The following is a 113,295-nucleotide window of genomic DNA, read 5'->3' as shown; positions in this document are numbered from 1 at the left end:
GAGGGTTTGAGGGGTAGGATAGGGACTGAGAAGGGAGCAGCTCTTTATTTTTTTAAAAACATTTTTATAGTGCTCTCCCCTCCTGTCAATTATTGATGTCCCCGTCCCTCCGTGTTCTCCCCTTCTGTCCCTTAGTGCTCTCCCTTGGCCCCCTGTCTCTCTGCAGTCCCCCCTTGGTGGTCTTCTCACTCCCCCCTCTCCCCCTTAGTGGTCCTCCATCCCTCCCCTTAGTGGTCCTCCCTCTCCCAAACCCTTTAGTGGTCCTCCCTTTCCCAAACCCCTTAGTAAATCTTCCCCTCCTCCGCCTTAGTGGTAATTCCCCCCCCCCCCCAGTGCTCATTACCCTCTCCCCCCCCCTTTAGTGGTCCTTACCCTCCTCCCCTCTACTTAGTGGTCCTCCCTCCTTACCCCCTTTGGTGGTCCTCCCTCTCCCAAACCCCTTAGTGGTCCTTACTCCCCCCCACCTCCCCCAGTGGTCCTTACTCCCCCCCACCTCCCCCAGTGGTCCTTACTCCCCCCCCCTCCCCTAGTGGTCCTTACTCCCCCCCCCTCCCCTAGTGGTCCTTACTCCCCCCCCCTCCCCTAGTGGTCCCTACCTCACCTCCCCTTCCCTAATGGTCCTTACCCCCCTCCCCTAATGGTCCTTACCCCCCTCCCCTAATGGTACTTGCTCCCCCCCTCCCCTAATGGTACTTGCTCCCCCCCTCCCCTAATGGTCCTTACTCCCCCCTCCCCTAATGGTCCTTACTCCCCCCCCCCTAATGGTCCTTACTTCCCCCCCTCCCTCTCCTCCCCTAATGGTCCTTGCTCTCCCCCCTCCCCTAATGGTCCTTACTCCCCCCCTCCCCTCCCCTTGCTCCCCCCCTCCCCTCCCTTAATGGTCCTTGCTCCCCCCCCTCCCCTCCCCTAATGGTCCTTGCTCCCCCCCTCCCCTAATGGTCTTTTCTCACCCCACCTCCCCTAATGGTCCTTGCTTCCCCCCCCCCCTCCCCTAATGGTTCTTGCTCCCCCCCCTCCCCTAATGGTCCTTACCCTCCTCTTCCTTCCTGCCTATGTAGCGTGGCTGGGCGGCGCGGAACGCGGGAGAGGAACTTCTGTTTCCTGTACCCAGCCGCCGGCGGACTGAAGGGAAATTCACACTGAGTGAGCACTTCCTGTCATTCCGCCGGCGGCCGGGTACAGGAAACAGGTTCCTGTCCCGCGTTCCGCGCCGCCCGGCCACGCTACATTGAGAGACCGGCAGGAAGGAGCACTCTGCGCCTCCTTCCTGCCGGTCACTCAAACCCAGCACAGGGATCCGGCGCCCCCTGCTAAGGTGCGCCCTAGGCGGCTGCCTAGGTCGCCTTACAGGTGGCGCCGGCCCTGCACTGAACAATTCTAACCCCTCTTATATCTCATCACAGATCCATAGGTATGTCCCTTCTCGGTCTCTCTGCTTTGCCCGTGACCACCTCCTGTCCGCTACTCGCACCCGTACGGCCAACTCACGTTTGCAGGACTTCTCGCTGGTGGCTCCCCTGCCATGGAATAGCCTGCCTACCGCCATCAGACTCTCTCCTAATCTTGCATCTTTTAAGAAGTGCCTTAAAAGCCATATTTTTAGGAAAGCTTATGGCCTCCCAGAGTAACCTCTACCTCACATACCTGTCTCTTGCGCTCTCCTAAAGGGCAGCACTCTACTCTCTCCTCCAGCTCTGCTTCACTCCCAGCTTATTTGATTGCAAATTCCTGTCCTATTGTGTTTTACACCCCACCTCCTATAGATTGTAAGCTCGTTTGAGCAGGGTCCTCTTCAACCTATCGTTCCCGTAAGTATTCTTGTAATTGTCCTATTTATAGTTCAATTCCCCCCTCTAATAATATTGTAAAGACCTACGGAATCTGTTGGTGCTATATAAATGGTAATAATAATAAAGAAACGTTAGCCTAGCGATGGAATAGGGATTAACTTTTCAGTTTTTTCCTTTTTAGAGGTTGGGATACCTTTCAGTATCTGTGTTCAGTGGCGTGTGGGTGCTAGAGCTAGCCGTAGAGAATAAAATATCCCTATTTTCGGATTTCAGTAAAGGAAATTGCCATATATTAATATATCACATTGCATTAACACATGTGATTTTGAAAAAAAGATTCTGTTTCAGTGTAAGCAATGCAGAGAGCAGTACGTTACTGCCTGTGTGGGCGATACATTGAATTAATGCTCGGTTTGATTGTTGGGCTTTCATGGGACAGGCTGCAGCCATATACAAGGATTTGATTAAGGGAGGAAAAAACTAACCGATTGATCTGATTAGTTTAATTGTAATAATTGCACTATAATGTTTATATATTTCTGTTAACCTGCAGAGACAAATAACAGATTATTAAATGAAATTTGAGTTATTATCACTTATTATCTCATCTCATTATTATTATTATTATTATTATTATTATAGACCCTCAGTGTAAGGAGAAGAAAATATAGAAATATTTACATACTGTGCTATACATGGCCTGTATGTGAGTGAGTGTAAAACGTATATGGTGAGTGCGAGTGAAAAGGTAAAACTCAAATAGTAAGTTTGTAAAACTTCTATATGGTGAGTGTAACCTTAGTGTATGGTGTGAGTGTGACCTTAGTATATGGTGTGAGTGTAACCTTAGTATATGGTGTGAGTGTAACCTTAGTATATGGTGTGACTGTGACCTTAGTATATGGTGTGAGTGTGACCTTAGTGTATGGTGTGAGTGTAACCTTAGTGTATGGTGTGAGTGTAACCTTAATATATGGTGTGAGTGTAACCTTAGTGTATGGTGTGAGTGTAACCTTAGTATATGGTGTGAGTGTGACCTTAGTATATGGTGTGAGTGTGACCTTAGTATATGGTGTGAGTGTGACCTTAGTGTATGGTGTGAGTGTGACCTTAGTATATGGTGTGAGTGTAACCTTAGTATATGGTGTGAGTGTATGGTGTGAGTGTGACCTTAGTATATGGTGTGAGTGTAACCTTAGTGTATGGTGTGAGTGTGACCTTAGTATATAGTGTGAGTGTAACCTTAGTGTATGGTGTGAGTGTGACCTTAGTGTATGGTGTGAGTGTGACCTTAGTGTATGGTGTGAGTGTGACCTTAGTATATGGTGTGAGTGTAACCTTAGTATATGGTGTTAGTATATGGTGTGAGTGTGACCTTAGTATATGGTGTGAGTGTGACCTTAGTGTATGGTGTGAGTGTGACCTTAGTATATGGTGTGAGTGTATGGTGTGAGTGTGACCTTAGTATATGGTGTGAGTGTGACCTTAGTATATGGTGTGAGTGTGACCTTAGTATATGATGCGAGTGTGACCTTAGTATATGGTGTGAGTGTTAGTGTGACCTTAGTGTATGGTGTGAGTGTGACCTTAGTATATGGTGTGAGTGTGACCTTAGTATATGGTGTGAGTGTGACCTTGGTGTATGGTGTGAGTGTATGGTGTGAGTGTAACCTTAGTATATGGTGTGAGTGTGACCTTAGTGTATGGTGTGAGTGTGACCTTAGTGTATGGTGTGAGTGTAACCTTAGTGTATGGTGTGAGTGTGACCTTAGTGTATGGTGTGAGTGTAACCTTAGTATATGGTGTGAGTGTGACCTTGGTGTATGGTGTGAGTGTGACCTTAGTATATGGTGTGAGTGTGACCTTAGTATATGGTGTGAGTGTGACCTTAGTATATGGTGTGAGTGTGACCTTAGTATATGATGCGAGTGTGACCTTAGTATATGGTGTGAGTGTTAGTGTAACCTTAGTGTATGGTGTGAGTGTGACCTTAGTATATGGTGTGAGTGTGACCTTAGTATATGGTGTGAGTGTGACCTTGGTGTATGGTGTGAGTGTAACCTTAGTGTATGGTGTGAGTGTGACCTTAGTGTATGGTGTGAGTGTAACCTTAGTATATGGTGTGAGTGTGACCTTGGTGTATGGTGTGAGTGTGACCTTAGTATATGGTGTGAGTGTGACCTTAGTATATGGTGTGAGTGTGACCTTAGTATATGGTGTGAGTGTGAGTATATGGTGTGAGTGTGACCTTAGTATATGGTGTGAGTGTGACCTTAGTGTATGGTGTGAGTGTGACCTTAGTGTATGGTGTGAGTGTGACCTTAGTGTATGGTGTGAGTGTGACCTTAGTATATGATGCGAGTGTGACCTTAGTGTATGGTGTGAGTGTGACCTTAGTATATGGTGTGAGTGTGACCTTAGTGTATGGTGTGAGGGTGACCTTAGTATATGGTGTGAGTGTGACCTTAGTATATGGTGTGAGTGTGACCTTAGTATATGATGCGAGTGTGACCTTAGTGTATGGTGTGAGTGTGACCTTAGTATATGGTGTGAGTGTGACCTTAGTGTATGGTGTGAGTGTGACCTTAGTATATGGTGTGAGTGTGACCTTTAGTATATGATGCGAGTGTGACCTTAGTGTATGGTCTGAGTGTGACCTTAGTATATGGTGTGAGTGTGACCTTTAGTATATGATGCGAGTGTGACCTTAGTATATGGTGTGAGTGTGACCTTAGTGTATGGTGTGAGTGTAATCTTAGTATATGGTGTGAGTGTGACCTTAGTGTATGGTGTGAGTGTGACCTTAGTGTATGGTGTGAGTGTGACCTTAGTATATGGTGTGAGTGTGACCTTAGTATATGGTGTGAGTGTGACCTTAGTGTATGGTGTGAGTGTAACCTTAGTATATGGTGTGAGTGTGACCTTAGTGTATGGTGTGAGTGTGACCTTAGTATATGGTGTGAGTGTGACCTTAGTATATGGTGTGAGTGTGACCTTAGTGTATGGTGTGAGTGTAATCTTAGTATATGGTGTGAGTGTGACCTTAGTGTATGGTGTGAGTGTGACCTTAGTGTATGGTGTGAGTGTGACCTTAGTATATGGTGTGAGTGTGACCTTAGTGTATGGTGTGAGTGTGACCTTAGTGTATGGTGTGAGTGTGACCTTAGTATATGGTGTGAGTGTGACCTTAGTATATGGTGTGAGTGTGACCTTAGTATATGGTGTGAGTGTGACCTTAGTGTATGGTGTGAGTGTGACCTTAGTGTATGGTGTGAGTGTGACCTTAGTGTATGGTGTGAGTGTGACCTTAGTATATGGTGTGAGTGTGACCTTAGTGTATGGTGTGAGTGTGACCTTAGTGTATGGTGTGAGTGTGACCTTAGTATATGGTGTGAGTGTGACCTTAGTGTATGGTGTGAGTGTGACCTTAGTGTATGGTGTGAGTGTGACCTTAGTGTATGGTGTGAGTGTGACCTTAGTATATGGTGTGTGAGTGTTTCTCACTGTCTCCACCCAGACTCCCTCCCTGTGTTGGTTTCCATGGAAACAAGCCGTGGCCCCGCCCACCCGGAAGTAGTTCCAGCATGGCGGCTCCCAGTGTGTTCTGCCCGGGGCTCTTCAGGCACAAAGTGGCGATTGTCACCGGGGGAGGAACCGGCATCGGCAAATCTATAGCGGCCGAGCTGCTGGAACTAGGTCAGACCCATCACCCTCAGCCATCCCTCCCACTGACAGCCATATCACCCTCAGCCATCCCTCCCACTGACAGCCATATCACCCTTAGCCATCCCTCCCACTGACAGCCATATCACCCTCAGCCATCCCTCCCACTGTCAGCCATCCCTCCCACTGACAGCCAATGGGATCCCAGCCATATCACCCTCAGCCATCCCTCTCACTGACAGCCACTGGGATCCCAGCCATATCACCCTCAGCCATCCCTCTCACTGACAGCCACTGAAATCCTAGCCATATCACCCTCAGCCATCCCTACCACTGACAGCCACTGGGATCCCAGCCATATCACCCTCAGCCATCCCTCCCACTGACAGCCTCTGGGATCACAGCCATATCACCCTCAGCCATCCCTCTCACTGACAGCCACTGGGATCCCAGCCATATCACCCTCAGCCATCCCTCTCACTGACAGCCACTGGGATCCCAGCCATATCACCCTCAGCCATCCCTCTCACTGACAGCCACTGGGATCCCAGCCATATCACCCTCAGCCATCCCTCCCACTGACAGCCATATCACCCTCAGCCATCCCTCTCACTGACAGCCACTGGGATCCCAGCCATATCACCCTCAGCCATCCCTCTCACTGACAGCCACTGGAATCCTAGCCATATCACCCTCAGCCATCCCTACCACTGACAGCCACTGGGATCCCAGCCATATCACCCTCAGCCATCCCTACCACTGACAGCCTCTGGGATCACAGCCATATCACCCTCAGCCATCCCTCTCACCGACAGCCACTGGGATCCCAGCCATATCACCCTCAGCCATCCCTCTCACTGACAGCCACTGGGATCCCAGCCATGCCTGTTATATCCCCCCATCACCCTTAGCCATCCCTCTCACTGACAGCCACTCTGATCCCAGCCATGCCTGTCATATCCCCCCATCACTGTCAGCCATCCCTCTCACTGACAGCCACTCTGATCCCAGCCAAGCTTGTGTAATCCCCCATCACTCTCAGCCACCTCTCTCACTGCGAACCCCCAGGCTTCATGTAAAGAGCAGAGTCTGACCATTCCCACCATCCTGACATCCATTTGTAATCCCAGCTCTGTTAGATTCCCTTCTATAACTGTCAGTCATCCCTCCCACTACTGCTCCCAGCGATGCTTCATTACTTACCAATACAAACACCCTCAGCCATGCCTCTTATGATCAACAACTAGGATCGTAGACAAGTTTAATGTTAGACCGCTCCTATAACTCTCAGTGAAGTAAAGAGGAGAATAACGGGCAATATGACATATTTATTAAGGCAAAAATTTTGCTATGCTGCAACAAAGTGCTAAACAAGGAGCAGTTGCCATGGAAACTAACAGAATGTCTACAAACATTTAGCACTTTGCGGCAGAATAACATTTTTGCCTTAATACATCTTCCCCAATGTGTGCACAATGCTGCGTTATTTAATTAATGTTTACACCCCAAGCAATGACTGTAAATAATAATGTGTACAGACATTCCAGATTATTCATTACATAAGTGATGCACAATTACAAAATGACCAATTTATATTTCCCCAGTCTGGAAATTGTGGGTTCCTGCTCTCAGTTCTTGTGAGTGAAAAACCACATCACACAATAATTTCTGTTGTATTTGTACAATGTGCACGGGATCTGATTTCAGGGTTTACACAATATAAAGAGAGAAAATATAAACACAAATAAAATATATTTATGCTTTAATGTTTATGCTGGTGTTACTGCACTTTTGCATTTTATGTTGTGTGTCTGTTTATGTTGTTCTCTTTGTTTGTTTCCAGGTTGCAGTGTGATCATCGCCTCCCGCAATGGGGACCGTTTAAAAGAAGCTGCCAAAGAGCTTACAATTAAAATGTCCCCATCAAATCCCTCCGTACTGACACCACTTCAATGTAATGTCCGCAGAGAGGAAGAGGTAAGGAAACTGTAAAATGGATAACGACATCACAAATTCCTTATAGGGACCCGGTGAGTCTCCAGTATCACTGTGATCTATAAATCTGAATGCACATGATTATTTTGTAACATTAGCAAATGTTTATTAAAATAAAACATGTATAGCGTAATATAGCCAAACATGATATACAGTTTGTTCGAATTGGCAATAGACATGTGCATTTGGATTTAAATGAAATGGTATTAGTTCAAATTCCGTAACTCCTAAGCACCATATCGATGTACCACGAACAAGCGGACAGTGGACGTGCACATTGAGCACATTTGTTTATTTTTCACTAAAATAGTGCGAAAATGTGTCTGTCACTTTTCTGCAAAATATATATATATATATATATATAATATAAGTACTATATATATATATATTGCTGTACACTGATAGGTGCATTTTTGCACGATTTGTTTCACAGATCAAGTGATAAGAAGTCACCAATAGAGGGGGAAAGGAGAAGCAGTAAAATTTTACATTTCTATATTTATTAAATATATAAATGTAGACTTTGTTTTACTTCTCCTTTTTTCCCTCTTTTGGTCATTTCACACCCAATCTGTGAAATCAATGAATTTGAATGCATGTGCGGCTCTCGCTGCACATGCGCATTCGGAGCTGATGTCGGCATCGGGAGGAGAGGTCACCAGTGCCTGATTAAGGTAAGTGGCTGTATGGCTTTTAACCCCTTCTGCCCAGTGAAATGGGGCCTTGAGGGAGGTGGGGACCTAATAACCCTATAGTGCCAGGAAAACGAGTTTGCTTTCCTGGCACTATAATGCTCCTTTAACCCCTCAAGGACCAAACTTCTGGAATAAAAGGGAATCATGGCATGTCACACATGTCATGTGTCCTTAAGGGGTTAACAGCATGTTGCTTCTACACAGTTGATATGACTGTGAAACCTGTTTTTGTTTTTTGTGTTTTAGCAAGCATAGCTTTAGTTTGTAATCATATCTGCAGACACATCATAAACCTCTAATTTCTGGCTGTTTTTTTTTATTATTGAAGTTCATAATTCCACAAAATCAGAATGTTCTTTTTTGTGCATTTTTTAAATGACGTTGCAAATGCAGGAAATGGCTTTAACCCCTTAAGGACACATGACATGTGTGACATGTCATGATTCCCTTTTATTCCAGAAGCTTGGTCCTTAAGATGCCTTAAGATTCATTTAGATGCCTCCATTGCTTTATCAACATAGGTGGAATCCCTTGTAAAATCTACGTTGGATCTCTACGGGAGGATTGATTTCCTGGTAAACAATGGCGGAGGTCAGTTCAGAAGTCCCAGCGAAGCAATCAGTTCCAAAGGGTGGAATGCGGTGATAGAAACTAACCTCACAGGAACATTTTATTGCTGTAAAGCAGGTAAACAATAAATATGGCTACACAATGTATAAAACTATGAACCCTGTGCCAGTTATATGAAGTTAAATAACAACAACAGAAAATCTTTTTGAAAATCTTGTTTTAGATTTCTTGAAATCACTTGTTGGGAATATAGGGTCATAGAAAATAATAGGATGAAGATAGAAATGTTTGTTTTTCTGTGAAGCAATGTTTCACATTGAAAATGAGCTGCAAAATTACATACATGCTCTATCACTACATATGATAACACTAAATAACTCTAGATGGATAAATACGTGTTTCCAGGAGCCAGAGAAATTATAGCAAAGTTATAAGTATAGGATAAAGTTGAGATGTAGGTGGTATACGTTGTAGAATGAGGTTGGGATGGAGAAGGTATAAGTTGTATAATTAAGTTAGGGTGTAGGGGGGATAAGTTATAGAATGAAGTTGGGTTGTAGGAAATATAAGTGATAGAATGAGGTTGGGATGGAGGAGGTATAAGTGATAGAATGAGGTTGGGATGGAGGAGGTATAAGTGATAGAATGAGGTTGGGATGTTAGGGGAATAAGTTATAGAATGAAGTTGGGATGTAGGAATATAAGTTATAGAATTAAGTTGGGATGTAGGAAATATAAGTTATAGAATGAAGTTGGGATGGAGAAGGTATAAGTTATAGAATGAAGTTGGGATGGAGAAGGTATAAGTTATAGAATGAGGTTGGGATGGAGAAGGTATAAGTTATAGAATGAGGTTGGGATGGAGAAGGTATAAGTTGTAGAATGAGGTTGGGATGTAGGGGGTATAAGTTGTAGAATGAGGTTGGGGTGTAGGAGGTATAAGTTGTAGAATGAGGTTGGGATGTAGGAGGTATAAGTTGTAGAATGAGGTTGGGATGTAGGAGGTATAAGTTATAGAATGAAGTTGGGATGTAGGAGGTATAAGTTATAGAATGAAGTTGGGATGTAGGAGGTATAAGTTATAGAATGAAGTTGGGATGTAGGAGGTATAAGTTATAGAATGAAGTTGGGATGTAGGAGGTATAAGTTATAGAATGAAGTTGGGATGTAGGGGGTATAAGTTGTAGAATGAGGTTGGGATGTAGGAGGTATAAGTTATAGAATGAAGTTGGGATGTAGGAGGTATAAGTGGTAGAATGAAGTTGGGATGTAGGAGGTATAAGTGGTAGAATGAAGTTGGGATGAAGGAGGTGTAAGTAATAGAATGAAGTTGGGATGTAGGAGGTATAGGATATCTAATGAAGATCGGGTGGGGGAGATATGTGATAGAATGACATTAAGATGGAGGTAATATAAGTGATAGAATGAAGATGGGATGGAGGATGTACCCATGATAGTGTGACATAGGGATGGAGGAGGTGTAAGTAATAGAATGAAGAGGGGATGGAGGAAGTATAAGTGATAGTGTGATGTTGAGATGGAGAAGGTGTAAATAATAGAAAGAAGAGGGGATGGAGGAGCTATAAGTGATAGTGTGATGTTGGGATGGAGGAGGTGTAAATAATAGAAAGACGAGGGGATGGAGGAGCTTTAAGTGATAGTGTGATGTTGGGATGGAGGAGGTGTAAGTGATTCATTGTTCATGGTGCAGGAATGTATGACAGTGATTTGGGGAGTGATGTTATTGTTTTTTTTTTTTTATCACTGCTGATTTCTCTTCCTAGCCTATTAACACACTGCCTCTTCCTGTGCACAGTGTATAATGCCTGGATGAAGGAACATGGAGGATCCATTGTAAATATCGTAATGAACATGTGGAAAGGGTTTCCTGACATGGCGTAAGAATTTGGTGTATATCTGTATCCAAAATGTATTGTTAACACTGTGCCCTGATTCAGCCCAATAAAAACACAGTCTAAGTTTTAACATAATGCTTTTCCAGTTTAATATCTCCATTCCCCCTTTTGCAACGGACTGGTGAAAGTTTGCAGGGATCAAGGTACAGTATGATATAGTGAAAGCCTTAGCATGTGCCCCATTCACCTCCACAATGCTATTTTCATCATTTCTGTTAGATACGAACGTTTTGGTAAGGTAGTCTTTCCCATTGCACCCCCATCACATATTTTACTTTATTTGGCTGACCTCTTGCTGTAATCATTGCATCTTACTGTAGCCATTGTGTTTATCTGTAAATCAAGCTCTTCTGTTATTAGATATAATATTTTGTCATCGACTGGTCCCTCTTCTTTCTGTCCCTAATAGGCATTCAGGAGCAGCACGAGCGGCTGTGGATAATCTGACCAAAAGCTTAGCTATTGAATGGGCGCACAATGGTGTTCGGATCAACTCCATCGCTCCTGTAGGTAGAATTGCACACCTCTTGCTCTCTCATGTTATCCAGCTTTAAAGCCATCATTTTCTTAAAGGAACCCTAGATTGTTAGAACAAACCTGTATTCCCAAAGCTATAGAGCCCCCTTTTTTCCAGTGCAGATACCCTCGGCTCTGCTCACCTCTCCTGCAATGCCATTGTCTCTTCCTGCGATGGTCCATCTTTGAGATAACTACTGCTGACTTTAAAGTTACCTTAACACTATTACATTGTAACCACTGCTTGTTCAATGTGAGCACATTGTTTAATCCCATCACTCACACCTCCTTCCACCGCCTAATTAGTGATTTCTTGATGATATTTCCCGCAGGGAACAATCTTCTCGCAAACTGCTGTTGAAAATTACAAAGACTACCGTCCTCACCTGTTTCAAAACTATATCTCAAATATTCCTGCTAAGAGGCTGGGGCTTCCCGAAGAGGTAACATTGAGTACAGGCCTGACTTTGGGTGCAAATAGCTGAACACATTCATTATCATACAGGAACATAGCTATATGCACACCTTTAGACGTCTATTTTTATATAAATATGCTAGACATTGCTTCGTACTGTTAGATTTAAAAGCTTTAAGATAACATTAATACCATCCTTAGCTGAAACATTTCAATTAAAGGAATATTGTGATCATGTCTTTCCTCCTTGAATGACAACATAGAACTAATGGAAGCAGTAATGTAAAGAATGCCCTTTTCCTCAAAGAATGGCATCTTTAAAGACTGTTTTAACATCAGTAACTGCACGATATATTGGCTGTCATTCTCAGACACATCACTAGTAAGGTATCTGCCAGTCATTGAACGGATTGGCATAGCACAGAGCAGCAAGTGTAACATTTATAAAACTAGTTATAGCTGTGATTATCCGTAGGTTGTCAAAAAACTGTGTTATTACCTATAGATAGTGTTCTAGATTCTAGCTAACATTGTGACATGATATTACCCAGATCTCACCCATGGTATGTTTTCTGCTCTCATCCGCTGCCTCCTACATCACTGGAGAGACGGTAAAAGTTGACGCTGGACAGAGCTTGTATAAGGCACCTTGGGAAGTTCCAGGTAAAAATGGTCTTTTATTAATATTTACTGATATCATCTATATCTCAAATGGTGAGCTGGCTCCTCTCTTTATTATCATTTAAATAAAATTATAATAATAAGAGTACACAGCTCACCATTCGAGGGTGCAAGGATGCCTGCTCCATCCAAAAGCCACATAATATACGCAATAAATGATGAATGATCCAGAAACAATATCTCAAAAACATAATCTTTTATAAGGTGCCAAGCAAAAAGCTGATGTTTTGGCTTAATATCAAGTTTTATCAAACCTAATAAACCTGGTTTGATAAAGGCCTGGTACAAGGTTGAAAAATTGAAAACACTTTTTTTTTTTTTCCCCATCTAGTTAATGTTTGTAAATATTGAGAAGGTTCTGTGAGTGCACCAGTTACATTTTGGCTGTTACACGTAGCATTGGATTGCTGAGTATTTTTTAAGGTACTTTGATAGTCTTTACATTTTGGCCTGTGTACACACACACCTTTTCATCCTTCCTCAGATCACACCAGATGGCCTGATCCACCCGATGGGGAGAACGCTAAAGCTTTGCAAAACATGTTGTCAGATGTACCGCTGTCAAAACGGTAACAAGGATTTTACGGAATCGGAAAGTCACAGCACCACTTGGACTAACATGAATGCATACAAATTCTGGCCTTATTGAAATGATATATTATTATTATTGGCATTTATGTAGCGCTTTACAATATATTGCAAGCTGGCAGAGCAGAATTTAAGAGAGCACACTTACAGTCAGTTACCTGAAGAGCCGTTTGGTTAGTGATGATGTGTAAAGCAGCTGCATTTTGATATGTTAGCTCTGTTCATGTTGAAACCTGCCCCACAGATGCCAACCTGGAAAGTATTCACTCTCCATGTTTTGAAGATAGGAATCTTTATTTTATTTTCAGCTGCACTGAACCCAATATGAGTTCTGTGAACCGAATAACTCATCGCAGCTTTCAGTACAAGGGAAATATCACAGCCCAGCAAGAGATTTAGAAAAAGAAGACATGTTTTTCCTAAACCGTGTCAGGGACTGGGAAGTGGGGTAATTCACTGAAAGTGTAGCTCTTACACAAAATAGCTAAGTGATGTGAATAGGGGGTCCTTTTTAGACAATGAGCAGTTATATACTTGTCTTATTTCATGGGGGAAACTTTTTTTATTACATTGTAATATTTACAAAATTGTGTTTAACTTGAAAAATGCAAATCAATATTAAAAAAATACATTTTGAAAATCTAGAAATAAGTGGTATTTATTAAAACATCTCTGTGTTACTGACACCCCGTGTGAATGAGTGAATAAAACCTATTAGTGTGACATGACAATACAGAATAATTCTAAAACCATATGGGGGACACGAACATCAAATTGTTAATTCCCACTCATATATGCTGACTCAATAAGGAATTGTTGCACATTGACCAGGGATCTCCAGATTTTAAGTCTTTGGTCTTTCAGAAAGGATCAAGTAGTCACAAAATGCGTTAGGCGTTTGATACAAGATATTACTTAGTAAATTCTCTGCCAGTCATGTAAAGCTCTATGGGTGCTGTATCCACATTCGGACACTCCTGACTCCTGAGTGTTGAGTTACACAGTAGAGGCTTGACATGAGTTTGGTGCCACAGACGGGATGTGAATGAGACTGCAGATAATTTGGGTTGGTAAATCAGCTAGAAGGATGGACATATGCTATTTTAAACCGTAATAGAAAGAAATGCATTATAAAAAAAAAAAGTTTTATATTTTTAACTTTACATTTGTGGCAAAGATTCAGTGAGCTCAGATTCCGACCAATGAACGAAGTGGTATGTTGGTGGATGGAGATTGATATACTAGATATCACCAGCGATACGGATATAGTCACTTGGAGAATTGCAACAGAATGAAATGACAGTTTCAATGCTTTCTTACTTTTTAGATGTGAAATAGATCGTACTCACAGGGATTTTGACTAAAGTGAGAATTGTCCGTAAATTAAAGTGAATTTCAAATTTAGGTCAAAATAGCTGAAAAGCACAAATTCTCCATGTTGCTTCCAGTCTGGCTACATTGGACTTAAATTTGAAATTCACTCAGAAATCCAAATGATTGTCCCTTTAGTCAGCATTTTACCAAATGTATTTCATTCTATTAGTCTAGTAATCCATGGAGGATCCCCATATATATAAATTAAATAACAAACAACAAATAAATAACACTCATTACAAATCTGTGGATGCCGTGTGTGTGTGTGTGTCACTATATATCTAAGTACCATGGCAATATTCAGATTATAAAAATACAAATATCATAACCACTACAGCTTATTGGAATGGTAATGATACAAGTCTGTTTTTTTTTGTCAATCCATATTCAAGCAGGTTGTGGGTCACTTAAATCCCACACCTCAACTTTGGATTTTCTCTGAGGACGTTCCATCTGCCTTAGTGTTGATCTATAAAGGTTCATTGGGATTTGGTTGCAGGGATTTGTTCATCATTTCGGTACCACTGAATTGCTATAGACTCCTGAAGCAATTAAAAAGGGTTAGTGAAACCCTTTAACTACAACCATTAGCAGTACGGTAAGTAGTTATGGTGTTTGGAGTCTCCCTTTTAGTAATTAAACTTGTTTTTAATTCTTTTTTATATATATATATATATATATAATGCAATTTTTCTTCTCCTGGTAATAGCTTGGGTTACACTGCCATCCTTTGTCAAATTTGTTTCAAGAAATGTTAAGTGTTGAATTTGTGAGGTATAGTTGTAATATATATGATATTTTGCGAACTTCACTGACATGAAATGCAAATATAATATTAACCCCTTAAGGACCAAACTTCTGGAATAAAAGGGAATCATGACATGTCACACATGTCATGTGTCCTTAAGGGGTTAAAGAGAATTTACGAGATGGACCTTCCAGAAATTGGGTACATTGACCTTGATGGAGACTTAGTGTGCATGGCTAAATTCTGTGTTATATCCCCATTCTATAATTTTAGATAGTTGTTTTATGTAACTGAACTATTTCCCTGGTTTCATGTGGAGTCTGTTAGCATTTTTGGAATGTTTGAAGAAGTAATTAATCTAGGAATGTCATTTGGTTTCTCTGTGGAATTGAACAGCTATACAGCAGCCTACAAATTTTTAAATGTTGAGAAAACTGTAGATTCCCAATTACTGCAACTAGCAACCCATGGGCCAGTGTGTTCTGAAATGTTTACCATAAATCAGATTAAAACAGTGATATAAATAGAATAATATTCATTATTTAATCTAAGCAAGCAAGGTTAGCTGTATCTTTAGATTTTTTTTTTTTTTATTAAAATAAAACTTGTGATCGAAAACTTGTAAACACAAGGTAAAGATGTCTTTTACAGCAGTAAAAGAAATGGTTTCACAACATTTTACCTTTGTACACACTTTATAAAATTAGGTAATCACCGGGAAATGTCAAAACGTCACGTCATGCTGAGCTACATGACCCATGGCCAATTACTCCATATCTCCCGACTTCCTGATCTGGTTTTCACTTTGTGGAATCGCAGCCACTTGGTTTGTCACCTTGTAATGGCATGATTAATTTTTAATAGGAAATCAAGAAAGGACAAGACTATGATGCCTTAACGTTTTCCTAAGGCAATTCCTCTTTTGATTTGTCCACTGTGTCTCTTGTTGACTTCTATCCACCTCCAGTTTATTGGCCTAACTAATATTCTGTTTGGGTAAAAGCTGGGTTTGATTGGTCTTTGTAAGATTCCTATTTAGGGATGATATACATGGAATCGTGTAAGATGCTCTGATAAATAATGTGTAATTTGTAAGACATTTTAATGTTCTGCCCATAAACTGCGTGCTTCAATATGACACAAGTAGATTAATTTGCAGGGAAAGAATCTTGCTTTCATATATTGTCAGTAAAGAAAAATGTCTAATCTGATGGTTACAGCTAAAAAGTCTAAACATTAGTGACTGATCAATAGTTTATGCTGTTTGGTTGGGGTGAATGCTGATTATGTCAATGTTTATCGCGCGATAAATGTTTATTTTCTAACAGTGCAGTAGCAGTAAACGATTCACTTAGATTTTTGATGCAAAAAAACGTTTGAGTTTAATGTCACCCTTTTCCACCGGTCATTGACTGGATCTAGTAATATGTATATACCATTTGAAATAAATCTTTATATTAATAAATAATACATGTAAACTACCCACATACTGGTCTACAGAGGTATTAAGCTTTCTTTGTTTATAGAAGCAAAAGGTTGGCTTAAAAGAGACAATTCAAAGTGGGGTAACTCTTTTTGTGCCTTGGAGAGAGAACATTACAATATATGCACTAAAATATGAAAAGAATAATTCACACTGGTCCTCATTCGTAGCAAATCCTCAAGATCTGCTGAATTTGGCAGTGATGTGCTCTTCCACCAGGAAGTGGCATAGGTCTCCCACTCACACCTGATCCTTGTTTGTAGGGGAGAGATACAGGATTATTCAATCAAGTGAATCCAAAGTGAATTTCAAATTTAAGTTTTGTGGTCATGGGGAATATTTCCAATTTGTCTTTTAATTTAAAATTCACATTGAATTCTAGACAATTTGCACGTTTTTTTTTTAGAAGAGAGTAAATGGAGGTGGAACTAAGATGCATTTTTTCTTTGTGATAATTAAAACCCATGCATCAAATAAAAAGGAAATCTATATCTATTTTTTGTTTTAAATATTCCATGAGGCGTAAATTTACACATTATGTGCCGGTATTGTGCATCCAAAAGAAGTTGAGGTGAGGGGCTCCAGGTGTTATTGTTATCCAGGTGGGGGGCTGTATTTGGGTTATTGTTATCCAGATGGGGGCTGTATTTGGGTTATTGTTATCCGGGGGGGGGGCTGTATTTGGGTTATTGTTATCCAGGTGAGGGGCTGTATTTGGATTATTGTTATCCAGGTGGGGGGCTGTATTTGGGTTATTGTTATCCAGGTGGGGGGCTGTATTTGGGTTATTGTTATCCAGGTGGGGGGCTGTATTTGGGTTATTGTTATCCAGGTGGGGGGCTGTATTTGGGCTATTGTTATCCAGGTGAGGGGCTGTATTTGGGTTATTGTTATCCAGGTGAGGGGCTGTATTTGGGTTATTGTTATCCAGGTGAGGGGCTGTATTTGGGTTAATGTTATCCAGGTGGGGGGCTGTATTTGGGTTATTGTTATCCAGGTGGGGGGCTGTATTTGGGTTATTGTTATCCAGGTGGGGGGCTGTATTTGGGTTATTGTTATCCAGGTGGGGGGCTGTATTTGGGTTATTGTTATCCAGGTGGGGGGTGTATTTGGGCTATTGTTATCCAGGTGAGGGGCTGTATTTGGGTTATTGTTATCCAGGTGGGGGGCTGTATTTGGGTTATTGTTATCCAGGTGGGGGGCTGTATTTGGGTTATTGTTATCCAGGTGGGGGGCTGTATTTGGGTTATTGTTATCCAGGTGGGGGGTGTATTTGGGCTATTGTTATCCAGGTGAGGGGCTGTATTTGGGTTAATGTTATCCAGGTGGGGGGCTGTATTTGGGTTATTGTTATCCAGGTGGGGGGCTGTATTTGGGTTATTGTTATCCAGGTGGGGGGCTGTATTTGGGTTATTGTTATCCAGGTGGGGGGCTGTATTTGGGTTATTGTTATCCAGGTGGGGGGTGTATTTGGGCTATTGTTATCCAGGTGAGGGGCTGTATTTGGGTTATTGTTATCCAGGTGAGGGGCTGTATTTGGGTTAATGTTATCCAGGTGAGGGGCTGTATTTGGGTTATTGTTATCCAGGTGGGGGGCTGTATTTGGGTTATTGTTATCCAGGTGGGGGGCTGTATTTGGGTTATTGTTATCCAGGTGAGGGGCTGTATTTGCGTTATTGTTATCCAGGTGAGGGGCTGTATTTGGGTTATTGTTATCCAGGTGAGGGGCTGTATTTGGGTTATTGTTATCCATGTGAGGGGCTGTATTTGGGTTAATGTTATCCAGGTGAGGGGCTGTATTTGGGTTATTATTATCCAGGTGGGGGCTGTATTTGGGTTATTGTTATCCAGGTGGGGGGTGTATTTGGGTTATTGTTATCCAGGTAAGGGGGGGGGCTGTATTTGGGTTATTGTTATCCAGGTGTGTGGGGGGGGGGAGGCTGTATTTGGGATTTTGTTATCCAGGTGGTGGGGGGGGGGGCTGTATTTGGGTTATTGTTATCCAGGTGGGGTCGGCTGTATTTGGGTTATTGTTATCCAGGTGGGGGACGGGCGTCTGGGGGCTGTATCTGGGTTATTGTTATCCAGGTGGGGGGGGGGGGGGACTGTATTTGGGTTATTGTTATCCAGGTGAGGGGCTGTATTTGGGTTTTTGTTATCCAGGTGGGGGGCTGTATTTGTGCTATTGTTATCCATGTGGTGGGCTGTATTTGGATTATTGTTATCCAGGTGAGGGGCTGTATTTAGGTTATTGTTATCCAGGTGGGGGGCTGTATTTGGGTTATTGTTATCCAGGTGAGGGGCTGTATTTAGGTTATTGTTATCCAGGTGGGGGCTGTATTTGGGTTATTGTTATCCAGGTGGGGGGCTGTATTTGGGTTATTGTTATCCAGGTGGGGGGCTGTATTTGGGTTATTGTTATCCAGGTGAGGGGCTGTATTTAGGTTATTGTTATCCAGGTGGGGGCTGTATTTGGGTTATTGTTATCCAGGTGGGGGGCTGTATTTGGGTTATTGTTATCCAGGTGGGGGGCTGTATTTGGGTTTTTGTTATCCAGGTGGGGGGCTGTATTTGGGTTATTGTTATCCAGGTGGGGGGTGTATTTGGGCTATTGTTATCCAGGTGAGGGGCTGTATTTGGGTTATTGTTATCCAGGTGAGGGGCTGTATTTGGGTTATTGTTATCCAGGTGAGGGGCTGTATTTGGATTATTGTTATCCAGGTGGGGGGCTGTATTTGGGTTATTGTTATCCAGGTGGGGGGCTGTATTTGGGTTATTGTTATCCAGGTGGGGGGTGTATTTGGGCTATTGTTATCCAGGTGAGGGGCTGTATTTGGGTTATTGTTATCCAGGTGAGGGGCTGTATTTGGGTTATTGTTATCCAGGTGAGGGGCTGTATTTGGGTTATTGTTATCCAGGTGAGGGGCTGTATTTGGGTTAATGTTATCCAGGTGAGGGGCTGTATTTGGGTTATTGTTATCCAGGTGGGGGCTGTATTTGGGTTATTGTTATCCAGGTGGGGGGTGTATTTGGGTTATTGTTATCCAGGTAAGGGGGGGGGGCTGTATTTGGGTTATTGTTATCCAGGTGTGTGTGGGGGGGGGGGCTGTATTTGGGATTTTGTTATCCAGGTGGTGGGGGGGGGGGGCTGTATTTGGGTTATTGTTATCCAGGTGGGGTCGGCTGTATTTGAGTTATTGTTATCCAGGTGGGGGACGGGCGTCTGGGGGCTGTATCTGGGTTATTGTTATCCAGGTGGGGGGGGGGGGGACTGTATTTGGGTTATTGTTATCCAGGTGAGGGGCTGTATTTGGGTTTTTGTTATCCAGGTGGGGGGCTGTATTTGTGCTATTGTTATCCATGTGGTGGGCTGTATTTGGATTATTGTTATCCAGGTGAGGGGCTGTATTTAGGTTATTGTTATCCAGGTGGGGGGCTGTATTTGGGTTATTGTTATCCAGGTGGGGGGCTGTATTTGGGTTATTGTTATCCAGGTGGGGGGCTGTATTTGGGTTATTGTTATCCAGGTGGGGGGCTGTATTTGGGTTATTGTTATCCAGGTGAGGGGCTGTATTTAGGTTATTGTTATCCAGGTGGGGGCTGTATTTGGGTTATTGTTATCCAGGTGGGGGGCTGTATTTGGGTTATTGTTATCCAGGTGGGGGGCTGTATTTGGGTTATTGTTATCCAGGTGAGGGGCTGTATTTAGGTTATTGTTATCCAGGTGGGGGCTGTATTTGGGTTATTGTTATCCAGGTGGGGGGCTGTATTTGGGTTATTGTTATCCAGGTGGGGGGCTGTATTTGGGTTTTTGTTATCCAGGTGGGGGCTGTATTTGTGCTATTGTTATCCATGTGGTGGGCTGTATTTGGATTATTGTTATCCAGGTGAGGGGCTGTATTTGGGTTATTGTTATCCAGGTGGGGGGCTGTATTTGGGTTATTGTTATCCAGGTGGGGGGCTGTATTTGGGTTATTGTTATCCAGGTGGGGGGCTGTATTTGGGTTATTGTTATCCAGGTGGGGGGCTGTATTTGGGTTATTGTTATCCAGGTGGGGGCTGTATTTGGGTTATTGTTATCCAGGTGGGGGGCTGTATTTGGGTTATTGTTATCCAGGTGGGGGGCTGTATTTGGGTTATTGTTATCCAGGTGGGGGGCTGTATTTAGGTTATTGTTATCCAGGTGAGGGGCTGTATTTAGGTTATTGTTATCCAGGTGGGGGCTGTATTTGGGTTATTGTTATCCAGGTGGGGGGCTGTATTTGGGTTATTGTTATCCAGGTGGGGGGTTGTATTTGGGTTATTGTTATCCAGGTGGGGGGCTATATTTGGGTTATTGTTATCCAGGTGGGGTGCTGTATTTGGGTTATTGTTATCCAGGTGGGGTGCTGTATTTGGGTTATTGTTATCCAGGTGGGGGCTGTATTTGGGTTATTGTTATCCAGGTGGGGGGCTGTATTTGGGTTATTGTTATCCAGGTGGGGGGCTGTATTTGGGTTATTGTTATCCAGGTGAGGGGCTGTATTTAGGTTATTGTTATCCAGGTGGGGGCTGTATTTGGGTTATTGTTATCCAGGTGGGGGGCTGTATTTGGGTTATTGTTATCCAGGTGGGGGGCTGTATTTGGGTTTTTGTTATCCAGGTGGGGGCTGTATTTGTGCTATTGTTATCCATGTGGTGGGCTGTATTTGGATTATTGTTATCCAGGTGAGGGGCTGTATTTAGGTTATTGTTATCCAGGTGGGGGCTGTATTTGGGTTATTGTTATCCAGGTGGGGGGCTGTATTTGGGTTATTGTTATCCAGGTGGGGGGCTGTATTTGGGTTATTGTTATCCAGGTGGGGGGCTGTATTTGGGTTATTGTTATCCAGGTGGGGGCTGTATTTGGGTTATTGTTATCCAGGTGGGGGGCTGTATTTGGGTTATTGTTATCCAGGTGGGGGGCTGTATTTGGGTTATTGTTATCCAGGTGGGGGGCTGTATTTAGGTTATTGTTATCCAGGTGAGGGGCTGTATTTAGGTTATTGTTATCCAGGTGGGGGCTGTATTTGGGTTATTGTTATCCAGGTGGGGGGCTGTATTTGGGTTATTGTTATCCAGGTGGGGGGTTGTATTTGGGTTATTGTTATCCAGGTGGGGGGCTATATTTGGGTTATTGTTATCCAGGTGGGGTGCTGTATTTGGGTTATTGTTATCCAGGTGGGGTGCTGTATTTGGGTTATTGTTATCCAGGTGGGGTGCTGTATTTGGGTTATTGTTATCCAGGTGGGGGGCTGTATTTGGGTTATTGTTATCCAGGTGGGGGGCTGTATTTGGGTTATTGTTATCCAGGTGGGGAGTGTGTTGTGTTAACCCCTTCAGGACGGAGTCAATAGTGCACGTTCTGATCAAAACAAAACGTAATCAAAAACTGGAATTTGCGCTATATGTCTGTTCACCCGTAGTTCCCCTCTTTCATATTATATGCACCCACACTTATTATATATCATTTTGTTCAGGAGAAACAGGGCTTAAATGTATCATTAACTATTCATATATGGAACATAATTCATTATGAAGAAAATTTAAAAAAAAATGTGAGAAAATAAGATTTTTTTAATTTTATTTATATTTCCGTCTGGCATTTTAGCTGTGAATGTCATAATACTGTTAGGTTTTACTGCACAAAAATGCACATATTTGTAATCAGCGATGACTCACGAGTACAACAGTACTCCCCATTAACAGGTTTTATGGTGTTTTGGAAAGTTACAGGGTCAAATATAGAACGTTCCATTTTCAAATTGAAATTTGCCAGATTAGTAATGTTACCTTTGAGACGGTGTGGTAGCCCAGGAATGAGAATTACCCCCGTAATGGCATACCATTTGAAAAAGTAGACAACCAAAGGTATTGAAAGTGGGGTATGTTTAGTCTTTTTTAGTAGCCACTTAGTCACAAACACTGGCCAAAGTTAGCGTTCATATATGTTTTTGTGTGAAAAAAGCAAATAACAAATATTTGGCCAGTGTTTGTGACTAATTGGCTACTAAGAAAGACTGGACATACCCCACTTGCAATACCTTGGGTTGTCTACTTTTGCAAATGATATGCCATCATGGGGGTAATTCTCATTCCTGGGCTACCATACGCTCTCAAAGGCAACAAAACCAATTTGGCAAATTTAAATGTCAGGGGGTACTGTTATTCTCGGGAGACTTCACTAAACACAAATATTAGTGTTTTAAAACAGTAAAACATATTACAACAATAATATAGACCATAAAAGTGCCATTTGTTTGTAAAAAATGCAAAAAACGTCACTTTTACTTAAAATATCATCGTTGTAATACACTTTACCAGTGTGAAACACTAATATTTGAGTTCAGCGAAGTCTCCCGAGTAAAACAGTACCCCCCTATGTCCAGGTTTTATGGTGTCTTGGAGAGTTACAGGGTCAAATATAGTGCCTGCGAATTAAATTCTCTGCACTTTCTCCCTGTGTTGTCAGGTATGTCAATCAAATTTTAATTAATCAAATCACCTAATTATGTTAAAAGATTACTTAAATATACAAGTAGATATTTAATATATATACATTTATAGGTATTTAAATTCTACGTGTATACTAATGTAATCTTTTATGTAATTATATGTATTTAACTCTATATATATATATTTGCGGTTATTTGTATTTTATAGATAGATAGATATATATAGAATGTCATTCTAAGTGTATTTTGTTACCAATATATATTAATAACAAAATACAGTTAGAATGAAATTACATATGCATATATAATTTATATTAAATTTTGTTTCAATATTTTATTTATTTATTTTATTTATGTATTATTGTAGTTAAACGTATATATCTAATATCTGTGTATATATCTATTATATATCTAATATATGTACATATTATATATATGTAACGTCATTCTAAGTGTATTTTAATATTAATATATATACTTATATTAATATTAAAATACACTTTGTATGACGTTACATATATATATAATATTTACATATATTAGATATATAACAGATATATACACAGATAGTAGATATTTATAAATATATGTATTTTATTTTACACATGTTTTAATGATTTTTTTGTATTACTTTTGTGTGACACTCCAGACAGTCCCCCTGCTGGGAGATCCCCAGCCAGCTATAGGGGGCCATGTAATGGCTCTGTGAGTGCTCTGTGAGAGCGATCCCATGGCCCCCGGGGGCCTGATTTGCCGTGGGGGGGGGGGGGGCTGCCTGGGCTGTGAGGCAGTCCTCCCAAGGCGGAGCGCCGGTAAGGTGAGTATCCCGGGCGCTCCAGGGGCTGTAGCCGTTACGGCGCTCTATGCCGCCGCTACGGCTTTAAAGCCCACTGAATGTGGACGGTATAGAGCGCCCTAACGGCGGGAAGGGGTGAAGCTCGAGGTATTAAAGGACCACTATAGTGCCAGGAAAACATACTCGTTTTCCTGGCACTATAGTGCCCTGAGGGTGCCCCCACCCTCAGGGACCCCCTCCCGCCGGGCTCTGGGGAGAGGAAAGGGGATAAAACTTACCTTTCTCCAGCGCCGGGCGGGGAGCTCTCCTCCTCTGATCCTCCTCCGTTCCGCCCCGTCGGCTGAATGCGCACGCGCGGCAGGAGCTGCGCGCGCATTCAGCCGGTCGCATAGGAAAGCATTTACAATGCTTTCCTATGGACGCTTGCGTGCTCTCACTGTGATTTTCACAGTGAGAATCACGCAAGCGCCTCTAGCGGCTGTCAGTGAGACAGCCACTAGAGGATTAGGGGGAAGGCTTAACCCATTTATAAACATAGCAGTTTCTCTGAAACTGCTATGTTTATGAAAAAATGGGTTAACCCTAGCTGGACCTGGCACCCAGACCACCTCATTAAGCTGAAGTGGTCTGGGTTCCTAGAGTGGTCCTTTAACACCTATCCCCATCATGGCCCCGCCCCCGTCCCTCTCATGGCCCCGCCCCTGTTGCCGTCACTGGTATCAGACACTAGAGAGTTACCCTCACCTCGCGCTCTCGGATGCCATTTTGTCGGAGTCCCTTTCCATTAGAGCGAGGCGGGGTGGTCTCCGGTAAGATGGCGGCCCTGTGGTACACGGTCCGTGCAGCGAGCTGTGTCTCGGGTGTATAGCGCTCGCTGCTGACAGGCCCCGCCCCCGTGTGACGTCGTACTGGCCGGACTGTCTCCGGGTGTCTCTGCTGCCGCCGCTCGGACTCTCGGCTCCTGGGAGCCCCGTCTGCCAGTCTCTGCTGCCGGAGGATTGGGGGGCCCAGGGCCCAGTGTGGGGGGGCTCAGCCATCGGGTTCCTGGCTCTGGCTCCGGCCGCCATTTTGTGACGGAGTACAGAGCTTGGGCCCCTGGGAGCCCATGTGACTGGCCCTCGGCTGGGAGAAGAGCTGCCCCCGGCCCGGGTATAGAGGGCTGGGGGCGGGGAGGCTGCTCCCTGGACAGGTGGGTACCCTGACTGTCCTACTTACTGTTTGGGGCCCCTGGGGGCCACTGACTGTCCTATTTACTGTATGGGGGCCCCTTGCTGTCCTACTTACTGTGTGGGGCCCCTGGGGGCCACTGACTGTCCTACTTACTGTATGGGGCCCCTGGGGGCCACTGACTGTCCTACTTACTGTATGGGGCCACTGACTGTCCTACTTACTGTATGGGGGACCCTGGCTGTCCTACTTACTGTATGGGGGACCCTGGCTGTCCTACTTACTGTATGGGGGACCCTGGCTGTCCTACTTACTGTATGGGGGACCCTGGCTGTCCTACTTACTGTATGGGGGACCCTGGCTGTCCTACTTACTGTATGGGGGACCCTGGCTGTCCTACTTACTGTATGGGGGACCCCTGACTGTCCTACTTACTGTATGGGGGACCCCTGACTGTCCTACTTACTGTATGGGGGACCCCTGACTGTCCTACTTACTGTATGGGGGACCCCTGACTGTCCTACTTACTGTATGGGGGACCCCTGACTGTCCTACTTACTGTATGGGGGACCCCTGACTGTCCTACTTACTGTATGGGGGACCCCTGACTGTCCTACTTACTGTATGGGGGCCCCCTGACTGTCCTACTTACTGTATGGGGGCCCCCTGACTGTCCTACTTACTGTATGGTGGGGGACCCTGACTGTCCTACTTACTGTATGGTGGGGGACCCTGACTGTCCTACTTACTGTATGGTGGGGGACCCTGGCTGTCCTACTTACTGTATGGTGCGGGACCCTGGCTGTCCTACTTACTGTATGGTGGGGGACCCTGGCTGTCCTACTTACTGTATGGTGGGGGACCCTGGCTGTCCTACTTACTGTATGGTGGGGGACCCTGACTGTCCTACTAACGTTATGAGACCCCCTGGGGCCCCTGAGTGTCCTACTTACTGTGTGAGACACCTGGTGTGGCCCCTGACAGTCCTACTTACTGTATGAAACTCTCTGAGGCCCATGATTGATCATACTCCTTGCATATAACCAATTGAGCGGCACTATATTAGACTTCAAGGTTTCTATTTGAGCTTTACTCTCTGTATAGTACCCTTAGGAGCACAACATATGTACCCCACAGAGTACTCCATCAAATTAGCTGCATCCCCCCTCACATCACACCGTGCCCACCTTAGTTAATCTTGCCCACAGCGCACTCTCACCATTTTAGCCGTTTTTCCTCCCAGCATTTCTGGCTACATCAGCTGTACCTATCTGTGCTCCCACATTCAGTGATGGCTAAGGGTAATCAATACCTACTAATCTGAAGTCATGCACATGTCCCTGCATTTTGCTAATGTTGCACAGCATCATCTTCTTATCGCTGAACCTCCTGACTTGGTGTTATCATGCCAGGGACCTCATATCTGCTGCCCATTAACACCCTGGATCCTACACTTTGTCCCCCCCTAATTTGGCAATATTACCATGTCCCAAATCTTACCAAGGCAGGAGCTGATTGGGCATCATGAGATATCTAGCTCAAAAATCTCTGTGGTCCAGAGGTCCGAATCGCTGCAATACAGAGTTTGCTCTTGTTGCACACACAGCATGTAACTATTTGTATATTCTGTGTATAAGATCTGCCCTACCACCTATGTGTCAAATCCATACATTGCAGATCAGCTCAACGGTCACAAATAACAAACACTATCGTAAATAATACAAATTTCATCATCGCTTTAAATGAGTGAGCAATGTCCCTTCTAAGCCGTTTTAGAATTATGTTTAGCCAAACAAGTTTTTAAGAGCTCTGCACACCCCATCCCTTTACTGCTTGCATGCTTTGCTATGTCTGTTTGACAGTGTGGGTTGCTAACTGTATTACATTTGACTAATGGCAACATAGGACGTACTAGTCTTTTGGAAGCTTTAATAATTGTGTTACTATTGGAAGCTCAAAATCCCCCACAATTCAAGATTATTTACTAAACACCAAACATAACAAATTGAAATCTGAATAACAAAATTGAGGCTCAAATAGCCAAGCTTTGAATTGAGCTGAATTGGAGAATTTTTCAACATTTTATATTTTTGTGTACCTTTCAATTTGCCACATTTACATTTAGCGTATAAAGTCAATTTACTCTTTTTTTGTATATCTGTGTCAAGAATAAGTCTTAATGACCTGTAGGAATGTTGTGTGTTTAAAGTTAATTTCAAGAAACAAACAGGACATTTTTACCAGTACATGGGTGAAGGGAGCGAGGACCTCAGAGCTATATTTGCAGTACTCTTGTGATGTCGATGGGTGCTTTTGAAGAGCTAATATGATTAGCCTGTTTTTCTTGTTTGATCTCTGATTATTTAGCAATAGCACCCACTCAGCCACTATTTATTTGTTACCTGTTTTGCACACATTGGTACAGAGTGAGCTATTGGTTTGTAGAATCATCTTTTTTGTTTGTTTATAGAGTAACAATAAATAGATTAATTGAAGTGTTTATTGACCGCATCATGAATGTGTCTGTTCATTTTTATGCTTTTGTATTTATATAGCACCATCACATTCCAAAGTGCTCCATACATTGTCATTTCTTTTACATTTACAGGTACATTACATGGACTTTATATCGAGTTTTGAGTTCTTGCTTTGGATTAGTCCTGTACCTTCAGATCCCTGGAATTGATCGATTCCGAGAGTCCTGTGTTTATTACCTGCTGGAGGGATCAGTTTATTGTACTGTGTGTTTGTGAAGTTTGAGTGCACTGCTGTTCTGACTTATCAAAGTGCTGTGTTTGAATGCTGAAACACGTTATTTTTGAGTTGTGCAGTGCTTCCTCTTTCTGTGGGAGAGTTAATAAAAAGAAACATTTCATGCATGCAATGTGATTGCAAAAAAAGAACAATTGTGCAGATATTTCAACATAGCCCAGATTTCATCCAAACATGAGGTTTAGTGTAGTTGCAGTGTTTCATATGAGGTCAGTAAAATGCTTCAAGCATGAAATAGTAATGCATTGAAACATTACTATTAATTAATATGTAGAGTCGCACAGCAATTATGGTAAACCTGTTGTGCATAGTATTGTCGTACAGCCCCTTGTTACCTTATCTCTCTCTCGGTCTATCTCACTTGCCAATTATTTGCTGACAGTCTATGTTAATCCGTTCCAGAGAGACTTTCATAGTCTACTTTCTGTCAGGATATCTTTATTTCTGTTCTCTAAAATAAAACCTTATTAGGTAAACTTGTTCCCTTCCAATACAGAACCAACATAGATGGTTGGTTTAACATACTCTTCTTCCTATTGTTATCCTGTGCGACTCCTTACCGGCATTGTTCTGGATGTTTTAGGCTGTGTCTCGGAGTCTACAGACTAGTTTTTCTGCATCAGTCAGAGTCTGTGGTGTTTAAATTGCCAACTGTACAGATGTGAAATCCGAATATTGGGGCAAACGGCTTATTTGAAGAAATCCTCGCGTTGGTCGCGGCTTGACTATTTTTGCTTTAATCCAACACTCAAAACACCATAACCACTACAGTTGACTTGGCATATTCCTTTGTGTAATTTGTTGTTCAACTTGCTACAGTGAATACACTTTTTTTTTTTTGTGCCAAACCAGGGTGAAAGTTCCTTACAAATATTTCATAATTTTTATAAGTTACACCGTCATTACATACCTACCATATGCCCTTAAAGCAGTTATTAAAGAAACCCCTAAAGCATTTCAAATTACTGAAATGGTTCACGGGTTAACTGAGTGTCCCCTCTTTCTTACTTTGTCAAAGTGCTAATTTCTATTGAAAAAGGTAATTTTATAAATCTCTTTTGTTTTGCCCTCTTGGCTGTCAAACTGCCAGGAGAATTGTCTTCCTGCTTACCTTGAGTACTTGGTATTTATTTTTACCCCAGGAATGTTCCTTTAAGACAGTTCACATTAGTTGGAGTCTTTTTGAAGGATTACTTTATATGCTTAACCCCGTAAGGACCAAATTTCTGGAATAAAAGGGAATCATGACATGTCACACATGTCATGTGTCCTTAAGGGGTTAAAGGGACACTATAGTCACCTGAACAACTTCAGCTTAATGATGTTTTTCAGGTGAGAACTATAGCTCCCTGCAGCCTTTCTCATGTAAACACTGTATTTCCTGAGAAAATACAGTGTTTACATTGAAAGCTAGGAACACCTCCAGTTGCAGTCACTCCGAGTGAACCAGAGGGACTTCGGAGTTGATGGAGGCATAATATGCCTTCATCCACTCAGATCTGCTGTCAGCAGAGCACAGGGCAGCACTGTGCACGAGCATCCTGTGATTCAGTGTCTCCTCCCTCTGCATGCAGACAATGAACTTCCCTCATAGAGATTCATTGATTCAATTCATCTCTATGAGGAGATGCTTATTGGCCAGGGCTGTGTTTGAATCATGCTGGATCTGCCCCTGATCTGCCTCTTTGTCACTCTCAGGCAATTCTATGGGGAAGCACTGTGATTGGATCAGGCTACCACATGTCAGCAGACTGCTTGTTTTTCTGAGTCTAACAGCATGCAGATTTACAGCTTCAGGCTTGAATACAGTAAGATGTTTACCATATTTATGGAGGCATGAGGGATCCGGGGGGCTAGATGGTGGTAACACTATAGGGTCAGGAATACATGTTTGTGTTCCTGACCCTATAGTGATCCTTTCAGTATGCCTCAACATCATTTCTATGACAAATGAAGACATTTTTAAAATATCTTTCTGCCTGTGGGTTTGTCCCTGAGCAGCATGAAAATTGGGGATCATCATGGCATTTGTAGTTCCACTGCGACTGGTGGGCTGCTTCTATTTTCCCAGATCTCTGCAAAAACTACTAATACACCATAAGTGACTGTACAACTATTACATTACTGTCACCCCAGCTTCTAAAGTCCTTGTTTCATCACACAGCGGCTGTTTATTAAACATTAATAAGTGTCCTCTACGATTTTAGAATGTTCTCTTTCAACAACAGATGATGATGGCCCTTCAGGGGATGTATGAGTAGCCTCTTCTACGATCAGGACCCCTTTTAAAATGATACAGGAAGTTGTAAGACATGGAGCAGCTCTGGATTTCTTAGAGATTTGAAGTAATACATGCATAAAGGCAGACACTACCTATAAATCTTAGGAAATATGTCTTGCCAGGGTGTTTGAAAGTTTTGGAAAGTTTATTTATTTTTTTTATAAATAGCCTTCTGCTACAATCTTACATATTTTGAAATTTGTGGTGACTTTTGGTAAACAGTTGTCCCTTTTTTTCTTTTTTACTTCATTAAAATGAAAACCTTTAATTAAAAATGATACATCATGAAATATTTCCCATTGCCTTTACCTAAGAAATGATTTTGAACTGACCATTGCATGAATTTACCAAAGGAAAAGTGCATTGAAACATTTGTCATTTACAGCTTTGTAGCCTCATGTTCAAAATCGATTAGAAATACTGACCGGTTATATGTTGCAGCCATTATCTGCAAGAAAGCAATTTAAGCTTTAAGTAGTGCTTATGGTGTGAGCAGCTAGACAAAATCCAAATCTCTCACGGTACCCAAAGCTCAGCTGCTTGTCTGACACTCCGATAACATGAAAGTTGCACTTTTTGCGTTATTTATTAAAAGCTGTCCGATTTTGGACATTACTCATTCTCTGTGAGCCCTGGGCTAATTCACTAAGAGCCTTTCATTGCTGTTGGACCGCTTTAGATCGAAAAAGGGGAAAAAAGAAACTCGCAAGGTTTGGAGAGCCCATTGCTCACAGCTGGTCATTGTTGCCCAAGGTTCGACAATACAGAAGTGAAATCAGCGTGGTAACGAAACCCAAGTTTTTGTTTGTCATCCTGCTTAAAATGATTTGACAAAATATTTTTGACCCAAAGGTTCCTTGCTCTATTACTGCTACAATAAAAGTTGCAATTGTTAGGTTGGTTTGTGTGCCTTTTAAAATTGCAACTTTTTGTTTGTTTATTTTAGAAGTAACAATAGTGGTCTGAAGAACGAAAGGTCTATCTGTGTTTCAAAGCCATCTCCGCATAGTGTAAATCCTGCACCTGATCTGCCAGCATTTTTAGTCTTCCCCATACTTTCTCATTTACTATATACTCTTTCACTAATATCTTATTTACTTGCTAGGAAAGGGAAGTGACCACTCCAATCAGCTTTCTGTTTTGTTTTTCTCCCCTCCCGCTTAGGACAACAAATCTCCACTTTATTAAATGTTGATTTTCCATACAATTAGAGCTTATTTACTCAGCTGTTTATTATGGCAGATTGACAATGAAAATTTCACATGTAGAGTGAAATGGCTTTACGATTGCAGAAAATGTAAGATGTAAGTGGGCTAAAATGTACAATTCATACAATAAACACAATAGTATTGGTTTAACCAGTACCTTTTTTTGTTTTGTTTTTTTCCCTTGCGTAGCAGGTTTTTCTTTTGGGTGTAAAACTTAAAATTGTTTTAGTTTTAATATAATATATATTTTCTGATGCTGTAGGGATGATATAAATGTCAACTGTGCTCGACACATTTGTGTTCTCTATTTAATCTTTTTTGACAGTCTAGTGTTGGTTGTAAGCTGCTTTGCAGAAAGAACTAGTAGCTATCCTAGATTAAAGATGCAGTTTTAGAACCGTTCGGATTTAGCTGTTCCATCGCCCCTTTTCCTTTAGTACTTGGCCACTATTTTTAAAAAAATATAGCAGAGACTCGGTAACCAACTAGTCACACAGATTTTGTATTTGAACAAACCGGCTGTTATTATATTGTTCCCTATCACAGGGCTTTATGATGGATTCAAAAGGGCACCTGTTAGTGATGCTTGATATTTGCTTGGCTGAAATATTCAGAACAGATTTTTCTGTTGGTATTGGATTTGGGTATTTTTCGTCCATTCTTTTAAGCAAAACTACAATATGATAATCCAAAGCTGCCATACAGTTTACTTTGTATGTATTTTATGCTGAAATGACCTCTGCTCCCATTTTCCATATTTTTTGCTGTCCGTCACTTGTCTCTGCTGGAGTTTCAGACTAACTTACACTGAGCAGCCACAACATTAAACCTGCCTAATATCGTGTAGGACCCTATTATTCCTGGTTGGATTTGTTATTCCAGTAAATTCCAAAGTTGCTCAATCAGATTGAGATCTGGGAAATTTGGAAGGCAAGGCAACACCTTGAACTCTTTGTCACGTTCCTCAAACCATTCCTGAATAATGTTTTGCAGTGTGCAGGGTGCATTATTCTGCTGAAAAAGGCAACTGCCATTTGTGATCACCATGAAGGCTTGTATGTGGTCTTACAATCTCTATGTAGGTTATTTGAGTCAAAGTAACATCCACATGAATTCCAGGACCCAAGGTTTTCTAGCAGAACATTGCCCAGAGCATAACACTGCCTTCTTCCCACAGTGCATCCTGCTGCCATCTCTCTTTACAGGTAAACCACTCACACGCACGCGGCCATCCACCTGATCAAAAAGAAAATGTGATGCATTAGACTGGGCAATCTTCTTCCATTGCTCCATGGTCCAGTTTTGATGCTCACTTCCCCATATAATGTGCTTTTGGCAGTGGACAGGTCTCATCATGACACTTTGACCTATCTGCGGCTACGCAGGAAGCTGTGATTCACTGTGTGTTCTGACACATTTCTTTCATGGCCAGCGTTACGTTTTTAGGCAGTTTGTACTACAGTAGCTCTTCTGTGTGATTGGAACAGATGGGCTTGTCTTCGCTCTCCGCATACATTGAGTGGGTGCCCATTGCCCTGCCGTTGGTTCACTGATTATCCTTCCTTGCACACTTTTGGTAGGCACTAAGCACTGTATACAAGGAACACTCACAAGACTTGCTGTTTTGGAGATTCTCTTACCCAGTGGTCTAGCCATCACTATTTGCCCCTTGTAAAACTCACTCGGATCTCTTTCCTCTGCCATTTTTTAGGGATGCGCCGAAATATATATATATATTTTTTGTAGTGCATAGTTTAACAGACATGCCTGCATTAACAATTCAGATGATTATATATCACAATGAAAGATAGTAATGATAACATGAAAAGTCAAGAATACTGCACTTGGGACAAGGGAGGAGGGAGAAAAAACACTATGGGACTGGGGACGAGGGGTGAAAACACTCAAAATGAGGGAGCGAAACATTAAGCAGGGGGGACCACTAAAAGAGATGGGGGAAGGGAGGTTTTTCATATTAGATTAAATTAATTCAAAAACTTTTAAAAAGTCATACGGTTTTCAGCCAAGGGCAACCTGAATTTTCGGTTTCAGCCCAGAATTTTCATTTCGGTGCATCCCTACCATTTTTCCGGCTTCCCACACATGAAATTCGAGAAATAACTGTTCACTTTCTGTCTAATATACTCCACCCCGTGACCGGTGCCTTTGTAACAATATAATCTGTTATTTAATTCACCTGTCAGTATTTGTGGTGTCATGGTTGATCAGTGTACACTCGACATGCTGATCACTCGTGCTTTCTAAGATGTTTATCGCCCACCAGCAATGGACACTAGTATTGGACATTTGCTGTATTTTCTCTTGTTTTCATCAGAAATTAAATGTTTTCTTTTTGGAAGAGCTTTTCCCAAAGAGGGAACTGTTTTTTTTTTTTTTTTATTGCTGTCTCTTTCCGCGTTTAATTTAGTCTGCAGTGTCTTCTGCAGTCGGCACATGATGTTCTTAGGTTTTATTTTTATACTGTGAGAGAATTAAAAAGTGATATTAAAGGCAGTAACCTGATCTGCCTGCTGAGTTATTTAGTGTTCATGGGAAACTGAGCAACATGTTTTTTGGACTGAAATATATATATATTTCTTCTGTCCTTTTTCAGCTGATTGCTTTTTTCTGTTCTGTTCTTGTAATTCAGGTCTGACTGCTTTGCAGGTTTGAATGCATCACATTTCCCTTTGCTCACTAATCTCACTTAAATTGCTGCAGAGGTCTTCTCTTGGAATAGGCTAAGGGATTGGTTAAGACAGATCTTTAAATAACAGCACAGAAAAACACAAAGTTTTGCAGGCTCTCCTGAACATAATGTGTTCCTATTTGATGGCTGTGGCATCTTGCTGCCCAGTTAATATTTATTAATAATATATTCAATATTATTTATTAGATTTAACACTCGTTTCTGAATCCACTACTACATTACAGACCTTTTCTGCATATTACAAACTTTTTATGTTCTTGATACCATGAGATGAGTCTCTTTAGAAATTTTTGGAATGTATTAACTGGTCCCACGTGGAGCTTGTTGTCGTGTTAGTGTTATTTTGTACGCCATAATAAGTTTAGCTGGGATTACCACTTGTGATGTCGCAGCCAATCAGAGCCTTTGGTATGAAGAGTAGCTCCCAGCATTCCACTGTGCAAGGATGTATGTTCTGAATGTGTAGACTTTTATTAAAATGCTTTGTTACATAGACTTTCTGATGAGAGATCTGCTTTGGTCCTTTCTGGAGCAGAAACATTGCGTTTATTACCTTTGATTACTGGTCCTTTGCTGAAGCTTAGGAAAATGTTACTAACACTTGATCTTCTCTCTTTCAGGAAAAATAACTCATTGCCCATGAGAAGTTCTTCACTCTTTCATGATCTGTGACCAGCTGGCTGCCATAATGGGTAGGTTTATATCTGTATAATGTGATACATGAACAACTCTTTGGATTGATTCCATAGTTCTGCATTGGATTGCTACCAAACTGATTTTTTTTTTTTTTTTTTACAAAGGATAGTGAAAAATAAAATCTGTATAGCCCTTGCAATACACAATTATAAGACAATGCCAAACTCAATATTCATACTCTGCACAAGATATCCTTGAAGGGGCTAAACCATAGATAATGATTATATCAAAATATCATTGTGTTTATCAAACATATCTCGTACATTAAACTTTACTACAACATTTTCCTACTTAAAATGAAATCCAATATTCGTATTGCTATATTGTTGTTCTTATCCTCAATGATTTTTGAAAGTAAAGAAGCATCTCATTTAATCTGGCATTTGTAGTCTATACAGGAAAACTTAAAGGGACACTATACTCATCAGGACAACTTCAGCTTAATGTAGTTTTGGTTTGCATAGTCAGTCCATGCAGGCATTTTCATGTAACCTCTGCCTTTTCAGAGAACAACGTGCAGCAGTGATGTTCAGCGTCTAGACACTGAACATTCCTCATAAGGATGCATTGATTACATTTCTATAAGGAAATGCTGATTGGCCAGTGGGGTGTTTGGCTCCACCCCACCTCCTTGGCTGAGATAATCAGAATTGACAATCTCCGCCAACCCAATGCTTTACTTTGGGGGTGGAGCCAGCGCTGGTGCACCCGCATTGCGCTGGAAAAAAGGTATGTCTTCTACATTTTTAAGTGGGTGTCAGGGGCTAGCAGGGCTTTTTTAGCACTATAATGTCAGGAATCTATGTTTGTGTTCCTAACCCTATAGTGTTCCTATAGCTATATAAGTGTGCAGAGGTTGATACCGGAGAAACTGACGGAAGCCAAGCACAGAGAGATGGACACAGGTTTCTTCAGGAAGGAAGAGATTCTTTATTCGGTTCACCGATCGGGACTCAGAGGGACTAATGTCACCAAAATACAGCAAGTTCTGAGCCCCGGACAATAGTGCAGGCTCCTTGTATAGGCACATAACTCCTCCCATATTAAGCTCCACCCGCACATTCTCTTGACCAATCAATACAAATAAGAATTAACTTCCTGCTTGACCGCATGGCCTGTCCAGCACAATGGAGGAGGGGAATACTACATCCTGTATTCTCGCACATGCTCCGTACACTACTGATCGTATCTTGCCTCGTGCAACCAACTGATCGATACGTCAGCATATGCACGTACACATGCCACGTGGTAATCTCGGCCTACTAAATTTATTTTTACCGAGATTCCACCACATTCCCCCCTTTGATGCCTCTTGATATTTCACAATTACTTGAGGCATCACTTAACCTTGGTTTGCATACACCGCAAGTTACCATGAACCAGACCAGACTTGTCTATGATGTGAATCTTCAACACTCATCTTCCTGCATTGGTTCTCCCTGATCTAGAGCCTTATATTTATAATTTGACATTATTTGTGCAGCAGCCTTCCTCTCTGCTATATTTTCTATCAGGCTTTGCACAGATCTAACTACTAAGGGTATAAGACATGGCAGGAGTAGACACAACATTAAAATCAGTAGGACTCCACCTACCAATGCCTTAAGCCCTCCAAACTGCTCATACCAGCTACCAAACCAACTACTTGGATTGTACCCTTTCCATACCTGAGTAGGCACATGTGCTAGTTTAACCATATGGCTAGTAAGCTCAGCTATTGCTTGCCCTTCGTCATCTATTTGAAGACAGCATTTGCTCAGGTTAAACTTCCCACATACACCTCCCTCTACTGCCAATAGATAATCCAAGGCTAATCTATTTTGGTATACTGCTGTCCTCATCCTGGTATTATGCTTCGCTAGAAGATTGAGCGCTTGTGAGGTCTCATTAGTAATAATCTCAACCACCGCCTGTAATCTTATAATACGGTTGAGCATATAAATTGGGGTTCTATAACCAAAGGTACCATCCTCTGCCCACGTGGCTGGCCCATAGTAATCTATAATACGCTGGGGAGGCCATTCATCATCTTCCCAGGCGCCTATCTCTATGGGTCCCCTTTTCTTCCTATGATTCACATCATACACTTTAACACCTAAAGTCTCACCTGTTTCGATAGGTAACAAGAAGAAGGATGGTTTGAGCATACCCAACACACATGCCCCTTCCCAGTCCTGTGGCAACTCCGAATAGGCTTTCTTACCACAGATCCAGTACAAATTTGCTGGGGCTCTCCAACTAGATGTGATGGATAAATCAAACCATACATCCTTTAAATTGGCGTATCTTGCAAACGGGTTAGATGGTTCTGAGACATTTGAAGCCGACCACCAAGTTGTATTCTTTGTATCATCATCATCATAAGCTTTTTGCCCTAGACAAGTTAATTCTCCTACAGAAGTATTATACATCATTCCTTTCCTCGCTATGCAAACATAACCTATGATGGAGGTCTTTAATCTCCACTCAGATTTACCTCTAACACTCATATGATAATCGGCTTGTGAAGATATTAATTGGTCAACTGCCTCAGAACCGGACATTACCTCCTTTGCTTCCCAAGGCCATTGGTCTCCCATGTTAGTACCTCCACACACATAGCAGTTGGTAACATTAAGACTACCGGCAATACTTTCAGCTAAATCAATAAACAGGTTTTTAGCATTATGGGGGATCTTATTATCTATACTCATTTCTTCATAGAAGGAATGGTATACCTGATGGGTTTGGGAGGTTACTGTATCAGTCTCTATCCCTATAAACAATACTGTCCCAGGGTCTAAACCCGTCCCATATATTTGAAACCCAAATAAATTACCATATTTATCTAAGAACTTGACGGGGTTATTTATAAGTATATGGACTGGATTGCATTCCATGGACTTACAGTATGGATTGGTAGGCAACTTAGTCACAATCATGTCCTTGTCTGCTGTCTGTCCCCAAGTTGCCCACCCCACACAAGACCAATATGGGCAAAAGTTATAATCTCTATTTGGGCATCTAGGACTCACATACTTATTTTTACTACTGGGACAAATATATTTATCGTTAGACCCATACGTTCTCTCCAATCTAAGATCCCCACATACATTCCACGGCTTTCTACCACCTGATATCGCCTTACACGCATCAAATAGCAGAACACCCGAAGAATATACGGATTCTAATACCGTTTTGTTAATTAGGGTCCCCTGAGGACCTCCATTCCTGAGAGTCAACCAAATTGTACGGGGTTGATACTCTGGACTGAAGCACTTAGGTTCTCCTACTCCTAAATGGCATACACTATATTCTATATTTAAGTATCTACATCTTGATACATCTCCTTTACACTCGTATTGCGAATGCCAAATTAGGGTCTGGGAAATATGATTACCTGTTCTTGTAGTCTTAATGCATACCTCACAGCTAGGAGTGTCGGTACCTCTACCTTCCTGAATATAAAAATACACATATAAAAACATTATCAAAAACACATCTTTCGTCGTCATCCTCAGTCTTCGTCCGTGCGATGGCACCTCAGCTTCCAGGATGTAAGGGCTGCAGGGAATGGAGTTCTGCTCGTCTTCACAGGGGTCCCTTCGAGACTTTTCCTGACTTATACACTACACGTCGGTGAGCGGACAGGCTTTATTATGGCCTTCTCACTCACTTACCAATCCCTGAAACAATAAAATTTGTAATCCACAAGGTTCCTCGTCACTCCGACTGAGTCGTGCGCTTTAACCGGATCTTGCAGGGATTCTCTGGATCTGCTGTAGCTTGCCAAGAATCGACTGCTGCTGGTTTAACCCTGGAGTGATGTATCCACGGAGTCACTTCGGCCACTTTTATCGCGTATGAATTTATCCAGATAGGATTGAATGTTCTTCTTAGCCTTCTGCGGGATGTGATATTGTCTTAGGCTCACTGGATAAACCCCAAGTTTTAGTTCGATTTTAATAGGTGGAATATTGCGGGCCAGTCCTGGTGGGTTGTTCTCTGCCCAAACTCCTGGTATGTTGAATAAGGATTCATCACTCCTAGGGTTTTGGCTAGTCAACGCTGTATAAAGTCGCCACTCTTCTTCCTTTGGTACGGATAATGTCATAATACCTGAAGGTCCATTAAACTTTGGATGTTGTTCCGTTTGGTAGGAACGTAATCTGCGCTTGTAAGATCACGTCCCAGCAATTGGACTGGACATTCAGGCATGTAAAGGAATTGATGTTTTACTACGTGGCCTCCCAATGTACAGAGTCGACTTTTAAGAACCGGTTTTGCAGCACTTCTTCCAGTTGCTCCTATCACGGTAATAGTTCTTCCAGATGGAGGAGCAACTAGGTTAGTCACCACTGAATGTTCAGCACCAGTGTCGATCATGAATGCACTCCTTTTTCCCCCTATTGATACATCGACCATAGGCTCCGCTCGACCAAGGGGGATGGAGCCCGGTCGGTATCAATAGTCCTCCATGACCGTGTCAGCCAATCCTACGAAGTCCCTACCTTCTCTATCGCGGGACCTTTGCGCTGCGGGATAATACCTGTCTTCTCTTACACTTCCTCTGTTTCCATTACTTCCTCTATTACCATTACTTCCTCCGGGGCCTCCTCTACCTTTCGCTCTGCCTCTAAAGTTCCCATAACCTGCCCTGGGTGGGTCTCTCTCGTACTGCTCTCTTTGCGGACACTCGCTTCTCCAATGCCCTTCTTCTCTGCAATACGCGCACTGATTCCTACTCAAGGGCTCCCTATTCCACCTACTATCGCCTCTATCTGGGCCCCGTCTATCTACGCCTGCGATCGCTACCGCTAGCATATCAGCCTTTTTACGCATCTTGCGCTCTTCCTCTTTCTTACTTTCTGATTCCCTATTCATGTACACCTTATTCGCTACCTCCATTAGTTGGGTGATGGACATACCTGCAAACCCTTCTAACTTCTGTAGCTTGCGCTTAATATCTCCGTAAGCTTGGCTGACAAAGGCGGAGTTCACCATTCGGGAATTGTCTGCGTCTTCCGGATTAAAGGGGGTATACAAGCGGTACGCCTCCAATAATCGGTCATAAAAGACACTGGGCGCTTCATCACTTTTCTGAATCACCTCAACTGTCTTCGACATATTAATGGCTTTCTTCCCTCCGGCTTTCATGCCAGCAATTATAGCGTCTCTATAGGCTTTTAGTTGAACCATATCTGCGCCATTAACATTCCAGTCGGGATTGGTGTTAGGATAATGTGTTGCGGCCCATGCTGCTGGATTGGCTTGATTTAAAGTACGGGCTTCATCCTCTAGCGCTTTAATGGCCGCTTGATTAATCCTTGTCCTTTCCTCATTATTAAACAAAGTCATTAATAACTGCTGGCAATCAGCCCATGTCGGATTATGTGTCTGAACTATCGAGGTGAACAGATCGGTCATAGCTTGTGGTTTCTCAGTGTACGAGGAATTGTGGGTCTTCCAATTCAAGAGATCGGTAGTCGTGAACGGGACATATACGAAGACTGGGTCAGCATATACCATTTGACCTGTGGCATCGAGATAGGCTGACCCAGGATTCAGACGAAGAGGCATCTGGTAATGTTTGGGTCGTTGGGTACCGGTGAGTTGTCGGGTTAGTATAGGGCTACGTGGAGGGGCGTCGGTTAGAGGTTCCGGTCGGGGGGTAGTAAGACATGAGGATGTAGAAGCTTGATTTTGGGGAAGGTCGGTAAATAGAATATTCCGAGCCGAGCTAGAAGAAGCTTGACCGGAAGTTTGAAATGGCGCCAAATCAGGATAATCGGATCTAACGGGGGTTGGTTCCGGAAGGGGAGGTTTAGTACGACGGGGGGTGGATTCTGAACTGGAGGAGGAAGCGGAAGCGGATGGGGACAATGGGGGAAGGGGTGTAGAACTTCCTGTACTCGTATCACTTCCTTCTACAGGGAAGTAAGGGGGCGGCAAAGGGATCTCGGACTCAGGGGGCGTGTCCAAAATGGGCCTAACCATAGTCCTAGTGGACAAACAAGTCCTGGCCACCATGAGGCGACATTGCTCCTCGTGGCATATCCGAATCCATCTTGGCGAGTCGTTTACGGCCTGTCTCCAACAATCAATATATGGAAACTGTCCGTAAAGTTCAGGCCTACCTGATACAGCCACGTGTACACGCTGTACCAGAGTTGGATCCAAACTGCCACGTGGCGGCCATGCCGCAACCAAAGTAGGCCACTCCCTAGTGCACAAAGTGACCAAACGTACAGGGGACATTTTAACCCCAAAATCACATGTTGTAAATCCCTTTTTAAAATTCTTTACCATACAACCTAAGGGATCCAAAATCGTCGACTCCGACGCGCCCATACTTATCAATGGAGCATCGTTGACAACGAATACTATGCACACGTTCTATTCAACAGTCACACCCGTTTCTTCCGGCAACAGCACCACGTGGTACAGTTACCAAGTGAAACGTACACAATAACACAATAAACACTCAGGGAATTCCCGTACACACACAGCTGTTACACCAGTCACTAAATAATCAATATTATGCCTGTGGCGAAACCAACCTCGCCACTGGGCCCTGGAGAAGCCTGTTTGCTAGCCTCCTACCTGCTGACTATGGCCCCTGGGTTATTTGGGGCATATTGTACTTTATATTGCTGCTACTGGCCCTTTAAAATCAGCGATGGACATATTGGGACTTTTGGGACTACTGTCCCTTTAAGACTGTGGAGCATATTCCAGTATACTGCCTTTAATATTACATATGTATTTATGTGTTGAGTTTAACCTGGGATATGTATGCAGCATTCATCTGATTGTTCGGTAGAATCACTCCATTCATTATATTGAGTGAAACTACCGAACAACCAGACCACCCAGGAATAAGTGTGCCTCCAATTACAGTTTGCAACAATGTTGCAAACGGGTAATTGGCAATCAGTGTAATGTATTCTTTGTCCTCTGGGTGGCCGCCATTCGGGAAACAAACACGTGCCCATTGGCGAAACTATACAGTCACCCACGCTATAATTCTCTATATATGAATTACCCGTCTATAACACACCCCAGCAACATCGTCTTTTACAAACAGCGGTTACAGTACGGTTAGCATTGGTCAAAGCACAATTTAAGGTCACAATACAATTATTAGTGGTTATGGTGTTAAACATGCAATAGACGACAATGATTAGTACTTATATACAGTGTCAGTAAATATACAGGGTTATGGTACCGTGCACTATAATACAGCAACACACTATTAACACTCTCGCTAGACGGCTGAGCTCGCGCTATCTAACAAGATATACACTTTACTAACAATCTTTAACACATATACAATCCCAACTAAACTATTGGCCAGTACCTTGATGGACTACCTAAAACTATCTACATCCGTTTTGGTTAGCCACACTGCCCAAGCACCACATATAGCGAACTAGAGGGCGGAATTTACAACAGAACCCTTTTAGTCTTTCTACTCTATCAATAGTCTAGTGGGTTCCAAATTTACACGCCTTCCCACTTAGCCAAGATAGGTTGAGGTACCACGTGAGTGGTTTCAACCAATTGCTACTATTATTCATTTTTTATTTTTGTAAACCATCTGCACTATATTCTCTCTTTTTGTTGTTTTACTTTGTATGTACATTTGGACACATTGTATCACTATGTTGGAGGGGTGAGTATACCCCCTCATTATTTATATTAATATTCATTATAGCGCTCCACTTGCTGGTATATTGTTTATACCTTTTTATTCTTATAAAGATAGGTTGAGATCTAGCAAACGATAATGTACATCAGAGTCTGCTTAGTCTCCCGGTCCTTCCGACCTAGCGAACGAATTGTACACCCTAGAACGCTAGTCTAGACAAGACACCGGTGTCCGGCTAGGGCTATTTACACAGAACCCCGCCTGACTCCAAACCAAATCAAACGGTCTTACTAAAGAGCGTTCGATTGAGCGGTGCGCCTTCGCTCCTTCCCTCCGACAGAGGGGACAGATTCCATACACAGATTTAAACCCCTTATGGGCCTACCGCACAATCGGTATACCCCTAGTGGGTCCGCCATCTAAAACAGCGGTCGTCTTACCTCCTCGTTCCTGAACCTGAGTTCACACTCATCGACGGGGACACCCCAGCACTTCTTACGTAGAGGCCGATGATCTCCTGGACAACAGACCAGTGGCGCCGAGACGAAGGGAGGTCCACGCAGAAGTTCAGGGGTGCAGCCGTAGAGAACGTGGGCAAAGATAGACAGTCTCACGCCTCTGCCTCTCCGCTACCGTTGAACGATGAGCTTCCCGGCCAATGCACCAAATGATACCGGAGAAACTGACGGAAGCCAAGCACAGAGAGATGGACACAGGTTTCTTCAGGAAGGAAGAGATTCTTTATTCGGTTCACCGATCGGGACTCAGAGGGACTAATGTCACCAAAATACAGCAAGTTCTGAGCCCCGGACAATAGTGCAGGCTCCTTATATGGGGCTCCTCCCATATTAAGCTCCTCCCATATTAAGGCGCATAACTCCTCCCATATTAAGCTCCACCCGCACATTCTCTTGACCAATCAATACAAATAAGAATTAACTTCCTGCTTGACCGCATGGCCTGTCCAGCACAATGGAGGAGGGGAATACTACATCCTGTATTCTCGCACATGCTCCGTACACTACTGATCGTATCTTGCCTCGTGCAACCAACTGATCGATACGTCAGCATATGCACGTACACATGCCACGTGGTAATCTCTGCCTACTAAATTTATTTTTACCGAGATTCCACCACAAGGTAACCTCTGAAAATATTTGGTGGGTTTTTTTTGTGTCCCATTTTTTTAATTCATGAAGCAAGAGAATGCCATGCACATGCTTTGTCCTTTCAGTCGTGTGTTCCGGCTAGCCAAGCTCTTGTAGCCTGTCTTTACTCATCCACTTTGGATGAATAGTGTGGAAGTAAAACAAGAGGATGGATTGTTGGTGCTGGAAGTTTGTCAAAACTCTCAACTGGTTTTCCAAATTCCAGTGTGACTGCACCCAAAACCTCTTTGAACCAAAACTCATTAGAAGGAACTGTAATGTTTAAGATGCTGAGAGCGCTCCTTTTATTTAAAATAAAAAAGGCATTTAAGAACGTTGTTCCAAATTGTACAGATCAGCTGCTGTGTCGCACTAGTTGTCGTTGTAGTGTACAGATACGCTACTAAGGCAGCCACCAAGCTTGTTATTTGTGAGTAACTGGTGTCATGGCTAGTCATAACACATTTTTGGCTAGTGCAGTCTACACAAAAATATTGTTCACCAAATACCTCCATGTCCCAGTTGCCTGACGTGCACCCTTTAAGCCTCAGTGTTGCTGAATTGTACTCTCCTTGAATAATGAAATGGTTAAAGTATTGCATACAATGGGCACTCCACGCTGTGTTAGTGTCTGCCATAACCACAGCCATGACCTTGAAGTGATCTGATTGTTCACGCAGAGCAAATAAACACACAGAGGGATTCGCTGGACAAACACATGATGTCATGTCTCGTTCTAGGCATTGTAAGGTTGGATTAGACGACTAATTCACACATGTCCGCTACACCTGAAGATGAGCTTTTTTTTTTTTTTTTTTTTTTTTTTACACCTGTTCCTGCCTGTATGCTGTGTGATGGGGGATACAGACTGGTGGCTGTTGTATGGTTAACACGCTGTGCTTTTAGTTAATTAACTGGGATTTTCTTTCACTAATTAGCCAAGCCTTAATGTTTAGCTTTGCGAATCCCTAGAGGATCCTGCATCGCTCATTTAGGTGATTTGGAAGCTGTTCTGGGTTTTACAGGATCGCACTGGAGGATTTGAAAGGTCCTTGGTGATAGCTGTTAGTGTGATGTGCTTTGTGTTTTGTTTCATCTCTGTAGCAGGATAAACATTGTATAAGATATAATGCTGAGCCTTTCTCCCCTTCCACAGTGTACTAACATTCTCAGAGAGAGTTTAACCCCTTAAGGACACATGACGTGTGACATGTCATGATTCCCTTTTATTCCAGAAGTTTGGTCCTTAAGGGGTTAACCTGGATCTTTAACCCCTTTTTACTCTGTCACTGGACTAAATTGATATACATTTATATAAATGAAGCAATGACTTGCAGCTAAACAGATTGCATGTTATAATTACCCAGAATTCTTGTCTGTATGTTGAGACTCGGTGAGACTAGTATTTGCTCCTGTATGTCCAACAAAGTTAATTTTGTGTCTATTTTTTATGCATTAAGGGATTTCAAACACTCCCAGACAAACCATAGGATCTAGGGGATTCCAATAATGGTGTGAATTGCAGAAATCAACCCTTTTTATTTGTTTCCACTTGGTTGCATGGATCACACATATATAACCATAATTCCCTCTCCTGCCCCGCCAGCTCCTGGAGTTACGAATGTGAGTGTTGAGTATGTTTTGACACCATTATTGTGTTTCTTGAAATAATGCAGTAAAGGTAAAGAAATCTCTTGGTGCCCTAAACTAGACCCCATTCCAGCACTGTATGTAGCCCGTGCTTCATCCCTTAGTTACACTGCAGTGCATGCTGGGTGGGTGAGACTCTGTTATAAAACATTTAGCTATTCCACGTACATTGTGTTTACCTTTCCTCCTCTCCATTCTCTATAGATGAGCAGCAAGCGCTGAACTCCATCATGCAGGACTTGGCTGAACTGCACAAAGCTAGCAGACCTGCTATAGTCCTGCAGGAAACGGCCGTCTCCAAGTCCACGTCTCCTAAGAAGCAGGTAAGCCATGACACAAGCTGCGCTACATTGTGGCATCATCCACTGGTTGGTATCTCTCTGATAAAGGTCGTTGCAAGTCCAATGGCTTAATACATGTTCCGATATTGCTGTTTGTGGAACCCCAGATGTTTATGAACTAATGCCTTGTGATGTTCTGCCAGCCTTGAGCATTATGGGAGATGTAGTATACAAACAGCTGTGTTGCCAGGTTTAGCCATTGCTGGTCTATGCTCTCAGTGACCCCTTTCTCGCCCCTTTCTGAAACATTGAAAGGGAATGCCGAGGTTGAAGTGCTTTTGGCTGCAGAGCTCTGTTTCTCCTACCGGTTTATTCTCTATAATTGCTTGTTTCTGCCTGTATAGTGGTGATTGTGCTCCATCTCCCATATTATCAGCCAGTTGCTGGAGGATGCAGTCAAGTCACATCTGGTAACTGGCAGACAGGCCTTGTCTTTAGGTGCCAACATTGCTTGGCAGATGTGTTCTTTGTGCCTTTTGGACACAATCCTTTTGAACATGTTATGCTTTTTCAAGTACCATTAAGTTTAAAAATAACCTTTTTCCTTTATTTTTCTTCTTCTTCTATAATGGTGTGAAAATGCCAAGTAGTGCTGTTTTTAAGGTACAGTACATGCCATAATTCCCTGTTTGTGTCCTGCCGTCTGTTACTGCTGTGAGACACGTAGTCAGTAGTGGAGAACTATCTTGGTTCCCTCTGATCAAAATCACGACAGCCTCCTTATTTCTTCTGATCTAGCTGAAAGGATGCATTTAGTATTAGCGGGTGAAATCTGTAGTGGACCATAAAGGTAGTAAATTGCATATATAGTATTGCACGTGGCGTTATTTATATATTCCCACTATTCAGGGCATATTGAAGAACCTCTTGCTTATTTTTATTGGTAATGTGATTTTAAAAATGGAATTTGGAAGAAAATATATTCAGTTTAGCAGATTGATTGCTGGTAGATGTTTTTTTTTTTAAGTTTATGATTTTTTGAAGACTCTTCTGTTAATTTAAACATGAGTTAAAATGTTGCGTTTTGATATTAATGATATGTTGGGAAAGCAGTGAAACGGATGGACGTATCGTTATGTTAATTAAAGGGGGAGATACCGAAATTGGGAAAGATGCGATCATTCACTTTGGCCAACAGCTTGAGGGGGAATCTATATTAAAATGTTCATATCTTGGCTGAGAAGCAGATCAGGGTCCAGTCTATTGTTCAGGGATATTTATTTAGTGTTAGAGAGAAGCGATTGTTTTATGTTTCCGTAGGTGTTCTATGGTAACCTACTTTTTTTGTTGAGATTTTTTTTTACCCTTTTAGTTTTTTTTCTTCTAATATTGGATATTTATTATTGTTTTTGATCGTGTCTTCTTTTGGTTTTCTCATAGTTGATATTGCTGGTAGTTTGTTTATTCTCTCTGGCTGGACACAATTAATCTCTTATGGCACCGGCCAGTTTTAAATGTTCATAGAAAGGACATATCATGAAATGGAACACATGTAAAAATGACATGATCTTTTACATGACCCAAATTGTGGACATTGTAACTTTTCCTTTTGTTCTGGTTTTCTCATTCATACAGAATGATGTGCGTGTTAAATTTGAACATCGAGGTGAAAAAAGGCAAGTAGTAATTTGAGATTTTACCTTTTTTGTTGAAATTATACCCAAATGTTTGTACGGTAGAATAAAATATATAATGGTGAAGTAAAAAAAGATTATACATTTTCTATATATTAGTGAGTTAACCTTCCCCTCATCTTCCATGCACAAACTGCAGTATTTGTAAACAAAAAATGGATCTGACATTGTAAATGTGTGAGTAATAACATTTAGTCATTGTGCTGGTTGAGTTTAAACTACACATTGTAATGGCAAATCTATAGATTAACGTTCTCCCTGCTTTGTGTCCACTCGTCTTCTCTCTTTGTGCTGAGAACGTAACACAGGGCTTGACAAATTTTGTTTGGAATCTAGGAGCCAGCTAAAAATAGTTAGCCAATTTTTTTTAAGGAACACTATAGTCACCAGTACCACTACAGATTAATGTAGTTGTTCTGGTGCCAATAGCCTGTCCCTGTAGCCGTTTCAATGTAAACGCTGCCTTTTCAGAGAAAAGGCAGCGTTTACATTTCTGCCTACTAAAACCTCTAGTGACAGTCACTCAGACAGCCACTAAAGAGTCGTGTGTCAGTGCTCTGCATGGAGGCGCTGAATGTTACACATAGAGAACATGCGTAATAAAAGCATTGGCTTAGCTGAGATCATTAGGAAACCAGCCCGGCGTGGGTAAAAAGGTAAGTAAAAACCTCAATCGTATGATCGGAGGGGGACAGGTACCTAAACAGACACACACTCTCTGACAGACATACACATGCACACATACACACACACACACACACACGCCCGCACACGCGCAGACATACACACACACACACACACACACACTTTCTCTAACACTTACAAATTTATATTTTTAATTCTAATCCACCCAGCCTCCCTACTTTTGGGAGAGCTGAGTGGACTTTCCCTGGGGGTCCAGTGGGGCTGCTATTCCTGTGTGCGAGAGAGCAGTGATCTTCCTGCAGCTCCTCTCTGCGCTCTCACACTATCTGCAGTGATGCTGGGGGGGCTGGAATTACGTCATATGCCGACTCCCGGCATCACTACAGAACATAAGGGAGCACATAGGAGCTGCAGGAAGATCATTGCTCCCTCGCGCACTGCCCCAGCCTGCCGCCTCAATGCTCTCCAGGGCGGGCGGCTACATGCTTCCTGAGCTGACCACCTCCATACAACCCAGGGCGGAAGGCTACAACACTCCCTGAACCGGCCGCCTCAAAGCTCCCACATGCAGGCAGCCAGACGGCTCCATTGTTTGCCCAGCCGGCCAATTTAGGTAAAAGGCTGACAAATCCCAGACGCCAGGGTAAAATTTCTAGTCGACATGGCGACCGGGTGCCTGGGATTTGTCGAGCCCCGACGTAACAAATGGCTGCACACAGTGCATCATATAATGTCGTGCCTACTAGGACTGATTTTGTTTTCTTGTGTGCATACATTCTGTAAGCTTCAACTTGGCCAGACTGCTAGCAGTAACTATCACATTATTGACAAAATATGATTTAATTTTATATAGCAGCTTAGGTTTGTGAGCTATGGTTTATTGGTTATACGCACTAGGAGTGTGCTTCAGGTTTTGTTGTTATAAGATCACCGTGAAAAGGTGTCAATTTGGGATGGTGCCCATCTTCAGTGTGCTCCAAAGCTTAGATCGCAGGTATATAAATAATTTTAAAAAAAATTCTAACTTTGCTATTAATTCAAAAAAACACTGCAACTTCAGTGATATAAGTGCTGCATAACGTCCTCTGTCACACAGGGGTTAAGGCAATGCACCCCCTGGAGTCCATTTAGGTAATTTAAACTTTTTAATGTATATGTACTACTCCTCCAGTATACTCTTGCCCCACTCTTTTTCTGTCTCCAAGGCGTATTGGTATAATAGTTATGTTGATGAAACTCGTAAGTCCCGTGACAGTGACCAAAGGTTACTTGTAATACCCTGCAATCTTCTCCTCTCACCACTTACACAAAAATGTTCGGGAATGCTTTTATTCTTCAATAAAACCGGCAATAAATAGTTAAAAAAAAAAAAAAGTGCCTTTCTTATGAATTCTGGGGAAATACTAGGCTGTGTGTTACACACATAGGAAATAACACCAGGTCTCGCTTTACATGGCTCGCTGGGGTTTTGCTAATCTTAGATCAATAACGATCAATAATAAAACATGGTTCTAGCAAGTTTCCTGCAGCTTGAAGTGCTCACTGCCTGTTTATTGGCTCCATACACTTTTTACTCATCCATTTCTCAGTTTTTAACACTTTACATAAAGGTAACTTTTCACGGTTGATATTTGGGGATTTTGTGTTGAATTTTAGTATAGGGGAATGTTGGGTTTGTTTGACTGGTTATATACAATGTACATGTACAACAGTAGTGATAACCTATAATTATATTACCTGCAAACCCCATAAAATATGTTTGCAAGAGTTTTTTATTTTTTGAAATAATTTTTGTAAAGCAAAAAAAAATAGCAGTAGAAATATATTATTATTATTATTATTAGTTACATAGCGCCAGCTTATTCCGCAGCGCTTTACAATAAATCTATAATTCCTCTTCACTTGTTGTCAGCCCCTTTCTGTGTCATATAGCCTCTATTTATACGAATGATCCATTACAAGGCGCCCTCAGAGGTTTACGTATATATTTGTAGATCTGCTTTATTGTGCTTTGTCTTAGATCGCATATTTCTGGCTTAAAGTTTGGCACCGTGGCAAGCATGTATTTCCCCAATGTAGAATGCCTTCTCTCTGTATAATTTATTTGCAGAATCCTACAGTTCCCGCGACCAGTGATGCTTCAAGACCTTTTTGCAAAGGCGAAGGTTGCATTTGGGCAATGTATGGACCTACATTACAGCAATAACGAGGTAACTCTTTAGCTGATCCATGAACGGCCGAAGCATGTAGCAATGGGACATTCTTATTTGGGAATGTGAAAATCATTACTTTTTTTTCTCCCCACAGTTCCCCATCATTTGTGAATCCCATGAAAAAAAAATCATATGATTCATTTTGTGTATTTATTTTTTTCTTTCTATTAAGTTAATCAAACTTTTCTATATTCCTTTAACTTCATCTATAAGAATTCCAGAAACCAGATGGAAAATATATTTTGCATTTTATTTTTACTACAGTAGGTCATTACATACGTTGAGTGGCCTTATTCGTGTGATAACTCTTGTGATAGTTTTTGTTTGGTAGACTCTATTTTGACTCTAGGAATACTATCCGTGAGATGTGTGACAATTGGATTTCAAACTTGAAGCTTATTTGTGTACCAATACTTTGTCCTGTTTCTCAATAGTTTCAGGGCTTAGCAGGAAGTCTATTGATACTGGCTACCTTCCAAACCGCTTCCTGCTGGCATTAAAAAACAAAACTCAGTAATATCTGACACAGAAAATAACAGAGAAAGGGCTGCGCCAAGAGATAGATAGTAATGATGATAAAAATAATATTCACAATACAATGTGTGGGACTGAACCAGTGGGACTAAAGTTCTAATAAAATCACCAAAAAATGAGATAAGATCCAAAGATTGTGTCTCACACAGAGGTAAATGGCTAGTGAATCCATAGACCTGTAAGTTCTGTCTTTGGCACCCCAAATGTTGTTTGGAAAGATGGCTGATCATCCTGCTATGTAGATCCCAGATATCTGGGTTGTTGGGGTTAATGAAAGTAAAATCCAGCTCTGAGCCTGAGCTCTTCTAGTATGATTCACCAGGCTGGCATGTTTGTTTTTTTTTGTTTTTTTATGCAGAGATTTTGTACAGAGTTCCAGAGAATCAGGGAGATGGATGATGTATTTTGTACTTATTTGTTGTTGAATTTGACTTTAAATGGGCCTTATTTGTTTTCCTAGCTGGTAATTCCCTTAAAAACACAGGATGACCTGGACAAGGCTGTCGAACTGCTTGATCGAAGCACTCATATGAAGAGCCTTCGAATACTGCTGGTTCTACATGGCTCCAACCAGGTATTGTTAATTGAGTAATGTTGTTGTTCTTAAAGGCATTCACACCATTTCATCTCCGTCATGCAGTGGTCCACTCGTTTTAACCCTGCAATGTAAATTGGCGTTTAGTAGATACTGCAATTGCTTGCTCTGCAGGGTTAAATACGCCTCTAGTGTCTGTCTTCCTACAGTCTGTAGAGGTGATTGCGCTGTGAGAACCGAGTCAAACTCTGCTCTCACTGCTAACCTCCATGTGATTAGAGAAGCGCAGCGCTGGGTGTATCTGTGCTTTTCATCCTCGCTTCTATGAGGATAACTGTATAGCACTAAAAGAATAGTCTACCATGCGTCGTTGGAGGTGGGTTGAGCGACTTGAGGGACTGTATCTCGGCAGGGTATAAATAAAGGTGAGTAAAACCCTGGTTTCTGATTTTTTTTAATACATTTTTTCTAAATTAGATTTGTGGGAGGGGGCTGTAACTATAAGCAGAGGGGGATACTGTAGCATTAGGTATACAGTTTTTTTGTATTCCTTTTGCTGTAGTGTTCCTTTGAGGTTAAATCTGCTTCAATGTCCTCCTTCTCAGAAATGCATGCTTCAGGCTCTCGTACTGTGGGGTCAGTTTGTGTGTGTCATATAAGGTGCACATTTTAGTTTCATTTACTGTACGACTATGAAAAGCTGTGTATTTTTACCATGTAGACCCCTCCGTTTAATGACATGGAGCTGGGGCCATCTCTGCAGGATCTGGATAATACCGTTTTTGGGCCAGTGGAACGAAAGAGCAAGACGTCTATTATAGTTGGTAGGTTTTCATTATATTGATCGAACATGCGGCTTATGCAATGAAGAAAGTAAATGCTCTTTTTGGCCGCTCTTGGAAACTTAATAGGTGCTGATATATGTTTGGAATGTCAGTAATTCACCTGTTTATCACTATCCCCAGCTGAAACATTCTCTTAGTCCCAGTGGAATATTGTTCTGATTCCATAATTAATATTTGTGTTACTTTATAATTGAACATCATATGATACATCAATTTTAAGAGGTAACTTCTGTTACATGAACTGAAAATCTTTTGGGATAGCTACCTCTGAAAATGACGATACCCAACCAGGGACCTTGGGAGACTGTCTGTATGAAGGAAATGCCAAAGAGTGATTCTTTTTTTAACATGTGCTCATAATTTTACACAGGCCTGGAATTACTTTACACAGGCCTGGAAAAAAAAGAACACAAATGTTACAGGACTGGAAGATACTAAATGGGAAAACATTCTCACTAGCCTATACATTCTCCCATATCGGGGGTAGATGTGTTTTTATATTTTTGGAGGACACCTCATGATTTTCAGCTGTGCTGGTGGAAAAGCTGCACAGTAAGAGAAAATTCAACCTTATCTACTGTTCTGTTGGCCTTTCCTCCTTCTCTGTATAAACTAACAGGCAAAGTGGAAATTCCCGGTCTTGTCTATATAGTATTGGCATGTCCACCCATCACCTAAAGTAAACTCAATGCGTCTGTAGGTCACAGTAAGGCTCCTATAGGTGCTGGCATTTACTTGGTTAGTGTATAACAAGTTAAATGCTATCAGTGCCATACCTTACATCTCAATGTAATATGCATTGTGTGTATTTCCAGGTACGCAGAGTGGAGATCGAACCTCCCCTCCTCCAGGATACATTCCAGAAGAATTGCACCCTTGTGTCCGAAACGGATCTTTTACAAGCATAAACAGCGAAGGGGAATTCATCCCTGAAAGCATGGACCAAGTAAAGCTTATTATTTTTATTAGGATGTATACATCAGCTGCATTGTATCTATAGACCATAGATTTGATTCACTAAATGGCAGGTTCTGGAAAGGTCACAGTCCATTTAGACATATTTAAACTGGATATTTGTTCCATCCTTGTTTTAGCTTTTATTGTGCAAGTCTATTCTAAGGTCAACATGCGTGGCTGTTTAGTACATACATCTAATGTGATCTGATACCATTAGAATTTATTCTATATTTGTCTAATCTGCATTATTCAATACAAAGAAGGGAAATTACTATCCCACTCTCCCTAACGTTCACTGCAGTGGTTTACATTTGCCAGTTTCAGGGTGTGGATGAAAACCAGTTTACCATTGATGATAATTGCACTTCTTACCATAAAGAAAGGACTCTGTTACCTAAATATTTTTTATTTATAATTCTAGAATCCGTCCATAACTATTGCCAGGTGAACACATCTTTCAACATTGACTTAACTCTCTCTCTCTCCTTGTGTAGATGCTTGACCCTTTGTCTTTGAGCAGCCCTGAAAACTCTGGCTCTGGTAGTTGTCCATCCCTTGACAGCCCTTTAGATGGGTAAGTCTGAGTGTCCAGAAAGAAGAAATATTTTACTTTCTCTGAGGAAACTCTCGATACCAAACTGTTGCCAGATTGAATTTAAACTCCCTTCATTTAAAGCCAGCACCGTCTTAATGTGCTGCCTTAGGACGTTGGCTGTGCATGTCAAACCCGCTGGATGGGTGCTGGTAATTGGTATTTACAAATCTTTGTCATCACAGTGAACCCAGTTTGTGAACCCACGCTGAGTTCCATCGTGTACTTTCTGCTTTCAATGTGCCACTTTAAAATCCCAATACTTTTTACCTAAATAGAGTAAGCATTCTAAGTGAAATGGATTCCATAAAAGAAAGCTACCCCAATTATCATTAGAATGTTTAAACACGCCATATTATCTTCCCTGCTAATCCTCTAAAACAGTACAGAGCCTGCTTTGTGATTGGCTGCTGGTATTTTATTAAGTGTTCCCTATGCTTGCCACTTGTCCTTCTTTGTTAACAACATGACTTTGTCTGTTCTAATTCTGCCCTCATAGAATAATGTTCTTCTCAAGTTTACATTTTATTATGAAGCCATGTTTACTGCTCTGGAATAGCTCAGACTCTGGGCTGCACCCCTGAAAGCAGTGTCTCTCATTGATCACTTGAGAATTGATCTGGGTTTTCACAATGGCCACCTCCATACTGTAAAACTGTTAATTAAATGGCAATAGCTTGCATCCCCATTAACTCTACTCTATGTATGGAGATTTCTGCTCCATTTGTTCTCTAAAGGGTTAATCAATCATTTGTTTAAATTTTATTTTGTAGAGAGAGTTATCCGAAATCTCGAATGCCGAGAGCTCAGAGCTACCCAGATAATTACCAGGAGCTTTCAGGTAAAGAAGACATGACTGTTAAATGCTTATGTAGCACCCATGGTGCCGTTTAATCCTCCCGCTTAGCTATGTTGAATTGGCAGCTACATTTTTTCCAGGTGATGTTGGCAAGCTGTTATTGTGATTAATGTGTAAGCAGTGATGTAATGTCTATCTTTGGCATTATCTGGCTGGCTGAGTGTACTGGTATGCATAGTCTGGAACATCCATAGTGCCGTTATGTAACGCTCTGTATAGCGCCAGTTATTTAGTAAAACCATGCTTGTGATATTATAATACATTTTATTGCAAACCACAACACTAAAGTACATGGCTGCCATTTATTAACACAATGTTAAGTTAGGACTGCATTTATTTTTAATGAAGATTTTGTGTCGATTTTTGGCCTTGTGTAGTATTTTTCATAACTCTGATAAGCGTGCCAGAGAGAACGCAAAGGACTTATTCTTCCGTTCAGTTTCCTGATCAGAACAGTTTGTCAGTCTCGGTTTCATGACAGCACTTTTCTACCATGTCTACTATCTACCAGCCCCTGCTGGTAAAAAGGAATGCCATTTTATTGATACGTTTGCTAATAGTTAACTTGTTGTATCCTTGCTGTGTTCTCTTTCCATTGCTCTGACTTCACAAAAACCAACAGTCTGTTTGTGCTTGGCGGATGCTGTTTTGCTTTTTTCTAACACTTTGAAAATCCTTTAGTCTTACAAAATGTATTGTCCTTTTTAGAGTATGACATTCCAGTATTTGAGAAGTTTGGGAAAGGTGGCACGTACCCACGAAGATACCATGTTTCATATCACCACCAGGATTATAGTGATGGTGAGGGCCGCTCTGCTAATTCGCTGTAATTTCAGGCTTGCTATGAAAGAGGGTCATGAAGAAGACGAGCATATATTTATCAAAGAGCCCTATTGGTGCAAAGTTGATTTGTAAAAGATTTTTACACAAACTCTTTAAATGAGCCTCCACTTCCCACATCACCTGTAGGCATGAAGACTGGTTAATAAAGCAACAGCTAATAAGGCTAGCATGAACCTCTCCACTAATAAACATTAAAAAGAAATTGTTCTAAAGTGTTAAATCTGTCCACTTTGGCAATATGTTGTTGCTATTAATGTAGCAAATTCAGTATTTTATAAAGACATTAAAGGGATCCTATAGTGCCAGGAAAACAACCAGTTTTCCTTTCACTATAGGCTCCTGGAGTGCACCCCTCCCTTGGGGCCCCTCTCCTGTGGGGCTGAAGGGGTTAAAACTCTTCCAGATTCCAGATTTTTTTTTTTATTCTTTCCAAACCGTTATGGTATGTGGTTGATTTCTGCTTTGTTGTTTCTTTGTTTATGCAGGGCGCAAAACCTTCCCAAGAGCCCGACGGACCCAAGCTAACACTTTCCGATCCCCAGTCAGTTTCAGCCCAACAGATCACTCGCTAAGTACAAGTAGTGGTAGTAGTGTCTTCACTCCAGAGTATGAGGACAGCCGCCCGAGGAGAAGAGGCAGCGACATAGATAACCCAACCTTGACTGTAATGGACATCAGTCCACCCAGCCGGTGTAAGTAACAGTCACATTGCAGCCAGTCGCTGTGTCTTTGAAATAATTCTGTCACTACGTAAACACACATTCCAAGCTGGAGTTAACGCTCATTTATTGTAACACTGCATTATATGTAGAATGCTTCAAAACCTGCAATAATGGTAATGTTAATCTTTATAAAACTGTTGTACCTGTTTGTGTCGCACTAAGTGTGTCCAGAGACCCTGCACCCAACCCAGAGTTACCCTTCTAAATATTTTTTTCCCCTTCTCCTCCCTTTCCTACTTCAGCGCCACGTGCACCATCTAACTGGAGGCTTGGCAAACTGCTGGGCCAGGGGGCTTTTGGAAGAGTCTTCCTGTGCTATGACGCTGATACTGGCCGAGAGTTGGCTGTGAAACAAGTCCAGTTTGACCCAGACAGTCCGGAAACGAGTAAGGTAAGACCCTGAACCACCTCACTCCCTAAGGACACGACTGGCATGTTGTTGATATTGCTTGATCATAGGAAATGTTTCTCAAATTACCAGCTTATGAGAAGAATGTTTTTTGGCAAATATCCAGTCTTGTTCGCTGTTACTGCTTGTGACATACAGGCATCTGATAAAATGGCAAAGGCCATAATTCCATTGATTGTTATTTTTTAATAATTTTTTAAATAATTTTTGTGCCGTTGTTTGTGCTTTTGTTTGTTGTGACACCTTGCTGTTTAAACAAATGGCACTGCATGAGCAAGTTACATGCGCCTACGTAAACCGGGGTGGGGGAGGAGATTTGGGACATAAATAGCTTGACTTGTTTTGCATCTCATTCAGATACTTTCTCAACCTCTCTGTTTCTGATGGACACTGACACATAGGTAGAAATTTCACAACAGTGATCTGCGTTTTATTAAAGTGGGCACATGAACCACTAATCTTCTCCTCTGCAGAATCGTAACCTTTAAACAAGGCTCAAAATGTCCACTTGCCATTAGCCATTAACAAGTAAACATTTAGTCTCGGCGAGTAGAAGTGCCATGGACCCTCCAGGCTTGCAGGGGTAAGTACTTTTTTTAAAGCCTGGCTGCTAGCGTAGGACTTGACATTTTAAGCCCTGCTTTAATCTATATGTTGTGATATATCATCAGTTAATGTATAGATCACATCACAGATTTACTCTGTTTGATTCTAGGTCTGTGCTCCAGGTTCCATCCTTGACCTAGTGAGATAAACCTGAATTGCTACATTAGCTGCAGCACTTTCACTTTATTCATTTTTCTTTAAACTCAAAGCCAGGCTGAATTTTTATGTGCCACATAGCGTCCTGCCTCCTGGAAATTGGCTTGAGAACCATGGCGTGATCTCATTGAGCTTACAATGAAAAACTCTAACTTCTGGCTGAGATATCACATTCTTGGGTCTTTGGATTTGACAGGCTTCAGACTTTTCAGTGTGTTTATTTCACTGTGTGTGTGTGTGTGTGTAATGTGTCTGCACTTGCTCATAACTTGTGTCTAATTTACGCAGTTCTGCGGTTTTGTGTACGCTCATGCAGATTTAGGAATAAAAGCTATTTTTTTTGTGTGCTAATTTTAGGAGGTAAATGCTCTGGAGTGTGAAATTCAGCTGCTGAAGAACCTCTTGCATGAGAGAATTGTTCAGTATTATGGCTGCTTGCGAGATTCACAAGAAAAGACGCTGTCCATATTTATGGAGTACATGCCAGGGGTAAGAATGGATTTATTTAATTATTTATATTCATTTTTAAAGTGGATTTGACACAACGGAAACGAGCACTCCATATTTGTAACTGTTTATAAAAAATGCTGAATTTAAAATAAAATCAGCGTTTTTTTTTTATACATTTTGCCAAAACACTAGGGAGGTTTTCTTTCACTTCCTAATGGAAGCAGCAGGTGCCTCCCCACCCCCTTCTTAATGAGCTGTGCTACACCTCATGGAGACGCTGTGGGAGTAGATCTTCTATACTGTAAAAAAAAAAAATATATATATATACCGTATTTATCGGCGGATAACACGCACTTTTTCTCCCTGAAAATAGGGAGAAAATCATGGGTGCGTGTTATACGCCGATATCCCACATTTACTTACCTGTCTTGAAGCGTGGGCCGGCTTCACAGCGCGCACCGCGGAACTGGAACTTAAATTTCAGGTTCCGGTTTCCGGCGGGACTGAAAGGAAGTGTGCACACTATTGTGTGCACACTTCCTTTCAGTCCCGCCGGAAACCGGAACCTGAAATTTAAGTTCCAGTTCCGCGGTGCGCGCTGTGAAGCCGGCCCACGGTTCAAGACAGGTAAGTAAATATGGGACAGAGGGAAAGTGCACTAGGGGACACTATGGGAGGGGGGGACACACACTATGGGGGGTGGAGAATAGTATGGGAGGGGGGAAGAATACTATGGAAAGGGGGGGGATACTATGGGAGGGGGGGAAGAATACTATGGAAAGGGGGGTGGAGAATACTATGGGGGGGTGGAGAATACTATGGGAGGGGGGAGAGAATACTATGGAAAGGGGGGGTGAAATTTCCTGGAATTTCCTTCTGAAAATGAGGTGCGTGTTATACGCCGGGGCGTGTTATATGCCGATAAATACGGTATATATAAATTTTATCTATAGATTGCGCTTTGCATTATATAGATAATATATTTGGAAATACTTTTGCATAAACAAAAATGTAAACATATTAATAGTGATGTTGCGAACATAAAATTTTCCGTTCGCGAACGGCAAACGCGAACTTTCGCAAAAGTTCGCGAACGGGCGAACCGCCATAGACTTCAATAGGCAGGCGAATTTTTAAACCCACAGGGACTCTTTCTGGCCACAATAGTGATGGAAAAGTTGTTTCAAGGGGACTAACACCTGGACTGTGGCATGCCGGAGGGGGATCCATGGCCAAACTCCCATGGAAAATTACACAGTTGATGCAGAGTCTGGTTTTAATCCATAAAGGGCATAAATCACCCAACATTCCTAAATTGTTTGGAATAACGTGCTTTAAAACATCAGGTATGATGTTGTATTGATCAGGTAGTGTAAGGGTTGCGCCCGCTTCACAGTGACAGACCAAACTCCCCGTTTTTAACGCACCGCAGACAACCGCAAACAGTCAATTTGTACAACCGCAAACTCCCCATTTGCACAAGGTTTGATACCAAGCTAGTCATGTCCCATTCCTTGTCCTCACTGATGTCATTGAAGGTCTGTTCCTCCACCCAGCCACATACAACACCAAGGGTCCCCGAAAGGTGACAACAAGCCCCCTGTATTTTTTTTTTTTTTAAATGTACACTACTGTTACACCAGATATGAGTTGCACTGGTGTGACACTGTGCCCTGGCAGGCCCTGAAACGCACACGTGTGAAGGAAACTGACTGCTATTATATTACTGTCAAAAAAGTTTTTTGTTTTTTTTTAAATGCAAGCTATTGTGACACCAGATATGAGTGGTGGCACTGGGACCACCTTAAAAATATTGGATATCACTAAAAATCATGATCACTATATACTTTCTCTACAAACCTCTAAAACGAACTACTCATCCATCCGCTATACCACTTTATCCCACCTAGAACTAGTGCCCAGTTAAAATACTTGACTCTTACTTACTCACACTCAGTCATGCCACACACATTTCACCACTACTCTCACTGAATCCCTCTGACTACGGCTAAATTCATCTTCTACATCAGAACACTACTCCTAAGATTGGGTTGTATCCATGTCTCGGGTCTTTCATTTAGAATAGGGGTAGCTTCGGTCTCCTTCAACACTGACACTCCAGTGCATATTATTAAAAGATTGGGCAGATGGAAATCCTCACTCTACAACCGATATATTCCTCATCCCGAGAAATAAATGAGGAAAGCTTTTAAAAGTTTGGCTTTGTAAATTTGATGCAATAAGTGTGTTTTTCTTTAATACCTTTTCACCCTCTTTGCATGAACCCGATTTACATATATTACTAATATGTTTCTGAACATATATATTATATTATTCACTCACTCACTCTCTGGGCCGGCCTAAGACATCATGCTGCCTAGGTCCAACAATAAATGACTATGGGGGGATAATGTATAATAAACACAGGTTACTGGCTATGGGAGGAGGGATAATGTATAATAAACAAAGGTTACTGGCTATGGGAGGAGGGATAATGTATAATAAGCACATGTTACTGGCTATGGGAGGATAATGTATAATAAGCACATGTTACTGGCTATGGGAGGATAATGTATAATAAACACAGGTTACTGGCTATGGGAGGGTAATGTATAATAAACACAGGTTACTGGCTATGGGAGGATAATGTATAATAAAACACAGGTTACTGGCTATGGGAGGATAATGTATAATAAACACAGGTTACTGGCTATGGGGGGGGAGGGATAATGTATAATAAACACAGGTTACTGGCTATGGGAGGAGGGATAATGTATAATAAACAAAGGTTACTGGCTATGGGGGGGATAATGTATAATAAGCACATGTTACTGGCTATGGGAGGATAATGTATAATAAACACAGGTTACTGGCTATGGGAGGGTAATGTATAATAAACACAGGTTACTGGCTATGGGAGGATAATGTATAATAAAACACAGGTTACTGGCTATGGGAGGATAATGTATAATAAACACAGGTTACTGGCTATGGGGGGATAATGTATAATAAACACAAACACAAAAAAGAATGCAGCTTCAGAATTAATCTAAATTGTAAGCTGTCTAGGAGGAGGGAGGGTCTGCTGCTGATTGGCTGGAATGTGTCTGCTGACTGAGGTACAGGGTCAAAGTTTACTCAATGATGACGAATAGGGGGCGGACCGAACATCTCATATGTTCACCATCCGTGGCGAACGCGAACAAGCTATGTTCGCCGGAAACTATTCGCCAGCGAACCGTTCGGGACATCACTACATATTAATAATTACATCTGCAGTTCCTGCATTTGCAGCATAACCACAGGCTTATATAACCACAATGCTTCTTCTGCATTGAAGTCTCACCAGCCAAGAATCACGGTCACTTCAGTTTTTAGTGCTGTCATGTCAACATGCATGGCTGTATTTTTGGAATCCGAGGAAGATAGAAAAGTGTATTAAGTATATGGAGCAAACGTTTCTTCCTTTCCTCCTCCTTCTAATGGATGGTAATACAACGAACACAAGCTACTCATTGCTCCTAACATTTTATGTGTCAGGAGCCTTTGTAAACTTGAAACATCATCTCTGTGTTGCATCATACATTATCACTATTTAAAGAAATTTTATTTTACAATGCTGCATTGACTAACTATTCAGTATTTATGCCTGTTATGTCAAGTTGTTTCTACCCATCCAAAAGCAGGCGCTGAGACACCTACAGGAAACTATATACTGCTTTTCCTGATTAAATGGACAAGTAATCTGATTATTTGGATTCAAGGGAGCAGATTCCCATTTTTATTATCATTTAAAGTAGACCTAGAAAGGGGATATTAAAATCTAGATTCAATATCATTCATAATGCACTGAGAGCCAATGTTGTGATTTATAGCATGCAATGTGTAAAGTCAAAGTGAGTTTCAGAATTTAGCAAAAAACAACTAAATATTTTTATTTCTTTTTTAGCCTTTTGTGCCTAAATCTTTAAATTCTATTTTGATTTGCATTTCTGACTAATCACACTTTGGCTCCGTTTTTTAAAAATGATTTTATTTACTAAATTTCAGTATTAGAATTTAAAACTCACACATGTAACCATTTTTATTTTGTTTTCGTGGCTGCAGGGATCTATAAAAGACCAGCTCAAGGCATATGGCGCACTTACTGAACATGTAACCCGAAAATACACCCGGCAGATCCTCGAGGGTGTTCATTATTTGCACAGTAACATGATTGTTCACAGAGATATCAAAGGTTTGTCCTGTCCAGAGCCAGACTGAGAATGTATTAAAACGATTAAAAGATTTTAGACCACTCTCTAAAATTATAGTTTATTTGCTGGATGCTTAAAGGACCACTATAGGCACCCAGACCACTTCAGCTTAGTGAAGTAGTCTGGGTGCCAGGTCCCATCTAGGTTTAACCCGTTTTGCTGTAAACATAGCAGTTTCAGAGAAACTGCTATGTTTACCTATGGGTTTATCCAGCCTCTAGTGGCTGTCTCATTGACAGCCGCTAGAGGCGCTTCCGCGCTTCTCACTGTGAAAATCACAGTGAGAAGACTTTCCTGTGGACTGGCTCTTGCCGTGCATGCACATTCAGCCGATGACGGAAGAAGAGGGAGGAGAGTCCCCAGCACCGAGGGAGCCCGGCGCTGGAAAAGAGGTAAGGGATTAACCCCTTCCTCCCCCTTCAGTGCCACGGGAGTGGGACCCTGAGGGTGGAGGAACCCTCAGGGTACTATAGTGCCAGGAAAACAAGTTTGTTTTCCTGGCACTATAGTGGTCCTTTAATTGTAAGCCAAACTGAAAACTTTAGGCTAGAATAGTCAAACTGTAACTCTTGCAGAGTTGGAGAATTTTGTTCCTGGATCAACTATAGTGTTGTCACCTGGTTAGTGAATCATAAATTATGTGTATTTTGTTTGTTTTTGGTGTTTTGTGTGGGGATATTCTGTAATTAGTTAGGTACCCTGAATTTGTGTTACGGCTCTGATTGTACATTTTCTGTTTCACAGGCGCAAACATTCTGCGAGATTCATCAGGAAACGTAAAATTGGGTGATTTTGGTGCTAGCAAGCGACTTCAGACCATTTGCCTTTCAGGAACTGGGATGAAGTCCGTCACTGGGACCCCCTATTGGATGAGTCCAGAAGTTATCAGTGGAGAGGGCTACGGGAGGAAAGCGGATATCTGGTGGGCTAAATCTGTGTACCTAGTCATTGCGCAAACAGCAAACCCCAGCTGCCAGCACATGTTTCGGAGCATTGCCGGGCTTTAGTGCTCGTGCTGTTAAAGGGACACTGAGCGCCATAACCACTGTGGCAGTGCTGCCATGGCCCAAACTTAAAGAAATGCATATAGGTATATAGTGTTTCCCTACCTATGTAGGTGTCCACCATTCGCCTACCTGGCGGAGATGATCAGATTTTTATGATCCTAACTGAAAGGTTAAAATCACAACAAATACTTCAGTGTTTAGGTGATGTGCGCCGACCTATGAAACACTAAAGTGCAGCGCTAGAACCAACACTCATCCTATAGGAAGACCGGTTCTCATATAGATATATGAAAATTAGTGCAATAATGCAAATAATTGGATAGTGCAAAATTAGGGCTTATTTGCATGCAAGCAACACTTTTTTCACACATGTATTGGTTTATGAATTGAAAGGTGTCTGTTTTCTTTTATTACTCCTTCACCACTTGGTCTGTCAAATGGAATTACTCATTGTGGCTGCACACAGATATTTAATTTTGTAGATGGTAATACTATACTCGTATAGTATTTTTAAACAAGTTAAAATTCCTCAAAAATCTAAAATCGAATATAAATAACTTATTTCCTTCTGTTAAAAAAAAACAAAAAACAACCCTGTATCATTCCTTACAATCTCCTGTCCCAGAATTGGCTCAGTTGGGAGAAGGTGACTCAGTGAGGGATCTGTAAATACTGAACAGAAATGTTCAATGAATACTAGTGTTGTCACTAGATAAAAGCTTGGTAATAATATTTATCTTTACTCTTCAGGAGTGTCGGATGTACTGTTGTGGAAATGCTAACAGAGAAACCTCCTTGGGCAGAGTTTGAAGCCATGGCTGCAATCTTTAAAATCGCCACGCAGCAAACCAACCCTCAGCTGCCAGCGCACGTTTCGGAGCATTGCCGGGATTTTCTGAAAAGGATTTTTGTAGAGGCCAAACAGAGACCCTCCGCGGAGGAACTTCTGAGGCACACATTTGCCCAGTATCACTAGCGACTTGGCTTTAACACCTCTTCTGTTTTGTGGCAGTTTCTCTCCTTTCTTCCAAAGGTGATGGCACTTTAAAAGCCAATTGGACACACAAAAGAATGACAAGAGAGATTCATGCTGTCCTCTCGATTCTAATCTTCGTGGAGACCCGTAGATTATGTTTTTATTTGTGTATGTGGACAGGACTTTTTGCGTTCAACACTTGGTACTTGTTTTTATTCATGGTACTGCTGCGTTTTTCCCCCAGTCTAAGCACTTTAGTACAATTTCCATTCCTTTTCCTCTGGTAAAAAAAAAAAAAAAATACAAAAAACCTACAGGTACAAAAGGCCAAAACTCCTAGTTGTGAACGACTCGTACATGCGGATCTGTACGTTTTGGTTTTGATCCGAGGCAGCTCTGTTTTGCTTTATTTTTCTTAGGACAACCAGTGGTACAATTACACCTGGTTCAAGCAATTGCTTGGGATCAGAACTTTAATATCTTAATCAGGTTTGAGTATCTATCTCTTAATCCTGCCTTCTTCTAACTTCACGATAACCTTATTAAACCTGCGTAGGAGTGCTACGGTAATAAGACTGTTTAGCAAAGGAGCCTAGAGGAACCTTTCTAGAACGGTTAAAGGGAATCTACCACCATTGTTTTCAAACACAGCCTTCTGTAGTCTAACAAACTTCCTATAAGGTGCCAATTTCATTTTTTTTTTTACTTTTTTTTTTTTTAAAGCTATTTTAAGTTCCTACGGTTAAGTTCTGATGAACTGGTTTATTGTAATTTCTCACATTCAAGGAAGAGGGGAACAATGGGCTCCAATATTGCACTAATTATGTGGCATCAGGAATGAGTTATGAAAATAATCTGAAAAACCCTGATACATAAAGGATATCTGCTTTCTAATGCCTAATCCCACTGGAATTGGCCAGCATGTCTGGACATTTAATTAATCCATCCATTGAACACCTAGGGAGAAAGGGGAAGGGGGGGGGTTGCAAATAGGATTGGTGGATTTGTCTGTGACATCGGAGTAGAAATATTTAACTACCAGACTTAATATGTCTAAACTGCAATTTATGCAGATTTTTTAGGTGACAGATGTACTTAAATGACTATTTAGAAGAGACTATGTGGTCACTGAGACCTGATGAGTTCCTCTTGGGTTCTAGATAAAAGAAAATGTGTCTAATGCTTGTTTTACTCCAACATACGCCATGTATTTTTTAATGTGTAAACACATTTTCATTTAGATTCTCTTTAGGATTTTACTTGAAAATTCTACCAAATATATGTTGCAAAGGTTTTTGGCTCTCAGGTTAATTTTAACAGAAGCAGAAATGCTAGTTTCTTTGCTGAAAAAGGCAGTATTTATATTTTGTAATTCTACAATACTTAAAGGGACACTCCGGGGACCAATAAATGTGTTGTAGATTTCTGCACGGTAAGCCTACCTCCGTAGCCATGCACCCTCATGACACAGAGACTTCTTTATCGAATGGATACACACCGTCTCAGCCGCTGAGCTGCTTTTAATTCACAACTTGTCTGCAGACAGTCAGAGAAACTGCAAACAGGTAGGGATATCCTTACTGTAGGACTCCCTGTGTGTACTCCCCTTCTCATACAGGTTGTTTTGTATTTTAGATCATTCAGTACTGTCTGTGACTTGGCAATGGGCATACCTCTTTGATAAGGAAGTATTTTATGGAGTGAGTGGGTGTGGCTAAAGAGGCAGCATACTGCAAAACATTGTTTGGTCTCAGAATGTCCTTTAGGGACCGATTTTTTTTTTTTTTTTTTTATAGGTAAATTGAGCTGCATTTGTCAACACGTCGGCCAAAATAGCCAAGTTTTTTTTTTCAACAAAACTTGCTTTTAAGCAAATAAAAACTTTTTTAACTTTTAATTTAAGGAATCGCGTAACTAATTGGTTTTAGAAATTTAGGCTACAGTTGCACATTACTGAGAACATCTTAAATGATGTGATGTGGTGTCTCCCAACAATTTGTTTATTCCAGATCAGGGCTACACAATGTGTGTCTTCAGTGTTTGTAGTTTCTTGATTGGGGGTTTATTCGCTAAATGCAAGGTTATGGTGACTTGAAAACCAATTTGTTCTTTTCTCCTCTCTACTCCCAACTTTAATCTGGCCTAAATTCCTGTAAGATTAGCATTATCTTAACTTCTAGTTTAGTGAATAAACCAGCCATATGTGTTATTAGCCGTAAAGAATAGCTCTGCAGCTACATACACGTATACACATTACATGTGATGTCCGAAGGATCCCCAAGGAGGGGAGAATTTGATGCATTCCAGTGTTTATTTTAAAGTGACTCTGTCATCAGCGATTGATAGTATACCATTTAATGTGTGTGTAAAGTGTAAAAGATATACTTACCTGGATATTGCTTGCTCACGTTATGATATTCACAATTGGATGTGCACCCCATATTACGCATGCCTTATCTCGAAGTTCCTTGTGTGGGCACTTTTGCGAGGTTTTGCTGGGTCATTTGGATAAGTGACCGGTGCAGCAAACGCTTCACTCTTGGAGACCATATTGTGGTCTTTACAACTAGAGGACAATAGAATTGTAACAATGACATTTGGTGCACTTTAACAAGAAAATGAGTTAATATTTCTGGTACAAAGAATTCACTTGGAATTCACGGTACAGTCAGTTGATGTAACTGTAATAACCTCTCCCGACATATACTGTAACTCGTTCAGGGCAACGCTTTGTCTGCCTGCCAGTATTACTAAAGCAGATGTTTAAATATTTAGAGATTTTTGGAAAAAAACATTTTGTAGGTTAATTGCAAAATGCACGTTTTAGAGAAGGGGCAAGTGTGACGTAATCGTATTAATAGACATGTGATTACCACAGCGGTGTACGCAACTTTGCACACCGCTACTTGCTAGGCACCGTGACCCATGCACAGCATCATGGGAAGCTCACAAATGCACTAATTGCATTAACTTATAGTTTAAACTGAATTAGCTCCATACAATGTGCCCTCCCCATGTACACATATAGCTGGCATGTTCTCTATAATTCCGCATGAGCCCAGTCTAATGGGGATTTCAACTAGTGGACTTGAGCATTTTATCAAATGTTTTCTTGTCACCATGAATAGAACCAAATTTTTAGCAGTCTGCTGATCTATTTATTGCTCGCTAGAAGCTGATCCAAATCTTTCAGTGCTATGCGCTACGATTTTTGGATACGCTTTTCAAATGGTTCACAATCTGTGAAGTTATCGTTTTTGTAGATAAATCCTTTTTTGAAAACACACTGTGATCATTTGAATAGTCTGTGATAAAAGATGCATGCAACTGGAGATTCTGAGTTGTTAATATGTCAAGGGTAAGGAGACAAATTTGAAACATGCAAGAGAAATTTCACCATACATTTATTATTTCTTTTTATTTTGTTTTCTTTACTTTGGATGGTGATTTATGTTATTCACATCCCTTCTCTTTTGCACTGATTGCAATCATTGTCTGCTGTGAGCTTTAACCATTAGAACACCAGAACCTGTGTAAAAATACAAAAGCAAATTTTTACTCGTCGTTCTGGTAGTGTATGTGATTAACCCACGCAGGTAACCGGTCACGGTCTATTTTTTGCACAGATTCGGATCAGAGAGTTGCAGGTATTGACTTATTTAAGAATGTTTTTACTGGTAATTATTGTGAAATGAAAACTGTTATTGGTCTCCGCTCTGTACGTCTTGGTTTTGTGATTTAAGCAGTACTCGCCCTGTCCGTGTCGGAAGCCATTATTGACTGTCCCAGGTCTTTAGCTGTTTATAACTAGTGCCTTTTTTAATGTTTGTTTTTTTTCTCTGTAAATACTGTCCTTTTTGATGTTTGTTTCATAATCTTATATGTGTATAAACACCCCTAGGTGTTTTTGGTTTATTTTTTCTTTAAACAACAAGTAATCTATAACTCTACTTTGCTATGGGACACTGAATGTGCAGTTTATTTTCCAGTCTATTTTTTTTATATACCCGTGTCGAATATAAATTTGCATCTGCTTTGTATTCCTGAGAATATTAAGATTTATTCTCTCAGCCCGTTGCATACATTTATAATCAATGCGGCTGGCTTCATGTGGGCACAGTTGATGCATCCCACAATGCTGAAAACTCAATCCCGGGATGCTATCGCTGCAAGCTTAATGATTTCCCCCCCTGTAAAGACGATATTGGAGACCTGGCAACCCATACATTTGTAGGCAATCGGTTCACTTTAACATGTCATGATTCCCTTTTGTCGTGTGACATGTCATGATTCCCTTTTATTCCAGAAGTTTGGTCCTTGAGGGGTTAATGGCCAGTGTATACATTTGTAGTTGTGTTTTTTTTTTTTTGTTTGTTTGTTTTTTTTAAATTCGATTTTATATTTTGTAAACTCGCCCCCATATTGTGTGGATTTTATAACCTAACCTTGATCCATACTGATCATCTAAAGATATGTTGACCCAGCCTGACCTCTTTAAATTAGGACTTGTTCTAATGGCCTTTTAGATGTTTCCACATCATTGTGAGTTACATGGCTTTTAAATTTTTTTTTTAAAGGCACTTTGAACTCTATGAATGCCAAAGATTGTTCTATCTGTGTGAAATAGCATGGCACATGTTTAAGACATTTATGTAATACCTCTTTAAACCAGAGCAAACAAAAATGTATGCAGTATAACACTGGTTGATTAGCGATAAACGTAATCTGCGCACTTCCTGCGGTTCTTCCATGGGAGTTTGTGCCTATATTTAACCCATGTTTGAGGGAACTTGAGAAAGTCCTATATACCAAACACAAGGCCTTCCAGTGCTCTAAATCCTTGGTGCTCACAGACCCACGTTTGTTTGTCTGCCTGTTTATTCCATCTGAAGTCTGATAGTTTTGTGTACTCGAGAAACATTGTGGGTGTAGCACACACTTTGTGTAAGAACTAGGATGGGTAGAGGTGGTTAGTTATTTACTAAACCGAAAATCGACAAAGTTTTTTTTTTTTTTTTTTTTTTCCTCTTCTCTGCTCTTTTCATGTTTCCACATATTCCCATCTAATTGGCTTTATTGTTATTGGTACATTGAATGTATTACAGTAGCAAAGATCATATATTTAAATCTCTTTAAAACTGTAAATAGATTCTGTAAATGTTATTTTAACTTTTTATATAGACACAACTTAACTTAATGAACTGTATGTATCATGTTGGCATATATATCTATCTTGAATCTGTACACAATCCGAAGTTGTCAAATCTTGATAATCCAGTGTTAACTTTTTATGGGAAAACGTGAATTTAGAATCTACTGCTGTGTGCATACTTCTCTCGATCGTGTTCTTAAAGGCCGGATACAAAGCAAAGTTTAGGCATAGTACTTGGTACAATGTTTAGCAATGCCCATTATTAGCTGTTAATTGGCAGCTTTAATTGTGCATTGACTAATTGTGCATTGGCAGTCCCAAAGTTATTTTGTCATTCTCACATATATGTTTAAATGTGTATAAACCATGACTGCCCTTTTAAAGGGTTCTGGTTCAATTGTCAGGTGGGAAATGGGAACAATTTTGTTTCTGTGCGTTTACGATCAGAATTTTGCTATACAACGCATGAAAACCTAAACGTCTATTTCCGCGTGTGATAATTCTGCAGCTTATGTCATATCCTCGTTTCTGCATGCATGTCTGCTTGAAAATCAGCTTGATATGACTAGCTGCAATGCTTGTGTCCACCTGAAGGCTGGCAAAGCATTATGGGAATTGTAGTTTTAAACTACACAGAATTTCTATGTTGCTTTTATCATGTCTTCCGCACGATAGTAGAGATTAAAAACTAGAGATCCAAAACAGGTGACTTTTTAAACAATGGAAATGTGATTTTTATGTTTTTTTTTTGTTTGTTTGTTTTTGTTTTTTTGTCCAATTGAAGTACTTATGGCTCTTCAGATGTCTAACTACGTATCCCATGATGCTTACTCAACTTTAAAACCTCTGCCTGCTATGTTGACTGACCATCATCTACATCAGCAGTTTATAGCCTTATAAATAAAATATTAAAGTGACTGTTCCAGAGGCTGTCTGAGCATCATGTGACATTTAGTTCCCAAATCAAAAACTCTGAGTGGAAAGGTTAGGCATCACTAGCTAAACATGGAATTGTCAGGAATTCAAGTGGACTTTAAATACTTTGTCCAAATGATCCAAAATGCAAACAGAGAATTTGGCCTAAAATCCAATTCACTGTTTATGGAGTCCATTCTTGTAGCCTTCATCCTAATTTGAGTTTTAGCTGAATTCTAAGCACAGAGTTGTATTATTATTATTTTTATTTTCTAAATTCATAACATTTAGTTTTTAATGCCGAACACTATCCCGAAAAAAGAAATACCCAGGCACTCAAGTGTTGAAGCCGCAGGCAGGTTTTAATGGAACAAAAAGAGCAGCAACGTTTCGACCTTCGTAGAGGTCTTTGTCAAGCTTGAAAAAGACTTCTGTGAAAGACCTATGTGAAGGTCGAAACGTTGCTGCTCTTTTTGTTACATTAAAACCTGCCTGCGGCTTCAACACTTGAGTGCCTGGGTATTTATTTTTTTGCCTTGATGTGTTGGGATTGCTGGTCCTGTTCCAGAGCACCGGTGGCTGCTGAGTGCAGTTTCTACAATTATCTTTGGAACACTATCCCAAAGGCAGATTGTCGGAGGCTTTTGTATTGAGCAGACATTTGCCATTGTGATGTTTATCTTTGCATTTATTAATGCTTTGAGAACAAGTTACAACTTCCAATGCTAACCCTCTGATTTGTAAAGTTATTTAAACAATAAAACACCATTCTGTTTTTGTAAATGTTTAAATTATTCATATAATCCTTCCTGGAAGAAATTGAAAATAAATAATATAAAGGTTCTGAAATCTAGACTACTGGATGCATGAAAGGTGTAGAATTGTGTACATGTGACATCACTTTGAATCAGGACTTCTCCTGCAGCCAAATATTTTGGTATAAATCCACTTATCCCAGTACTTATCTCTGATGTAAATTTATTTTATGATTGTAAATCGTTATGCACTGTGAATGCATAATGTACAGCATTAATAATGGTTTCTGAAAATGTTCTCTTATACATGGTTTTTAAACTATTTCTATATGGATACACTGATTGTAATAATTTGAGCAGCTGTGTGTGTGTGTGCTGGTGTCTGTGAGTGCCTTTATGTTAGGGTGAGTGTGTGTCTGTATGTCTGCGAGTGCTGTGTACTACTGTTTGTAGTGGTGACATTTTATGGTTGAAAATATACCGATTCCGTTTGAAGCGGTGAATTATCACCAAAGGCCACCGGTCCGGTGACACCGATTCTCACTATTCCATCCTTATGGAATTGACTTGAAAAATAAACTATTGTCGCCCATTTGCTTCATTTTCTTACTCGTCAAGTTAGTTTTATTGGAGGCAGGATTCCTTGTTATGTGGCTGGGATTATAATCTGAGCAGAATGAATCACTGGTCAGCATTGCAGAGCCCCAGCCTGGCCTTATTCAAACACGCCAATCAAAATACAATGTGAACCTTCCAATTACCCAGTGGGAATTCTACATTTAAACGCACAAGGCTGTTAATTGTGGTATTTACTCCTTTTTACTTTAAGAAGTGAGAGCCACTAGCTTTATTTTAGCCTTACTCTGTCTGATGGCAAGAGAATATATCCCCTGTTGGTAGCACTATCCCTTCGATAACATTGCATTCACTGTTAAGTGTGTTCCCTCTGGGTATTGTTTAATAAGTACTGTTACGAGTGATCCTTCTGAGTACTATTTCATAAATAGCCCGGCACTTTTTTTTCTTTGTTTGGCAAACCGTGAAACTTACATAAAGAACAGTTTGATCATTTTAAACTGCATGGTAGTGATGGGATTTTATTTTTCCTTTTTTTTTTTTTTTTATATTGTGCGAACGCAAAGTTATGCGTTCCTGCCCATTCAACCATTGTCTTTCCAGCAAACCCTCTAAAAAATTATTTATATACTTCCACTGTTACGAGATTATTCACTAAACTATATTTTCACAAATTTGATCCAAATGAAAAGACATTGAAAGATGCTGCAACTCAACCATAGTTTCAACTTGGATAATTTCCCCAGGGTTCTTCCATTTGGAATTAAGTAGCAAAAAAATCAGCGTTTAGAGAATAACTCTTTATTTTACCCTTAGGCTTATGACCTAATGCCTGAGCAATACTTTTGCCCCTCTTTTCTTCCCTGCCAATGGGCTAGTAACAGCAGGACTTCACAGTACAACAAAAAGCCTAGGAATTTTTTATACAAATGTTTTTTTGTTTTTTTTTTATTTAATTTTATTTATTTATACAATAGCTAGCAGCTGGTGAAATTAGCGTAAAAACACATCCAATGTACTGAGGCTGGATCCAACACTATTTTGTTATGTTTTGTGTTTTTGAAAGTGTGTTTTATATTGTTGCTTATAGCAGTTTCTCCTCAGATGCATATTATTGGATGGTTTCATTATTAGAATGGCTTAGGTCCACTCCTGTTGGACTGCTTCCTAAAAAAATAAACTGATGTGTAGAATCATGAGAACACACCTGGGGTTCTTCACTAAACTATGAATTCTGGAGAAATAGCAAGAAAATTGTGAATTTTTGGTCGTAACTTGCAGAGTTGGAGAATATTGTGGTCTAGGCATTGAAGTTTCCTCCACAATTCACTTGGTGAATAACCCAATATAGATTCAATGAGGTGGGAAATTATTCTTTGGGTGATTTTTTTTATTTTCCCTACTGTCTTGGCTCCACAGATGGCTATTACGTTTAATTGAATATTTGGCTTAAATCGTGTGCATTCTGTGCAAAAAAAAAATATTGAGTTTTGTAAGTTTGTGATGAAAGATCAAAACTATTCTCAATTAAGTCAAGGTTTATCCTTTTTCCTATGTTGTTGTTGTTGTTGTTTTTATTTTATTTTTAGGAAAAATAGTTTATCACTTTTACGCCTTGCATTTAATATAATATTCCACATTTTTTTATCTGATAAAAGATGGAGTTTAACATGAAAATGATTTATGTCTTTATATAATTTTTTTTATAATTTTTACATTCTTCCAGATGGTTTTTTTTTTCTCTTTTTTTCCTTGTTTTTTGTACAATGTTCAGTTAGAATTAAATACATATATATATATATAAATGTTTCTGAGAGATGATTTACTAGATATCTATATTTTCAGCTGGCTGATATTCAGAAAAAAATATTTTTTTATTTTGTTTTTGTTTTTAACGGTTTCAAACTTGTTTGTAGATTTGAAATTAAACTTGCATTGGTATTATAAAACCTTTTTAAAGCCCCACCTTGTGCTCTTAACTGTGTGCTGTGTTTTATTTCGTCTTATTTTGAGTTGTGTGGGTTTTTGTTTTGTGTATTTCTTTAATATGTTATTTTGGTCAAAATGTGTTTTATATAAACTAGTCAAACAATGTCCCCCTCATTAGATTTCCAAGTAAAAATATTTTTAGGAGTTAACTTCTGTTTCTAGCACTTAAACAAATTCATTGTGGGTTTCCATGGAATTGAGTTACCAGATTTTATACCTGTTGTCTCTATTTGTTTTTGGACACTCTAAAGTTGTAGGTATCTTCTAGTCCACGAATAGACAACATTTGACACTCCAGGTGTCATTATCTCCCATAAGAGTTTGTAGCCATATGCTGGCCAAGCATCAGGGGAGATGTAGTCATCAACTTGTGGAGTGTCAAATGTTGCCTACATCTGTTACAGTATGTTAGTTTTTACAGTTTTCTTAAAAAAACAAAAATAAACACAAAAAAAACCCATATATTTGAATGTCTATATTATTAAGATATATTATTTTGACATGACACTTCCAAATTGGAATAAATAACATTGTTTGTTCCTGCCTAAACATGTATCCGCAACACACTTAATAAGGCTTTTTTAAATCATCTTTATAACTCCTCACGTTTGCTGACAATCCCTAGTCTCTACAGCAAGCATGTCAAACTTGCGGCCCACAATGGATATATCTGCGGCCCACCTGCCCTGGGGCCACTTTGTGTTGTGGCTGTGACCAGCCACAAGACAGGAAAGCTATTTCCTAGCAGATTCTTGTCTTCCCTCCTACAGCTGATCGCGTGCTCCCACAGGCCAGCCTCTCCCCTTCCCATCTGCTCGCAGTGAAGAGCTTAAGCAGAGAAGAGCAGGACTGGAACTGGAGGATGGGCGACTCATCTTAAGGTAGGGGAAGAGGGGCTTGGGGAGTGTGTTAAATTGGGTAAGGAGGCAGTTTATTAAGTTGAGGGAGGGGGCACTATTAATTTATGTGAGGAAGGGGGCCAATGTATTAAATTGGGTGGGGAGAGGCAGTGTATTAAGAATGGTGGGAGGGGGCAGTGTATTTAACTGAAGGACGGCTGGCTCTTCTTAAGTTAGGGGAAGAGGGGCTTGGGGGGACCTTTCAGGGTAGTGGGATTGGGGCACGCGTGCAGTGTGTTAGGGGAAGGAGTGGGGCAGCGTATTAGAGTGGTGGGAGGGTGAGGCAGTGTATTAATTTGGAGGCAGTATGGTTAAATTGGGGGGGAGTGCAGTGTGTTAAATTAGAGTGGAGGGAGGAGGGGCAATGTTGGATTTGTGGGTAGTGTATAAGATTGGGTCTGCATGGAGACTCTGAATGCTACCCATAGAGATGCTGATTGGCCGCGCAGCTTTTTGCCACACATACACAATAGCCTCGCAATGCTTTCCTACGGGAAAAGCATTGGATTGGCTGAGATCATCAAGTTTGATGATCTTGGCAAAAATGAAGAACACACTCATAGGACTTCAAAATAAACAAGATAACGTCATTTGTCTTTTTTTACAGCTGTGCAACAGCATACATTCATAATTTCAGTCCCATTACCAAACATTTCTTAATATTTCAAGGAAGTTTGAATGAAACATTGGGTATATGCAAATGCACAGTTCCTTAAAATAAATGTGTTCTTATGTTTACTTTAAAGCCCTACAAGTGTGCAGACGTCCAGTTAGACAACTTTTTTTATTTTGTATTTTTCTAAATAAACCTACGTTTCTATGAAAACTGAAGTTTTTGGTTGTTTTTTTTTTGCCACCCACAAACTTTAACCGTATTTATTTGGCCCGTGTTGGCCTTTGAGTTTGACATGCTTGTACAGTGAGCTCAGCCTAAACCTGTAAGTGGTTAACTAATCATGATGTTCCCTGAACTTCCCATAGCACAACTGAGTTTATGCCATGAATCCACAGACACCGGTATTTAAGGGTATGCAGGTAATCTGCTGGCTTTCAATAGTCCATAGCCGGAGCAATGGAACTACAACTCCCTGGATCCTCTGTTGTGCAACTAAAAAAATCACTGTAAGTTAATGGTGGAGGGGGAAGTATATAAGCATTAAGATACAAGCACGGGGGGGATTAGACACATGGAGGAGCCAAGGGGGGAGAATGAGACATATGGGGGGGGGGGAATTAGACACGTGGAGGAGCCGAGGGGGGACAATGAGACATATGAGGGGGGATTAGACACGTGGAAGAGCCGAGGGGGGACAATGAGACAAGGGGGGGGGGACAATGAGACATGTGGAGGAGCTGAGGGGGGACACTGAGAAATATGGGGGGGGGGGGGTTAGACATGTAGAGGAGTTGAGGGGGGGGGGGGATTAGACACGTGGAGGAGCCGAGGGGGGACTGAGAAATATGGGGGGGGATTAGACACGTAGAGGAGCTGAGGGGGGGGGGGGGGGATTAGACACGTGGAGGAGCCGAGGGGGGACAATGAGAAATATGGGGGGGGGGGAGAATGAGACGTATGGGGGGGGGGGATTAGACACGTGGAGGAGCCAAGGGGGGAGAGTTAGATATGTGGATGAGCCGAGGGGGAAGAATGAGACATGGGGGAGATTAGACGTGGAGGAGCCGAGGAGGAAGAATGAGACATATGGGGGAGAATTCGACGTGTGGAGGATGAATGAGACACGTGGACAAGGGTGGTTTCTAGTTATGCCTCTGATGCTTACTCTCATATCCTGTAATATTGCTTTATTAGGGGGTCTACAAACCAGAGCTTCTCCAGTCCGATTAGTGTGGTTGGGTCCAGGTCTCTCTGATTGTAGTGGTGCCATGAGAATTTCGTTTATGTACAATAATTTAAGTGTCGTACAGAGCAGGCCTCCTCATGCCCTTCCCTTGCACCCAGCCAGTGGAAGCAGACCGCTAATAGTATACATGGAGAAGTAGCTATAAGAAGGAGAACACTTTCCTTGGAGTTCCTGACCCTTGAAGACCAGTAAGTGACCCATTCCATGCAACGTCCGTTAAAAGTTTAACTCCAGATTCTGAATTTATCCAACTCTATGTACCTCACAACAAACGTATATAAACAGGTCACCTGGTTTTATTAATGTTCCATGTATTTTCAATCGTACCACCATTCACACCAACTCTGAACCACGTTCTACATCACCGCAATGTAGCCTACAACAGTCCAAGCTGGCCCCATTTACAAAACTGGCTTGGAAAAGGTACATTTCTGTCTAAGCCAATTTAGTGAATTAGGAGGCACTGATTGGCTGAGAGTGTCGGCTGACACTGCCCCGTCGCACTCTGTGCTTCATGAAGGTGAAACTTCAGTAGCTGGATGCCGCCTGGGTGGAATGGACTTCGCCACTGTAGGCAACTTAGGGGTTCAACCGAGAATGGCTAAACCCAGTAAGGTAAGAGTGCATCCATGGGCTGTTAAAACCATAACAACTTAATTTAGATGTTTTTTGGTCCCTGGAGTGACCCTTTAAGGCTAAATTAGCCAAACTGAACAGATTTGAAGATTTGTTTTCCAATAAAATTTTTTTTATTTTATTTAGAATTTCACTTTGAATTCTCTATTTAGTGAATAACCATGATTTCCTGACAATTCACCCTTTAGTAAATATCTCTGTGTATACATATCTTGGCTGTATTGAGAAGTACGTATCTCTGTCCTCTGCTAATGCCGTGGGCATTATAAATATTTGTCATTTTATCCACAGCCACACATTCCCCACCGGGAAACTCATAGAAGTGCACTTAGCGGAGACTGATCCAATCGTAGGTCGTAGAGTAGATTGAAAGTAAAATATATCTTTATTGGTACCTTGATCTATCACCATTGCTTTATTAATTGAATTATGCTTGCCATGTTTGAATCCGGAATAAGAACAAAAAAAAATGGTGGGGGCAGTGTAGCATATTTCCTACTTTTTTCTTTTTCAATCGCGGCTTTTGGCCTAAATTTTCCATTCAGAGATTAATTTCTTTCAATGTGGTGTTTAGTAAAAACCATGCAGGCTTTACAATGAACACATTTAATATTATTCCATGCACTGTGTCAGTGGTAGGCAGCCTTGTAGTAGTACTGTGCCAAAACAGGATCTTGAAGTCCCTTGGCATGTTGCGTGCAGAGCCTATTTTTATTTTTTTAACATCGAGGTGTGTATTTTGCCGTATTGTGCTTGTGTTATTTATGGCTGCTGCGGTTGCTTTGTAGTGTTGTATTTGTGCGTGTGTCCGCTGTTATATTGTATATGTTCATGAATAGTTTGTGGTATTGTCTATGATACCTATGGAGGTGGGCTGTGTATGGGGGCTGCTTGTGGTATTGTGTGTGTGGATGATATGTCACATTGTGTGTGTTTGTATGTGTGGGCTGCTTGTGGTATTGTGTGTGTGGATGATATGTCACATTGTGTGTTTGTATGTGTGGGCTGCTTGTGGAATTGTGTGTGTGGATGATATGTCACATTGTGTGTTTGAATGTGTGGGCTGCTTGTGGAGTTGTGTGTATGTATGTGGATTGTCAGTGGTGTTGTGTTTGTGGGCGCTGTGTGCTTGGGCTGTTTGTATTATTTATATGGGGAGGGGGGGGGGGGGAGATTATTTTGCAGTTCTGTGTATATCTAACAGAGTGGATTCTTTCCCTGGGGTCCAGCAGGGACAGACAGGAGCTGCAATAGCTGCTGCTGTCTGCTCTACTTCAGTGTCGATTCCTGTTCACAAGTGCGGGGAGGGAGTGATCTGACATCGGCAATGTATAAAATGAGGATTGTTTCTCACCACCTGCAATTACCGCTAGGTTTGCGCTAACAGATATGTCACACGGGGACTCCAAATAGCCTAAAGCCTGTTGGTCTCTGGCAGCCTTGAGTGCTGTGCAAAGACTCCCTGTGTGAACGCCATTCATGGAACACACGCCATAGGTAGCTGTGCAAAGACTCCCTGTGTGAACGCCATTCATGGAACACGCCATAGGTAGCTGTGCAAAGACTCCCCGTGTGAACGCCAAACATGGAACACACGCCATAGGTAGCTGTGCAAAGACTCCCCGTGTGAACGCCAAACATGGAACACACGCCATAGGTAGCTGTGCAAAGACTCCCCGTGTGAACGCCATTCATGGAACACACGCCATAGGTAGCTGTGCAAAGACTCCCCGTGTGAACGCCATTCATGGAACACACGCCATAGGTAGCTGTGCAAAGACTCCCCGTGTGAACGCCATTCATGGAACACACGCCATAGGTAGCTGTGCAAAGACTCCCCGTGTGAACGCCATACATGGAACACACGCCATCGGTAGCTGTGCAAAGACTCCCCGTGTGAACGCCATTCATTGAACACACGCCATAGGAAGCTGTGCAAAGACTCCCCGTGTGAACGCCATTCATGGAACACGCCATAGGCAGCTGTGCAAAGACTCCCCGTGTGAACGCCATTCATGGAACACGCCATAGGCAGCTGTGCAAAGACTCCCCGTGTGAACGCCATTCATGGAACACACGCCATAGGTAGCTGTGCAAAGACTCCCCGTGTGAACGCCATTCATGGAACACGCCATAGGCAGCTGTGCAAAGACTCCCCGTGTGAACGCCATTCATGGAACACACGCCATAGGTAGCTGTGCAAAGACTCCCTGTGTGAACGCTATTCATGGAACACACGCCATAGGTAGCTGTGCAAAGACTCCCCGTGTGAACGCCATTCATGGAACACACGCCATAGGTAGCTGTGCAAAGACTCCTCGTGTGAACGCTATTCATGGAACACACGCCATAGGTAGCTGTGCAAAGACTCCCCGTGTGAACGCCATTCATGGAACACACGCCATAGGTAGCTGTGCAAAGACTCCCCGTGTGAACGCCATTCATGGAACACACACCATAGGCAGCTGTGCAAAGACTCCCCGTGTGAACGCCATTCATGGAACACACGCCATAGGCAGCTGTGCAAAGACTCCCCGTGTGAACACCATTCATGGAACACACGCCATAGGTAGCAGTGCAAAGACTCCCCATGTGAACGCCATTCATTGAACACACGCCATAGGAAGCTGTGCAAAGACTCCCCGTGTGAACGCCATTCATGGAACACACGCCATAGGAAGCTGTGCAAAGACTCCCCGTGTGAACGCCATTCATGGAACACACACCATAGGCAGCTGTGCAAAGACTCCCCGTGTGAACGCCATTCATGGAACACACACCATAGGCAGCTGTGCAAAGACTCCCCATGTGAACGCCATTCATTGAACACACGCCATAGGAAGCTGTGCAAAGACTCCCCATGTGAACGCCATTCATTGAACACACGCCATAGGAAGCTGTGCAAAGACTCCCCGTGTGAACGCCATTCATGGAACACACGCCATCGGTAGCTGTGCAAAGACTCCCCGTGTGAACGCCATTCATGGAACACACGCCATAGGTAGCTGTGCAAAGACTCCCCGTGTGAACGCCATTCATGGAACACACGCCATAGGTAGCTGTGCAAAGACTCCCCGTGTGAACGCCAAACATGGAACACACGCCATAGGTAGCTGTGCAAAGACTCCCCGTGTGAACGCCATTCATGGAACACACGCCATAGGTAGCTGTGCAAAGACTCCCCGTGTGAACGCCATTCATGGAACACACGCCATAGGTAGCTGTGCAAAGACTCCCCGTGTGAACGCCATTCATGGAACACACGCCATAGGTAGCTGTGCAAAGACTCCCCGTGTGAACGCCATTCATGGAACACACGCCATAGGTAGCTGTGCAAAGACTCCCTGTGTGAACGCCATTCATGGAACACACGCCATAGGTAGCTGTGCAAAGACTCCCCATGTGAACGCCATACATGGAACACACGCCATCGGTAGCTGTGCAAAGACTCCCCGTGTGAACGCCATTCATGGAACACACGCCATAGGCAGCTGTGCAAAGACTCCCCGTGTGAACGCCATTCATGGAACACACGCCATAGGCAGCTGTGCAAAGACTCCCCGTGTGAACGCCATACATGGAACACACGCCATCGGTAGCTGTGCAAAGACTCCCCGTGTGAACGCCATTCATTGAACACACGCCATAGGAAGCTGTGCAAAGACTCCCCGTGTGAACGCCATTCATGGAACACGCCATAGGCAGCTGTGCAAAGACTCCCCGTGTGAACGCCATTCATGGAACACACGCCATAGGAAACTGTGCAAAGACTCCCCGTGTGAACGCCATTCATGGAACACGCCATAGGCAGCTGTGCAAAGACTCCCCGTGTGAACGCCATTCATGGAACACACGCCATAGGTAGCTGTGCAAAGACTCCCTGTGTGAACGCTATTCATGGAACACACGCCATAGGTAGCTGTGCAAAGACTCCCCGTGTGAACGCCATTCATGGAACACACGCCATAGGTAGCTGTGCAAAGACTCCTCGTGTGAACGCTATTCATGGAACACACGCCATAGGTAGCTGTGCAAAGACTCCCCGTGTGAACGCCATTCATGGAACACACGCCATAGGTAGCTGTGCAAAGACTCCCCGTGTGAACGCCATTCATGGAACACACACCATAGGCAGCTGTGCAAAGACTCCCCGTGTGAACGCCATTCATGGAACACACGCCATAGGCAGCTGTGCAAAGACTCCCCGTGTGAACACCATTCATGGAACACACGCCATAGGTCGCAGTGCAAAGACTCCCCATGTGAACGCCATTCATTGAACACACGCCATAGGAAGCTGTGCAAAGACTCCCCGTGTGAACGCCATTCATGGAACACACGCCATAGGAAGCTGTGCAAAGACTCCCCGTGTGAACGCCATTCATGGAACACACACCATAGGCAGCTGTGCAAAGACTCCCCGTGTGAACGCCATTCATGGAACACACACCATAGGCAGCTGTGCAAAGACTCCCCATGTGAACGCCATTCATTGAACACACGCCATAGGAAGCTGTGCAAAGACTCCCCATGTGAACGCCATTCATTGAACACACGCCATAGGAAGCTGTGCAAAGACTCCCCGTGTGAACGCCATTCATGGAACACACGCCATAGGAAGCTGTGCAAAGACTCCCCGTGTGAACGCCATTCATGGAACACACGCCATAGGTAGCTGTGCAAAGACTCCCCGTGTGAACGCCATTCATGGAACACACGCCATAGGAAGCTGTGCAAAGACTCCCCGTGTGAACGCCATTCATGGAACACACGCCATCGGTAGCTGTGCAAAGACTCCCCGTGTGAACGCCATTCATGGAACACACGCCATAGGTAGCTGTGCAAAGACTCCCCGTGTGAACGCCATTCATGGAACACGCCATAGGTAGCTGTGCAAAGACTCCCCGTGTGAACGCCATTCATGGAACACACGCCATCGGTAGCTGTGCAAAGACTCCCCGTGTGAACGCCATTCATGGAACACACGCCATCGGTAGCTGTGCAAAGACTCCCCGTGTGAACGCCATTCATGGAACACACGCCATCGGTAGCTGTGCAAAGACTCCCCGTGTGAACGCCATTCATGGAACACACGCCATAGGTAGCTGTGCAAAGACTCCCCGTGTGAACGCCATTCATGGAACACGCCATAGGTAGCTGTGCAAAGACTCCCCGTGTGAACGCCATTCATGGAACACACGCCATCGGTAGCTGTGCAAAGACTCCCCGTGTGAACGCCATTCATGGAACACACGCCATAGGAAGCTGTGCAAAGACTCCCCGTGTGAACGCCATTCATGGAACACGCCATAGGCAGCTGTGCAAAGACTCCCCGTGTGAACGCCATTCATGGAACACACGCCATAGGTAGCTCATTCCTGCACTAGGTGATATATGGTCCATTCACATACAGAATAACTAAACCAAGGTCAGAGTGCATTCTACACGGCCGTCGCCAGAGGGCGCTCACAAGCCGCTCACTGCTCTGGCAGAGTCTGTCCCTCGGACGCCGCCGTAGAATGCACCGGAAGTGAGCAGAGTCGGGCGGAAGTAGCTGTTTCCTGGTCTGGAGGAGCTGCAATGGGCAGGAGGGACAAGGCTGAGAGAGGTGACACTGGGGGCAGGCTCGGTCTGGGGGTATCGGAGGGGGAGGGCAGGCTCGGTCTGGGGGAATCGGAGGGGGAGGGCAGGCTCCGTCTGGGGGTGTCAGGGGGGGAGGGCCGGTTCGTTCTGGGGGTGTCAGAGGGGGAGGGCAGGCTCGGTCTGGGGGTGTCAGGGGGAGGGCAGGCTCGGTCTGGGGGTGTTAGGGGGGGGGGGGGGGCAGGCTCGGTCTGGGGGTGTTAGGGGGGGGGGGGGGCAGGCTCGGTCTGGGGGTGTTAGGGGGGGGGGGCAGGCTCGGTCTGGGGGTGTTAGAGGGGGGGGGCAGGCTCGGTCTGGTGGTGTTAGAGGGGGTGCAGGCTCGGTCTGGGGGTGTTAGAGGGGGGGCAGGCTCGGTCTGGGGGTGTCAGAGGGGGGGGGCAGGCTCGGTCTGGGGGTGTCAGAGGGGGAGGGCAGGCTCGGTCTGGGGGTGTCAGAGGGGAGGGCAGGCTCGGTCTGGGGGTGTCAGAGGGGGAGGGCAGGCTCGGTCTGGGGGTGTCAGAGGGGGAGGGCAGGCTCGGTCTGGGGGTGTCAGAGGGGGAGGGCAGGCTCGGTCTGGGGGTGTCAGGGGGGAGGGCAGGCTCGGTCGGGGGGGAGGGCAGGCTCGGTCGGGGGGGAGGGCAGGCTCGGTCGGGGGGGAGGGCAGGCTCGGTCTGGGGGTGTCAGAGGGGGAGGGCAGGCTCGGTCTGGGGGGGAGGAGGGCAGGCTCGGTCTGGGGGGGGGGGAGGGCAGGCTCGGTCTGGGGGTGTCAGAGGGGGAAGGCAGGTTCGGTCTGGGGGTGTCAGAGGGGGAGGGCAGGTTCGGTCTGGGGGTGTCAGGGGGGAGGGCAGGTTCGGTCTGGGGGTGTCAGGGGGAAGGGCAGGTTCGGTCTGGGGGTGTCAGGGGGAAGGGCAGGTTCGGTCTGGGTGTGTCAGAGGGGGAGGGCAGGTTCGGTCTGTGGGTGTCAGGGGGAGGGCAGGCTCGGTCTGGGGGTCAGCAGTCCAGTCCCAGCCTGTGTAAAATCAGAGCTTACATTTTATTTACCCATATAAATTATTTTCTCAGCATCTAGCCATAGTAGATTATTTTAAGGCACACATTTATATTTGGGTTCACAAATATGCACTGTCCCTGTATCCATGGACAATAATATCATCTTCCTTATTGCCTTTCTCTAGGCAGCAGACAGGCTCCTGCCCTGTTTATAAACATTCCTACAAAGTTTCAAACCCTCACCTTATTTGTTATGATACTTTGTAGCTTTAAACAAAGTCAGTAAAGCACAATTTATTTACACAATCTATCACTGAAGGATACACACAGACATTGTACGAATGTTTATGAACAGAGCAGAAGCCCGTCTGGGAAAAACCTATGGGACAGATGGGACTTTCGGACCCCCCCCCACCACCACCACCACCACAACCTTCTTTTTTAGTACATGTCTTTTGTCATTTGACTTAAAAATTGTGATGTATGCATGAGAAAATACTTTGGAGTGCTAAAATGTTGAACTGAGATCCCAAATGATGATCCAGTGTTGTCCAAGACTAGGTTGATTCAAGAGAAAATGAGTTGTGTATTTTTTTTATTGCATATAATTAGGGATTATTCTAATGTTTAATGACCGAATAATCTAAATTTTATTAAAGACTGGAGGCGAATATTTGCTTTCTTTACCCAAACCTCCCAGCAGCAAAAAATGGTTAAAGGGACACTCCAGGCACCCAGACCACTTCTGCTCATTGGAGTGGTCTGGGTGCCAACTCCCACTACCCTTAACCCTGCAAGTGTAATTATTGCAGTTTTTCATAAACTGCAATATTTACATTGCAGGGTTAACTCCACCTCTAGTGGCTGTCTATTAGACAGCCACTAGAGGTCACTTCCTGGGTTCTAGCACAGGTTTCCTGTGCTAGAGCGTCGCTGGACGTCCTCACGCTGTGTGAGGACCTCCAGCGTCGCTCAAAACCCCATAGGAAAGCATTGAAATGATTTTTCAATGCTTTCCTATGGGGAGACGTAATGCGCATGCGCGGCATTTCCGCGCATGCGCATTAGGTCTCCTCGGCCGGTGAGCGAGATTAGTCTCGCCCACCGGCCGACGTAATCATTAGGAGGAGCGTCGCGGAGGCGGAGACAGCGGCGAGGGACATCGCCGCTGTCCCAGGTAAGTGACTGAAGGGGTTTTCACCCCTTCAGTAACCGGGGATTGGTGGGTGGAAGGGAGAGGGACCCTCCAGTGCCAGAAAAACGGATCGTTTTTCTGGCACTGGAGTTTCCCTTTAACAATGTAAAGTAAAATCAACCAATCACAGTATAGATATCATATAACTACTGATGGTGAAGCTCCTCCCACTTTCTCTTTCCATGATGCAGCCGCACAAATGAAGTCAACCTTGTAAACGTGAACAATGTCCTCAGCCATGTAAACTTGGAAATAATAGCTTAGCTGGAGCTGAAAGACCTCCAGAGGGACAATGTAGAATCTTCACACTAGAACGAAGAAATATCGTGAAAGAAGTGTCTAATAATCATGGCAATCACGTTAGACAAGCAAATTGTAAGCAAAAATAAGCACTATAAATGTCAGTCACAACCACAGGAGATAACACATCATCAGAACAAAATATGTGGGAAAATAAATAAAAGTCCAACAAACAATAAAGCGGAGTTGTCAACCCCAGATAGTAGGGTGAGACAAGAAGGCTGTTAAAATATTCTCCTTGTTTCTTTAATAAAATTTGGATTATTCAGTCAGCTTCATATTTGCTTTTTTAACGCCCAGAAAGCAATGGAAAAAGGGCTTGAGAACCAGGACGAAAATTGGGGTTAAGAGTTATACAGTGGTGTAAACAACGTGCCACACATAGAGAGGGTCTATCAGGGAAATATGGATAGAACACGGAGGATGACAGGGTCTTGGTCCATGGGAGATGGTAAAATGAACACCCTCGGGTTTGTAAATAAGAGCATGGGCATCAAAGGCCTTGAGATCAGACACTCTCCAGAAGGAAACCAAGCAGAGGAGTAGGACAAATTTAGCATAAAGTTGCCTTAGAGTGAGCTCTGAGTTTGATGGCCACGTTTCCAAAATTTAAAAAAACAATGACACATCCCAAAATTGGGAATATCTAGGGGCAGGCGGTGTGGCAAGTCGAATACCATGCAAAAGTCTGCAGACTGAGGGGTGTCTGCCCACGGAAGAATTTTCAACAGGAATGTGAGCTGTGGAAATAGTGGAGCAAAAAAGATTGATAGTTCGATAGGACTTACCTTGGTCAAAGAGTGATGATAAGAAATTCATGACATAAACTACAGAGGATGAAAAGGGATCAATATCACTTTCCACACACCAGCTAGTCCAGATTTGTCAAGTGGAGAGGTAGGAACATCGCGTTCCCTGTGCCCAGGAGTCCCATAGAAGTCCTCTAGCAGTGTTTGTAAGTCCTGAGACATCCCAGGATTCCCTGAAATGGTCCAGGCCACAAGTTGAAGGTGACCCTGAAGGATGAGAGGGTGAAACTCTTCTGAGGGACTTCGGAGGAGGTCACAATTCTGAGGAAGTAGATGCACAATAGAAACAGGAAAATTGTAGGTTTTAGCGCACAATAGCAGTAAGGGACAAATACCTTGAGTCCACTGACCGTTTTAGCAGATTGGGATACCAGGACTGTGTCCTCCATAGAGGGGTAATTACCAGGATTGTGACCCAGAGGACTCTGAGTTTTTGCAGAGTTCGAGGAATCGTGGAAAAAGGGGGGAAGGCATATGCTCTTAAGTTGTAGGAAGGCATCGACTGCTTGACAGGAGGGGTCTGGAAGCCACTGAAGAAAGCCTTGGTCTGCCGATTCAAGCGGAACGTGAAGAGGTCCACATAGAGGGGGCCATGAGCTTGTTGAAGGAGGTGACATACCAGTGGCGAGAGAACCAGTCTGCCACCAGGTTGTCCGGACCCGGGAGGTATCCTGCTTGCAGGGAGATTTTCCTGGCCAGCCAGTCAGATCCAAAAGGAGTTTGGAATGGGAACCTCCCAGTCGGTTGACGTAACGGACTGCGGAGACATTGTCCATCCTGAGAGTCAGAGAGCAATGTATGCGTCCCTTGCAAAGCTGCAAACTGCAGTGGAGCCGCCTATTAGTTTGAGGCAGTTTATGTGCAAGGCCTGTTTTGAGGGTGTCCAAAGCCCTCCGGTAGAGAGATCCGAGCAAGTCGCACCCCAACCAGAGAGACTGGCTCTTCGATTCCAATAGTCCGGTAGGGAGCCGAACATTGCCTTCCCGTTCCATGGCTCCATGTTGTGGAGCCACCAATCCAGTTCCAAGTGGACTTCTACTGTCAGAGATATTAGTTGTTTGGAGAAAGGAGATCTTTGTAGGTAAAAGGTCTTGAGGCGTTGCATTGCTCTGTAATGCAACGGACCGGGGAAGATGGCTTAAATGGAGGTCGACAGTAAACCGATGACCCTTGCCAAATTGCGGAGATGGATGTGTGGAGAAGCCATCAATTTCCGAATGTCCTTATTGTTAGACTTTATTTTGGAGGATGGGAGTTGGAGAATGGCTTGTTCGGAGTCTATTTGAAACCCTAAAAATTAGAAGGGAAGTAGAGAAGATATGAGGGTATTAGGGAAGATTTTTCCAAGTTTATCACAAAACCGAGGTTCTAAAGGAGTGAGGTTATCATTTCTGTGTGTTGTTGGAGAGTAAGAGGGTCTTGAGCCATAATTAGAATATCGTCAAGATACATTATGGATCTGATGCCCTGAGAGCGGAGGAGAGCCATCACCGGTTTCATCAGCTTCGTGAAACACCACTCCTAGTAGATGAGAACGGCAAACTGTAGCACTAGGACAGTTGAACCGTACGCTTCTGACAAGGTTGGTGATCGCAGAAAAACGATGGGAAAGTCGCGGAATAGAAGCCATTTAAAATGGCCGCCTTGACAGTTGCCGGGGGCGGGGCTAAGCCTAAGGGAGAGGCGGGAATTAACAGAATGAGCAGGCAGGTCGTGGAACTAAGACACGACACGCCGGGAAGTCTGAGCTGCAGGGAAAAGGCACCTAAACGTCGGGGAGAGAACCGGACAGTTAGGGGAAGCAATGAAAAGGTCCCTAACCAGAGGGACAGAGAGAAATACTCACGGGCTGACCAGAAAGTCGTCCCTGAGTCTAACAGTAATAAGTGAAGTATTGATTTAATACAGTAATGAAATAAGGACTGTATGTGAAGGAAATGCGTCAGGTTTTTAAGTACCTTAACCATCATAAGTTAGGACGTGTTGCTAGTACATCTAGCTGTACATCACTAATTGTTCTGTTCTTCTTTTAGACAAGAAGAAATCTAAGAAGCGCCATTATGACGAGGAGGATGATGATGAAGATGAAGGGCCTGGTGGAGAATTCCAGGAAGCAGTACCTTCAGCAGCAGGAAAACAGGTCGATGAGGCGGGTACCAAACAGGATGAATATGGAGCCAAGGATTATAGACTACAGATGCCTTTAAAAGGAGACCATTTGTCACGTCCACTATGGGTGGTATGTATTAAACATTCTGTGATATAATGTGCCACTGTTCACATTTCAGGGTTATTGTCACGAATTCAAAGAAAATTCCAGATATTAGGCCGAAGTAGCTGAACTTAAAGCAACGCTGGCTTGGAGATTTTATTCTCAGTTTAGCTCTTTTGGCTTTCACATTTACATTTGCTTTAATTCCTGACAATTCTCAGTTTAGTAAATAACTGAGCAATATAAATCCTGCTATTTGCATTGAGTGATCTTTTCTTACCAGGCCCCGGATGGTCACATCTTCCTGGAAGCCTTCTCTCCAGTATACAAATATGCACAGGACTTCTTGGTAGCCATCTCTGAGCCAGTGTGCCGACCGGTCCACGTTCATGAATACAAACTGACCGCTTACTCGTTATATGCAGCGGTCAGCGTGGGACTGCAGACCAGCGATATTATTGAATACTTGCAGAAACTGAGCAAGACTGGAGTCCCTGATGGCATCGTACAGTTTATCAAGGTTTGTATTTCAACAAACATGTAAAATGAACCTCTATATAAAAGGTTTTAAAGCCACACAACCTGTGTTAAAGCAGTACTGCTGTTTATGTGCACACTAGCTCACATTTACACCTTAAGTGAAAGGTTAATACCAATTTTTGCACTCAGTGTAGTATAAGGAGTATACCATTTTTAAAATCGTTTATTGTTTACTAAATAGATACAGTATTTAAATGAACACTAGTGTCAGGATTACCAACATATATTCCTAATACTATAGTACTGTAATAAATGTTTAGGTGACAGCCTCCCTTCTCCATGGAGTAACACATGATTTTACATCCCTTTTCTCCATCACCGTACCGGTCTCTCTGCAGCTGGCTCTGCCTCCATGGCAGAGATCATCAATCACCACTAGGAAAAGCTTTGAGAGCCTATTGCAAATCACGGCACCTAGCCAATCAGTATCTCCGCTATTTCCAACTGGATGACTGCTCACTTCCTTAAACTCAGCCTGTCCAAAACAGAACTTCTGGTCTTTCCTTCCTCAAGTGTTGCTACTTCTGTGTCTGTCTCCCTCCAAGTCAACGGCGCCACCATCACCTCTACTTCGCAGGCTCGCTGCTTAGGTGGTCTCATTGACTCCGACCTTTCCTTCACCCCTCATGGCCAGTTGATCGCCAAGTCCTGCCGCTTCCATCTTAAAAACATAGCTCACATCCGTCCTTATTTAACACCAGACGCAGCTAATGTTCTCAGTGGTCTTATGCTTTCACAGATTGCACCGCTGTAATCTATAATGAATGCGGCGGCAAGGCTTATTTTCCTCTCCGCCTGCACACCCACGCCTCCCCCCTCTGTTAGTCCCTACATTGGCTTCCAGTTAGATATAGGGCTCAATTTAAGATTCTGGTGCTTGCTTACAAGTCCCTTCATAAAGCTGCTCCAACCTACCTATCCTCCCTAATACTCAAATATGTCCTTCGAGGTCCCTGTGCTCTGCCAAAGACCTACGTCTCATCTCTGTACTCCCACATCTGATACTCACCTCCAAGACTTCTCCAGGGCTGTACCTTTTCTGTTGAACTCCCTTCCCTTCTCCGTTAGACTTTCACCCAGTCTCCACTCCTTCAAAAAATATTTAAAAACACACTTCTGCAGGAAAGCATATCATCTAAACTGTTAGCGGTTTTCATACCCGCCACCACACCATGACTTCTCTCCTGCAACTACCCCCCACCCCCCCATGACTTCTCTCCTGCAACTATTTAAAATACATACTAAGTTCTCAGTGATTACTTTTCTAGCAATCTATTTCGTTACCCCTACTTATACCCTTTGTGTCACTATACCTCACTACCTCTTGCATGTAAATCATTGAGCAGAGCCCTCAAAACCTCTGTTCTTCTGTGTCCATTTGTCTGATTACAATTACGTGTCTGTTAGTACATCCGTTGTACAGCGCTGGTGCTATGTAAATAATAAAATAATAGTAATAATCATCTCCTCATAGAGATGCATTAAATCAATGCATCTCTATAGTAAATGTTCAGCGTCTCCATGCAGAGCGTGGAGACACTGAACGTAGGCGCACCAAACAGTGCAGCACTGAAGTAGGAAGTGCCTCTAGTGGCCGTCTGAGTGACTACCACTAATGGTGTTACTAGGCAGCAATGTAAACACTGTCTTTTGTCTGAAAAGGCAGTGTTTACATTAAAAATGCAAAAAGAGACAGGCAGTAGATGCCAGAACAACTACACATTAGTGGATCTGGTGACTATAGAGTCCCTTTAATATAACTCCTGCCCTTTAATTTTAACATTTTCACATACCCTTATTGCTTATGGGGGGGAGGGGGGTAGAAATGTTGTAGGTTTTAGGGCACAATAGCAGTAAGGGACAAATACCTTGAGTTTTTTGTTAGTTTTCAGTAGTTCCCAGTTTCCTTCTAGGTTGTGTGAGATGTGATTGGCAACAGTAATGCTAACCCAGTCAATCACGGCAAATACTCCATCTGAAGAGTCACATTTGTCTCCCCTAACCCTCCCCCCCCCCCCCCCCCCCTCACCTAAAAATAAATAAATATATATATATATATAGATTAGCAAAAGAGTTCTTTCTTTTTCATATTTTCCCAATGAAACACAGATGGGATTTCTTTTGGTTAATTCTAATATCTCATTTCTCTTGTCCTCCAGCTCTGCACAGTCAGTTATGGAAAAGTGAAACTTGTTCTGAAACACAACAGGTAAATAAATGTTCCCTGACATCTTGTGTTTGAGTTTGTGTTATTCTCATTAGTTAGCCAGCATATTCCATGGTGCAATAGAGTGGAAAGACGCATGCAATTAACTAGGACTATGAGGGCTTCCTTATTGTACCTAAAAAGAAGAGATGATTGCTTTCATTACTGCTGTCACTGGCCAGTTTTTAATCTAAATAATGGTTTGGGATTTATGTTAGGCTGGTCCGATTCCCTTTTTTTTTCTCTTTCTCTCCCCAGATAGGACATCAGTATTTGTAATGTATCCCTGTGTATGCATTTGAATTTTCCAACTTTCTTAAAGATCTAAATTGAGTGTGTTTGTAGCATGTAATATCATATAGTACTTCAAAAACTATGTAAAGTATCCCATAACAAGAGGACATAGTCTTAATTTAGAGGGGCAAAGGTTTAAAAAATATTTCAGGAAGTATTACTATAATGAGAGGGTAGTAGATGCATGGAATAGCCTTCCAGCTGAAGTGGTAGAGGTTAACACAGTAAAGGAGTTTAAGCATGCTTGGGATAGGCATAAGGCTATCCTAACTATAAGATAAGGCCATGGAGTAATTAAAGTATTTAGAAAATTGGGCAGACTAGATGGGCCGAATGGTTCTTATCTGCCGCCACATTCTATGTTTCTATAAAGTGTGTATACAGTGACAATCAGAACTTCAATGTAAAATATGTTTCAATATATATATATACAAACACACACACACATTTTTCAATTTATTTTTAAACGTTTCCTATGAGTGTGATTACGATTTAGTGTCTACAAATGTAGCAAAGAAAAAACATGTTTATCGTTTAAGTTGACGAAAAGAATGTGAATCCTTAGAGAATAATGTTTCTATAACTATACAAACACAGCACTAGGTATCAATTTAAATTAAGTGATGGGAAAAAAAAACACAAAACGTCATGCTAATAATTTCCATTCTTTATTATATTCAGTGGAATGCTTATTTTATATCAATTTAATCAATTCCTTTTCTTTAAGTAATTTCTGTTTTGCACATTCGCAGGTCTGTCTGCTACTCTTCTTCTGATTTTCATTCACCATAGAGTCTTCCTTCCTGTTCTGTCCCGGACCTCCTCTGTGCTCACTTGTCCCTTCTGCTATACTGTTCTCTTTCTCATTAATCTCTGTCTCTACCATTTCCAGACTATTGTCAGAGTCCTATGAATTGAAGTAGATATTTTTTTCTCCTATGCCGTTACTGCAGTACTGACATGCTTTGGTTGCCACGAGAAAATGGACATCAACATATGTATTTATTGTTTTTCACAGATACTTTGTTGAGAGTGCCCACCCGGAGGTTATCCAGGAACTTCTCCAAGATGGTGTCATCAGAAGCTGCCGATTGCGTACCGCTGAGGGAGAAGAAACAGAGCTAATCACTGAGACCTTTACCAGTAAATCCGCTGTAAGAATGGGCTACTATGGTATTGTACAGACACCAATGGGTGCTAGTGTTAAGAAACTCTAATAAACTGAATTCACAGCATTGTTGGATAGAAAGCTGCTTAGTGAAGGTTAAGTCAAGCATTTCTTAAAAATGGATGTTAAAACCTGTCACATTTCCTTTTTTAAATGTTAGAGCAATCTTACACAAATGCAGACATCATGCACAAATGTTTCAAACCGACTGCAATGTCCGTCTGGTCACATAATTACCAAAACGGTGAGCTTGCAGCATTCATGTCGCATTTCTCTCCAGATTTCCAAGGGGAATGAGTCTGGCGGCCCCTCGACTTCCCAAGTTCCTGAGTCTCAGGACAAACCTGACATTCCCACCGACTTGTTTGAATTCTATGAGCAAATGGATAAAGAGGAAGAAGAGGAAGAGGAGACTCAAACAGTGTCATTTGAGGTCAAACAGGTAAATAATATGTTTGTTGGTAATGCATACACCTATTGTTAATTTACGGCATAATGTGCCACGTACTCCTTGGTTCTGACACTTTCTATGAGAAGGGAGCCATCCTGTCTAAAATGTATCGGTGGCATTAGGAGCATGTCCATGTGTGTGCAAAGACCACTATAACTGGAATACAAATGAAGATGATTAGGAGGACACAAAACCTGTGTAATTAAAATGGAATGCTTTCTTTGAGTGAAGCCATGTACATCAGTTTAGCCATATGATACAACATTTCAGCCATAGCCTTAGTTATTATACATTATATTGGAAACTTTGCATCCTGACTTATACGGCTTGGTTAAATTAACAAAGACTTTTAACAACGCCCGTTTCATGTTACCATGTACACAACTCACTTCCTTTTTGCTATAGCTGGAAGTGATTGGTTAGAGCTTCAGCTGTGTTTATATGTTAAACGTTACTACGGATTCAAGATCTCTGGGTGGTGAAGCCGTCAAGATATTTTTTCAATGTTCAGGAGCACAAATGTACAATGTGCACAGTGGAACAGAAGATAATACATAGAACATTTAATGTGAGCATATTACATCAAGGCGCTAGCCATTGATGGTCGCCCGTTGGGTAGTCCAGTATGTTAAAGCAAGCAATACGGAACAATAGCTGATCGACTAATCAACTTGTAAAATCATCAGGTATATATATCTAACTGAGTCAAATGTGCCCGTAACTCAAAGGTTTACCGATAATAAGCGTGGCATGCCCTACATATACTGGTTTCACATAAAGAGCAATAATTCACGTCCAGAATAGGTATATTAGTATGAAAGAAGGGGAGAAGATGGTTCTGTGATTGCTGCCTTAACACAGAAATGGTCAGCCAAAGCTTCAGAACTTTACAGATAAGTGAATAACTGACAACAGTCGGGTCAGAAGGCTGCAGTCTGCCATTAGGTAGACCTGTGTCCTGCCTTGAGCTGAGAGGGTTAGCTCCTCCAGCAGTCTCAACTCTGCCTTCTAAATGTTCCAGAGACGTAAGGCAGGCAATATATGGCCACATATGGTGAGGGATTTCTTATACTGGGAGGTTGGCGGAATCAGCCAGGATTTAGTTCACGAACGATTGTTTTAGGAACTGGGGATTGTTGCCAAATTGTTTCTGAACTGTCTTCTAGGAAAAGATTGAAGAGTTGCAGAAGCAGTGTATCCATTTGGAGTACCCACTGCTGGCAGAGTATGACTTCCGAAACGACACAATGAATCCAGATATTAATATTGACCTGAAGCCCACAGCAGTCCTTCGTCCTTATCAAGAGAAGAGCCTTCGCAAGATGTTTGGCAATGGCCGCGCTAGATCCGGTGTGATAGTGCTTCCGTGTGGTGAGTGTCTCCCTCACAGAGCTTTATATATTATGGTAACATTTGTTATCACGATATTTATAATATCTTTGAATATAAAAGACTGGCAGTAGGGCCTGTGGATTCTCTTACTTATTTAAGAACTGCAGCTTTGTAGCCACCAGAGAATATCTAAAAATTGCCCAGAGTGTAGATCAGCAGGAACTAGTGATTAAATTTAACATTGGAAACAAATGCACAAAGTGCAGTAAAATATGCATCAAATCAACTAAAGTAAGATGTCATGAGTTTGTTGTTTGTTAGCCTATGTAAATAAATCCAGATATTATCCTAAATTGAAATAAGGAGCTCTCATGGATACATTTAGTGATTTAGGATGCTAGGTCTCAATAGAGAACGCGAGGAATGACAAATGAAGTTGTCACGGAGTCGTAAAATGTGGGTCTATGTATTGTGTACAGTGTTCTTAATAAAAGGTAAATCGCTCCAAACCACGAAAGCAGGGATGAATAAAGAACGTTTTATTGTGACAGTGCACATAGAAAACTATGAAGGAACCTGTAGGAGTTATTTATATAGCTTATGGAAGCCTACCTTACCGCTGTCACATTGCAAATTATGATTGGGGCAAATGGCTGTGATTTGTAGACTAAGAGTGGCAAGGACAAGGGAGTTTCTTGTATCATACCTTGTGCATGGAAAGAGGTAGTTATGGCAGACACAAGTAGCGTAGCTTTTTTTAAATGTTTTTTTTTTTTTATAAAGAAAATATCGGAGTGGTGAATTTGTGACGGTACTCTCTCACATAGGGTGAATAAGTCTCCCTTTTTGTGTTTTTGTTTCTTTTCCCCTTGCAGGTGCTGGTAAGTCTTTGGTCGGCGTCACTGCTGCCTGTACAGTTCGCAAGCGATGTCTGGTGCTGGGTAACTCTGCTGTGTCTGTAGAGCAGTGGAAGGCACAGTTTAAGATGTGGTCTACCATCGATGACAGTCAGATCTGCCGGTTTACGTCTGATGCAAAGGACAAGCCCATCGGATGCTCCATCGCTATCAGCACATACTCCATGCTTGGGCACACTACCAAGCGGTCCTGGGAGGCCGAAAGGGTCATGGATTGGCTCCGCAGCCAGGAGTGGGGGCTGATGATTCTGGATGAGGTGCACACTATTCCAGGTAATTACCGAAAATGTGTTTTGAAAATGCATGTCTTTTATGGCACACGTTTCAGAAAACCAAGCAAAAAAACAACGTTCAAATCACTGAGTGGTTTGTAATATTTCTAGTATAGAAAGTAGAAAAATGATTGTACGTCAACCCTTCATTTAAGAGGAATTATTAACTGAGCATTACAATTACAAATATATGTGAATCCGTTCTGTAATAACACATATAGCTTTGCACTGAACAACAAAGTATAATATATTATCATTTAATGGGTATTTACACCTCCAATAAGTTTCTACATGTTCTAAGAAAATATTAAGTACATCCTCGGATTTAATCTCCTTCACTTGCTTTTAAGTTCCGCACGAACAATTTTTTATTATTTTCCTAATTGTACAAGTGCTTCTAACTCTGATTTATGCACAAGCTACTTTTGTATCCGAGTTTTATTTATTGTTCAATAAATATTTGCAAAAGTTAAAAAAGATTTTATAAAAGTACCGCAAAAACCTCAGAGATACAGAACAAATGGCAATAGGTTTCACGTCAAAGGAAATGCAGCTTCATTGACGGTACCAAATACTTATCTAATGAGTACTATTAATTTATCTGATTATCCCTGGTCTCTCTGTTTATTTTCATTTGTTGTCATAACGTGACATTAATTATTGTGGCAATAGGAACTCACTGCAGCAAGCACAATATTCAGATTTATCTGAACCACACCTCTGTTCTCAGCTAAGATGTTCCGACGTGTTCTGACCATTGTTCAGGCACATTGCAAGCTGGGACTAACAGCCACTCTCGTCAGGGAAGACGACAAAATTGTAGATTTGAATTTCCTGATTGGTCCGAAATTATATGAAGCTAACTGGATGGAACTGCAGAACAACGGCTACATAGCAAAGGTGCAATGCGCTGAGGTCGGTGATCTTTAAATTTTATTTACTTTGCTCTTATATATCGCTGCAATTTGCACACACTGTGAGAGATTTCCATTTACGCAGGACTCTAGAATTATCTAGTCAGATATTGGTTTCCTGAAAGTTGTCTCCCCTATTATAAAGAATATCTCTCATGCTAGGTGCTTTTTTTCATTATTATTATTATTATTACTGGTATTTATATAGCGCCAGCATATTCCGCAGCGCTTTACAATATTATCAAAGGGGGGGATTTAACAATAAATGAGACAATTACAAAAACTTACAGGAACAATAGGTTGAAGAGGGCCCTGCTCAAACGCACTTACAGTCTATAGCAAGTGGGGCATAAAACACAGCAGGACAGGAGGTAACAGTCAAACAAGGTGGAGAGAGTAGAGAGCTGCCCTTTAGGAGAGAGCAAGGGACAGGTATGTGAGGTAGAGGTTACTCTGGGAGGCCATAAGTTTTCCTAAAGAGTTGGGTTTTAAGGCACTTCTTAAATGATTGAAGACAAGGGGAGAGTCTGATGGCGGTAGGCAGACTATTCCAAAGGAAAGGAGCCACCAGCGAGAAGTCCTGCAAGCGTTAGTTGGCCGTATGGGTGCGAGCAGCGGACAGGAGAAGGTTACGGGCAGAGCAGAGAGACTGAGAAGGGGCATTCCTGCGGATCAGTGAAGAGATGTTCAGTGTTTTATAGGTGTGGATTAGTACCTTGAATTGACTCCTATAGGATACAGGAAGCCAATGTAAGGACTGACAGAGGAGATGTGTGAGGGTTTCCTGTGCTTGTCATTCAGTATACAATTAGTCTGTATTGTGACATGGTGTATATACAGGGATTTCAGTTTGCAACACAGTCTGTTTTTAAACGTGGACACACCCAGTCTGTTCATTTCAATATTCTCTTTTAACTGTATTTAAACAGGCCTCGGCTGTCACTTATAAAGCATTTTATTTAGCCATTTGGAGAGTACTTGGGATTTAATCAGTTTGTCATTCTTCCCTGCTCAATTAGTCTGGAACAAGTGCACATAACTGGAAGGAAACACAGTGGGTGAAGGATTAAATAGAGCACATCCCCATTGTAACCTATATCGTTTGTTTTCCTGTGATTCCGAGGGCCTGATGTGATGCTGGGTGTAGTAAATGTTTTCCTGCCGTGCAGAGCCACGTCACTTACTGTCAGAGCAATGATCATGCTATATAACTAGTGCCAGGTGTAACCGACAGGGAGTTAATTTCCAGTCTACCTCATGTGGTGAGGAAGCAATTATACGGATTAAAACCATGTGCCGTCCACCTCTGGCTCCATTTTAATGTTGCTGAACTGCGCTCTTGTAAGTAATTGGTGGGGTCTGTCAATATGTGTGGAGTAGGAACCTGAATTATTTTATGCGTTTTGTGCCTTAATTAGTTTTTTTTTCTAACGGCACTAATCTGTATGCATCATTGCAAGTAGACACACTATATGTCAATTAAAGGCCCAGGTCGGGGATTGCCGTCTTTTAGCTTCCAGCTGTTGAGCAACGAAGCTAAAACTCCGATAATGTTTTGCCAGAGTTTTGTTAGTGACTAGATGTGTTAAAAAAATGAATTCAAAAAGTCACAATAGTAACTAACCTGGTTTTTAATGAGCCAATATAAACAAAATATACAGGCAAAATTACTAACAGTTATAAATAAAGTGATACAATAGGCACAAGGCAAAAATCAATAGTTACCAAACAATTCTTACAAGCCTAGTAGGGCAAAAACAGGAAACAAAAAATAACCCCCCAACGTTTCGGCCCCTTCCTGGTAATACACCCTTGATAAAGGATACCAGGAAGGGGCCAAAACGTTGGGGGGTTATTTTTTGTTTCCTGTTTCTGCCCTACTAGGCTTGTAAGAATTGTTTGGTAACTATTGATTATTGATTTTTGCCTTGTGCCTATTGTATCACTTTATTTATAACTGTTAGTAATTTTGCCTGTATATTTTGTTTATATTGGCTCATTAAAAACCAGGTTAGTTACTATTGTGACTTTTTGGTGTGCATTCTCTTTCGTACTATGATTACTATTTATGTTGGTATTTGAGGGAATACCAGTGAGGATTAGCACCCAGGTGGTTATGCTTTTTGTTAATTGATCTCTCCATACTTTATTTCTTGTATTAAAAAAATTGACACAGTGATGGAATGTGGGGAGAGAGAGAGAGAATATGGTGTAGGGTGTTATACAATTTAGATCTACTATAATCTGTTTTTAAATGTTTTATTCAGTTATCCAGACATATGGAGTTCTGAGAAGGGCACTGCAGCTTTAGGCAAAAAATATCTGAACTGCATTATTTCTACTACACTAATATGGCCTAGAATTTGCAGTTCTCTCTTTTTTTTTTTTATTTTTAAAAATAGGCACTATTGTGTTACCTAACGTGGAAGTGATTATTTAACCTGGAAAGATTACACACTTTGTGCTACTTGTTCTGTGATATTTATTTTACATACATTTTGTTTGAGCTGGCCTTGAAATCTTTGTACACAGGCTTTGAGTCCCCAAAAATAAAATGCCTTAAGCCCAGCAGTAGTGAACCTGAATACATAAACACTAGCAAACCATGAGTGAGACGTTTTTGTTTCTAAAGCTGCAGGAATCAGTTGCCTTGGTAAAGCACGCTTGTGTTAAGTACTTTTTTGTAACAATAATGAAGAAATTGCCAGTGTGTATTCACTGAGAATCCTTTCTAGATAAACACAGCTCTCCTTTAGAATGTGTGCTTTCTAAGCCTGCATGCTCCTTTTATCCCTCAATCAGTTTTTTTCTTAATGCTTTATTCCCCCACAGGTCTGGTGTCCAATGTCTCCAGAGTTTTACAGAGAATACGTTGCCATCAAAACAAAGAAGCGAATTCTGTTCTACACCATGAATCCAAATAAATTTCGAGCTTGCCAGTTCCTGATTAAGTTCCACGAAAGAAGGAATGACAAAATCATTGTGTTTGCAGACAATGTATTTGCGCTGAAGGAGTATGCCATCAAGCTCAACAAGTAAGTGGCCCTGAATAACAATGAGACTGCAGATCCCTGTTTTTGGCAAAAGTAAAAGTAACGCAGGACTACTGTTAATCAGAATGTGGTCATTATAAAGTGCCATCCTAAAGCATGTATACAATTTGTCCATTAACATTTGGGGAACGTTTCAATACATACAGTGTTAAGGGACAACAATTGACTTTGTGGTTCTGTGTAGAATGTATCTTGCTGGACTTTAGAATGTAAAGCACCATAAACATTCTAGCTTACTTTTACAGCATATAGTGGTTATGGAGACAGACCATCCTGCTTTTGTCATTTTGCTTATTTATTTATTTTAGCAGCTCGAAAGGGCTGTCCTGGCACTTAAATGGACACACTGTAGGCAGTGTAACTGCTTCATCTCATTAGAGTGTTTACAGTGTCTTGAGTGCCTTGGCGATGTCATTACATTCAGCATTAAACTGTTATTAATGTTTTAATGCTAAACAGGAGGTCCCTGCAACCCATCCCCTCTGTGCTTCTTGGACTAATGAGGAATTATGAACTGGAGCAGCAGTGGGCGGCTGTGATTGGATGAGAGTGTCAGCTGACCACTTTCAGCCTATCACAGTGCCTATTGCTGGTATGAATCGTTATGGCTGGAAGAAAGTGTGTAGTCTGTACCTTAGCCATTGATCCAATAGGGGCCAGGCTATGGATAGCCAGGGACCCTCACTCAGTGTTACACGGCTCATAAATTGTTTAACATTGCATGCAGGGACGGTGACAGGAGACTCCAGGCAATATAACCATTTTAATAAGATGTCTCTTTTAAATTCTCCCCTCATTGGATGCTGCTTAGAAAATCTAATGATTCTATTTCTCCATAAAAATTTATATTTTCAAGCTTTTCTTTGTTTGTAGTGGTATCTGATTGATGTGGACAATTGCCTGTTTTGAAGGTGTTTTATCTGTCATAGTGCAATTGAGTCATGCTGTCTTCTAGGAATGAAGAGGGGTGAGGGAGCTTAAAGAAATATTGATCTTATACATGTAGGGTTCTGGAAGGTAAATGATGTAACCTCTGAGTTTAAAGGGGCATTGCAGACTTCTTAATTAAAATAGTATATAGCGTAACCAGGGGAACAAAGTCTCTATCTCCATATTTGAGTCTTCTGTGGACGAGGCCTCAAAATTTCAAATATAACACTACTGGCCAGGCCTAAAGGTTACTAGTCACAGCAAGCTTGGAAGCTGCATGGAACATTCACCGGGGGTGAATTTCTACTTACTGCTGCTGACTTTTTACTAGCGCATAGCTAGTGGGATTGAGGAGATCATTGCTTTAATTTTATTGTTTACAATATAACCTAACAGAATAAAAACGGCCGTATTGTTATTTTATTTTCTTCTTCTTCTATGTTCCGTTTATGTTTTATATACTGCAGCCATTGATTCATCATTTCAGCCAGGCCTCTCTACCTGTACTGCATGTATTATATTGTTATATTCTGTCTAGGGACTGCAGCCTGCAACACGATAGTTACATAGCTGAAAAGAGACCTGCGTCCATCAAGTTCAGCCTTCCTCACATATGCTTTTTGCTGTTGATCCAAAAGAAGACAAAAAAAACCTAGTCTGAAACTCTTCCAATTTTGCAACAAACTAGAAAAAATAGTTTGTCTTCTTACTGAGCCCATCATCCCTGCTGGTGATATTGTACAGATAGGAGCTGAACCATGGAACACAAATTCTTTTTTGTTTAGTCAGTCCTTCCCCTGTGCTTGTTATATAGATAGGAGATAAGAACTGCAGCCTGCAACAAAATGGGGTTTACGGCATAAACTCAGAATTACAGCAAATTGAAATCCGAATGGTAACATCTAGGCTAAAATAGCTGATCTGAAATAATTCTTCATCTTGGGTGTTTTAATTAGAATTTTGTCATTTTTCAGTTAACTGTGATTCCAGGTTTAAGATGGTGTTATCATGTGTGTGTCTAAATATCTGTGTGCATGCTGTAGATTTCATTGTGTGTGTATGAGCAATTTGTAATTGATATCTGTGTAGTTAGCTATACAGCTTATGCAACAATATATATTATTTTTTTTAATTTTTTTTTTAAATTGTTTATTTTTGTAGTGCGCATAAGGTTTACAGACAGGTCTGAGGTGCCCCGAAAGCAGTCCTCAGGCATTTTCCTCGCTGAACATGCGAGGCAAATTAAATACAGGCACAGTTTTTATATTAATAGTAATGCTGAGTGATTCCGCAGATGACACAGTGCGAACGGTAGTAGTAAAACATACGTTTACATTTACATTTACAAAAGAGAGAAACAAGATTAATGGCAGAACATATAACAGGCTGATCTATAATTGAGGATCAAAACATAACGAGTATGTGGCTGCACAATTAACATTCTACAGTAGGACAGGCTAGTTACACATGCCTAAATTTGTTTGCTATCTAGTCTGAAATAAAACAGCAGAGAAGACTTAATCTCTTCCATAACATAACGGCAACAGTGCACCATTATATGTGACTAGAGAATGCAGGACTTGGTATTTCAGATTGCCCATACAGAATTAGTGGGGTAGCAGAGCATAGCTGTAAATGAACTGAAAATAAAAATATATAAGAAGGGACATTTATATACGACCTCAGCATGGGATTAAAGGTCCCTTATCAGGTATGTCCAGTTACTCAGCTTCCCTTGTAAGTGACTATACGTCCCTATTGCTGGCTTGGATACTTGATCAGCCGATTCCCATCTGTGGTAGAGGCAGTGCAGGCATGGGGACGTCCCAGGGAGCATCCGCCGAGGTGCGGCAATATTGGTTTCTCCTCCAGCTCCTGGCTCGTGTGAGGGTAAGTGTTGTGCGATGGGTTGTCTGGAGTGTGTGGGGTCGCTTGGCTGTGTCTTGGTGCCGCTGCAGGGTCTCCCTTGAGGTGGTAGGTGCCCGGACCAAGCCCGTGCTCTTTTCCAGCGGTATGCCCCGCTTTGCTGCCGTGCGTGTGCCAGGTGCCTGTTTGCCTCTCCACCGCCATTTCGTAGCTTTGAGTCCTGCTTGTGTAGTTTTCAGCCGTTTCGGAGCGGGTGGCGTTTTTTGAGGCGTGCGGCTGGAGCTGAGTGAGCGTGAGTCGTTGTGTTGCAGTATGTGCTCTAGTCTGTGCCTGCGCTTTGTAGGGGTGGGAGGCAGTGGTGAAGCAGGTTGAAGCAGCTTACCCTCCAGCTTCCTCCAGAATGCATCGAAATGGCTTTGTATTCGCATGAGGATATCGTGCGAGGCATCGCTTGCGTTGTCGGCACATGTCGTGACCGCCATTTTAGGTAGGTCTCTGTTAGCTTTCATTGGCGCTATTCCACTTCTCAGCAGTCTCTGGGTCGCCACTGCAGGGTGGACCGGGATCACCCTCCGGTCCGAGGGGGGGAAGCAGCGTGTGCTTGTGCGGTGGGTATCTTCAAGGTGCCTCCGGGTCAGGGGAGTGGCCGCCTCCCCCGCCCACCGCATACCAGGCCGCATTTTCGGTCGTGGGTTCAGTTGACCCCGATTGGGTCGTATGACATCCTGTTGTGTGCCCACTGTCGTGGATGGCAAGTGGGTGTCTGGGATTATCATTTGTGTCGCTTGAGTGGGCCATATTTCGCTTGTTTTGCTATGATCGTGTGGGAGCTCATGGAAAACACGACTCTCCGCCATGATGGTCAGGCCCCGCCCCAATATATATTATTTTTAATTGCGAAACATAACTATAAATATTTTCTACGCCTGACAAGTCTCAATGCCCCTTAATTCATAATTAGCTTTGTTTCCGTAATGCCAACAAATCCTTTAACAAGTGCATTTATGACCCTTGATATCCCAGCTGTTTTCAGAAATCCCAAGCTTGGCTTTGTAATTAAGCTTTTACATTCCCCCCACGAAAAAAAAGACAAATATAAACTTTCCTGAACTTTGAGCGATTTAAAGGATCTTTCACAAAGATTAAAGGATCTGCTGTAAATCTGTCTTGGGGGAGATTAATAGGACTGATGCTTTGGGATCGTTAGTGGGCCCTGTTCATTGTTTCGGGTGAACAAACGGAATGAAGTTGGAGTAACTATCATACGCGTTCACACATCCACACAAACACCCCGTGCAGTGATCTCACCAGTCTCTCATTCACAGACACCCTCATCGTTTACTATGGAAATGGCCAGTCTTTGTAAAACTTTTGTTTTTATTTGTTAAAAATTAGTAAGTGCTGCAAAATGGTTAAATTGTCCCCTATATACTATTTTATTTATTTTCCAATCCTTATACAGCACTTTAGGTGGGTTTACAGCCAGAGAGAGCTATCAGGCACATATATAGGCATAGCGAACTCTACCTGAGAGCTTTAATCTTATACATGCAAAGTCTGACTAAGACAGGGTGTGACCGTACCTTCATCAGGATTTAAAAATAGCATTTTAGCTGTACATTTTTATTGTTTTTATATTTCAGACCCTATATCTATGGCCCGACATCACAGGGCGAGAGGATGCAAATTCTACAAAACTTTAAACACAATCCAAAAATTAACACGATCTTTATATCGAAGGTGAGTAATTGGAGCCCTGGGCTCTCTGCTGGCCTCTGTAGAGTATTCTTCTTTCTTGTTGAGTTTTCCTTTACATAATTACTCCACTTGTATAGTCTGTGCTGCTGTACCCTTTCAACATGAATTCATGCCGTCATTTCCTTAATGTGAAGATTTCTTGCTTTTGTTTATTACCTGTCAGGGGATTAAGATTATTTTTTTTTTTAAATGGACTTGAGAAGTCTTAAGATTGGTGTATTCCTGCCACTTTTCAGTGACTGAGTGGATTGGGCCATAAATCATGGCTTCCTTTTATAGGTAATGTTTACTGGGATTAATGGGGGACTTCCTTGTATACCCTGTAGGTTGGTGACACATCTTTCGATTTACCAGAGGCAAATGTGCTAATTCAGATCTCATCGCACGGAGGATCTCGAAGACAGGAAGCACAGCGTCTGGGAAGAGTTCTTAGAGCAAAGAAAGGTAATTAATCATATAAATCATGTTGAATTATTTGAGATTAGAGATATATTAACTTCACTTATGATTTGCAACAAAATATGAGCTATTCCTAATGTGCTACAACCGAATCTCTGAATTTCTTGTCTCCCACTTCCTGCGTAATGTTTTGCTTTTGGAACGCGGACATATAATGTATATATAATAGAGACACTTTCTCTATCCTCTTGGCCCTCGTTTCTGTACACATCCTCCATTAAAGGAACACTCCATGCACCATAATCACTACAAATCTCTGTAGTACTTCTGGTGTCAGGGATGCCCTAGCATCCCCCACCAATTGTAAGGAGTCAAACAGCGCTGTTCCCCGGTCTCTGCTGTAAAGATAATATCTATGACCTGCAGTCCAGGCAGTCATTGTGCCTGATTTTTATTTTTATTTTAATCTGCTGTTAATGTGTCACAATTCTACACACACATCTTATAAAAGCCTAGGCAAGCTCAAAACCTGTCAAACTTTCCAATGATTTAAGAAAAACTTTGCATATGCTATGAAGAATAAGACAAAAAAAAACGTAATCATCTGTGACACACACTTCATTTCCTTAATACCACAACAATCTGTAAGAGTCGCAAGGTTTTGTTTGGCACTAGTAATACAGGGATTTGTATGGTGTTTGCCAAATGGGGCAATCCAGGGCTAACATCAGAAATGTTGAGGCCCCTTATATAGCCTAAGATCTGAGCCCCGGAGCCTACCCCCAAGTCCACCCACAGGGCCAACCCAGAGTCTGCCCACAATGGATGCAATGTGTGTGTGTGTGTGTGTAGCGGGGATGCAGAGTGTGTGTGTAGAGTGGATGCAGAGTGTGTGTGTAGAGTGGATGCAGAGTGTGTGTGTAGAGTGGATGCAGAGTGTGTGTGTAGAGTGGATGCAGAGTGTGTGTGTAGAGTGGATGCAGAGTGTGTGTGTGTAGAGTGGATGCAGAGTGTGTGTGTGTAGAGTGGATGCAGAGTGTGTGTGTGTAGAGTGGATGCAGAGTGTGTGTGTGTAGAGTGGATGCAGAGTGTGTGTGTGTAGAGTGGATGCAGAGTGTGTGTGTGTAGAGTGGATGCAGTGTGTGTGTGTAGAGTGGATGCAGTGTGTGTGTGTGTGTAGAGTGGATGCAGAGTGTGTGTGTAGAGTGGATGCAGAGTGTGTGTGTGTGTGTAGAGTGGATGCAGAGTGTGTGTGTGTGTAGAGTGGATGCAGAGTGTGTGTGTGTGTGTAGAGTGGATGCAGAGTGTGTGTGTGTGTGTAGAGTGGATGCAGAGTGTGTGTGTGTGTGTGTAGAGTGGATGCAGAGTGTGTGTGTGTGTGTGTAGAGTGGATGCAGAGTGTGTGTGTGTGTGTAGAGTGGATGCAGAGTGTGTGTGTGTGTAGAGTGGATGCAGAGTGTGTGTGTGTGTGTAGAGTGGATGCAGAGTGTGTGTGTAGAGTGGATGCAGAGTGTGTGTGTAGAGTGGATGCAGAGTGTGTGTGTAGAGTGGATGCAGAGTGTGTGTGTAGAGTGGATGCAGAGTGTGTGTGTAGAGTGGATGCAGAGTGTGTGTAGAGTGGATGCAGAGTGTGTGTGTGTGTGTAGAGTGGATGCAGAGTGTGTGTGTGTGTGTAGAGTGGATGCAGAGTGTGTGTGTGTGTGTAGAGTGGATGCAGAGTGTGTGTGTGTGTGTAGAGTGGATGCAGAGTGTGTGTGTGTGTGTGTAGAGTGGATGCAGAGTGTGTGTGTGTGTGTAGAGTGGATGCAGAGTGTGTGTAGAGTGGATGCAGAGTGTGTGTGTGTGTGTGTAGAGTGGATGCAGAGTGTGTGTGTGTGTGTGTGTAGAGTGGATGCAGAGTGTGTGTGTGTGTGTGTAGAGTGGATGCAGAGTGTGTGTGTGTGTGTGTAGAGTGGATGCAGTGTGTGTGTGTGTGTGTGTAGAGTGGATGCAGTGTGTGTGTGTGTGTAGAGTGGATGCAGTGTGTGTGTGTAGAGTGGATGCAGTGTGTGTGTGTAGAGTGGATGCAGTGTGTGTGTGTGTAGAGTGAATGCAGTGTGTGTGTGTGTGTAGAGTGGATGCAGTGTGTGTGTGTTTGTGTAGAGTGGATGCAGTGTGTGTGTGTGTGTAGAGTGGATGCAGTGTGTGTGTGTGTGTAGAGTGGATGCAGTGTGTGTGTGTGTGTAGAGTGGATGCAGTTTGTGTGTGTGTGTAGAGTGGATGCAGAGTGTGTGTTTGTGTAGAGTGGATGCAGAGTGTGTGTGTGTGTGTGTAGAGTGGATGCAGAGTGTGTGTGTGTGTGTGTAGAGTGGATGCAGAGCGTGTGTGCGTGCAGAGTGGATGCAGAGCGTGTGTGCGTGTAGAGTGGATGCAGAGCGCGTGTGCGTGTAGAGTGGATGCAGAGCGCGTGTGCGTGTAGAGTGGATGCAGAGCGCGTGTGCGTGTAGAGTGGATGCAGAGCGCGTGTGTGTGTAGAGTGGATGCAGAGCGCGTGTGTGTGTAGAGTGGATGCAGAGCGTGTGTGTGTGTGTAGAGTGGATGCAGAGCGTGTGTGTGTGTAGAGTGGATGCAGAGCGTGTGTGTGTAGAGTGGATGCAGAGCGTGTGTGTGTAGAGTGGATGCAGAGCGTGTGTGTGTGTAGAGTGGATGCAGAGCGTGTGTGTAGAGTGGATGCAGAGCGTGTGTGTGTGTAGAGTGGATGCAGAGCGTGTGTGTGTGTAGAGTGGATGCAGAGCGTGTGTGTGTAGAGTGGATGCAGAGCGTGTGTGTGTAGAGTGGATGCAGAGCGTGTGTGTGTGTAGAGTGGATGCAGAGCGTGTGTGTGTGTAGAGTGGATGCAGAGCGTGTGTGTGTGTAGAGTGGATGCAGAGCGTGTGTGTGTGTGTGTGTGTATAGAGTGTGTGTGTGTGTGTGTGTATAGAGTGTGTGTGTGTGTGTGTAGAGTGGATGCAGAGTGTGTGTGTGTGTGTTTTTGTTTTAAATTTAATGTTATCCCCCCTTCGCTGTGACATTACACTCCCCTGTGGTCTGGTGGCACAGTGTAGCTACCAGAAGATTTTTATAGTGAAGAGGGGGCACAGGAGACTCCATGTTACACTTACGGCATGTAGCACTCACGTGTGCCTCGTTGGAGCGTTTCCGTGGTAATCCATGGCCGAGCTTTATCAGCCAAGACTCACAAGAAGACTTGCTGGAGGAGGAACTTATGTAGGGCTCGGGCCACGTAACACCTGATTATTCCCTTGGGGTGATCACATACTGAAGGGCTCTTGCATTGAATTTTTATATACTAGTTTGTATCTTGTCCTTGTGCAAGCGCAAGATTTGTCTGTAGCTCCATTAATGAAAACACACAAAATGGAGCTTATGGATATGGGGTGGATACCAGCATATACATAATGCTAGCAAATTAAAAATACATACTAACACAGTGTTGAACTACATATTCCATGAGCACCTGCTATGCATGGTATGGTAGATGTTCAGCATACCCTTTATAGATAATGGGAGTTTTTGGATTGGCTGAAAGATTTTTAGCACCATTCAGGTTTGCAAGTTGAACTCTTTTCAAAGCTCACTGCCGCAGCTGCAAATGCTGGGGATTTACAGCAAGTGCAAGAGTTGCAAAGGCAAGAATGTTTTTATTTAATTATATTTATCCTATGTCTTTTTATTTGGTGAGGTCAGCTCCATTTTTTTGTTCAATCAATCACCTTCCAAAACAGAAATAAAATTAGTAGTAGTATAAAGAAAATAAATAAATCCTTCTGTTTTAAAACTAACTTTTTAATGACACTTCAGTTTTGTATTGAAACATGTATATCCTTCACTGACCTTCACTGAGATTACATTTTATTTGCCAAAGCGCATTAATTGGTGTCAGGATGTACGGAATATGACCATGTTCTTGTTATAATTTCTGTATATAGTGCCATATTCACAACTGGATTGGTTCATTAAATAGTAGAACAAAGGAAGTTTGGTTTTGAGATTTCTTTGCATAACCTTACAATCCAAAGCGTAATCCGGATTTCCTCACTGGCTATGCATTGTGTTGGGATTCAGGGCACATGACTGTACAATCTTATAACCCGCCTGACAGAGGATAATGGATGACATGATGCTGGAAAACTCATAAACTGAACAAGGCTAATATCACAGTGGTTACTGCAGCTTTTGATCATTCTAATCCACCATTGGTCTTTTTACCACGTGCAGCTCTGTGAACGGAAGAAACGAGAAGATTTAACCTTCTCAATGCCGGAACAAAGCAGTTTGACTATGTAGCTATTCAGTGTCTAGTGCTGCTTACATTTACGGACAAATTGTCTCCGATGCGGTATAAATGTATAAATTAGCGTTTGTGTTTTGTAAATTAACCAATAATAATGAGAATACAGTGAACCTTTTTTTATAGAATATAAATCAAATTTCTTTGCCTGATCAGAATCTTTCTGCTGTTTTAGTTCCAGAGAACTAATGTTAATACTTAAATGTGAATTATTCTCTCTCTTATCATTGAAGGCTTGTGTTCTAAATGAAGCATTATTATTTATCATTTTATCAGAGACTGCGTTTCTCTCTAACATTATGTATATTGATTTCCACCACAGGAATGGTGGCAGAGGAATACAACGCCTTTTTCTATTCCCTTGTGTCTCAGGATACGCAGGAAATGGCTTATTCCACAAAGAGACAGCGATTCCTGGTGGATCAAGGATACAGTTTCAAGGTATTTCCTGAAAATAAACATCATTATCATTGATAGAAAGTGCCGAGGTGAAATCTATTGGCAGACGCAAACAGGGTGTTTGGAACAGTTTGCCCGTAGCTTTTTGAAAATTTGCTGCAACCAAGTTTTGCTAACATTTGTATATGTACTGCGCCACGTCACTATTGATATCTAAATAAAAAGCACAACTCCTAGCAAGACACCTCTTAGGAAAACTGTGCTTGTTTGCAAATAGCTTTATAGAGAATAGGTTTTATCTGCCTTTGCTTTCTCTATTTATTTAGTCCTGGTTACACTCTGTGTGCCACAAGTTCTGCTTTGTGATCACATGCATTTGCTGTCATAGATAATCTTTAATGTTTTCCAATAATAATATCCGATACTGATTCCTAAAAGTTACCAAGTCTGCCACATGTCCTCATCAGCCATTATTCCTCAAAGTCTAATTCTCCACTTTCATCTTTTGTATCCTCCACCTGTCTCCAGTGGTGTATCCTGGTTTTGTGCTGCCCTAGGCAGGACAAAACTCAGGCGCCCCCCTCTCCCCCCGCGCTACCCCCACCCAACCTTTCCCCCCGCCCCGCATTCTAAATACACACACACTCGCTAACAGAAACACACACACACTAACAGACACACTCACACTCACTAACAGACAAACACACTCACTAACAGACACACACTCACTCACTAGCAGACAAACTAGCAGACACACACTCACTGACATACACACACACTCACAGGCAAACACACACTAACAGACACACAGTCACACACTAACAGACACACACACATTAACAGACACAGACACACACACACACTAACAGACACAGACACACACACACACTAACAGACACAGACACACGCACACACACTAACAGACACACACACACAAACACACTAACAGACACACACACTGACACACACACACACTAACAGACACAGACACACACACTAACAGACACAGACACAAACACTAACAGACACACACACTGACACACACTAACAGACACACACACTGACACACACTAACAGACACACACACACTAACAGACACACACACTAACAGACACACACACACACTAACAGACACAGACACACACTAACAGACACACACACTAACAGACACAGACACACACTCACCCACCCACATTAACACATTTTTTTTAAATGTATTTTTAACACATTTTTTTAAAAAAAATTTTAACACATTTTTTTTAACACATTTTTTTTAACACATTTTTTTTAAAACACGTTTTTTTTTATTTATTTTTCACACATTTTTTTAAATTTATTTTTCACACATTTTTTTAAAATTTATTTTTCACACATTTTTTTAAAATTTATTTTTCACACATTTTTTTTATTTAACACCCCCCCCCCCCCAGCCTCCTTACCTTTGGGAATGCTGGGGAGGGGGGCTGTCTCTTCTTCCCTGGTGGTCCAGTGGCTGCTGGGCGATCGGCGAGGGAGCACTTCCCCTGAGCTGTCTGCTCAGCTCCCTCGCGCGCCTCAGAGTGAGGCTGGGAGCCGGTATATGACGTCATATTCCGCCTCCCAGCCTCACTCTGCGGCTGGCGAGGGAGCTGAGCAGACAGCTCAGGGGAAGTGCTCCCTCGCCGGCCGGCCGGCCGCCCGCCAGGCAGTGCCGCCCGATCGCCCAGCAGCCCGCCGGCATGTCTGTTAGCCGCAAGGCTAACAAGGCATTTGCCCTGGGCATTTGGGGGCGGCTTTTTTTGCCGCCCCCTGGAAAATGCCGCCCAAGGCAAATGCCTTGTTTGCCTCGCGGCTAATACACCCCTGCCTGTCTCTAGATTATAAGCTCATCATTATTATAGACCTCTTTTGGTCCACCTGTTGCAGTAGGTGTTTGTACATATGTTACAGTTCCTCTATCACTTATCATACATTAGCTTGTCAGTAACACCCATTACATTGTACAGCATTTTGGGTAAAACTTTTGATACATTTTGGTAAATGTTAAAGGAACATAAATGCTTTGTTTCAATAGAAATTAAAACTTTTATAAATGAACCATGTTGTACCATCTCTCCCCTCGTTAATCTAAAAACCAGTCCTGTTACTTCCTGGTTTGGTTAGCTCAGTGGAGGTAAACTCAGGAGGCAGCAACTGCCCAGAGCACCTGCCTTGCAAAGGCTTCTCATTGTGCTGCATTGGGGAGTCTGTGATTGGACAGTCACAAAAGTCTGGGTTGGGGAAGAAAGGGAGGGCTTACAAAGGCTGCCGACAAGATCTGCAGGTTTTGCAAGCCGTTTTAGATATACCCTCATTTTAAAAAATATAGAATTAAATACAAGAATGTTTTCATTGGTATGTAGTTACTAAATAGTGATTTATTTATTATTATTATTTTTTGTAATTTTGTTTGTATTTGGGCATTGTCTCTTTACCTCTCCAGAAGCAGGTAAGGAATATAAATTAACACTTTTATAAATGAACCATGTTGTGCCCCTCTCCCCTTGTTATTTGGGCATTGTCTCTTGACCTCTCCAGAAGCAGGAAAGGCTCAGTATTTCCGTATTCCCAATTTACACTGTGTCCCTCTACAGGAATTGTGTTAATCTTATTTAATCTTATTTATTAGGTCATTACAAAACTTGCAGGAATGGAGGAGGAAGATCTTGCATTTTCCAGTAAAGAAGAACAGCAGCAGCTTCTGCAAAAAGTTCTGGCAGCCTCTGATCTCGACGCAGAGGAAGAAATTGTAGCTGGGGAATTTGGATCCAAATCTTCATCACATGTAAGTATTTTATTTTCTAACAGACACAGAATTTGTTCTACGAATGTCTGTGTTACTATATGAAGATGTCTGTGTTACTGTATGACGATGTCTGTGTTACTGTATGACGATGTCTGTGTTACTGTATGACGATGTCTGTGTTACTGTATGACGATGTCTGTGTTACTGTATGACAATGTCTGTGTTACTGTATGACAATGTCTGTGTTACTGTATGACGATGTCTGTGTAACTGTATAAAGATGTCTGTGTTACTGTATGACTATGTCTGTGTTACTGTATGACGATGTCTGTGTAACTGTATGACGATGTCTGTGTTAGTGTATGACGATGTCTGTGTTACTGTATGACGATGTCTGTGTTACTGTATGACGATGTCTGTATTGCATCTTATAAACCCGTCAGCAGCTCATGTGGCTGAAGTAGTACATCCACTGATTAGAAGTGGTCTCTATAAAGTGTTGACTATTTGTGCCTGAGAGATAGATGTGTCTTGTGAAAAATTCTGCTGGCTTTATATTACGGTGCATTTTGTTGTGAAAATGTCAGTGTGTGATAGTTAATTCGAAAGTGAACTAGCAGATCTATAGAAATATTGTTTTATGCGAAGACCTTAAAGGAGCACTATACGGTTAAAACCACCACCTAGCCACCCTGGTGCCCTCTTGCCTCCCTAAAAATAGTAAAATCTTACTTGTATTCTAGCCTGAAGCTGCTGGCTTTGCCCCTGTTTCCCCTTTTCCTGCCCACTGCCTGCTGACATCATCAGAAGTGGTAGCCTGATCAAATCACAATGCTTCCCCATAGGATTGGCTGAGACTGACAAAGAGGCAGAGCCAGCACAATTTAAACACATCCCTGGCCAATCGGCATCTCCTCATAGAGCTGAATTGAATCAATGAATCTCTATGAGGAAAGTTCAGTGTCTGCATGCAGAGGGAGGAGACACTGAATGTTTGGATGCATTTTAGGCAGCCATGACCCAGGAAGGATCTCTAACTCTGAGGAGTGGCCAGTGGAGTTATCACCAGGCTGTAATGTAAACACTGCATTTTCTATGAAAAGACAGTGTTTACAGCAAAAAGCCTGAAGGTAATGATTCTATTTACCAGAACAAATTCAATAAGCTGTAGTTGTTCTGGTGACTATAGTGTCCCTTTAACTTGTTTTTTCTAATTCTTGCAGATGGCACGCCGTGTGGGCACAATGAGTTCAATGTCTGGCGCAGATGATACCGCTTACATGGAGTACCATACAACACGAAACAAAGGCTCTGGCGGCAAACATGTGCACCCACTTTTCAAACGGTTCAGGAAATGAAAATGTCTTCTTCTTTTTGTTTTTTTTCATGCGGCCATCGCAATATTCATCATGTTAGTCCCGCACCCGTTCCCATACAGTGCTGTGGAATTCAGAGCTGCTGCAATGGGAGGGTAAATGGTAATAAAAATTTCAGATGTAAAATCATGATTTCCAAGGACAGTAAGAAGAAAAATATGGCACCATCGATGTACTGTTTTTCTGTTGTACAGTGTTTTCTACACGACAAACGTGTTTATTTATTCAGAAATTGTAGATAATACATTTATAGAATGAGAAAAAGATATTCCAGAAAGAAATAGTCCAACCGATTTTTTTGTTTGTGAAATGATTGATGCATTTTTTTCTATCAGTAAATAAAAATATCCTAGGAGTAAGATTGTGGTTGACTTTTTCTGGAATGAGGATAGGCTCCCTGTGTAACAGTACCAGCTATGTAAAATAATGTAACCCCACTCCTGCCATGACACAAGTCCTTACAGACCTTAAAACAGCTTAATGTCACTCATAGGAAAGGTTAGCAATTCCTTTTTGTGTATCCACTTACCAATGCAATGTTTTTGGAATAGTCTCATCCTACATATTTATATAATGTCTAAAAAAAAAATTATTATTTTTTTGTTGTTGTAAATATGATGTTTATTGAGATGTTTTTCTTTTGCTTCCAATTGCAATATAACAACTATTTGGACTCTCAGGTCCTATACAGCACACATATTTTTCAGGTTACATGACATGTGAGAATTATTGCTGTATACCATGGCTGCTCGTGGTTCATAGTTAGTTTATGTAAAGCCATAGTTTACCGGACTTGCAGGTCCTATTTCGTGTATACACTCATCACTTAATCATACATTAAGGCGCATGACTGCTATGAACAGTCGTCGGAT

The 113,295-nt window shown here is 42.2% G+C and overlaps 3 protein-coding genes across 3 annotated transcripts; all 3 read left to right on the top strand.

The window, feature by feature from the left end:
* The first annotated feature begins 5,355 nt into the window (after positions 1–5,355).
* Positions 5,356–12,920, top strand: LOC134570610 (peroxisomal trans-2-enoyl-CoA reductase-like). The gene is made up of 8 exons (XM_063428539.1): positions 5,356–5,486; positions 7,297–7,430; positions 8,665–8,830; positions 10,530–10,611; positions 11,039–11,135; positions 11,478–11,588; positions 12,112–12,223; positions 12,726–12,920. Exons 1-8 carry the CDS (start codon positions 5,375–5,377, stop codon positions 12,812–12,814), a joined length of 903 nt encoding a protein of 300 aa, XP_063284609.1. The 5' UTR covers positions 5,356–5,374; the 3' UTR covers positions 12,815–12,920.
* Positions 12,921–24,648: 11,728 nt separating this feature from the next.
* Positions 24,649–64,839, top strand: MAP3K2 (mitogen-activated protein kinase kinase kinase 2). The gene is made up of 17 exons (XM_063428538.1): positions 24,649–24,892; positions 34,462–34,533; positions 45,170–45,288; positions 46,882–46,922; positions 49,696–49,795; positions 50,793–50,906; positions 51,589–51,691; positions 52,528–52,658; positions 53,164–53,243; positions 54,035–54,102; positions 54,829–54,921; positions 55,449–55,655; positions 55,928–56,076; positions 57,214–57,345; positions 61,414–61,543; positions 62,307–62,484; positions 63,320–64,839. The coding sequence occupies exons 2-17, from the start codon at positions 34,503–34,505 to the stop codon at positions 63,543–63,545; spliced, it is 1,902 nt and encodes a 633-aa protein (XP_063284608.1). The 5' UTR covers positions 24,649–24,892; positions 34,462–34,502; the 3' UTR covers positions 63,546–64,839.
* A 17,020-nt stretch (positions 64,840–81,859) lies between these two features.
* Positions 81,860–112,751, top strand: ERCC3 (ERCC excision repair 3, TFIIH core complex helicase subunit). The gene is made up of 15 exons (XM_063429238.1): positions 81,860–81,937; positions 87,276–87,481; positions 87,738–87,974; positions 90,154–90,203; positions 91,513–91,648; positions 91,943–92,104; positions 93,280–93,484; positions 94,321–94,635; positions 95,365–95,549; positions 98,381–98,583; positions 103,041–103,137; positions 103,482–103,599; positions 108,207–108,325; positions 110,931–111,086; positions 112,271–112,751. Exons 1-15 carry the CDS (start codon positions 81,910–81,912, stop codon positions 112,403–112,405), a joined length of 2,352 nt encoding a protein of 783 aa, XP_063285308.1. The 5' UTR covers positions 81,860–81,909; the 3' UTR covers positions 112,406–112,751.
* Positions 112,752–113,295: the final 544 nt, after the last annotated feature.

The sequence above is a fragment of the Pelobates fuscus genome, chromosome 8 (assembly GCF_036172605.1).
Source record: "Pelobates fuscus isolate aPelFus1 chromosome 8, aPelFus1.pri, whole genome shotgun sequence".
Taxonomy (NCBI): Eukaryota; Metazoa; Chordata; class Amphibia; order Anura; family Pelobatidae; genus Pelobates; species Pelobates fuscus.
This window is presented reverse-complemented; position numbering and strand designations above follow the sequence as displayed.

What these genes read in the sequence shown, in the direction of transcription:
- ERCC3 (XM_063429238.1), top strand. Translation starts at nt 81,910, where the DNA reads ATGGGCAGGAGGGACAAGGCTGAGAGAG. An exon ending in GAGGGACAAGGCTGAGAGAG is followed by an intron (nt 81,938 to 87,275) that starts GTGACACTGGGG and finishes TTCTTCTTTTAG; the next exon opens with ACAAGAAGAAATCTAAGAAG. An exon ending in GCATCGTACAGTTTATCAAG is followed by an intron (nt 87,975 to 90,153) that starts GTTTGTATTTCA and finishes CTTGTCCTCCAG; the next exon opens with CTCTGCACAGTCAGTTATGG.
- LOC134570610 (XM_063428539.1), top strand. Translation starts at nt 5,375, where the DNA reads ATGGCGGCTCCCAGTGTGTTCTGCCCGGGGCTCTTCAGGCACAAAGTG. An exon ending in ATGTCCGCAGAGAGGAAGAG is followed by an intron (nt 7,431 to 8,664) that starts GTAAGGAAACTG and finishes TTATCAACATAG; the next exon opens with GTGGAATCCCTTGTAAAATC. An exon ending in GGATCAACTCCATCGCTCCT is followed by an intron (nt 11,136 to 11,477) that starts GTAGGTAGAATT and finishes TATTTCCCGCAG; the next exon opens with GGAACAATCTTCTCGCAAAC.
- MAP3K2 (XM_063428538.1), top strand. Translation starts at nt 34,503, where the DNA reads ATGATCTGTGACCAGCTGGCTGCCATAATGG. An exon ending in CCACGTCTCCTAAGAAGCAG is followed by an intron (nt 45,289 to 46,881) that starts GTAAGCCATGAC and finishes TCATTCATACAG; the next exon opens with AATGATGTGCGTGTTAAATT. An exon ending in GGGAGGAAAGCGGATATCTG is followed by an intron (nt 62,485 to 63,319) that starts GTGGGCTAAATC and finishes TTTACTCTTCAG; the next exon opens with GAGTGTCGGATGTACTGTTG.